General features: G+C 38.3%; 1 protein-coding gene and 1 non-coding gene across 3 annotated transcripts; one reads left to right on the forward strand and one right to left on the reverse strand.

Annotated features, from left to right (window-relative positions):
* Positions 1-16,083: 16,083 nt before the first annotated feature.
* Positions 16,084-88,415, forward strand: MINDY2 (MINDY lysine 48 deubiquitinase 2). 2 transcript variants are annotated; one of them, XM_012783032.2, is made up of 9 exons: positions 16,084-17,096; positions 31,875-31,932; positions 48,382-48,446; positions 54,411-54,569; positions 64,707-64,809; positions 74,342-74,484; positions 80,642-80,815; positions 83,989-84,237; positions 85,945-88,415. In XM_012783032.2, the coding sequence occupies exons 1-9, from the start codon at positions 16,260-16,262 to the stop codon at positions 86,068-86,070; spliced, it is 1,914 nt and encodes a 637-aa protein (XP_012638486.2). In that variant the 5' UTR covers positions 16,084-16,259; the 3' UTR covers positions 86,071-88,415. The 2 variants fall into 2 exon arrangements, with proteins under 2 accessions (XP_012638486.2, XP_012638485.2); XM_012783031.2 differs by having other exon boundaries at positions 16,111-17,096; positions 85,942-88,415.
* LOC142871615 (U6 spliceosomal RNA) lies at positions 42,815-42,921 on the reverse strand. Its single transcript, XR_012919851.1, has one exon. It is a non-coding gene; the product is annotated as a U6 spliceosomal RNA (small nuclear RNA).
* Positions 88,416-114,482: the final 26,067 nt, after the last annotated feature.

Here is a 114,482-nt window from a genome sequence, read left to right on the forward strand (position 1 = left end):
AACAAAGTCCCAACAGCAGTGATTATAGCAGCGACAGCCACCAGTGACCGGAACATTAACGTAAAGACCTTCAAGCAGCAAGAAGAAAAGACACCATGCATAAGGTGTAGTCTTCTGAGCTCCTCACAAATTTATGTCACAGGCTAGGCCTTAGCCTTTGTAAAAGCATGCAGCCTAACCAGAGGGTCCTAAATCTCCAGCGCAAAAAAATGTCCTCTTTACCTCTCTCTGTCCCATCTCTGAAGCAAACCTTCTCATATCTTCTCCCCAACTTCTTTAAAGCTCATTTTTGGTATCTCAGTAACTCATTTTGATTTTTAAACTTATATTTCATGAACTAAGACTTTTTCATGGCATTTAATTAGGTATTCTTCGTCTATTTGGCATCCTGCTTGAATAAGCTTAATTAGGGAACATAAATAGTAATACTATTGATACTAATAATAAATTAGGATTCTTATACTTTTACCTTGTATATTTTATACAATTTATTACCATTACTATTAGTCAACGGTGTGCTTCTTTAATTCTTAGTTTGAGAAATGAATGATTATAGTTTTGTTCCAATGTTAGTAAGCTCAAAAATGCAGTCAAGTTTCAAAACCATCATTAATTTGTCCATTTATTTATTTTTTTTTTTTAAACAGAGTCTCACTTCGTTGCCCAGGCTAGAGTGAGTGCAGTGGTGTCAGCCTAGCTCACAGCAACCTCAAACTCCTGGGCTCAAGCAATCCTGCTGTCTCAGCCTCCGGAGTAGCTGGGACTACAGGCATGCACCACCATGCCCAGCTAATTTTTTCTATATATATATTAGTTGGCCAATTAATTTCTTTCTATTTATGGTAGAGACGGGGTCTTGCTCTTGCTCAGGCTGGTTTCAAACTCCTGACCTGGAGCAATCCACCCGCCTTGGCCTCCCAGAGTGCTAGAATTACAGGCGTGAGCCACTGCGCCCAGCCTAATTTGTCCATTTATAATGAGGTGTATGGAATCATCAGAGGATGGCAGAATCTGATGAATTATTTTTGTGCTTTCTTAAAAGATCCAATCTTAGAATAGAGTTACCTACAGACATTGCATATCACCTGTGCTTTTTACTATTCTCTTGTGGTGGTGCTGTCAACAAATGATGTTTTCATTTTCTGTATATTAGACCATCTTGTAGATGTTTGTGTTGTACATTATTTTTTTTATGTTTTCAGAGACTGAATCTTGCTGTTGCCCAAGCTGGAATACAGTGGCTGATCATAACTCAGTGCAGCCTCTTGAGCTCCTGGACTCAAGCTATCCTCCTGCCTCAGTCTCCAGAATAGCTGGAACTACAAGCAGGCATCACCATGCCCAGCTAATTTTTTTTGAGATGGGGGTCTCACTGTGTTGCACAGGCTGGGCTTGAACTCCTGGCCTCAAGCAGTCCTCCTAAATAGGCATCCCATAGTGCTGGGATTATAGGCATGAGCCACCCCACCCAGCCTATTTTTTATAATTAATGCCAGTAATTAGAGACAATTGGCACTTTCCCTTAAAATTCAACTGGAAAAAAATCCAAAACTGTATGTTACTACAAAGGTGATCACTGAAAATTACATTTAAAATTGTCTTTCTTTTATTTGTAATGTGTGAATGGCATTACATACCAGCATTGTAATGAATGGTATTTTGTTTGAAGTCTTAACTTATTCGTTATTAATATTTTGCAAATGTTTAGAAAGCTGATGAAATGCAGAAGTATAAGGTCTGCATCTGTACCATTACAAACTGCTTGAGTTTGACTGTCAGCTGTAACATTTATAAGCTGTGTGATTTTTTTTTTATTTTTTCTCATTTTTCCTTTTTAAGAACTCTTCCTGTGTCAAGCTGTGTGATTTTGACCAAGTTATTTCACCTTTCTAACCTCAATATTTCTTTTGTAAAACGTGAATGAAAAAAATATTTGCCTCATGACATTGTTTTGATGAATAAATTTAAATGCGTTAACATTTGTAAAGCGATTATATCAGTGCCTGGCAGATAATATCTGCTATATAAGTGTTAAGTAAAAATATATAAATATCATAGTCTTTCCATGAACACTCAAAAATCCATTTGAAAGCACTAATTATTTTAATAGCATTACGTCCTCAGCAATGATACACAGTTTTGACACTACCAGCATAATAAAAGTTATCTTCAAGTATTAATAGAAAAATTCAGCTAGAAAGCAAATGGTCATATACTATATGGTATATTAGATCAGCAATACTAGAGGAAAATGTTTGTTGCACAGACTTAAGGCCAATCCTGGGAAACATTTCAACAGTTACATTTTTAATTTTCAACTTCTACTAAACTGCCTGCTAGATGTCCCACTGTCATGCCAAACTCAATATATTTAACTTATCTCTGATTATGGCACCACTACTCTCCCAGGAACTTGGAATCATCTTAGATTCTTCTTCCCTTTTCACCAAATCATACTGAATCTTCCCTAAAAATGTCTTTCTTATGCCTTTAATCCTTCCCTTCCCACTGCTGTTACTCTGATTCACACAATTATTTTCTCTTACTTAGATTGCTGCAGGACTGCTAATTCATCTCCCTTAACTTCAGTCTCTCTTACTTCTGGTCCTGCTTTCAAACCTCACCTTAATCCACTGCAATTTACTTCCACCTAGCTTCCTAAGAAGCTACATTTGCTAGGGCCATCAAAGATCTATTACTTAAACTCCATCTAAGGCTAAAAAAGAGAAGAAAAAAGATCTGTTAGTTATCAATGTCACTGGATACCTTCACTCCCTATATTACTGGACCTGTCTAACAATTAACACTGTCTCTTCAAAAACTTCCAATATTTTCTGAGACCTTGCTCACTCTCATTTTCTTCCTTTTTTTTTTTTTTTGAGACAGAGTCTCGCTTTGTTGCCTAGGCTAGAGTGAGTGCCGTGGCATCAGCCTAGCTCACAGCAACCTCAAACTCCTGGGCTCAAGCGATCCTTCTGCCTCAGCCTCCCGAGTAGCTGGAACTACAGGCATGCGCCACCATGCTCGGCTGTTTTTTTCTATATATATTAGTTGGTCAATTAATTTATTTCTATTTTTGGTAGAGACGGAGTCTCGCTCAGGCTGGTTTCGAACTCCTGACCTTGAGCAATTCGCCCGCCTCAGCCTCCCAAAGTGCTAGGATTACAGGCGTGAGCCACCACACCTGGCACATTTATTCTTTTTTTTTTTTGAGACAGAGTCTCGCTTTGTTGCCCAGGCTAGAGTGAGTGCCGTGGCGTCAGCCTAGCTCACAGCAACCTCAAACTCCTGGGCTTAAGCAATCCTACTGCCTCAGCCTCCCGAGTTGCTGGGACTACAGGCACGAGCCACCATGCCCGGCTAATTTTTTTTATATATATATATTAGATGGCCAATTAATTTCTTTCTATTTTTATAGTAGAGATGGGGTCTCGCTCAGGCTGGTTTTGAACTCCTGACCTTGAGCAATCCGCCCGCCTCGGCCTCCCAGAGTGCTAGGATTACAAGCGTGAGCCACCGCGCCCGGCCTCATTTATTCTTATATTCTACAAAATTCAGCTTAGAGAATTCCTTCAATAATTCATTTTTTTTTTTTTTTTTTTTTTTTTTGAGACAGAGTCTCGCTTTGTTGCCCAGGCTAGAGTGAGTGCCGTGGCATCAGCCTAGCTCACAGCAACCTCAAACTCCTGGGCTCAAGCGATCCTCCTGCCTCAGCCTCCCAAGTAGCTGGGACTACAGGCATGTGCCACCATGCCCGGCTAATTTTTTTTTTTTTTCTATATTAGTTGGCCAATTAATTTCTTTCTATTTATAGTAGAGACGGGGTCTCGCTCTTGCTCAGGCTGGTCTCGAACTCCTGACCTCGAGCAATCCGCCCACCTCGGCCTCCCAGAGAGCTAGGATTACAGGCTTGAGCCACCGCGCCCGGCCTAATAATTCATTTTAAGATACATTTTTTTGTGGATTTTACTTGCTGTGTAAAAGAGGAGACAGAAGAAAAACACAAAATCCACTTCTGGGGAAAGGAGAACAGTGAAAAACAATGAAATATGATATTCATAACTTAAGGTATTTATAAAGTAGGTAATAATTGTCAAATTCCTTTAAAATGTAAAGGAATAGATGCTTCTTCCCTTCTGTAAAATCTTATCTATTTATTAATATTTATTTATTTATTACAGATGAGATCTCACTCTGTCACCCAGGCTGGAGTGCAGTGGCATGAACATAGCTCACTGCAACCTCAAACTTCTGGGCTCAAGGGATCTTCCCACATTAGCCTTTTGAATAGCTGGGACTACAGGTGCCTGGCTCCATTTACATACTTCTAATGTAGCTTTATCAAACTGTATTGTATTTATTTAATATCATCCCTAATTCTTTTTTTTTTTTTTTGATAGAGTCTCACTTTGTTGCCCAGGCTAGAGTGAGTGCTGTGGCATCAGCCTAGCTCACAGCACCCTCAATCTCCTGGGCTCAAGCGATCCTACTGCCTCAGCCTCCCGAGTAGCTGGGACTTACAGGCATGCACCACCATGCCCAGCTAAAATTTTTTTTGTATATATATTTTTAGTTGGTCAATTAATTTCTTTCTGTTTTTAGTAGAGATGGGGTCTCGCTCAGGCTGGTTTCAAACTCCTGACCTCGAGCAATCCGCCCGCCTCGGCCTCCCAGAGTGCTAGGATTACAGGCATAAGCCACCACGCCCGGCCTCATCCTTAATTCTTGAGACAGGTATGAATCACATAATATAGCGGTTTTAAAACAGAGCCTCCCAAAGTTTAGCAAATATATATCTAACACATGTTCATTAAATCTCAATACTAAAATAGGCTCCACTCCACAAATTTATTCAAAAACTAGGAATGGGCAAGGCACAGTGGCTCACGCCTGTAAAATGTAGCACTTTGGGAGGCGAAAGTGGGAATGCTCGAGCCAGGAAGTTTGAGACCAATCTGGGCGAGACCATCTCTAGCAAAAAATTTTAAAATTAGCCAGGCATGGTGGTGCACACCTGTAGTCCCAGCTACTGGAAAGCTGAGGCAGGGGGATCACGTAAGCCCAGGAGTTTGAGGTCGCTGTGAGCTATGATGATGCCACTGCACTCTAGCCTGGGAAACAGACTTTGAGACTTTGTCTCAAAACAAAACCAAAAAAACAAAACAAAACTAGTAATGGCCTCTCACTGTCTAAAACCCTGCTATCTTATTCAAACAGTCAAGATGCTTTATAATATAAGTTCATTTGTCTAACCTATTCCCTCTTCTCCTTTAGGTGAACCTTCTACTGCATCCAAACTAGTCTACACTTGGTAACCTCAAAAGCATCTTAAACTTTTCTCCATCCTTTTTGTCCCATTTCTTTTCTTGCTGATACAGTGTTACATAGCCTTTAAAGCACAGGTACAACCTGGTAGCTCATAAACCAAATTAGACTCACAGATATGTTTGGTTTGGTTTGACTTGTAGTTAAGTCTTTTTTTATTAATTATTCATCAATATTCAATAATTGGGAGCTTTCATGGTAAAACCAATATTCTAGATTTGTCTGTGAAAAGTTAAAAGGGTCAGGAAGACCTAGATCCTTATATAACATCAGTTGGCATAAACTGAGTACAGGCTGCCCTCTTTGGACTGGGTTTGTCTAATCTTACCCTAGCCTAAGTTTTCCCTGTCATGATTTGAGTTTGTGACCCCTGTTTCAAGAACTAGACCAAGTTCCAAACAGACCTTAAAGTTTTTTCCTAGACCCCTCTGGCCCCAGTAATTCCATTCACATTTTCATCTAAAACACCTATTAATATTATTTATATCTTTCATCTGCAATTAATAATGTATTACTTTATGGACACTCTCTTTATCCTGATATTAATGAGCCTTGAAAGGTGTTGAGGTAAAGGAGAGGACACCTCAAAAACCTTACAGGGTTGCAGTGATAATTATTGTTCATTCATTCAACAAATATTTATTCTGCTTCTACTATGGGGATTTCCAGATTACCAAAGCAATATTCGTGACATGGTGCCAGCCACCTTGATAAGCACTTAATATACATTTATTCTTTGCAACAATGCAGTAAAAAGTAGATATGTCCCATTTTACAGATGAGGAAACTGAGGCACGCTATGCTTCTAACCCAAATTTGTTTTACTCCAAATCTTATGGTGTAGTCCTTTGAATTTCTACCCTTATTATCATTAAGATGGTCCAAAATTTGCTTCTTAACCTTGAAGGTCCAGAAGCCTAATTTTTCTCAGTGCAACCTGAGTTAATCAACTGAAAAGAACTAATTCATGGGAGCTAAACTCTCAAGGAATTTATGTTTTAAAATGTCACCTTATAATTTTACAAGTTAGATACTCATGTTAGCAAGTCAGCATACTCTTTTATCATCAGTACTTGAGAAGTTAAATTGTAATTGGAAGTGGCTTAGTCAATAAGGCATCACTGCAGAAAAAATTAATAGAATGGTTTTACTGACTGGTTCATCCCACTGTTCAACTTACTATGCCTCAATAGAACCTACAGAGGGAACAGACAGACCATCCACTTGTTCAGACAACCTCCACAGTAGATGGTGATCAAAGCACACTGTGACAAACCCTTATGTTTTGGGATCTTCTCTAGACTCCGTGCAGACCATCATCTCCCTTTCTGTTATTATATGCTTTCATAAGGAATAATATAATTGATTAGACTGTAAATTTTTTATATTTATTCAGACTTTCATTCAATTTCCAGGCTTTACTTTTACTTCTTTTAAACATTATATGAATCCTGTCTTCTAAGGGAACTATTATAAATAACTAAGCTGAAACATTTTACACTGATTTGGTTATTTCTCATCTTTCTTCATAGTACCTTTATGCACTTCCTACAGGTGTCATATTTTTATTTCACTTGTAGATGCTTATGTTTTGTCTTCCTAACCAGATCGTAACCACTTTGAGGGCAGTTACAATAATAATATATTTGAAGAACTCTTTATAATTTATAAATCCCTGTAATCCTAGCACTCGGGGAGGCTGAGGCAGGAGGATTGCTTGAGGTCAGGAGTTCCAGACCAGCCCAAGCAAGAGCAAGACCCTGTATTACTAAAAATGGAAAAAAATTAGCTAGGTAACTAAAAATAGCAAAAAGAAAAAAAAAGTTAACCAAATGTGGTGGTGCATGCCTATAGTCCCAGGTACTTGGGAGGCTGAGACAGGAGGATTGCTCGAGCCTAGGAATTTGAGGTTGCCATAAGCTAAACTTATGCCATGGCACTGTAGCCTGGACAACAGAGCCAGACTCTGTCTCAAAAAAAAAAAAAAAAAAATTTCAAATCCCTTATTATAAATTCCCATTTCATTCACAAAACCACATAGTAAAATCATTCAGGCTAATATTTTCCCCCTGACTTTTTTTTTACACAATATGAAAACTGAAATTAAGATAATAAATTGACCTACCTAAGCTTGTAAAATTAGTCAATGTCAAAACCAGGATCTTGGGGGGGAGGGTCTCTATTCATCACAATTTTGCTACATTAGGCTGCCTCCATGTGACCATGCTCAGTATTCTCTTCTGTGCCCCAGAGCACTACATCGTAAGTATTCAATAAATAATTATGGACGTTCATTATTGTAATTATAAGTCAAATTAGTCATAATTCTTACTATATGCTTATTAACAATTACCTACTATACTTCTCAACAATGCAAGTGGTTGTTATCTGATATTGTTCTAGATCAGTGTTTCTCAATGTATAGCCAGTGGAATATCTGCATTAGAGTCACTTAGGATGCTTGTCAAAAATACAGATTCCTGGACTTTTCTCCAATTCCATTAAATCAGAATTCCTGGGGATAGAGCCCAGAAATAGGCATTTTAACAGGCTTCGCACATGAAAGTTAATGTCACTGAAGTTTGACAACCACTATTTTAAACAAGCATAATGAAGAATACAGTAAAAACAAAAGACCAGATTCCCTTGGAAAGTCTGTGTCAACATATAAAAATAATAGAAAAGAGGATATATTTTCTTGATTATAAGATACCCTCAATTATAAAATACACCATTGATTTAATGGTAGCTTTTGAAGAAAAGAGTGGTTTTCTAAAATGAGTATATTTAGCTTTTGTATTAAGAAGACAAAATTACTTATTTACATTAAACATTTAAATTGTAAAAATAGACTTATTGATTATGAGAAAAATTAAACTACTTGAATGTTTTAAGGCTGAGTGATTTAGAGATTGATACTAACATGAAAAAATATGGGAAAGACAAGAACAACAAAAAATTGAGATCAGAATGCTAAATATAGCCTTTTTTTTTTTTTCTTTTTTGAGATAGAATCTCACTCTGTTGCCCTGGCTAGAGTGCCATGGCGTCAGCTCACAGAAACCTCAGACTCCTGTGCTCAAGCAATCTTTCTGCCTCAGCCTCCCAACTAGCTGGGACTACAGGCATGCGGCACCATGCCTGGATAATTTTTTCTCTATATTTTTAGCTGACGAATTAATTTCTTTCTATTTTTAGTAGAGACGGGGTCTTGCTCTTGCTCAGGCTGGTTTTGAACTCTTGACTTTCAGCGATCAGCCTGCCTCGGCCTCCCATTAAATATAGTCTTAGACATTGCTTTGAAGGTAGGATCATCTCTTGATCAATTGATCTATCTACATCCCCCACCCCAAGGGAGAGTGTATAGGGAAAAAATGGCCAAAAGACTAACTTTGGAGCATTATAGAGTTCTGGAAGAGTAATGAAAAATAACATTGGCTATAGAATGTGAATTTAGAAGCCTTCTACTCTCTGTTTCTAGGGTTATTTCTTTGCCATGCAAGTGGTTAGGGGTCACTTTCCCTAATGCTAGAATAGTAACTCTAAAACTTTACCATGGATCAGAATCACCTGGAGGTCTTGTTAAAACACATAATTCAGGCCAGGTGTGGTGGCTTGCGCCTATAATCCTAGCACTTTGGGAGGCTGAGGCGGGAGGATTGCTTGAGCTCAGGAGTTCGAGACCAGCCTGAGCAAGAGCGAGACCTGGTTTCTACTATAAATAGAAACAAATTAGCCAAAGAACTAAAAATAGAAAAATATTGCCAGGCTTGGTGGTGTGTGCCTGTAGTCCCAGCTACTCAGGAGGCTGAGGCAGGAGGATCGCTTGGGCCCAGGAGTTTGAGATTGCTGTGAGCTAGGCTGATGCTACCGTACTCTAGCCAGGGCAACAGAGTGAAACTCTTATCTCAAAGAAAAAAAAAAAAAAAAACCACATAATTCAGCCGGGTGTGATGGCTCATGCCTATAATTCCAGCACTTTGGGAGGCTGAGGTGGGAGGATTGCTTGAGGCCAGGAGTTCGAGAGCACCCAGGGCAACAGAGTGAGACCCCCCCCACCCCCCCGCCCCGGCTCCCTCCCACGCCTCATCTCTTAACAAGTAAAACTAGCCAAGCCTGGGTGGCGGGCGTGCACCTGTAGTCCCAGTTACTTGAGAGGCTGAGGCAGGAGGACCATGTGAGTCCAGGAGTTTGAGGTTACAATGAGCTAGGGGATTTCATTTTTAACAAGTTCCCAGATGATGTCAATACTGCTAATCTAAAAACTACACTTTGAGAACAACTGCACCAGAGTTGACAGATATCTGGCAAACTAGTAGGTTAGCAGGACAAAAGTATTCTTTTTTTCTTTTTTTTTTTTTGAGACAGAGTCTGGCTCTGTTGCCCAGGCTAGAGTGCCATGGTGTCAGCCTAGCTCACAGCACCCTCAAACTCCTGGGCTCAAGCAATTCTTCTGCCTCAGCCTCCCAAGTGACTGGGACTACAGGCATGCGCCACCATGCCCTGCTAATTTTTTCTATATATATTTTCAGTTGGCCAGATAATTTCTTTCTATATTTAGTAGAGATGGGGTCTTGCTCTTGCTCAGGCTGGTTGTGAACTCCTGACCTCGTGCAATCCTCCCGTCTCAGACTCCCAGAGTGGGAGGATTACAATCGTGAGCTACCAGCCCCCAGTCAGGGCAGAAGTATTCTTGAAGAGAGAAATCCTAAGGACAGAGGGAGGCAGGCGTGATGTAAGTGATCTAGCAACAAAACTTTCATATTGGCATAAGACTGGGGAATAGGGATCCTGAGTTGAAAGTGACATATATTCCTTGAAATCATTTCTAGTGCAAACGACTGGGGCCCATATTTAGATCCCACTTTTAAAAAGGACTACATAAATAAAATTGAGAGAACTATTTCACTAATACTGTAGCATATTTGGACTCGAATAAAAGGGAAGAGAAAGTTATTTCCCTCCATTCACCATCATGTATCTTTAGGATCACCAGGACAGATGAGCATCTGGTAAAGCAGCATGGAGTAGAAGCAGCACCTGGTGGAATATCATAGGATTGGATTTGTTTCTAAACAGGTGTGGGACTCCCTGTGGGGGCTCTCGGAAATAATTGAATCGAGGATGTATTTTGCAGGAGGCTGGAATTTCGGCAAGCAATTGAAGGCCAGAGCCAGGGCAATTTGAGTTACATGGAAACCTTTGATTTTAACTCAGAATTTTTTCACATATCTTGAATAGAAAGCTGAAAGAGGAGGAGTAAAGGTATATATGCCCCATGCCTGTGCAGTCTTCTGCTCAGAGCTAATTCTGATACAGCTGACAGTAAAGAACCATCAATTTATTTTTAGTGGCACCATCAATATAATAAAAGCAGGATGTTTGAATTATAGCTCATATAGGTTTATATGAGGATAAGGATAAGCTGAGGAAGAGAGCATAGGCTGGGGAATAATTAGAATGCTGCTACACTCTAGTGGTGAGGAGATAAGGTCTCAGGGGTGGCCACAGAAGGAATGAAGAAAGGAAAGGGGTACATACTATCAACAGGACTTGATGGATGAGGTAGTAATCAGTAAACTAGGGTAAAAATCAAAGATGGCACCACGTTTTCTGTCATAGTAGCTAAAAAAGTTGTGATTCAACTAAGAAAAACAGAATTTTAAAAGAATAATCATTTTGACAGTTGAAGATGTATTTTTTGCATTTATTAAGCCTGAGGTAGTAATCAACCTGTGATTTTAATTAGGAGAGTACTGTATAGTTTTTTGTTTGTTTGCTTTTTATTTTTTGGGATCAAGTCTAGCTCAGTCACACAGGCTGGAGTGCAGTGGCATCATCATAGCTCAAAGCAACCTCAAACTCCTGGGCTCACTTGATCCTCCTGTCTCAGCCTCCCAAGTAGCTGGGACTACAGGTGCACACAATCACACCAGGCTAATTTTTTATATTTTTAGTAGAGACCAGGCCTCGCTCTTGCTCAGGCTGGTCTTGAACTCCTGAGCTCAAGTGATACTCCCACCTCAGCTTCCCAGAGTGCTAGATTACAGGCATGAGCCACCGCGCCAACCTGTATAGTTTAATTCTTCCTTATTTAACACTGAAAGATTTTCCATCTGAATTTTTATAACATTTATTGTTTGTGCCACTCATTTAATGTTAATTATAAAGTGATTTATATTACCAATGTTGATTCATGTGACTATCATATTTCCCAAAACAGATTTTGCACTCCCAAAGAGTAAGACCAATGTTTTACACTTGTATTTCCCATATCTCACTCTCTAGAACTATCAATAATTATATGCTAAGTATACTTTTCTGAAGCAAATGGCTCAAATAGCTTCAGAATAGTATAAAGGACACATTACCAATTATAATTGATATGGGGGCCATGCATGGTACCATGCACAGGTAGTCCCAGCTACTTGGGAGACTAAGGTGGGAGGGTTGCTTAAGAAAAAAAAAAAGAAAAAAGACTTCATCCCTGCAAGGTCTGAGAAAAAGAAATTATAATCAATATTCTAAAAGATGTAAGGTCAGGATGTCTTTAAAGGAATAAGAACCAGGCAGAACTCTTGAAAATTAAATATATGTAATAGAACAAAAACAGTATAAAGTCAGAGAAGAGATAATTATCAAAGAAATAAAAATAAGAAATTTCATAGAACTGAAGGATATAAGTTTCCACACTAAATGTGATCACCAAGTACCCAGCCCAGTGAATAAAGCAAGACCCACACAAAGATATATCAAACACTGAAATGTCAGAACATCAAGAATAAAAAGAAGGACAAATAAACTTCAAAGAGAAGAAACAGGTTATATACAAAGGTTCGGGAGTCATGATAATATCAGACTTCTCTATAATCACCTGGAAGCTAGAATACAATTGACCAATGACTTCAAAATGGAGAAAAAGTATTTTTTTTTTTTTTTTTGAGACAGAGTCTCACTTTGTTGCCCAGGCTAGAGTGAGTACCGTGGCGTCAGCCTGGCTCACAGCAACCTCAATCTCCTGGGCTCAGCGATCCTACTGCCTCAGCCTCCCGAGTAGCTGGGACTACAGGCATGCGCCACCATGCCCGGCTAATTTTTTGTATATATATTTTTAGTTGGTCAGTTAATTTATTTCTATTTTTAGTAGAGATGGGGTCTCGCTCAGGCTGGTTTCAAACTCCTGACCTTGAGCAATCCGCCCGCCTTGGCCTCCCAAAGTGCTATAGGATTATAGGCGTGAGCCACCACACCTGGCCTAGAAAAAGTATTTTTAATTCTGAATTTTATACCCAGCAAAATGATAAAATATAAAAGTAGAACAAAGGTCTTTTTCAGACATACAAAAGTCTACAAAAATTTACTTCCATGTACTCTTTCTGAGGAAGCTAATTAAGATTATGTTCCACCAAAGCAAAGATAGAGGAAAACAGGAGCTCCGAGAAACAAAGGAATCAACATAGAAGAGAGAAGGAAGAAATTCCTAAGAAAATAGTGAAGAGAAATCCCAGGATGACCGCTGTGCAGCAGATCTATAAAACAAGAAGTGCAGATCAGAGTAAGAGGAGTGTTCCAGGAGGGATGTATATAAGATTAAAATGGGCCTGAGAGATAACTTGATATGACTGATCATACTGGTAAGTCTGTGACTAAGTTGGTGGTAAGTAAAGAATTAAACAGAATAATCAGGCAATTGTTAATACTAGAAAAGGTTAGAAGTTTAACAGGAAAAGTATTCACAGTGAAATATCAGACTTAGTAGTGAATATTTACATAACTCTAATGCTTTAAACTTTCAGTACTTTATTTAGTCAAAAATTGTGAAATAACTGGGAGGTTGGAGCAATGGGAGGAAGAATGATATGAGAGAAGATAAGTAGATTCTAATTTTCCATGGGAATACATCAATAAACAATGTCTATAATTTTTAAGTGAAGAAAGTGTAATTATATTTCTCAGAAGTATGGGGACAAGAAGCTAAAGAACAGCTATGAGTCTGGGCACATCACACCTATAGGCCCAGCTATTCAGGAGGCTGAGGCAGGAGGATTGCTTAACCCCTAGAGTTACAGGCTGTAGTATACGGTGATGGAGACTGTGAATAGCCACCACACTCCAGCTTAGGCAACATAGCGAGACGTCATTTCTTAAACAAAACAAAACAAAACAAAAAAATAGCTATGAGTTGAAAGGAACTGAACAGGACTCAAGGGTATGGAAGAATAGAGCAAGGAACTGCTTTGTTTTTCTATAAACTACTTAACTTTTAAGAATATTACATCTGTAACTTTGAAAAGTAATTTTTAAAACTTGAGTAGTAATCATTTAACTTAAAAATGGCTATCTTACTTCACAGTTTAGCTAAAGATACATATAAACAAAATAAGAATGAGACATTTATCAGTTTGTCTGCTGGTATTCTCCCTAGATGCCACTCTCCACCTCCCTTAGAAAAATATGTATATTTTCATATACTTAAATAACTACCTTTATTTTCATGGCTGTTCATCTTGGCTTATGTAATTGTTGACAACACATGAAAAGAAAATTGCTTCTGTTTCCTTTTGTTACAAATAAATTATTAAATGATACATGATTTGAAATATATACCGGTAAAAACTACCAGAGCAAGTACAGGTTTATCCAAGTAGAGTTTTTGAAAAATGGTGAAGGGCTATTATTTGAGAAGTGTGCTCCATGACTTCTGGCTCTACTGTGGTTCACTGGCCTATAAATGATTTATTCATTCAATTTATTAATGTAACACAACTCCTTTTTACATTTGAGGCACCATGCTAAATTCTGAATTTCCTGAAATCTATAGTATTCTGTTTTATGTTCAAAGCCTAAAATACTATAAAGTGCTTAATCCAGGAGCATATATTTTTTTTAATTTTATTTTTATTTATTTATTTTTGCAATAGAGTCTTGCTCTGTTGCCCAGGCTAGAGTGCTGTGGCTTCAGCTTAGCTCACAGCAACCTCAAATTCCTGGGCTCAGGCTGTCCTCCTGCCTCAACCTCCCAAGTAGCTGGGACTATAGGCCTGTGCCACAACACCCAACTGATTTTTTCTATTTTTAGTTGTCTGGCTAATTTCTTTCTATTTTTAGCAGAGACGGGTCTCACTCTTGCTAAGGTTGGCCTCAACCACCTGACCTCAAGCAATCCTCCCACCTAGGCCTCCCAAAGTGCTAGGGTTATAGGCCCAGCTTTTAGCAACGTATATCTTAATCTATTAACATCTGCAATTATTTTTTAGGGAAAAAGTTAGAATTTAACAACAGGAATTGCTTATGGATTGACATGGAGATGAAAAGCATACAAAACTCCTAAAGTCAACGTTCTGAAGAAGCTCTCCATTATCTTTTCTAATTACCCTGTTTTCCTAGAGTTGGATAAATATCATAGTATTATGTCAAAGGTAAAAAGGGTGAAGGGGACTGATATGCATTCTCAGGAGAATGAACTTCTCAAGCAAGTATATACATTCAAGAGTACATGGCAGGGCACTGTGGCTCATGCCCACAGTTCCAGCTACTCCTGAGGCCGAGGAGGATCACTTGAGCCCAGGAGTTTGAAGTTGCAGTGAGCTAGGCTGATACCACAGCACTCTAGCTCAGGCAACAGAGCAAGACTCTGTCTCAAAAATAAATAAAAAGTTCAGCAATAAGAAAACAAATCACCAGACAGTAAGCCACATGAAAATATGCGCTCTGTGATCCACCATGGCGTTTCCACTGCCAAACAGTATCATCAACGTATTTGGTACTAAAATGTATTAAATGAATAGATGAAATACTACTTTGTAATTTTGTCTGCCTTCTCTAACCAACAGAAATACAAAAACATCACATTCTATTATGTATCAAGTATTTGTCTGACTGTTAAGGAAGATCTGTCTTGTTAATTTTTGTGTCCCTAGGGTCTACAAAATTGAAAGGCAAAAATGGGGGGTGGGGGGAGCCTTTTCCTGGAACAGGTCAGAGAAGGACCCACATACATTTTATTTGTTACCAACAAAACTTCCCGAAGTCAATCTTCTTTGAAAACTGCATGGCCCTAAGAGGAGTCAATTCTAATTAGGAAAAAAATCACTCTTTCAGGAGCAAGTACTTGCCACTGCAAGCAAAGTGAAGCCAAGTTAGCAAAACCGCAAAGACCTGGCCAATTCCAACACAAGATAATTTATTATTATTGGCCCAAATTACACACTTTATTTTGCTGCGCAGGCCAATGTCCACAACCGCACTGACGCCTCCCGTAGGGAGAACGTTTCACCAGTAGCTGGTGAGAAGCACAGTAACTCGGAATAGATGCCAGCCTTTAAAATCTGCATCTCGTGAGAGATGCCTTCCATTTTCCATATCACAAGCTGGTGAAACAAGTCTCCTGAGCCCTTCAGGGACAAGCTCTTTTCCAAATGCCACAACCACCTCCAGTTCACCATGCCCAAGGCTGGGCCACACACAACCCAGCTCTATAAGCGTCTAAGCGGCCGGCCGCCCGGCTGCCTTTAAAGAAGCCGCGCACCGCCAGGCTGCCCCGGACTTCAACTTCCGGCCACAGAGTGAGAGGATGTTTTCCTACTGGAGCTGAGCCGCGGGGGCGCGCCCGGCGGTGGGCCACGCCCTCCTGGCCACGCCCGGCCTTCCGGGCGCCCACTCCGGTAAGCGCGCGGGAGGGGCGGGGCCACGTGGGCGGCTGCTGCCTGGTTCGCCTTCGCGGCACAGCGCGCAGTCACGCGGAGACACGCCCCTAGCGGGAGAAGGGGTGCGCGGCGGCGCGCGCGCGCGCTCTCAGAACCCTCCCTGGTGACGTGCCTGGCCGAGACCGCGCTAGGGCGCTGTTGCTGCCAGCGCCGCTGTCATGGCGTCGGAGGCGCTGGCTGAGGAGCACCCGCCGCGGTCTCTATAGAGCGAAGGGCGGGAGGCCCGGTATGGAGAGCGGCCCCGAGAGCCTGCAGCCGCTAGAAAACAGGGTGGCGGCCGGGCCAGCGCCAGGGACAGCTTCTCTGCAGGAAGGGCAACCAGAGACCAGGCTTGCAGCTGGGGATGGTTCTGGGGTATGGGCGGCGGAGAGCGGCGGCGGGAATGGGCAGGGGGCGGCGGCTGCCAGGAGGAGCCTCCCGGACTCGGCTTCTGCCGCGGGCTCTCCTCAGGTTCCTGGACCCTGCAGCTCCTTCCCGGGCTTGGACTTGAAGGAGAGCGCTTTGGAGAATCTTGCTGCCGCCAAGCCGCCTCTGAGAGGGCAGCACAAGGTGACCGCCTCCCCGGAGACAGCCGAGGCCGGAGTCGGTCATGGGTTGGGTCCGGCGGGAGACGCGGGAGCTCGCCCGGATCCTGCCGGCACCTGCCAGGCGGAGTTGGCGGCCGCCGGCTCCGAAGAGCCCAGCAGCGCTGGCGGCTTCAGCAGCAGTTGCAGCGACCCGAGCCCTCCTGGGGAATCGCCGAGCCTGGACTCCCTGGAGTCGTTCTCTAACCTGCACTCTTTCCCCAGTAGCTCCGAGTTTAATAGTGAGGAGGGAGCGGAGAACAGGGTCCCAGAGGAGGAGGACAGCGCGGCGGCGGTGCCCGGGGCTGTCCCTCTGTGCCGGGAGGAGGAGGCGGAGACCGCTCAGGTGCTGGCGGCCTCCAAGGAACGCTTTCCGGGACAGTCTGTGTATCACATCAAGTGGATCCAGTGGAAGGAAGAGAACACACCCATCATCACCCAGAATGAGAACGGACCCTGCCCTTTGCTGGCCATCCTCAATGTTTTGCTCCTGGCCTGGAAGGTACAATCTGCAGCTTTTTACTTCCTAACAGCTTTTGGGGAGGGGGAGAAAAACGGGGTGAGGGAGCTGCTGCGTGTCAGGTGGTAACTCTTTCTTTCCTCATTCATCAGTTACCTTCTTAAATGAAATTCATTCCAGAACTTCCATGTTGAAGGAATATGTATCTATATGTATCAGAAAGAATTGCCCCGACCTCAAGTCTCCCTTGTAGTGTTTAAGTACGAGTTAAACATTCAGTTGTGGTTGATACACTTACAAACAAAAAGGACTCAGAGCATCTTAAACCTTATGATTATTTTAAACTATATTTTCTTATGTTATTCCTTCTTACTGACTTTACCACATATGCAAAAGAGTGAGGGATTGGAGAAAGTGATATTCAGAAGTTACCATCAATCCATGATATCATGGATTTAAGTTTTGATGATTATGTTTAGTCTATTTTCCAACTAATATGCTTGCCCCATTTGGGCGAAGATACTTAAGGGAATGGTGATAGGGAAGATGTGGCTCTTTAGACAAATTCCATTTAAGGAAAAGCATTGGTCTGAGACCCAGTTACCATAACTTATTGGTTTTCAAAGATTGTTTTCATTTTATGCATGATTTTTACTTGCTTTATTTCTTTGGCTCTACTTAAATGGTTTGGCATTATTACCAGTAACCATGTATCAGAATGTGTTAAGAAAGCTAAAACTGTAACAACTAAAATAAGAAAAGATATATCTAAGGTGAAGGAGGAAAAAAAGGATGGGCTTTAAAAAATAAGTGTATTGAGCACTCAGAGTGAGTTATCTGTAAATGAAGTATCTTATTTAAGCTTGCAGTTTTAGGGTGCTGAGAAGGTGCATCTCATAGCACCCGTTTTATTTTCAAATTGATAATTATATCTATAGATAAAATGTTCCCTAGAAAAAATAACCTCAATTATTCTGACCAGTTAGGAAAAAAAATCAGTATCATGAATAGTATTTATTACTTGCCATCATCTTCTTTTACTAGCAAAGGCTGATACAAAAGAAACAAGATTAGAAACCTTGCCATTATCTGGTGCATAATGACACTCAGCTGTTTTGAGTGAAGACAGCGCCTGCTTTTGAAGGGCTGTCAAGCTATCTGGGGTTGCAGCATTGACTTACTTGAAACTGTTAAAGAATGATAAATGCTAGGTTATAGGAAACAAATGGAAATGCATAAAATATCCAAAAAGGGAAATTTTCCTTTGGTCTGGCATAGGAATTTGTGGGTTTTGAACCAAACTTTTAAGGAATAGAATTTAGAATTATAGGGAAATGGAATTCCTGGGGGAAGGAAGAGTATAAACAAAAGGAATGAAAACAGAATGGATAGTGTGTGTGTGTATTTATTAGATGACAGAAGACATAAGTTAATGTTGGAGAATAATGGAAAATAAGGTTGAAAAGGGTGAAGAACAGCCACTTGACAGAGGCCCTTGACTAGGGAGTTAGACTTGGTCCTATGAACCAGTCTGTTTTATAGGAAGGAATAACTATTAGTTTCCTTTAGGATTTTTCTCTTTTCCTAGTTTTATATGGTACTGCAGAAGTTCAGAGGAAAGAGCAAGTACTGTGGTCTGGAGTATTTGGGGTTAGAAGAACATTGAACTGACTCATTCAAAAGTCAAGTTCAGTTCAAGTTCAGACATTCAAGTGAATGATCACATATTTGGGTTCCCACTGTTTGTGGGGTACTGAAATACAAAGTTGTATGTATACAAGTCTGATTCAAGTCTGCCCTCAGGTAGCTACTGTCTAGTGGGGTGGCAGACATATAAACAATAAAAGGGTAATTAGGGATGAGCTGACTTCATAGAAGAGATAACCTGTGAACCGAGTCTGAAGGAAGAGTGAGAGAAGGCCGCCTTCTGGGCAAAGGGAAAAGTATATTCAAAGGTGCTGTAGCCGTTAAAGGTTTGCTCCATTTGGAACCACCAAACTTGGTTGAAGTGCGGTGCAGGAGGGGAAGGAAATGGTAATAGCAGGAAATAAAATTGATAGGTTGGGTCAGAGTAAATGAGCAGGCATGCTGATGAATTTGGAGATTATTTTGTAAACCTGTGGTTCCCAGCCTTTTTTCTCCCTCTAGCCTATTGCTGCACACAGATATCAGTCATAAGTAATCATTAATGATTATTAGGGAGATAGATAAGAGAACCAAAGTAGAGTAGTAGTGAGTTGCAACATTGTGAGCAAAGTGAGCTAGGGTTTCTAGAGGTCAAAACTATTTTAATAATAATGCTAAGATGTTATTTGCCTTTTTCACTCTCATTCTCTTTCAAGTGTCAGTGGAGTTTTCCAGGCTGCCTGATATGTGATGATATTGTTCTGACAGTTAATAGAATGTGTGCCTGTGTATTCTTGTGTTTTAAATTTTCTCAATTTTAATTTCCAATATGGTAGATATTGATAGATATAACCCACATGGACAAAAGCTCTTTGGGGTCCTCAGTAATTTTTAAGATCGTAAATGACTCTGAAAACAAAAAGTTTGAGAAATGCTGTGGTAGAGAAAAATAGTAAATAGAGTGTGAAGGTAGTTGTCAGATTTCAGAGGACACATTGCTAGAGGTGTTTAGACTTTATATATAGCTGATAATAGAGCTGTTATAAATTGCTGGATAAAGGAATGACATGAAGAGAGTAGTTTTTTAGTTTGACATTAGGCTGGAGGTAAGACTGTAGTGAGATTATCAGGAAAAATTGATGAGGATAGCTCTTTTGAATAGGGAGTTTTTTTCCTCCTTTCTTTGATGAGGATAATGTAGCAATCCTGATAATTAATTCATCATCACCTGGCTATAAGAAATGAAGGAAATGACGCAGTTTTTTCAAAGCTAGGTAATAGAGATTGGTTGTATCTTTCAAAAGATAGGGAAGATATGAAGGGAATCATTTTAGGTGGGATAGTTATTGCCAAACTTTGGTTGTATCAAGTTGGAAATGTCTGCTAGTGGGCCATAAAAATATAAATGTTCACTGCTAGAAGCATGGACGAGTCTCAGGAAAGAGGCCAAAATTATACAGAAAAATTGAATTGGAGAATTATTGTATAGATGTAAGTATAGTAATTATGGGAATAAATGAGATCTCCATAGAAAGTAATAAGCACTCATTCTCAACTTTTTCCATCCCAACATATGTGAGCAGTGACAAATTGCCAGCAAAAACATCCTCCCTATCCTGCCTCTATTTCTCCACTCCCTTTCTTCCCCTACCCCATTATCCAGTAAACATAGAGAAAAGAGAGGTAGAAAGATTAAAGAGTAGAGGGAGAATGTTAAGGGTAAGAGAATGAAAAGCCAACGTAGGCAGAATTTGAGATGTGGAAGGAGAACTAGAAATAGGACAATGTCATGATAGTAGTCAGTGAAAGAGAATGTAATAAAAATGTGGCTCATTACTGTTGTCAAATGCAGCAGCATTGAGGATCTGATAGAATAGGAAAGATTTTGCCAAAAAGGAGAGGTATAGGGGGCAAGGTCATTGAAAAGTCAGGATAATATGGACTCCTCAGAATAGATGATAAAATTCTCTTCAAAGAAGGAACAACAATCTCATTTTCTGAAGTAATGGAAGAAATGGGGCACGGAAAATACAATCATGTTAAGATAGAGAGGTAGATGGAAATTGAGGCCTCATATTTTCCATTTTGGCAGTATAACTTGAATTCATGAGTAATAACTATTGAACTTATCAGCAATTAAAGTTGTTAAGCATTGAAGGGGTGGATTTTGTAAGAAAACTATGTTGCATTTTAAAGAAGTTCTAATCTCAGTGGAGATTATTCTTAGGAATGTGAGGCAAAATAAAGACTGCCAGTTAGTAGCAATGGATAAGTTGAGGTATTTAAAAACTGTTAGTATATCAGTTTTATAAATTTTGCTTTGTTTTTTGGTTATTCCCCAGTAGTTCTCTTATTCTTGGAAATAGGTGCAGGAAGAATGGCTAGGGTTATCAGCACTTGGGCTTTTCAAGGGTTGACTTATGGTAGGTTAATGGAATTAAAGAGTTGACAGTGAAACATTTGATCATCTCTTTTGGAGAGGGGATGAAAACATGAGAAAATCAGTAGACTGAACAAATTGGGAAGATTTGAGCAATTCAAAGAAAGTGAGTGCAGTGGTTTTGAATGAGAAGTGATAGTTAAAATTATCAAATGGGGTAAGTAGTGAGTTGAAAATGTTTAGGACTGAGAGAGTAGATGATCATTCATAATCTATTAAATAATTGAGCTGTAATCCAAAAAATCAAGAAAGAAGGAAATCTATTCATTGAGTCATGCTCAAATTTGTAATTCTGTTTAATTGACACCAGGTAAATCTACCTAAATTTATGTCATAAAGAATATATTTTCATTTTGCTTCTTTATTTCAGAGTATATTTGATTTTTAATAGTTTTAAAAAATACAGTTTAGCTGTAAAAAATAATGTTATCTTTATAGGTATATTTGAGGGCTATGATCCATTTAATTAGATATGTTTATAAAGATCAAATCAGAAGGTATATAAAATATTAATTTTAGTTTCTGATGATAGTGGCCTTATAAATGTTAAAGCTGAGTGATGAGTACTTGCCACTTTATGTATGATTTAAATTTTGCATTATAAAACTTTTTTTTTTGTAAGAGATAGGATCTCACTCTATCACCCAAGCTGGAGTGCACTAGCCCCATTGTAGCTCACTGTAACCTCGAACTCCTAAGCTCAAGCATTCCTCCCACCTCTGCCTCCTGATTAGCAGCTGGGAGTATAGGTGCACGCCACCATGTCCAGCTTCAAACATTTTAAAAATAATTTTTGCCTGAATATTTTTTGAGACAGAGTCTCTGTCGCCCAGGCTAGAGTGCAGTTGCTTCATCATAGTTTGCTGCAACCTCAAACTCTTGGGCTTGAGCAAGCCTCCTGCTTCAGCCTTCCAAGTAGCTAGGACAACAGGCTCGCACCACCTTGCCAGGCTAATTTTTCTGTTTTTTTGTAAATAAGGGGTCTCAGTCTTGCTCAGGCTGGTCTTGAACTTCTGACCTCAAGCAATCCTCCCTCCTCAGCCTCCCAAAGTGCTAGGATTATGGGCGTGAGCCACTGTGCCTGGCCTTGCCTTAATATTTTTATGTTTATAAATGTATTACTTTAATAATAGAGGGAGTTCCTACTTTGCCATACTTTTCTTTTGGAAAAAATATTGTAGGTTCTGAGTCCAACACATGCAAAAAACTTATGTATAACCTATATACATTGTGATAGAGGATGTGTAGTATTATAATATTTAATCATTATGTTGGTATTAGCATTTTAGTAGAAGAATGAATGCACTGTTCTAATTTAACATGCTGGGTTGCATCTCTTCTGCTCCCTAACCCTTCCTGATAGGGAATTCTTTCCCCCATTTTCTCTCTTTGCTTAGTAGGAACTGAGACCATCTCGTGTTCCAAGTCAAGGGAGGAATGGTAGGGTATTGAAGCAAGATTTTTTTTTATTAAGCTGGTTTTTCCAAATATCAAACCTAGAAACTGTAAAATAAGGGTTGATACATTTGAGTCTGTAAAATATAAAAAAGCTTAAGATTAAAGCAACAAAGACAAAAAGATACCCCCTCACACACACACCAAAAAAACTGCCACCATAAACTAAATCAAAATCTACACTATAAACTGAAGGAAATATTTGCCAGATTATATGCCTAAGGGCTAATTTATTTTTTTTTTAAATAATGTCTTTTATTTTCAGTTTGCTGTCCCATAAGAGTCTAAGCTTTTTTTTTTTTTTTTTTTTTTTTACGAGACAGAGTCTTGCTCTGTCACCTGGGCTACCGTGCAGTGGTGTCAGCCTAGCTCACAGCAACCTCAAACTCCTGGGCTCACGCAATCCTCCTGCCTCAGCCTCCCAAGTAGCTGGAACTACAACAGGCCTGCATAACCACACCCAGCTAATTTTTCTATTTTTTGTAGAGATGTGGTCTCCCTCTGGCTCAAGTTGATCTCAATCTCCTGGCCTTAAGCAATCCTGTCTCGTACTGCCAGAGTGCTAGAATTACAGGCATGAGCCACCATGGCTGGCCCTAAGGGCTAATTTCTTAATTTACACAGAGTCCTCATAAATTAGAAAGAAAAAGATGAGCAACACAATGGCAAAATGAGTAAAAGGCCATTCAGAGAAAATTCAAAGTTCAAGCGGACATATCTTCTGTCTCATTATCACCTGTAAAGTGAGGTAACATGAAAGTGAACTACTTCCCCAGGGATGAGGTTTTGCTCTGCTTCTCCCTCTGTCCTTGATGACGTTTCTTTTCTCATATCCTTTTCACAGACACTTCTTGCTTCTGACTAGGGTTTGCTTTTTCCCCTGACTTGTAGGAACATTGTAATCATGCAAATTTTCTTTTTTCCTAAATTAAGCATAAAGCTCTTTTGAGGTTTTCCATGTGTGTTTACTTATAAAAGAAAAACAGATGGTGAGCCAAAGGTTCCATCTTAGCCTCTGCCCACCCTGTTTTTAAATATAGATCCTGTAAGAAGATATGAAAACTTCACACAATGGTGGATTTTTGTTTACACAAAAGATTTAAGTAACATTTCTGAGGCTTTCATTCCCAATCTCTCCCAAGAATTAGAATTGATGTAGTATCTTTGGATTTGTGAGATGAAGTAGATAGGGCTGATGATAGTATGAATATTGCCAGTGAATAGTTACCCTCTTATCAGTGATAGATGTGTTTATTTTCTCTTCTCCCCTGGCTATGAGTAGTCCTTACATGAAAAACCTTCCCACTCCCCATTCAACTTTATTGAGTTCCAGGTGAAGGACCTTTGGACATAGGTAGTACCAGTAATCTTAGGTTTTTGAATAATAATACTAAATATTCAATTATTTTGTGTCCAGATACTGTGCTAACTATTTTATGTGCATTATATGTATTTTCTCTCTCAATTTTCTCAACCACATCATGAAATCCTTGTTTAGATATTGTTCCCATTTTACATATGTACCAAATCAAGATGCATAAGGTTGAAGTAACTTGCCCAAGGTGAAATTATCACCCACTCCAGAATCTGAGCGCTCTCTCAGGGTATTTGATTGGGAAGATAAAGTTCCAGATACAAATAAAGCACAGTGGACAATAGGTCTGGCACAAAACAGGGTGGGAGAGCCAGTGATTAAGTCAGAGAAGCAGAAATAGACTTCACGATTCCTTAGATTGAATCTTGGGGATCTATCTGGTGCCATTTGTTCTTTGCAAGGACTCCTTCCACTTTTAGTCCCCTGTACTTTGTCCCATGTCTTCTGACGTATCTGACACTTCTAATTTCAGAGTCTTTCTTGGGTTCTGTGATGAATAAGCTTGCCTTTCCCATCATAGTTTATTAACTATATTCTTGGCTTTTTTCAATAATTAGTAACTTTTCTCTCTACTGCCACTACCCTAGTTCAGGCCTTCTTCATCTCTCACCTGGACTACCTCAGTAGCCTTCTAACTGGTCTGTTGTCTTACCCTATTCCTCTTTATCTTTCAAGCAATTAATGTAAAAGTTTCACTGTCAGCTTTTCTTTAGGGAGAATTTTCAGCATGGTAAGTTTGCTGAGTTTCTTAAATATAAGTAATGAATTTTGAACTGAAGATGCTGCCTTTTACTGGTAAATCTTGTGTTAGTAAATCTCACTCTAACAACATTCTTCATGCTCCAAAACACTTTGATGTGCATATAAAATAGGACATTCTTGAAAATTTAATGTGTGTGACTATATCTGCAGTTTCTGACAGTTTTAAATAGGCCTTGGTGTTACTCTGGGGTCTAAATTATAAAAATTAGTGGTAGCTGGGCATGGTGCCTCATGCATATTATCCCAGCACTTTGAGAGGCCAAGACAGGAGGATTGCTTGAAGCCAGGAGTTTAATACCAGTGTGAGCCACATAGCAAGACCTAGCTCTACAAAAAATTTTAAAAAATGAGCCAAGTGTGGTGGCACATGCCTATAGTCCCAGCTACTTTGGAGGCTGAAGTGGGAGGATCACTTGAGCCCCAAAATTCCAGACTGCAGTGAGCAAGACCCTGTGTTAAAAAAAAAAAAAAATTTGATGGTGATAGTGAAAGTGTTTCAAATTGGTCTTTCTAAGTTGGAAGTTGTCTCATACCAGTATTTTCCTGGTTTGAAATACTAATGGCAAGTAGAAAGCCAGTTAGATTTACTAAAAATGTCTGCATTTTAGTATTTTTAAGTATAATACTTATTCTTAGTAGTAAATGAATAATAAATACAAATGAGAAATTAAAATAGTAGACTGGGCACAGTGGCTCACACCTGTAATCCTAGCACTCTGGAATGCCAAGGCAGGAGGATTGCTTGGGGTCAGGAGTTCGAGACCAGCCTGAGCAAAAGTGAGACCCTGTCTTTACAAAAAATAGAAAAAAATTAGCCTGTGGTGGCGCATACCTATAGCCCCAGCTACTCCATGAGCTGAGGCAGGAGGATCACTTGAGCCCAGGAGTCTGAGGTTGCTGTGAGCTGTGATCACAACACTGTAGTACTTACCTAGGCAACAGAGCAAGACAGTCTCAAAAACAACAAAAAAATTAATAAAATATGATGTATAATAGCTTGTGAAACATAAATTTTTATTTATTTATTTTTTCATGGCTATAGTTTATTATTAGTAAGGGTAAAAGAATCCAATTTTTATTTACTGTAGCCAGAATTATAGGCATGTTGGAAGGATTCTTAAGTTTTTGAGTTATTATTTTGAAAAAGAAGAGGAAGGCTACATTTCTTCTCTTTGATTCTCATTAATAATACTTATGGCATTTTCCAAAGAATAATTTCTTTACAATTTTAACTCAAAAAAATCACGAATGCCATATAATCATGCTGCATATATTGAATGCTCTCTCGTGTGCGAGCCCGTGCGTCCTCGCGCGCTCTCTCTCTATATATATACACACACACACACACAACACTGCATATTCAAAATTAGTGAAATTTGAACTATTGTTTAGTTAGCCCGTTTTAGCATAAGTATAGTAATGCAAAAATAGACTACAGTCATGTATGTATTAAAATGTTATCTTTTGAGTTCCAACTCAGCTTCCTGTTTGAGTGTGAAACTAAACGTCACAGTTCCAAAGCAGACATCATTTTCTTCTAGAAATTTATGTTCACTTGACAAATTTACTATTTTAATTGATTGTGTAGATCCTAATATTTAGAGTCTTCTGAGCCTTAGAGTCAACTTTGATCATTCTTTCCCTATTGTCCTCCACTTCTTGCTGATCACAAAGTTCTATCAATTTTTATCGATTCATTGACAGTTTCTCCCTCTGTCGTGCAGGATGTAATACAGTGGCCTGATTATAGCTCACTGAATCCTCAAACTCCTAGGCTCAAGAAGTCCTCCACTTCAGCCTCCTGCATAGCTAGGACTACAGCTACCACCACACCTGGCTAATTTTTTTTTCTTTTTACTTTTTGTAGAGACTGGGTCTTACTATGTTGTCCAGGCTAGTCTTGAACTCCTGGACTCAAGCAGTCCTCCCACCTTGATTTCCCAAAGCGCTGGGATTACAGGCATGAGCCACCTCCCCCAGCCTGTCAATTCTTGCTTCGAAGTATGTTTCAGATGATATTTTACATAAAATTTAATTGAATGAATGTGTTTTGTGTTTTTTAAAAAGTCTATAAACATTGGTATCCTGAAAAGGGTAATCGACTTTGGTGTGAGTTCTCAATTTACATCAGACCTCTGCTACTTACTTTGGATAAATTAACTTTTAAAAATTTTTGCTTGGCTAGGCATGGCTCACACCTATAATCCTAGCACTCTGGGAGACTGAGACAGGTGGATTGCTTGTGGCCTGGAGTTTGAGGCCAGCCTGGGCAATATTGCAAGACCTCATCTCTCTAAAAAACAAAGCAAAACAAAATTTAAAAAACCTTATAATTTTTTTTCCTGACTTCCCTTTCCTAAAGAGCAGAGAGACTAGCAAATACTCATCTTGATATTTCTTCAAGTATCTCACCAACTTTAAAGAGGTGTTGGAATTCAAGCTGTGTGTCTATTATGTACTTATTAATTGATATTCTAATAAAGCATTTAACATTATTCAGTCATTTTACCATTTGCCATCACCTATATAAGCTGTTGCTTTTTTCTTCTTTCCTTTCTTATTCTTAAGACTTGTCAAGTACAGTAGTTAGAAGAGAGAAAAGGGTAGAACAAAGAGTTCAATCTGTAACTGACTGGGAACAATCGAGATAACTCACTACCTTCAGACCAGTCTTATTTCTTAGTTATTGCTAAGTCCTCTGCATTTACCTTCCCCCTTGGAATATCAAAATCTTAGCATTATCACTTTTAGGATGTTTTACATTTCTGTTACAAGATTTTATTAATACTTTAAACAGAAAGTATTATTGCTTTTATTTTGGGCCTTACTTAAGTTTCTCCTCAAATATACTCTTTTTTTTGGTTTTATTTAGAAGTGAGGTCTCACTATATTGCCCAGGCTGGCCTTGAACTCCTGGGCTCTAGCAATTCTGCTTCAGCCTCCTTGAGTAGCTGAGACTACAGGTGCATGCCACGATACCTGGCTCAACTTCATCATTTAATGATTAAGAATTATAGAATAATTAGGTGAAATTAATGAGGTTTTTACCTTATAGTGGAATATTTAGAGTTGGAGTAGCTATTTTCTTTTATTAATTTAAATATTCTTATTATGCTTATATTAATAATTTCCTCAGGAAATCTAGTTAATACAATAAAATCTTATTTGTAGAATAGGACATTATTTATTTTCCTAGATAATAAAAACTTATTTTATTTGACTTCCGTTAATTTGGAGCTATATGTTAATGTATGCTGAGAAGCTTTGCCCAAATTTTAGGAAGACTGTTTACTAAAGAGAGTACCTTCCAAGTATCCTTATGTATATTGCAGTACTTATTTATTTATGAACAATATGTTATAGACTATTACTAAAAAAGGTCATACTTGATTTACTTTTTTCATTGTAAAAGTTAAAATTTAGAGATTCAGACAGACTGCCACAATTGTTAATTCTGTATTTTTAGCTAGCTATCCCATAACCTGTTTCTTCTTTAATAAAATCTAAAAAGACAAAGGAGTACAAATCTTAAGTCATTAACAAAACCCTTAGCACTTGATTTGGAGGCTATGGTGGTAGCCAAAAGCAAAAAGGAAAGCAGACTTTCAGGAAGATCTTCATTTTGTGGTTATAAAAATAATTGAGATCTATCGAAGGCTCCAAAGAATTAGTGTGAGGTAGGCATTTCTTCACTTTTTTTTTTTTTTTGAGACAGAGTCTCGCTTTGTTGCCCAGGCTAGAGTGAGTGCCGTGGCGTCAGCCTAGCTCACAGCAACCTCAAACTCCTGGGCTCAAGCAATCCTGCTGCCTCAGCCTCTCGAGTAGCTGGGACTACAGGCATGCGCCACCATGCCCAGCTAATTTTTTATATATATATTAGTTGGCCAATTAATTTCTTTCTATTTATAGTAGAGACGGGGTCTCGCTCTTGATCAGTGCTGGTTTCAAACTCCTGACCTGGAGCAATCCACCCGCCTAGGCCTCCCAGAGTGCTAGGATTATAGGCGTGAGCCACCGCACCCAGCCATCACTTTTTTTTTTCCCAAGAGACAGGGTCTTGCTTTGTTGACCAGGCTGCTGGAATGCAGTAGCACAGTCATAGTTCACTGGAGAACTCAATACAGCCTCAAACTCCTGGGTTTAGGCAATCCTCCTGTCTCAGCCTCCAGAGTAGTTAGGACTACAGGCATGTACTACCATACCAGGTTAATTTTTTTATTTTTTGTTGCCCAGGCTGGTCTGGAACTCCTGGCCTTAAGCAGTCCTCCAGCCTCAGCTTCCCAAAGTACTGTGATTACCAGGTGTGAGCCACCATATCCACCCTGCTGCGATTCCTCATTATTACACTCTTTTGTCCCTGGTTTTAATAAATATCCAAAGTATTTTACTGTGTAGGAGTCAGGAAATAAATATACCACTGAGTATGCTTGTGAATAAGTGAGTTAAAATGTTTGTGTACTTGTTGTCCCACTTCTAAAATCAGTATAGAGGTTGCCATTTCCCATTTCAAATGTTTGAAGTAAGACATGGCAGGCAGTTGCTATTTGAAAATTTCAAGATTAAACCCTGAAATCATCTGTTTGTAGCTATCTGGGATTGTACAATGTATACCCCAAATTCATATACTTGTTAGAGCCTTGGTTTCTTATTTTGACAGCTTTATAGTAGGATGACCACAGTAACTAAAGGAGAGGGTAAGCTATTTAGTGAAATTTTGTAGTGAATACATTTCTTTGTGAATCTGTTGAATTATAGAATGTATAGGTCTTAATTTAAAAATCATTTGGGGGTGTAAATGAAACTTTCAGGTTGGTCTGAAACTGAAAGGTCAGTTTTTAGACTATAAACTTGCCTGATTTAAATATCAGACCTTCAAAAGTGGTATTGAAGCACCTTGATAGAATATTATATAATAATAGTTAAAATCATCTAACGCAGAGATCAGCAAACTTTTTCCATAAAGGACCAGATAGTAAATATTTTAGGCTTTTGCATGCCATGCCATCTCTATTGCAGAGATTCAACTCTGTCATTGTAGTACAAAAGCAGCCAAAGATAAACAAATCAAAGTGACTGTGTTCCAAAAAACTTTATTTCGAAAAACAGGCAGTAGATCATAATTTACTAATGAATTTTGATTTAAAAATACTGTATATAGGATCTCTCTGTCCTTTCTGTTCAATTTTTCTGTAAACATACAGAAAAAAAAGTCTATTAAATTTTAAAAATGTCACAGAGAATAAAAATAATTTAGAATGAAGTAATGATCAAAATCTCTAAGACATCTCTTGGATTTTACTGAGTGATAAGTCTACTGGACGACTAAATCATAAGCATCAACTATAATGTATGCTTACAGAAGGTCTCAAACTATTCTGTTTTACAGGGATCTTTTTAGAAGTTACTCATTGAGGCTGGGCATGGTGGCTGACGTCGGTAATCCTAGCACTCTGGGAGGTCGAGGTCAGGAGTTCAAAACCAGCCTGAGCAAGAGCAAGACCCCATCTCTACTATAAATAGAAAGAAATTAATTGGCCAACTAATATATATAGAAAAAATTAGCTTGGCATGGTGGTGCATGCCTGTAGTCCCAGCTACTTGGGAGGCTGAGGCAGCAGGATTGCTTGAGCCCAGGAATTTGAGGTTGCTGTGAGCTAGGCTGACGCCATGGCACTCACTCTAGCCTGGACAACAAAGTGAGACTCTGTCTTCAAAAAAAAAATTACTCATTGATTAAAACAAAAAAATTTTGACATGCCATTATCACATTTGATAACACAAACACCTAGAGCATCTTCTTCAAAAGGGGATATTGTTGAAGAAATTGATGATTTAAGTGATTTCCTTGGTTAAACAGAAAATAATTCCTGAAGAATTTTCAATTCTTCTTCTATTATTGATATACTAATTATTTTCTTTGAATTTCCTACAATATTTATTTTTCTTCAATTCTATAAATATACCACAGAGTATGCTTGTGAATGTCAATTAAAATATATACAGTTATTGGCAGTAATATCTGTGTGACTCATCTGACAATTCATTTGAAAAATCAATTTAGACTAATGTGTTGTTGCAGTTGAATAAGTTTTAATGAATTTTCTGGGGTTTTCAGCTTAAATATGACTATAATGCATTTATTTACTTTTAACCTTTTTATTGTGAAATATAACATATACAGAAAAGTACATGAAACAGATGTTCAGGCAGGGTATGGTGGCAAGCACCTGCAGTCCCAGCTACTCAGGAAGCTGAGGCAGTAAGATTGTCCGAGCCAAGGAGTTTGAGGTTTCAGTGAGGTCTCATGACATCACTGCACTCTAGTCCAGGCAACAAAGCGAGACTCTGTTGCAAAATAAAAAATATAAAAAACACAGATGTTCAGTTTAACAAGTTGTTGTAAAGCAAACATCAGTGGAACTACCATAGCAGGTCAAGATACAGAGTATTGCTAGCACCCCAGAAACCCTTTATATATGACCCTCTCCAATTATAACTCCTTCCCTTTACCCTTAGAAGTAGTCATAATCCTGATTTTTACAGTATTCATTTCTTTTTAGTTTTATCACCTAAGTTTATAGCTCTAAACAATATAGTTTAATTTTGTCTGTTTTTAAACTGTGCATTATAAATAGAATCATGCAGTATAAATTCTTCAGTGTGTGCTAATACTTTCATACTGCATTCATTTTAGCCATTCAACAATAAAAGTGGCCAAAGTGGACTGAAGTAATGGGATATTGAGCTGTGTTCAAACTTGTCTTCAATAAAATTGCTCCATGGGTGACCTGTCACATGATTGGTGCCTTTTCTTGCCCTTTAAACACATTTCTACCATGCAACACACTGTTGCAGGTACATGATGACAATTATGGCAGGTGATGAAAGGTACAACATTTGGCATGGAAAACAGATTTCTCAATGTCTCTTTAAGACCTTACATCACCCAGTAAAATCACATAAATTTTATGGTGATAGGATTGGTTTTCTGTATTTATAAAGATTAATTATAAAGATTCCAATAAATGTAAATGTTAACGTGTGTATATAAATATATACATATATTAGATATATACACATAAATACTTGTGTTCCCACCTGTAAGAAACACTTTAATCACCTAAAACATTTGATTTTATAGAAATAATACTTTGTTTTTCAGGTGAAACTTCCACCGATGATGGAGATCATAACTGCTGAGCAGCTGATGGAATATTTAGGTTAGTGTTGAAAAGTGGATAATTGTATATCTCTTTCAAAATAAAACAAAGTTTTCAAAGCTAATGTATTACCCAGTCTCACCTTTCTGAAGTGCTATTAAGTAATCTATTTTTAAATTATAGAATCTGTTAATTAATAATTTTTTATCAGTATGTTCTTGAATGTTATAGTCTTACCAATAATAAAATTCTGTAATATAAATAAGGGAACTGGGTGACATCTAGAAAACAAGATACATATTCCAATAAATTGTAGAATGGGAGATGGCTCAGAATCTCTGATATTGCATGTAGAAGGATTTCAAAAATACTGGGTAGACTCAAAGACAAAAGAGGTGATTTAGAGCATTGCTACCCAAAGTATGATTCATGGACCTATGCTAATCTGTGAAATGTTGCCAGTCTGTAGTGAGATAGGAGCATGTACTAGGATGTAAAGCATTTACGTTAGTAAGCACAGTTTAGTTCATCTGAAACTTTTTTCATAGCAAGGTTTTCTTGATGAAGGAAGCATTGTATTGAATTGCATTTTTGCACAAGCTTCTTATTTCAAAACAGACCAGTAATACGATTTTTAGACTGGCTACATTGAGTTGAATTTAGAGAGCAGACAGTTGTACATCACGCTGTGGTCTTTTACAATTTTACAATTTATATATTTATACTATTACCAAATCAGAAATCTTAACCTATAGTCTTTTTTTTTTTTTTTTTTTTTTTTTTTTTTTGAGACAGGGTCTCACGCTATCACCCAGGCTAAAGTGCAGTGACATCATCATAGATCACTGCAAACTCAAACTCCTGGGCTCAAATGACTGGCTCAGCCTCCCAAGTAGCTAGGACTACAGGCATGCACCACCATGCCCACCCAGATAGTTTTTCTATTTTTTGGCAGAGACAGGGTCTCACTCTTACTCAGCCTGATCTCAAACTCCTGGCCTCAAGCAATCTTCCTGCCTTGGCCTCCCAAAGTGTTAGATTATGGACGTGAGCCACCATGCCCATCCTTTAATCTATATTCTTATCATTTTTTTAGTAATTAACTTTTTATTACCCCCCAAAAATCTTGTCAACTGATTAGTTTGTCTCTGTCCTTGCAGAAAACTAGCTAGCTGTTTGTAAGGAAATATAGACTTAATTGAAATAATTGGGATTACAGCTTTTGGAAGATCCCTTTATTTATGTAATTCATATTATTTTAATCCCCATTCACTGGATAGGGACCTCATAGTTAAGGATAGGTTACTCTGAATACCTAGGTATCTGTAAATAAACTTTCTTTTTTATCCCTCTTTTAGTCTAGCTTAGTCTAGCTTAAACTCGTGATTCCTAAATTATATTTTATGGGGAAAGCTGAAATACGCTTGGTGCTTTTGAGGAATAGCCAGTATAACTACCAAGGAGTGTACTAAAGGGAGGTAATAGGAGATGAGATTAGAGAGTTAAGTCATATGGTACTCTGTAGGTTGTTACATAGACTGCGACTTGCTGTGAGTGAGCTGGGAAGCCATTAGAGGGTTTTGAACAGAGGACTGGCATGATTTGACTTTCACAAGAATTCTCTAGTTGTTATGTTAAAAATAGACCTTAGGCCAGTAAGGACAGAAACAGGGAGACCAGTTAGGAAGTGATTACAACTAGCAAAAGATAATGGTGGCTTCAAACAAGGTAAGAGACATGGAGGTTATAAGAAGTGGTCAGATTCTGGATATAAAGTTGACAGGATTTGCTGATCAATTGGATGTGAAATGAAAGTAGAGTCAAGGGTTACCCCATGGTTTGGGGCATATACAACTGGAAGGATGGAGGTACCATCAACTGAAATAGGAAAAAATGGAAGGAGCAGGCTTATGGAAGAGTATCATAATTTTGATTTTGAGATGTTTATTGACATTGAAGTAGAAATATCAGGAAAGCAATTGGATATATAAATCTAGAGTTCAGAGGAGAGGTCTAGATATGCTCTGTACAGTAGAAATTTCTGCGATGATAAAAATGTTCTATATCTGTGCTGCCCAGTTTAGTAGCCACATATGGCCCTCGGGCTCTTAAAATGTAGCTAATGTGACCAAGGGACTGAATTTTTAATTTTATGTAATTTAAATTAATTTAAATTTCTTTAGCCACATGTTGCTACTAGCAACTATATTTGACAGTGCAGATCTAGTTTGTAAATACATATTTTCAGACAATATATAAATGGTAGTTAGACGGGATAAGATCATGAAGGGAATGAATATTAGATAGAAAAGGGACAAGGTCAGTGAACTTAGTCCTGGACATGCCAGTGATTAGAAGTTGGTGAAGGAGGAAGAATGGGTGTGCTCAGCCAGATAGAGGAAAAATAGGAGACCATGATTTCCTAGAATCCAAATGAAGGAGTGATTCAAGGAAGAGGGGGAGAGATTAGCCGAATCAAATGCTGCTAATAGGTCAAGGAAGATGAAAACTGAAAATTGGCCATTGATTTAGCCATAAGGAAGTCATTGGTAACCTTGACAAGTGCATGGGATAAAAATCTGACTGGAGACAAACAAAAATTGGAAACTCTCATACATAGCCAGTCGGAATGTAAAATAATGCAGCCATTTTGGGAAACAGTTTGGTATTTCCTTAAAAAGTTAAACAAAATTACCATATGACCCTGAAATTTCACTCCTAGGTATTTACCCAAGAGAAGTAAAAACATATGTCCACACAAAAACTTGTATAAGAATATTTATAGCAGTATTATTCATAATACTCAAAAAATGGAAAGAACCCAAATAGCTGTCAACTGGTGAGTGGATAAACAATTGTAGTATATCTGTACAGTAGAATATTATTCAGCCATAAAAGGAATGAAGTACTGATGATATATGCTATTACAAGGGTGAACCTTAAAAATGGTATGCTGAGGAAAAGAAGCCAACTCACAAAAGACCACATATATGATTACGTTTATACGAAATGCCCAGAAAAGGCAAATTTATAGGGACACAAAGTAGATTAGTGGTTTCTTAGGGCTGGGGAGAAGATGGAGGGAAATGGGGATTGACTGCTAAGGGGTACAGGTTTTCCTTTAGGGAGGACAAAAATGTTCTATAATTAGATCGTGATGATAGCTTCATAGTCCTATGAATATACTAAAAAAAAAATTGTAAGGTAGAAAGGGTGTTACTGAAAAAAATTGAATTGTAAAAATAAAATGGGTGAATTATATTGTATGTGAATTATATCTCAATAAAGCTATTTAAAAGAAGAGAAGAAAATTAGAGGAAAGGAATTGAAAAAAGTGCTTTAGACAAATAGAAAAACTAGTCTTAGGTACTACAGATGGTTCATCTGTAGCAATAGGACAAAAGACAGAAGGTATTAATAAATGCAAGTAGGTAGGTAGATGTAGTTGTATCTTGTAGAAAGTCTCTTGAGTATTTCTATTTTCTTAGTGAAATAGGAAAACAAGGTCATCAACTGAGAGTGAGGATGAGGGAGGAGTTGTTGAAGATAAAAGGGAAGGTATAAAATTGTAACCTAGAAGAATGAGAGAGTGAATGGATTGAGGAAATGCAGTATGATTTTTGAGCATTACCTTTGAGCTTAGACCAGCCAGTATGGTGGTATGATTTCTTTGATCACATTCAGCTGCATAAGTCCAGGCCTGAATTATGGGAAAGCAGGATTTAACCAGAGCTGAGGTTTTGCCTAGTGAGTTATGTTGAAGAAAGAATCTAGGTAGGGTATTGAAGGTGTATATGAATTGTAAATATAATGGTGGGCCATAGATTTTAAGCTGCATAAAGGGGGAAATATGGATATAAATGTGTTGAAGAAACATGTGACGGGGTTAATGGATTATAGGTCCTGATCCCTGATAGAGCTGAAGAATTTTTAGAGCCTAGTAATAACAAGGCCATATTATCATGGGGAATGAGTTTCTTTTTTTGTTTGTTTGTTTGTTTTTTTTTTTGAGACAGAGCCTCGCTTTGTTGTCCAGGCTAGAGTGAGTGCCATGGCGTCAGCCTAGCTCACAGCAACCTCAAACTCCTGGGCTCCAGTGATCCTTCTGCCTCAGCCTCCCGAGTAGCTGGGACTACAGGCATGCGCCACTATGCCCGGCTAATTTTTTTATATACATATCAGTTGGCCAATTAATTTCTTTCTATTTATAGTAGAGACGGGGTCTCGCTCTTGCTCAGGCTGGTTTTGAACTCCTGACCTTGAGCAATCCGCCCGCCTCGGCCTCCCAAGAGCTAGGATTACAGGCTTGAGCCACAGCGCCCGGCCTGTTTGTTTGTTTTGAGATAGGGTCTCACTCTGTCACCCAGACTGGAATGCAGTGGTGCCATCATAATTCACTATAACTTTCAACTCCTGGGCTCAAGCAATCCTTCCTTCCAGTCTCCAGAGTAGCTGGGACTACAGGCACGTGCCACCAAGCCTGGCTAATTTTTTCTATCTTTTTGTAGAGACAGGGTCTTGCTACAGGCTGGTCTTAAACTCTTGGCTTCAAGCAGTCCTGCCTTGGCCTCACAAAGTGTTGGGTAATAAACATGAGCCACTGCGCCCCACTGGGAATTAGTTTCTGAAATAAGTTTCTGAAATGATTTTTCTGAATGAGAATATGTGATTTTTGTTGGATAAGAGGTCAAGAAGCAGAGAGGGCAGGGTATTGGAAGGGTCATCTCTCTGAATATTAAAATTACCAAAATTTGTGGTGGGATTTTTGTTGGAGAGAGAGAGTGAATTAAGAATAAGGGGAATTGGCCTGGAAGTCAGTAGATTACTACAACAAGGTAGATGGATAATGGGTAGTAGTATCTGATGGCATGAGTCTTTTTTTTTTTTTTTTTTTTTGAGACAGAGTCTCACTTTGTTGCCCAGGCTAGAGTGAGTGCCGTGGCGTCAGCCTGGCTCACAGCAACCTCAAACTCCTGGGCTTGGCAATCCTACTGCCTCAGCCTCCCGAGTAGCTGGGACTACAGGCATGCGCCACCATGCCCGGCTAATTTTTTTTTATATACATATTTTTAGTTGGTCAATTAATTTCTTTCTATTTTTTTTGTAGAGACGGGGTCTCGCTCAGGCTGGTTTCGAACTCCTGACCTTGAGCAATCCACCCGCCTCGGCCTCCCAAAGTGCTAGGATTATAGGCGTGAGCCACCGCGCCCGGCTGATGGCATGAGTCTTAAAACTGAATTTTAGTGTAGTGGGGGAGAGAGAATGACAGTAAGGAACAAGTAGGTACCTGTTCTACTTGTAGGCTCCCTGGCGAAAGAAGTATGTGAGAGAAAAGAGCTCTCACTTGAGAGGGCTGCAGTGTCATCAAGGCAGAGCCAAATTTCATTTAGGTAAGAAGTAAAGAGAACATTCAGAGAAGATATTGAATGCCTAAGGAATTTTGCTAATGACAGGCCATGAGTTCCAGAGGACACTGATAGTCAAGATACGAATTTAGGAGTCATCAGTATAAAAATGGCACTTAAATCTGTGGAAGTTGATGAAATCATTGAGAGAGAATAGGCCAGGTGCAGTGGCTCACACCTGTAATCCTAGCACTTTTCGGAGGTCACAGTGGGAGGATTGCTTGAGGTCAGGAGTTTGAGACCAGCCTGAGCAAGAGCGAGACCCCATCTGTACTAAGATTAGAAAAATTAGCCCAGCATGGTGGCATGCTGATGCAGGAGGATTGCTCAAGCCCAGGAGTTTGAAGTTGCAATGAACTATAATGATGCCACTGCACTCTAGCCTGGGCAACAGAGCAAGACTTTGTCTCAAAAAAAGACTATAAAGATTGAAGAGAAGAGGGTCCCCAGGATGTTCTCTAAAGTTTCCCAACATGCAGAGATTGGGTAGAGCAGTGTTTCAATTTTCTTTTCATTTTTGTCTCTCTGAGGAGCCTTTGGAGACATTTTTGTTCAAATTGCCCATTCTAGGACATTTGTTTCTTTTTCTTCTTCTTCTTCTTTTTTTTTTTTTTTTTTTTTTTAAGATGGGTCTCTGTTGCCCAGGCTAAAGTACAGTGGCACCATAATAGCTCACCATATAACCTCAAATTTCTGGGCTCAAACAATTCTTTCACTTCAGCCTCCTGAGTAGCTAGGACTATAGGCATGCGTCACCACACCCAGCTAATTTTCCAATTTTTTATGGAGACGGAGTTTCGCTATGTTGCCAAGGCTGGTCTTGAACTCCTGGGCCCAAGTCATCCTCCCACCCTGGCCTCCTAAGGTGCTGGAATTGCAGGCATGAGCCACCATGCCTCGCCATTTCAGGACGTATTAATACTGCAGATATACTGTGTTTCTCTTTATGTTTTATGGCCCTTTGAAGGCCACAAACCATTATAGTATCAGATTTTTTTTTCTCCCTCACCCAAGAATCAGTTTTTCCCCCCCTTGGGGTCAGCATCACCCCTGCTAAAATGCTTAAAGTAGAAGACAGAGAAATAAGGGAAGAAGTGGCCAGTAAGATAGAAGAGCCAGGAGAGAGTGGGAGAGCAAAGCCAAGAGAAAGGTGGTTGCAGACTAGACGGAAACTATTTTAAGCTCAAGCTAGAGGAGGAAATACATAAGGCCTGTTGAAGAAGGACCAGTAAATGAGTTTGTTTTAACTATAGTTAGTAAGTCTATATGTTGTAGAGTTATAGGGATAGAGATTGAATTAGATGGGTTGTCACTAAAGACTCTTAGGAGCCAGGCAGTTTGAATTGACTATAGTAGGATGCTTAATCTAGTTTAATTTCTTAAGTGAGATAATAAGATGTTAAATGTATATATATTTTTGAAGGCATATTAATAAGAGAAAGATTTATTTACCATGGGCATGGGGAGAATCCCAGAGTGATTACCCTGAATGTATTTTTTTAAGATGATCTGGTTGAAACTAATTAGGAAATAGTAAAAGTACTCTAGATATGGTGTTGATTCAACAGATATTTGAGTGCCTAATATAAATAATTTAAGTAATGAGGACATGTATTTCTGAGCCCAGTTTCCTATCCAGCTCTTCCATATCCATCCACTCTCTGACCTACTTCTTTGTTCTCAGATCATGACCATAAATTACCTAAACCTGCATTGAGCAATGTAGTAGCCATTAGACAGACACACATGGCTATTGAGTACTTGAAATTGTGGCCAGTGTGAATTGAGATGTTCTATACATGTAAAATGCACACTGGATTTCAAAGATTGAGTTAAAAATATCAGTAATTTTAAAATCTTATATGTTGAAATAATTTTAATATACTAGGTTAAATAAAATATATTAATAAAACTTCACCTATTTTTGCTTTTTTTTTGAGACAGAGTCTCACTTTGTTGCCCAGGCTACAGTGAGTGCCATGATATCAGCCTAGCTCACAGCAACCTCAATCTCCTGGGTTCAAGTGATCCTACTGCCTCAGCCTCCCGAGTAGCTGGGACTACAGGCATACGCCACCATGCCCAGCTAATTTTTTGTATATATATTTTTAGTTGGTCAATTAGTTTCTTTCTATTTTTATTATTATTTTTTTTTTAGTAGAGACAGGGTCTTGCTCAGGCTGGTTTTGAACTCCTGACCTTGAGCAATCAGCCCGCCTCGGCCTCCCAGAGTGCTAGGATTACAGGCATGAACCACCTCGCCCAGCCTATTTTTGCTTTTTTAATGTGACTACTAGAATATTTAAAATTACATATGGACTCACATTTGTGCCTTACATTGTATTTTTATTGGACAGTATTTCTAAACTGCAGCCACTCATGCTTCTGTTTTCATTCTGGCTTTGCTCTTTGTCCTCTCACAAGTTGATGCCATTTATCTAACCTGCCTGCCTGCTCATTATTACCACCACACTACTTGCCTTTGTCTGTATACCTTCTGGGACAAAATGAGCTCTTTTGCCATGAGTCCTATAAATGAAGAATACAGCTGTGGTGGCAGAAAACTGACGAGCAGACACATAAGTGCAGGGGTACTAATAGTACAAAATGGTGAGATTGGTGCAAAATAAAAGCATCACAAAATCATAATGCCTCTCTGTTTTATAGATGAGGAAACCAAAGCTCAGAGAGGTTAAATAATGCACAGTCTCCATTTGAGTACCTTCTTATGTGATTTAAAGAATGCTGAAAAGCTCATATACTCAAAAGTATATCCCTCCTCCCCCTCTAATACCCCAGAGTGTTTTTGATATAGCATTTGAAATTTCCTTGACCTTTCTTTTTCTTTTTTCTTCTTCCTTTTTTTAAAATCTAGTAAATGTTTACTGACCATGTGCTGTGGGCAAGTTATTTGGAGGTGTCAACAATGTAGTCATGAAATGTGGCTACCAGAAAAACATCAGCCTGGTATTTTTCTTGGGAAGAGTAATATAAGAAATAATTATTAGCACATTTTGGCATATTAAATTTATCTAACTCTTAGCTAGCAAAGCCTGAGGAAGCAGAACATAGGATAAAGAATTTTAATAGTGGCCGGGCTCACGCCTGTAATCCTAGCACTCTGGGAGGCCTAGGCGGGCAGATTGCTCAAGGTCAGGAGTTCAAAACCAGCCTGAGCAAGAGCAGGACCCCGTCTCTACTATAAATAGAAATAAATTAATTGGCCAACTAATATATATACAGAAAAAATTAGCCAGGCATGGTGGCACATGCCTGTAGTCCCAGCTACTCGGGAAGGCTGAGGCAGCAGGATTGCTTGAGCCCAGGAGTTTGAGGTTGCTGTGAGCTAGGCTGACGCCATGGCACTCACTCTAGACTGGGCAACAGAAACGAGACTCTGTCACAAAAAAAAAAAAAAAAAAAAGAAAGAAAGAAAAAGAATTTTAATAGGAAAAGAAATTGATGGAGAAAGATCTAGACTGGGATAGCTAAAGAGGTTTGGTAAGGGACAGCATGAAATACATACCGAATAGGAGGTGGGGGAGAAGTGAGCAAGAGTGATGTGTCAAAGAGATTCTGAAGACATTGCCTCACCAAAAGTGAACTTTATTCAGAGCCAATCCTGTCAGAACAAATTGTTTAATTTTCTAAGCTATTTGGGTTTTCTCCTCTTGAGACTACTCTAGTTCTCTGGAGAAACCAGAGATGCTTTTGAGTTAATAAGCAAACACTAGTAGAAGGATTTTAAGAGAAACTATTAATTGCTTTCCTAATACCTAGCTGGGGTACCTCAAGGGAGTGGGAATTTTGATTGGCAAAGTTTAGAGGAAAAGGAGGGGAGGGAGTTCAATCTGAAAATGTTTATAACTAGAGAATGAGAGCAAGGCCAAACACAGATGTGAATTGTTGGAGAGCTTTGGCATAGAGAAAAGAACATGACAAGTTGAGATACCTAGGAAATTTTAGGAGGTCTGATAAAATAAAGTGGGAACGAGGTGTAGGCAGAAGCCAGGAAATAGATAGGAATATAAAGTAAAAAAGCTCAAGACAAACTGGAATGTATACTACAACTTCAGCTATCCAAAATCAATTTTATGATGATGAAACTAGTAGAGTGTTTTGTTTTATCCATTTTTACTTTTTATTTTTATTTTTTTTAATTTCAGAATATTACAAGGGTACAAACATTTAGGTTACGAATTTTGCCTTTGCACCAACCAAGTCAGAGCTACAAGCGTGCCCTTCCTCCAGACAGTGCGCATCAGACCCATTAGGTGTAAATATACCCCCCATGTCCCCTCCCACTTGCCCAACACCCACTAGCAGAGTATTAAAGTAAGGAAAATAGTTGTGGAGATGGTGGCATTGTCTGATTTTTAAAAAAATATTTTTCTTTTGAATGTAAGTATGCTATACATAAAGAGAAGTATTTCAGTTTAGCCCAGAGTTGATTATATTTCCTTTTTTCACCTGGGATAAGCTAAATATTGCCTACCCCCCTCTTCCATTTTTTTGGCCTAATGAAGCTATCAGGTTCAAGAAGCTATTGTTTCATGATTTCTGTTTATCTGAAATATGTCAAAAGTAGCAGGGTCTTATGGATTCTTTTTTGAAATTCTTTTCTCTCTCTTTTTACTGATACTTTCCAACCTGATTTACTGCAAAACTGATTCCTTTACCCTCCAAATTAGCCTACATACCAGTGTGCTCTTCTTAAAGTATAATTTCACTTCTCTACTTAAAAACATAGGCCATGGGCCGGGCGCTGTGGCTCACGCCTGTAATCCTAGCTCTTGGGAGGCCGAGGCGGGCGGATTGCTCAAGGTCAGGAGTTCAAAACCAGCCTGAGCAAGAGCAAGACCCCGTCTCTACTATAAATAGAAAGAAATTAATTGGCCAACTGATATATATATTAAAAAATTAGCCGGGCATGGTGGCGCATGCCTGTAGTCCCAGCTACCCGGGAGGCTGAGGCAGAAGGATCACTCGAGCCCAGGAGTTTGAGGTTGCTGTGAGCTAGGCTGACGCCACGGCACTCACTCTAGCCTGGGCAACAAAGCGAGACTCTGTCTCAAAAAAAAAAAAAAAAAAAAAAAAAAAACATAGGCCATGGAGCTGACTTTTAAATAGAAAAAAAAAAAAGAAAATAAGAATTTAAAAAATTCTTTTATTATAAATATTATTATTTTTTTTTTTGAGACAGAGTCTCGCTTTGTTGTCCAGGCTAGAGTGAGTGCCATGGCGTCAGCCTAGCTCACAGCAACCTCAAACTCCTGGGCTCCAGCGATCCTTCTGCCTCAGCCTCCCGAGTAGCTGGGACTACAGGCATGCGCCACCATGCCCGGCTAATTTTTTATATATATATCAGTTGGCCAATTAATTTCTTTCTATTTATAGTAGAGACGGGGTCTCGCTCTTGCTCAGGCTGGTTTTGAACTCCTGACCTTGAGCAATCCGCCCGCCTCGGCCTCCCAAGAGCTAGGATTACAGGCGTGAGCTACCTCGCCCGGCCTATAAATATTATTATTATTTTTTTTTTAAATATGGAACGCTTCACGAATTTGCGTGTCATCCTTGCGCAGGGGCCATGCTAATCTTCTCTGTATCGTTCCAATTTTAGTATATGTGCTGCCGAAGCGAGCACATATAAGTATTATTTTTAAAAAATAAATAAGCCAGCCTTGGTGGCTCAAGCCTGTAATTCCAGCACTTTTGGGAGGCTAAAGTGGGAGGATTGTTGAGGCCAGGAGTTTGAGACCAGCCTAGGCAACATAACGAAACCCCATCTCTAGAAAAATTTAAAAATCAGCTAGGGCTGGCGTGCGGAGGCTCACGCCTGTAATCCTAGCATTCTGGGAGGCTAAAGTGGAGGATTGCTTGAGGTTAGGAGTTCAAGACCAGCCTGAGCAAGAGCGGGACCCCATCTCTACTAAAAATAGAAACAACTGGGTGTGGTGCTGCAAGTCTGTAGTTTCAGCTACTCAGGAAGCTGAGGCAGGAGGATTACTTGAGCCCAGAAGTTTGAGGCTGATGCCAGGACACTCTAGCCCAGGAAACAGAGCGAGACTCTGTCTCAGGGGGGAAAAAAGTCAGCTGGGCATGGTGACATGAGCCTGTAGTCCCAGCTACTCTGGAGGCTGAGGTTAAAGGATCACTCAGGCCCAGGAGTTGGAGGTGGTAGTGAACTATGATAGTGCCACTGAATTCCAGGCCAGGTTATAGAGCAAGACTCTGTTTCTAAGATAAAAAAAAAAAAGTAAAGATCTCTATGATCTTTATAAGATCTTATCAAACTTATCAGCATATCATCTAGAATTTTCTTTAATCTGATTAAGTTTACTCATTCAGCTATATTTCCTACCACTTTGTAATATAAATTTTATATGTAAATCTTTTTAGAGGCTATCCATATGACATGGTCTTTCTTATATATGCTTTCTCTATCATTCTTCCCCTCAAAAAATGCTTTTTCTCCATTGCCTTTCCAAGTTCTCATTTTTCTGAATCCAGTTTAGATACTACCTCCTCTGAAGGATATTTGTAAGCCAAATAGGCTTTATCAATATCTCTTTTCAAAATCATTTGGTACATAAGGCACTTAGTACATTTATACTATTATATATTATACTTTATCATTATCGTATTCTCTGTTTCCCATATGTTCTTTGGCCAGCCCAATTACTGGTTTTTTAAGAGTAATATTCATGTCCTAATACTTTTTTTTGACATGGGGTCATACTGCATTGCTCAGGTAGGATTCAAACTCCTAGGCTCAAGCAGTCCTCTTGCCTCAGCCTCCCCAGTAGCTAGGACTACTGGAGTGTGCCACTCTCCTGGCTCTAATATTTATTTTAACCCATTGTTAAGCACATAGTAGATTCTCAATAAGTACTTTTTGATTAAAGTAGTGTTATTGACCAAGTATAGATAAGAAGATTAGAATAGCTAGACAACATATCACTTTTAGAAGATGATTTATTTTATGCCTATAACTGAAAGATGCTTCCTTAAAAACTCAAACTCAGCCACTTAAAAATATCTGATTCTTCTATTATCAACTCTCATAAAAATGTATCTGGTTCTATATTTATATGTTAGTTATCTAGTGCATATAACAAATCACCCTAAAATGTCATGACTTAAAAACAATAAACATTTGTTATCTCACAGTATATGTAGATCAGGAATCTGGGTGTGGCTTAGTTGAGTGGCCCTGGTTCAAAATCTCTCATGAGGTAGTAGTCAGGGTATCAACTGGGTCTGCAGTCTCATCTGAAGGCTCAACTTGGGCAGATCTACTTCCAAGGTCATTCACATGGTTGTTGTCAGAATTCAGTTCCTTATGGGTTGTTGGACTTGAAGTCCTCAGTTCCTTGCAATGGCTGATATCTGAAAGATTCTTTCAGTTCCTTGCCATGTGGGCCTCTCCATAAGACATCTCAGAACGTGGCAGCTAGCTGAGACTGAGCAGCTGAGAGAAGACCATGGCAAAAGCTGGCTTTTTTTGTATTCTAATTTGGGAATTGACATCTCATTACTTCTGTCATATTTTATTCATTAGATGTGAGTCAATAAATCCAATCTATACTCAAGAGAAGAGGATTATATAAAGGCATGAGAATATCAGGAGGGTAAAGATCGTTGAAGTCTATCTTTAAAGGGTGCTTGCCTTAGCTAGGCTATCTTCTTTTACCCAGAGACATTTCTAGCCTCAGGAAAAGACGGTTTGCTTATCTGAGTCTTTTCCAGTAATCATTCTACTCTTAATATCTAAACTGTAAATCTATGGTAGCATGTCCAGGACCATTTACTATTGTATTATATAATGTTCTACATCCCACCCCAACTAAAGTGGTAGTCAGGAAAGCATGTTAGTTTTTTTTATCAGAATAAATATGGAACTTAAGTGAAATATAGGATTCAAGTTTAGCACTTATTTCTCAGTTATTTGACTAAACAAAATATAACATATACTCAAAATAAGCATAGTTTTCAGTTAAATGCTGTATCAAATCTTAGCATATAGGCCAGGTGTGATGGCTTATGCCTGTAATCCCAGCACTTTGGGAGGCCAAGGTGGGAGGATTGCTTGAGGCCAGGAGTTCCAGACCAGTCTGAGCAAGAGGAAGACCCTGTCTCTACTAAAAATAGAAAAAATTAGCCAGGTGTGGTGGCTCACACCTGTAGTCCAAGCTATTTGGGAGGTTGAGGCAGGAGGATCTGTAGAGCCCAGGAGTTTGAGGTTGCAGTAAGCTTTGATGATGCCACTGTACTATAGCCAGGGTGTCTCCAAAAGAAAAAAAAATACTAATAATGTATTCATGTTCATAAGAATTCTTTTGTTACCAGAGTTGGAAAGCTTAAGAGAATGCTTGATAGAGTCTTTAGAATTTAATTTTGAATTAGAAAATAAAGTTTATATTAAAGCAATTTCATCAACATGTTAGCAATTTGAGAAGTTAGGTGAGAAGCTGGTTCCATATCTCACTGTTTATATCAAGATAAATTCCAGATAAATGACAGATTTAAAAATTTAAAAAGACAAACATAAAATTATATGAAGAAAGCATTATGTGAATATTTGTATACTCTTAAGTGGTGAAGATCCTTCTAGATATAACATCTAATCCAGAAGGTGTATTAGGCCGGGCGCTGTGGCTCACGCCTGTAATCCTAGCTCTTGGGAGGCCGAGGCGGGCGGATTGCTCAAGGTCAGGAGTTCAAAAACCAGCCTGAGCAAGAGCAAGACCCCGTCTCTACTATAAATAGAAAGAAATTAATTGGCCAACTGATATATATATATAAAAATTAGCCGGGCATGGTGGCGCATGCCTGTAGTCCCAGCTACTCGGGAGGCTGAGGCAGAAGGATCGCTCAAGCCCAGGAGATTGAGGTTGCTGTGAGCTAGGCTGACGCCACGGCACTCACTCTAGCCTGGACAACAAAGTGAGACTCTGTCTCAAAAAAAAAAAAAAAACAGAAGGTGTATTAGAAGCTGTACATTAAAATTAGATATTTCTGTATGGCAAAAAATAGACAACCTCCCCCACCATAAAGTCAGAAGCCAATATGGGAAAAAATATTTAGCACATATATAACAGGAAATGTGCTAATTCACTTCATTGAAAAAGGGCTTTTATAGTTCAATAAGAAAAGATGATAGGCCGGGTGTGGTGGCTCACGCCTGTAATCCTAGCACTCTGGGAGGTCAATGTGGGAGGATCGCTCAAGGTCAGGAGTTCAAAAGCAGCCTGAGCAAGAGCGAGACCCCATCTCTACTAAAAATAGAAAGAAATTAACTGGCCAACTAAAAATATATAGAAAAAATGAGCTGGGTATGGTGGTGCATGGCTGTAGTCTCAGCTACTTGGGAAGCTGAGGCAGGAGGATCACTTGAGCCCAGGAGTTTGAGGTTATTGGGAGCTAGGCTGATGCCATGGCACTCTAGCCCAGGCAACAGAGTGAGACTCTATCTCAAAAAAAAAAAAGGATGATAAATATATTGGCAGGTAATAAAAAGATAAAAGTATTTAGAGTTAATACATAATTTAAAAGTCAATACATAGATAAAAAGGTACTCCATATATTAAAATAGTGCTCCATATTTTTAAAAGGTGCCACATGTATTTAAAAGTTACTACATACATGAAAAGGTTATACGTATATTAAAAAGGTGATACCAAGGTTGGGTGCTGTGTGACTCACGCCTATAATCCCAGTGCTTTGGGAAGCTAAGATTGGAGGATCAGTTGAGGCCTGGAGTTCGAGACCGGCCTGGTCTACACAGTGAGACACTGTCTCTATAAGAAAAAGTTTTAAAATTAGCGAGGTATGGTGGCATGTGCCTGTAATCCCAGCTACTCAGGAGGCTGAGGCAGGAGGATCACTCGAGCCCAGGAGTTTGAGGTTGCTGTGAGCTATAATTGGGCCATTGCACTCCAGCCTGGACAACAGAATGAGACCCTGTCTCTAAGAAAATAAAAATTAAGAAAGAAAAAAGAGGTGATACCAAATAAAAATTCATATGTTAAAATGTTGGTTTCTTTAAATGTAAAAAACTTTTTGTTTACTTCTCAGAGTTGTAAACATTTAGAAAACTGATCATACCCATTGTTGGTGAGGTAGTAGGGAAATAGTTACAATGTTGACAGCAATGAAGTTTGGTACAACCTTTGGGAGCTTTATATGTAGTGACATGCAGAGATGCTCAAGTGTTCAGGCACTATGGCTCACACCTGTAATCCTAGCACTTTGGGAGGCCAAGGTGGGAGGATCCCTTGAGATCAAGAGTTCGAGACCGTCCTGAGTAAGAGTGAGACCCTGTCTACCAAAAATTAAAAAAATTTGCCGGGCATGCTAGTGCACACCTCTAATCCCGACTACTCAGGAGGTTGAGGCAGGAGGAGTGCCTGAGCCCAGGAGTTTGAGGTTGCTGTGAGCTACGATGATACCACTGCACTCTACCCATGGTGACAGAGACTTTGTCTCAAAAAAAAAAAAAAAAAAAATGCTGAAATAGACAGAAAAAAAAAGTTAAAAAAGCATTATAGTAGGCTGGGCGCGGTGGCTCATGCCTGTAATCCTAGCACTCTGGGAGGCCAAGGCAGGTGGATTGCTCGAGGTCAGGAGTTCTAAACCAGCCTGAGCAAGAGTGAGACCCCATCTCTACCATAAATAGAAAGAAACTAATTGGCCAACTAATATATATAGAAAAAATTAGCCAGGCATGGTGGCGCATGCCTGTAGTCCTAGCTACTCAGGAGGCTGAGGCAGCAGGATTGCTTGAGCCCAGGAGTTTGAGGTTGCTGTGAGCTAGGCTAATGCCACAGTACTCACTCTAGCCTGGGCAACAAAGCGAGACTCTGTCTCAAAAACAAAACAAAACAAAAACAACAACAAAAAGCATTATAGTATATACATTGAAAAAATATGTGAGTTGATAGCAATTAATGTTGATTTTTCTCTGGGTAGAATTGAGGCAGTCAACTTAATATGTTACCTACCTACTGCTACAATGTTTAAAAATTTATAATTAAAATCTATTATTTTGTAATCAGAAAAGAGTTATATTTTTAAAAGACAGTTTCACTATTTCTTTTTACAGGAGATTACATGCTTGATGCAAAGCCAAAAGAAATTTCAGAAATTCAACGTTTAAATTATGAACAGGTAATAAATTTTGTTATATTAAAATATATAATTTTTAAGTTATGAATACATATATATATGTAGGTCTCTATCAGTATTTGGCAAGTTTTTTTAAATAAAGGATTAGATAATAAATATTTTAGGCTTTGCAGGCCACATATGGTCAGTCTCTGTTCCATATTCTTTGTTTTCTTTTTTTACACCCTTTGAAAATATAAAAACAATTTTCAGTTCATAGCCAGATTATCATTCTATAGATCAATTTAGAATGCTAACCTGGTATTTTTCTTGAAAAATTCACATTCAAGTGAATTTGTCATTTATTCATCTTTCCTCGTTTTATTTATATTTTTCAATTAAGTTATGTTTAGAAGAAAGTTGAGCAGATGATGTCTAGGGTATGTCTATAGTACAAATGCTGCTATTTTATAGTTTTAATATGTTCACATTTCTTGGCATGTTCTTTAGAGACTCTGTTCTGCAATATAGAGGGGTCACTAGGCTCAAAATTATTGGAGCTGGAAGTAAGCAAGCAGAGCTTCATTGTCTTCAGTATTCTTCCTTTGCTTGACAATAGAAGGTATGAAGGAATTAGCTTCTTAGAGCAGAAAGAAGTATCAGCCCAGGAAGATTTAGAGATCATTGGAACCTTCGTATTTACTTTCAAAGCAACTTTTTTTTTTTTTTTTTTTTTTTGAGACAGAGTCTTGCTTTGTTGCCCAGGCTAGAGTGAGTGCCATGGCGTCAGCCTCGCTCACAGCAACCTCAAACTCCTGGGCTCAAGCGATCCTTCTGCCTCAAACTCCCGAGTAGCTGGGATTACAGGCATGCGCCACCATGCCCGGCTAATTTTTTTTTCTATATATATTTGTTGGCCAATTAATTTCTTTCTATTTATAGTAGAGACGGGTCTTGCTCTTGATCAGGCTGGTTTCGAACTCCTGACCTCAAGCAATCCGCCCACCTCGGCCTCCCAGAGTGCTAGGATTACAGGCGTGAGCCACCGCGCCCGGCCGCAAAGCAACTTTTTAAACATACTTTCACTAGTATCAAATTTGCAGGAAGGAAGCATAACTCATTTCAGTATTACAAATTTTTTTGAATTTAAATGTTTAGATAATCTAGTCCTAATGGAATTAAAACACCAGCATCTTGCATTGCACCATATTATAAGATAGGAAATCTATAGCTAAAGCCAAATTTGTATACTAAGTCATTTAAATTTCATTTGGGGAATTTGTTGTTTGAAGTAGAGATTTCCAGAGACTTAGCAATGGAAACCTCTTTTCAAATGAAATCTTATCCAACTTCCAATATATAAAACCAGTAAATGATGTTATATAAGTATAAAGTGATATGGATCAATTTATATCATTTATCACATATTATTTTTTATTGAAATCAGTGAGGCTATTTTGATTAATACTAAAAATTAGGGATTATGGATGATATTTGCAATTTCTTATCCTCCAAATTCATTTTACTTCTGTAGCATAGTTTTGAGAAAATCTTGATTGACAAATTATTGTAAATGATATTAGCATTTTTTTGTTTCGAGTCCATCTTGTAGTCTCAGCATACACTTCCATTAGGCTGACTCTTGAAGAGTGATTGGAAGTAAAGTATTATTTCAGAGTTGAGACAAATGATCTGACAACTGATCTAACAACTTCTATTACTTATAAACCTGTCAGGATGTCAGGCAAAAAGTAGCCTGCATTTAAAATAATCACTAAAACTGGCTCATGCCTGTAATCCTAGCACTCTGGGAGGCCGAGGCGGGCAGATTGCTCAAGGTCAGGAGTTTGAAACCAGCCTGAGCAAGAGAGAGACCTTGTCTCTACTATAAATAGAAAGAAATTAATTGGCCAACTAATATATATATAAAAAATTAGCCGGGCATGGTGGTGCATGCCTGTAGTCCCAGCTACTTGGGAGGCTGAGGCAGGAGGATTGCTTGAGCCCAGGAGTTTGAGGTTGCTGTGAGCTAGGCTGACGCCACAGCACTCACTCTAGCCTGGGCAACAAAGCAAGACTCTGTCTCAAAAAAATAAATAAATAAATAAATTAAATTAAATAATCACTAAAACTATAAGTTGTTATTATTTACATTACCATTAGTTTTGAGAATAGTATGTACCAAGCTGAGTCTAAGCTAGTATTTAATTTAATGTTCTACAAATGTAATGTTACAGTGTTCTTTTTTATATAATTCTATGTGAGTAGACATTAAAAGAAAAATCTAAATTTTACAAAGACCAATGCAGAGCTGCAGTGTTCCCAATTAAAGCCTCTTTACTAGAATTTGTAATGTAAACAAGGTATATTTTTTCCAGTTTTGCCTAATGTTGACAGATACCATGACAGTATAAGAAATCATGATACATGTGTATATGTTCATGTCAGGCTTTTTTTCCTAATTGTTAGACAGTGTGAGACATGTTAGGTTTTTAAATGACTGCAAATACTTTTTAAAATATATTTTATATTTAAATTTAAAATAAGTTTACCATGTTAAAAGTGTAACTTTGGAAAGAGTTCTAAGAAAGTTTGACCACTGCCTTAAAGGATTCAATAGTAATCCTTTCCTGTAATGTAAGCAACCATCCCTCACATTTATATTTTATAATAGTAAGTATCATAATTTGGAATAAAGTGGCAAAATACTTACCCTTTTAAACTCTTTGTTTGTAAATTTATTTAGTTAGTTTATAATTTTATTTATAAAATTATATAAATTTATATTTTGTTTATAAATTTATAATTTTGTTTATAAATTTATTTATTTATTTAGTTAGTTAGTTAGAGACAGAGTCTCACTCTGTTGCCCGGGCTAGAGTGCCATGGTGTCAGCCTAGCTCATAGCAACCTCAAACTCCTGGGCTTAAGCGATCCTTCTGCCTCAACCTTCCAAATAGCTGGGATTACAGGCATGCGCCACGATACCTGGCTAATTTTTTCTATATATTTTTAGTTGTCCAGCTAATTTCTTTCTATTTTTAGTAGAGACAGGGGTCTTACTCTTGTGCGCTTGCTCAGGCTGGTCTTGAACTCCTGACCTTGAGCTATCCTGCCTCAGCCTCCCAGAATGATAGGATTACAGGTGTGAGCCACTGTGCCCAGCCAAACTGATTGTTTTTAAGGGCTCAACTTTGCCTAGGAGGGGGGGTTTGAGAAAAATATATTGTTTTCAGAGAACATATATATTAGGAAGGGGGGAACTGACAAAAAGTCAAAGACTGTAGTTTAAGAATGTTATCCTATTATAAATGCATCATTCATGACTTTAAAACATTTAAATAATTCCTGTTTACAATCTGTACAATTTCTTAAATGGAATTTTATAAGTTATTTGGTAAAACAGAACTCTGTTTTCATGACCTAAATTTGTCTTTTTCAAATTTCAAAGAAGGCCCTTAGTTTTAATAAGAGAATTTATGTTATATTCACCCTTTTTATTATAAGCTCTTCTAGTAGACTATAGTCTGCTATTCCTATTTTATATCTTTAGTATCTAGCAGTGTTTGACTAGCAGTAGGGATTCAGTAAAAGTTTATTAGATTTTATGTATTGGTTTTTATTCTACCAAATATATCCTCTATAAGCGTGTCCATATTTAATATGTTAAAATGTTTTTAAAAAAACATTTTTTAAAATAGTCTTCATTATAGACCTATATAACCACATTTATTTAGAAAACTGATAAAGGCCGGGCGTGGGGGCTCACACCTGTAAATCCTAGCCCTCTGGGAGGCCGAGGCGGGAGGATTGCTCAAGGTCAGGAGTTCTAAACCAGCCTGAGCAAGAGCAAGACCCCATCTCTACTATAAATAGAAAGAAATTAATTGGACAACTAATATATATAGAAAAAATTAGCTGGGCATGGTGGCGCATGCCTGTAGTCCCAGCTACTTGGGAGGCTGAGGCAGCAGGATTGCTTGACCCAGGAGTTTGAGGTTGCTGTGAGCTAGGCTGATGCCACGGCACTCACTCTAGCCTGGGCAACAAAGTGAAACTCTCTCTCAAAAAAAAATAGAAAACTGATATGGACAGAATGACTCCTTAATTTGGCTAACAAGTCTTTGTGATCCAGCCTCTGCCTGTCCCTTACATTTCATCTTCTGCAACTTTCCACTTCATTTTGTCCTAGTCACGCTGTGCTCTTTGTTGTTCCATGGCACAGTAATAGATTCATTTCTACATCAGGGTTTTTGCACTAGTGTCTACGTCTGGAATGTCGTCCCCCCCCACAGAGCTTTCCAAGAGTCAGTGCTCCTTTGGTCTTTCTTCAAGTGTCATTTTCAAGGAAGCCTACCTGCCTTTCCTCCCTCCCTCCCTCATTTTTAGGTTCAGTGCATTCACTGCAAAACTGAGTTTGAAAAGTACAGAAAATTTCTGTATGCCTGCTGTCTCTTCTCACCCTACATACATAGCCTCCCTAACTATCAATATCCCGCACTGTAGTGGTACATTTGTTATATTGATAAACCTACAGTGACACTTCATCATCACCTAAAGTCTATAATTTACTCACTCTTGGTGTTGTATATTCTAGGGGTTTTGACAAATGTATAGTGACACACATCCACCATTGTAGTATCCTACAGAGTAGTGTCACTATCCTGAAAATCCTCTGTGCTCTGCCTATTCGTTCCTTCCCCCCTCCCCCCTAACCACTGACCTTTTACTATCTCTCTAGGTTTGCCTTTTCCAGAATATTATTTGGAATCATGTAGTATGTAGCCATTTCAGATTAGCTTCTTTCTTTTAGTAATATGCATTTAAGTTTCCTCTATGTATTTTCATGGCTTGATAACTCATTTCTATCTTTTTTTTCTTTTAAAAATAAAAATCTATTTTTATTAAACAATTATACCATCATTATATCTAAAACATTAATTTATTAATTTCATATTAAGTCAGTGTTCAGGTTTCCCTGATTTTTTTTCAGTGTATTTGTTAGAATCAGAATCCAAGTAACTTTATGTAGTTGTAATTAGTTGGTATTTCTTAAGTTTCTCTTTCTTTTTAAAATTGAAAACCAGTTTTTGTTAAGGCATGCTACCTTTTTCTTAACTGTAGTAAAAATATATAAAATTTATGCTCTTACATATTTTTAAGTGTACAGTTCAGCAATGCGAACTATACTCACAGTGTTGTATACCAGATCTCTAGAACTTTTTCATCTTGTAAAACTGACACACTATACCTATCGAACAACAACTCCTCATTTTCCACTACCACCAACTCCCTGTAAACCACTATTCTAGTTTCTGTTTTCATAATTTTGATTACCCTAAATATCTCATATAAGGAGAATCACACAGTATTTGTACTCTTGTACCTGGCTTATTGCACTCAGCATAATGTCCTCAAGTTTCATCCGTATTATATTGTAGCATGTGACAGGATTTCCTTCTTTTTTAATATTCCATTGAATAATATTCCATTGTATGTATATACCACATTTTCATTATCTATACATCTGTCAGTGAACATTCGGGTTGCTTCCACTTCTTGGCCATTGTGAATAATGTTGCAATGAACATGGATGTGCAAATACCTTTTCAAGAGCCTGCTTTTAATTCTTTTGGATTCAGAAATGGGAGAGGCCTTTAGAAACTTTGACTTTAGACTTCCTGGTCTAAAATAAAACAGGTCCTTCTGCCCTACCACTCTACACAACCTCATCCTGCTCAATTTTTCTTACTAATATTTGATGTAGTATTATATGTATACATGTCCATCTACCTCAATAGAATGTTAGTTGCATGAAAGCAAGAACTTTGTCTGTTTTATTGACTATTACATCTTTAGAACTCAGATTAGTGCCTAGCACATAGTAGAAATTTAATGGTAAAATTTTGTTGAAGACATGAATTGGATAAAATGGAAAATTAAAAGTAAATATGCTTGTACTTAAATATCTTTTTTGTTCTTGTTCAGATTTTTTTTGAAATATATCTTTCCCCTTTCTATTTTCAGAATATGAGTGATGCTATGGCAATTTTGCATAAACTACAGACAGGCCTGGATGTAAATGTAAGATTCACTGGTGTTCGAGTATTTGAATATACACCAGAATGCATAGTATTTGATCTTCTTGATATTCCTTTGTACCATGGGTGGTTAGTAGACCCTCAGGTAAGTAGACGAATTTAAATTATATAAACACAAATGCTAGAAAAATTTGTTAATTTGTCAAATTAATCTAAATTTATATTTTCTGATACTTACATGTTTGTGGTTTCTCCTGAAATTAGCTAAACTATGAGGTTAAGAGCACAGTCCTCCAGACTACTAAGTCTGCCCAACATTTCTGACCCCAACTGCATAGTTAGGACCCAACTACAGAGTCAGAGGGAAGAGTTCACACAAGATCACTCTCACTTTTTACAACAACTGCAGGTTCAGGGGTTTCCCAAAACTACTTTCAGGTTTAATAATTCAATAGAATGACTCACAGAACTCTCTGAAGCCTATGATACTCACCATTATAGTTTATAGCTGCGCAAAGGTAGAGATTGAAGTCAGCCAATGAAAGAGACACATGGAAGAGTCTAGGAGGGTTTCGTATGCAAATATTATACTATGTGCTCTTTTGTGATTGCCTTTTTTTACTCATGTGTCTGGAGCATCATCCAAGTTATTCCATATATCAATAGTTTATTCCTTTTTATTACTGAGTAATATTCCATGGTATGGATATACTACAGTTTTACATATTAAATAATATCTGGACTTTTTCAAGTTCCTAGCCATTATGAATAAAGCTGCTATAAACATTTATATACAGTTTTTTGCTTGCATTTCTCTGGATTAAGTGCCAGAAGTGCAATTGCTAGGTCATATGGTAATTGCTTGTGTAATTTTGTTTGTTTGTTTTTTAGAAACAGGATCTCATTCTGTTGCCCAGGCTAGATTGCAATGGCACAATCATAGCTCACTGACACCTCCAAATCCTGGGCTCAAGCACTTCTCCCACTTCAGCCTCCCGCGTAGCTAGGACTATAGGCACATGCCACCATACTTGGCTAATTTTTTAAAAAATGTTTGTAGAGATGGGGTCTTTCAATGTTGCCCAGTCTGGTCTCAAACTTCTGGCCTCAAATGATCCTCTCACCTTGGTCTCCCAAAGTGCTGGGATTACAAGCATGAGCTATTGCACCTGGCCACTTGTGTCTTTTTTTTAAGAAACTGCCAAGCTATTTACTAGAGTGTGTGTACCAGTAGTTTGCATTCCTAACAGTAATGGATGAATGAGCCAGTTTCTCTACATCACCATCAGTGTTTTATATTGTCACTTTTTTTTTTTTTTGTGACAGAGTCTCGTTTTGTTGTCCAGGCTAGAGTGAGTGCCGTGATGTCAGCCTAGCTCACAGCAACCTCAATCTCCTGGGCGCAAGTGATCCTCCTGCCTCAGCCTCCCAAGTAGCTGGGACTACAGGCATGCGCCACCATGCCTGGCTAATTTTTTCTATATATATTAGGTGGCCAATTAATTTCTTTCTATTTATAATAGAGACGGGGTCTCGCTCTTGTTCAGGCTGGTTTCGAACTCCTGACCTTGAGCAATCTGCCCGCCTCGGCCTCCCAGAGTGCTAGGATTATAGGCGTGAGCCACCGTGCCCGGCCTATATTGTCACTTTTTAATTTTAGCCATTCTGATAGTTATATAGTAATATTTCTTCATAATTTTAATTTGCATTTCTTTAATGGATAATATACTGTTGAACATCTTTTCATGTACTTGTTTGCCATTTGTATATACTCTTCAGTAAATGTCTCTTCATGTCTTTTGCCCATTTTCTAATTAGATTAATTGTAGTTGAGTTTTGAGAGTTCTTTATATGATCTATATACTAATTCTTTGTCAGATATATATTTTACCAATATTTCTTCATAGTCTGTAGCTTTTTTTTCCATAAATTTAACAGAATCTTCACAGAGCAAAAAGTTTTTAAAATTTTACTGAAGTATAGTTTATCAGTTTTTTCCTTTATGCTTCATTCTTTTGGTGTTAAGTCTAAGAACTTTGCCTGGCTCTAGATGCTGAGTATCGTCTCCTGGCTTTTTTTCTAAATGTTTTATAGTTTTATGTTATACATTTAAGTCCATGTTGCATTTTAAGTCAATTTTATATAAAGATTTAGGTTTATTTATTTTTTTTCCTGTGGATGTCTACTTGCTCAAGCACTGTTTGGTATATACCTGTTACCTGAATCAATTTTAGAACAATATCTCCCCAAAAACAAACCCCATGCCCATTAGCAATTACTCTCTATTTTCCCTCACCTTTCCAGCCTCCTTTCTGTCTCTAAAGATTTGGCTATCCTAGACTTTTCATGAAATCTTGATGAAGTCAGATTTATGTAATTTTTCTTTTGTCACTTATGCTTCTGTTGTCCTATCTAAGAAGGCTTTACCTAACCAAATATTAAAAGATTTACTCCTGTATTTTCTTCTGAGAGTTCTATAATTTAAGCACTTACATTTAGGAGTATGATCCATTTGGGGTCAATTTTTGTACAGGGTTTGAGGAAATGGCCCAACTTTATCCTTTTTCATGTCTATATACAATTGTCCTAGTACCATTTATTGAAAAGATTATTCTTTCTCCATTGAATTATCCTGGAACTCAGAGTGATCTTTGTAAAAATAAACCCACCCATTTATCCTCATGTCCTCTTTATTTCCTTAAAAGCCTCCAGTGTAATTAAAATAAGATAAAATCCTTATTAGGGCTTTTATGGTATGTTGCATGATCTTTACTCTGCCTAGCTGTCCAACTTCACCTCATGTACTTCTCTTACCTTTTTACTACCCTCCAGCAACACTAGCTGCCTTTCTGCTCCTCAGATGTGTCAAGCTCGTTCCTGCCTCAGGGTTTTTGTGCTGTGGATCACTCATTGTGTGATACTGTTTTCCTACCCTAAGACATTGTTCTCACAGATCTCTATATTTCTTGTTCCTCATTATTCAGGTCTTAGGTCAAATATCACCTTGTTAGAGAAGCCCTCCCTAACTGACTTGTTGAAATTAGTTACCTTGTCTTTCTCTAGTAATTTACTCTCCCATGACCTTATTTGATTTTCTTTACCACTTACCATTATCTGGAATTATTATTTATTTCCTTACCTTATTAACTGTCCCTGATTAACTGTCATCTCCCACTAGAATGTAGATTTTATGAGGGGTGAGTTCTTATATCTTAGTGTCTAGAACAGGTACCTAGTACATAATAGGCTCTTAATAAATATTAACTGATGGAATGCAGCATGCATACATTAACAGGGAAGGAGAGATTATAATAGCAAGTACTTGGCCGTGCATTTTCATCTCTGTTGGTAAAAGATCTCTTTTGGTAAAAAGCAGCTGGTATTCTGGGCAATGGAAGGGTGGCTTAGTATTATATAAACCAGGCAACTGTATCTCTATTGGTGTTTTTTGAGAATATCACTGAAAAGTCTATACATGCCCAGCAGTCAAACATCCAAAGTGGACCATGTTGGGTCCTGGCAGGTGACAGTACCAGGTAGTTTACAGTTTTTCAGATTAATTAAAATAAGATAAATTGCTGCCAGTAGACTATCATAATGGAAATTCTAAACAAGTATTTTGCTCAGAAGGAAAGTCGTCGCAAATGGAAGTAAGAGTGAATGGAGAGAATTGTTAAAAAGAGAATAATTAAATTCTGACTTTGATATGGTAGGGGTAGGTGTTATACTTTCTATAGCTTCTCTGTCCAATATGATAACCAAGAATGCCTATTTAAATTTATTAATTAAAAATTTAGTTCCTGAGTTGCACTAGCCACATGGTGGCTAGTGAATATCCTATTGGGTAACATAGATTTGGAATATTTGGATCATTGCAGAAAGTGCTATTGTGCTCTTCCAGAGTACTCACGAAAAGTATAGAAAGTATAGAAAAGTATAGAAAGTATAGAAAAAATTAGCCGGGCATGGTGGCGCATGCATGTAGTCCCAGCTACTTGGGCGGCTGAGGCAGCAGGATTGCTTGAGCCCAGGAGTTTGAGGTTGCTGTGAGCTAGGCTGATGCGTTGGCACTCACTCTAGCCTGGGCAACAAAGCAAGACTCTGTCTCAAAAAAAATAAAAAAATAAAATAAAAACAAATGGCTGGTGTGCCTATGGTGATATTAGGAAGAATATACTTTAAATCAAGAAGCATTACTAATGATAGAATGCTTAATTTGCCAAGAAGATATAATAATTTTAAATTTGTATGTTCCTGGATACGCTTGGAAAGAAGATACCTGATTGACTCTTCCTTAGACCCATGAGAATTGCCACAAGAAGTAAAGATCAGTTTTTGATAATGAAAACCAAGATTTTTATGCATCTAATAACATAATCTCAAAATACATGAGCAAAATTTAACAGAATTAGCAGGAGTAAATTGTCACAGTAGAAATACATCTTTATCTGAAATTGTAATAAGCATACTTTTTTTTTTTGAGACAAGACCTTGCTCTGTCACCTAGGCTAGAGTGCAGTGGTGTCATCGTAGCTCACTGCAACCTCAACCTCCAACTCCTGGGCTCAAGCAATCCTCCTGCCTCCCAAGTAGCTGGGACTACAGGCATGTGCCACCATACACAGTTAATCTTTCTGGTGTTTTTTGAGACAGAGTCTCACTTTGTTGCCCAGGCTAGAGTGAGTGCCGTGGCGTCAGCCTGGCTCACAGCAACCTCAATCACCGGGGCTCAGCGATCCTCCTGCCTCAGCCTCCCGAGTAGCTGGGACTACAGGCATGCACCACCATGCCTGGCTAATTTTTTGTATATATATTTTTAGTTGGTCAATTAATTTATTTCTATTTTTGGTAGAGACGGGGTCTCGCTCAGGCTGGTTTCAAACTCCTGACCTTGAGCAATCCACCCGCCTCGGCCTCCCAAAGTGCTAGGATTACAGGCGTGAGCCACCACGCCCAGCCTCCGGTTTTTTTTTTTAATAGAGATGGCGTCTCGCTCTTGCTCAGGCTGATCTCATACTCCTGGCCTCAAGAGATCCTCCTGCCTCAGCCTCCCAGAGTGCTAGGATTACAGGCATGAGCCACTGTGGCCAGTCATATTCTTTAAAATTAATAAATTAATTTTAGGTATAATTTCAGATTTACAGGAAAGATACAAAGATCTTAGAGAATTCCCATGAACTTTTTTTGTTCAGTTTTCCCTAATGTTACCATCTTACATGACCGTGGTATATGTATCCAAAACTAAGAAATTTAGTACTGGTACATTACTATTAACTAAATTACAGTCTGCATTCAGATTTCACAAATTTTTCTGCTAATGTTTTTTGTTGATGTTGTTCCAGAATCAAGAGTATCACATTGTATTTAATCATCGTGTCTTCCTAGTCTCCTCTAGTCCATGACATTTCCTTAGTCTTTCCTTGTTTTCATGACCCTGACTATACATTCTTTTTATGCACCCATGAAATTTGTACAAATTGATTTAATGCTGTACCATAAAACAAGTTTCAACAAATTAATTTCCAAGGATTTAAGACATAAAGAGTATAAAATATTCTCTGACCACAGTGCAATTAATCTGAAAATCAGTGGAAAAGCAATAATTAGATACTTCTTGTGTTAAGAAAATCATAATGAAACTTAGAATGTATTGAAAACCGGCACAATAACTAAATCCATATCAAAACTTGTGAGATATAGATAAAACAAAAAGGATTTTTAAGCTTCAAATTCATATATTAAAAAGAAAAAACAAAAATTAATGAGCCATCCATCTTAAGAAAGAACAAAGTATTAAAATCAAAAGCAAATATACAATAAAGAAGATCAACAAAGATAAAATTCTTTGAAAAGGATTTTAAAATGATAAACAGAAAACGAAATTTTTAAAATGGGTCATTTATGCAGCATAAATTCCTAGGAGTAAATCTGACACAAAGATGTGCACGATCACTATGAGAACAAATTTCAAGTTGAGAGAAATTAGAGACCTGTGTAAATATAGATATATACTATATCCTTAGATTTTAAGACTGAAATTATAAAGATTTCCATTCTCCCCAAAACTAAAAGTTTTAGTCTTACTACAATCCCAAACAAAATCCCAGTAGATTTGTCAGGGGGAGTTGTGAAATGTGACAAGTCAATTCTATGATTTATATAGAAATGGAAAGAGAGCCAGGAATAAAAGCCAAGATATTCTTTTTTTTTTTTTTTTTTTTTTTTTTTTTTTTTGAGACAGAGTCTCGCTTGTTGCCCAGGCTATAGTGAGTGCCGTGGCGTCAGCCTAGCTCACAGCAACCTCAGACTCCTGGGCTCAAGTAATCCTTCTGCCTCAGCCTCCCGAGTAGCTGGGACTACAGGCATGTGCCACCATGCCCGGCTAATTTTTAGATATATATATTAGTTGGCCAATTAATTTCTTTCTATTTATAGTAGAGACGGGGTCTCGCTCTTGCTCAGGCTGGTTTCGAACTCCTGACCTCGAGTAATCCGCCCGCCTCGGCCTCCCAGAGTGCTAGGATTATAGGCGTGAGCCACCGCGCCCGGCCAAAGCCAAGATATTCTTGAAGGAAAACAAATAGGAGAACTTGCTCTTCCAGCTGGGACTACAGGCATGTGCCACCTGTATCACGCCTGTAATCATAGCACTCTGGGAGGCTAAGGAAAGAGGATTGCTTGAGCTGACAATATTTTAAATATTGTCATTAAGAATTAGACCAATGACAGAATTAGGGCAATAGAAATAAGGCAATAGTATTGCCTTAAAAGACAATACTTATAGACAGAACTAGGGCACTGTAGAGCAATGGAAAAAGGCAGTCCTTACAATAAAAGGTACTGAGACAATTGGATAGCTATAGAGGAAAAAAATTGTTTACTACAACTCATACCATAAAATTGTATTCCTTGTATATTAAAGTTTAACTGTAAAAGCCAAGTGTGGTGGCACTTGCCCACAGTCCCAGCTACTCAGGACGCTAAGGGAGGAGGTCACTTGAGGCCAGGAGTTTGAGATTGCAGTGAGCTATGAGCTATGATTGTGCCTGTAAATAGCCACTGTACTCCAGCCTGGGCAACGTAGTGAGACCCTGTCTTAAAAAAAAGAAAAAGTGGCCAGGCGAGGTCACTTAAGCTTATAATCCTAGCACTCTGGGAATCCGAGGCAGGAGGATTGTTGGAGCTCTGGAGTTTGAGGCCAGCCTGAAAAAGAGTGAGACCCTATCTCTACCAAAAATAGAAAAAATTGGCTGGGCGTGGTGGCCCACACCTATAGACCCAGCTACTCAGGAGGCGGAGGCAGGAGGATCGCTTGAGCCCAGGAGTTTGAGGTGGCAGTGAGCTATGATCACGCCACAGCACTCTAACTGGGCGACAGCAAGACTCTGTCTCCAAAAAAAGCTAAGTTTAACTAAGGCTGGGTGCCGTGGTCACGCCTGTAATGGTAGCACTCTGGGAGGCTAAGGAAAGAGGATTGCTTGAGCTCAGGAGTTTGAAACCAGCTGGAGCAAGAGTGAGACCCCATCTCTACTAAAAATAGAAAAAATTAGCCAGGCATTGTAGCCCATCCCTGTAGTCTCAGCTACTTAGGAGGCTGAGGCAGTAGGATTGCTTGAGCCCAGGAGTTTGAGGTGGTTGTGAGCTAGGCTGATGCCACCGCACTCTACAGCAAGAGTCTGTCTCAAAAAAAAAAAAAAAAAAAAGCATTCCAAAGAGAAGACAAAAGCAAGACACAGAGTAGAAGATAATTGCAACTTATGTAATGAATAAAGGATTAATACCCAGAAGGTATAAAGAGCTCCTGCAAATAATTTTAAAAGATAGACAACCCAACAAAAGAAAAAGGAGCAAATTACTTGAACAAGCACTTCACAAAAATAGATATACAAATGGCCCATCAACATATGAATTAGTCATTAGGGAAATACAAATTAAAATCAAAATTAGATGCCATTATGCCCACATAATACTAACATGCAACATTCTGACAGTGTTAAATGTTGGAGAGGATATGCAGCATAGGGAATTCTCATTCCCTGCTAAGGAGAATGGAAATTGACCATCTACTTTGGAAAACAGTTTGATTTATTTAGTAAAGTTGAAGATAAGCATATCTTAAACTCAGCAATTTGACAAGGCATTTACCCTAGGAAAACTATTGATGTGGGGAATAGGATAAATGTACAAACATGTTCATAGCAGTGTTACTTGCCATAGTCCCAAACTGAAAACAAGCCAAATAGTCGTCAAAAAAATGAATGAATAACTACATTATGGTATATTCATACAATGAAATACTATACTAATGAAAATGAACATCCAATAGCTGCATACCACTACATACAACTACCTAGCATATTATATATTTGTTTATTTTGTTTACTATTTGTTTTTACTCTAGAATATAAGCTTTATGAAAGTTTAGACTATTTTGTTCACTGCTGTGTCTGCAGCTTCTCTAACTGCATCTGGTACGTAGTAGTTTGTAATAGGCAATAAATAAATTAGTTGAATGCAATATTAATATAGAGATTCTGCCTATGAAAATTTAAAATCTTTATTTTTTTCTTGCTAGTTTATAGAAGCATAATTGATTTTAATATATTGATTTTGTGTTTATTATTATAGTTGTGTTTTTAGGGATTCTTTAGAATTAAAAATTTAAATTCTTTGGAAAGCCTTCATGAAGTTGAGTTACTAAGGAAAAGTACTGTAAACAGTAAAGGTGTTGAGGAAAACAATGAACATCTGAAGAGATTGTGCCTTCAAATTGTTCCTTACAGGTCTAAGTTTTCATTTTAAGAAATCAAAACTGGAAGTCATAGATATGTTTTTTGTGTGGTTTATGTAGCCTCAAAGCCCAAGGGTCATCTCCTCAAGGAAAGGCCTCATTTGGCTCTGCATCAAAAAATTGACCAGTGGCCGGGCGTGATGTCCACGCCTGTAATACTAGCACTCTGGGAGGCCAAGGCAGGCAGATCATTTGAGCTCAGGAGTTCGAGACCAGCCTGAGCAAGAGCAAGACCAACATTTCTACTAAAAAAATAGAAAGAGATTAGCTGGACAACTAAAAATATATACAAAAAATTAGCCAAGCATGGTGACTGATGCCTGTAGTCCTAGCTACTTGGGAGGCTGAGGAAAAAGGATTGCTTAAGCCCAGGAGTTTGAGGTTACTGTGAGCTAGGCTGACGCCATGACACTCTAGCCCAGGCAACAGAGTGAGACTCTATCTAAAAAAAAAAAGAAAAATTGACCAGTGAATACATTCTTGTGTTTTAAGTTAAATGAAATGTTTAACATATGTATATACCTGTACAGCATTTTCAGCAGTTTCCCACTTTGACTTTTTATATTAACTGATCTTCTCAACCAACCATCAGTCCCAATAGCATGAGTTAAGAGGCTTTTCTATCATAGAATTTTGTAGGAACAGGGAGAATAAATTATAGTCTAGAGCAGTGGTTCTCAAACTTTGCTATGCATCACAATCACCTGGGCAGTGGAATGAAAACTTAGACAATTAGGAAGCATTTTGAGATTGGAATTCTTTTAGCTGTTTTTATAACAAGCTCCCCAGGTTTGAGAACCACTGTCCAGAGTACTACTTGTGCAGATATTTGTTGAGACATGTGGTATTCAAAGAGTAAGTATTCAAGATGATCATTTGGATGTAGGAAGAAAACATTGGCCCTCTTATTTATTTTATTGTTTAATTTGTATTTTTGTTTTATTATGTATATGATTTAATAATAGAGTAATACATGTAGTTTACAAATATAAATATATTTTTAGGGATTAGAAGGCAATCAAATAAATTATTTAGGCAGCAGAAACCTCATTTTCTTCAATAATCAAAGCAAAGTATAATGGAGGTTAAATAGAGTCCCAATTTTATTTTCCTATAGCTTAAAAGTTTAAATTTGCTTTTCTGCTATATCTCTAAAGCTAATGATTAAATAAGAATCACGAGACAAATACTGTCCCTGATTAACATATATTAACCTTTCTTCAGGAAAACAACCTTAAGAAGTATAGTTGCATGTAATAATCCCATTTCATTATTTTTTACACAATTGAAATATAACTGCAGTATTTTCCATAATGTGCTATACTAAATTGTAAACAAAATTGGGAATTGTTGATGTTGATTTTCATGCTGATTTTCATAAGTAATATTTTTATATTTAGTATTACTTAGAATAAAATTATAAATAGTGATACAAGTTTCTTATTGTTTCTAATCGTATCATGATTAGTGAGACAGTCATTTGTTTTCTAGATTGATGACATTGTAAAAGCTGTCGGTAACTGCAGCTACAACCAACTAGTGGAGAAGATCATCTCTTGTAAGCAGTCAGACAATAGTGAGCTGGTTAGTGAAGGTGGGTGAGTGCTGCTGTTATCTTACTTTTTTATTCTTGGCAACATAACTTGTCCTATAGTTTAATATCTTTCAATCGTCTTAAGACTTCTAAAAAATACAAGTGATGCTAGTAGGAATTTTAGAAAAGTAATAATTCAAAACGGTGCCAGTGAAAGGTTTTTTTCTAGAACCCTTTTCACTTGACTTGTAAAATCAGACCTGGATTCTACTAAAAATCTTTGGGATCACTCACTAGCTTTGGGTATGGCCAATTACTAAGAGGTTATTGATAATTACTTTTTAAAAAAAGGATTGTTATTTGGGAGTGCTGAATGGACTTTATAATATATCCTGAATTCTTCATTTGACTGGGATGAGTATTATGGTGCTCAAGTGTTCGATTTTAGTAGACTTGTGCCTTATGTTTCAGTACAATGCAATATTTTAAATCCCCATTCTGAATCAGAATATACCCTGAACATCGGTTTTGCTAATCCTTAGCTGACTGAAATTCCTAAATTTGTCACAAAAGTAGTTTAATATTTTTTCAGTTGTATTGCAGTCAATGATGGGAAAAGGAGATTTCAAACCAGAGTGTTATCAGGTGGCAAAGCATTTGGATATACCTTTTTTACTACCCACTTCACTTTTCATAAATACACACAAATACTGAGGCTGCTATTCTCCTTTCTTTGAAGGATAAACAAAAGAAAGAGAAATCATAAGATGCAGAGTATGAATTTTATCACTCTCAGACACAATTTTTTTTTTTTTAAAGACAGAGTCTCACGTTGTTGCCCAGGCTAGAGTTCGGTGGCATCACTCTAGCTGACTGCAACCTCAAACTCCTGGACTCAAGCCATCCTACTGCCTCAGCCTCCCGAGTAGCTAGGACTACAGGCATGCACCACCATGCCCGGCTAATTTTTTCTATATATATTAGTTGGCCAATTAATTTCTTTCTATTTATGGTAGAGATGGGGTCTCGCTCTTGCTCAGGCTGGTTTCGAACTCCTGACCTTGCACGATCCTCCTGCCTTGGCCTCCCAGAGTGCTAGGATTACAGGCGTGAGCCACTGCACCCAGCCTCAGACACAGCTCTTTTACATGAGGTATAATAAAAGCTGATTCCAATTACCACATTTAAAAAAATTAAAACTGGTGACTATAAGAATATATGAGTATATAAAAGATGTGTACATTAATCCCATATATACTTATTAATCAGAACCCAACTAATCATATTACTTAATTATTCTGAAGCTTAATACATATGCAAAAGAGACAAGTAATAAGAAAATACGTAAGTAATTTAGTTGAGGTTTATCCTAGTATTCTACTTGCAGTAAACATGTAAACATACAAAGCCATTGATCATTAGTTTGTATGACAACTCTTTTATTACAACTTAAGGCAGCAAAGTTTAAATTTTAGGAGGAAAAAAGGAGCAACAAGAGGTGTTATAAAAATATTCTCTCTCAGCCGGGCGCGGTGGCTCACGCCTGTAATCCTAGCTCTCTGGGAGGCCGAGGCAGGCGGATTGCTCGAGGTCAGGAGTTCGAAACCAGCCTGAGCAAGAGCGAGACCCTGTCTCTACTATAAATAGAAAGAAATTAATTGGCCAACTAATATATATATATAAAAAATTAGCCGGGCATGGTGGCGCATGTCTGTAGTCCCAGCTACTTGGGAGGCTGAGGCAGAAGGATTGCTTGAGCCAGGAGATTGAGGTTGCTGTGAGCTAGGCTGACGCCATGGCACTCACTCTAGCCTAGGCAACAAAGCGAGACTCTGTCTCAAAAAAAAAAAAAAAAATATTCTCTCTCAAGGCCGGGCGCGGTGGCTCATGCCTGTAATCCTAGCACTCTGGGAGGCCGAGGAGGGTGGATAGCTCAAGGTCAGGAGTTCGAAACCAGCCTGAGCAAGAGCGAGACCCCATCTCTACCATAAATAGAAAGAAATTAATTGGCCAACTAATATATATAGAAAAAATTAGCCGGGCATGGTGGCACATGACTGTAGTCCCAGCTACTCGGGAGGCTGAGTCAGGAGAATTGCTTGAGCCCAGGAGTTTGAGGTTGCTGTGAGCTAGGCTGACGCCATGGCACTCACTCTAGCCTGGGCAACACAGTGAGACTCTGTCTCAAAAAAAAAAAAATATTCTCTCTCAATTAACGAAATTCCACTCACTGGAACTTTGCATTCCTTATCCAAGCTCTCATTACTATAAATATATTCCTAAAAAGGAGCTTATAAGAATTTATTTTTTTGTGTGGAATCTTACTATCTCAGTAATGTTTAATATACTGAGAGTTATACTATTCTGTAGTAATTGAAGGAACAATAGGATTCAAAAAGTGGCAACAGATGAAATGATAGCCAAGAAATAATATTTGAGTAAGAAGCTATGGGAAACACTGTTAGCACATCTTTCCCAAGCCAAACTACAATGCAACAAGGGTAGGACTTAGTATGCTGATTAACAAAGTGAACAAAACAGTTAGTCCATCACTTTTTTTTTTTCCTTAACCTACAACTATTATTATTTTCTCTGATATTTGTTCCCCAAGATAATGAAAAACTTAGCTAATTTATGTAGTATTGATAATTTGGAAAGAGCATCATGGTAAAAGCGAGGAAAGAATCTCCTCCTAAAGTGGTATAGGATTTTAAGGTAATAGATAGGTAATGTATACCAGGCATTCATTTATTCATTCGTTCATTCATTTGTTTTGTTTGTTTTTTGAGACTGGGTCTTGCTCTCTCTCCTGGGCTAGAAGTGCAGTGGCATCATCATAGCTCCTTGCAACCTCAAACACCTGGGCTGAAGTGATCATCCTGCCTCAGCCTCCTGAGTAGCTGTGACTACAGGGGCACACTACCATGCCTGGCTAATTTTTCTGTTTTTTTGTAGAGGCAGGGTCCTGCCCTTGCTCAAGCTGGCCTCAAGTGATCCTCCTACCTTGGCCTCCCAAAGTGCTAGGATTATAGGTGTGAGCCACCGCACTCTTTTTGAGGAAAAGAAATATTGTTTAGCAGATAGTCAAATAGAATTAGGTATGCTTTCAACTTCTAGATGACATTCATTTTTCGTTTGATGCTAATACCTTATAAGTAAAAGTACAGAACTTTTACTTGTACATAGAGTACTTATTATTTTTTACCTCTTTTGAGTGTCAATAGCTTTTTGAATCTGATTATAATGATGGGTTGTGGCATGGCAGCAAAGATCAACAAGGAAAAAAATAGCACAGTGCCAGCTGCCAGACTTCACCAGGGATGGTCATTTTATTTCAGATGCTCTCTCAGGAATGTTTCTTTAACAGTTGTTCCAAGGACAAAAATCTGCTTATAAAAATAAGTATGGGGGCCGGGCGCTGTGGCTCACGCCTGTAATCCTAGCTCTTGGGAGGCCGAGGCGGGTGGATTGCTCAAGGTCAGGAGTTCAAAACCAGCCTGAGCAAGAGTGAGACCCCGTCTCTACTATAAATAGAAAGAAATTAATTGGCCAACTGATATATATATAAAAAATTAGCCGGGCATGGTGGCGCATGCCTGTAGTCCCAGCTACTCGGGAGGCTGAGGCAGAAGGATCACTCAAGCCCAGGAGTTTGAGGTTGCTGTGAGCTAGGCTGACGCCACGGCACTCACTCTAGCCTGGACAACAAAGCGAGACTCTGTCTCAAAAAAAAAAAAAAAAATAAGTATGGGGTATTTATTCATTTATTCAAATATTTAATGACCCTTTATTATGTGCCATAAACACTGAACATTATTTGAATTCACATTATTTTTTATTAAATAATATGGTTTCCTTTTCTTTCTGCAACTTCAATTTGGAAAAATCTCAAACCCATCTTAAAAAGTTGGAATAGCCCAATGAACATTTTATCTGCTCTTTACTTAAATTTACCAGTTATTAACGTATTGAATGTTTGCTTTTTTTCAGTATTCCTACACATGCTTTTTTTCCTAAGTCACATGAGAATTATTCACATGTATAATAGCACTTTACTCATAACTGCTTTATCATTTGTCTCCTAAAAATGGAGAATTCTCCTATATAATCACAATACAATTATCTGAGGCAATTTAGCATTGATACAATATTATTCTCTAATATAATGTTAATATTCAGAATTATCCAGTTTCCCAATAATGCCCCTTAATAGCTGTTAAATTTTTTCAAGGTAAGCTCCAATCAAGGATTATTTAATTGCCTTATCTCTTTAATCTCCTGTAATCTAGAATAGATTCCTAACCTTTTTTTCTCTCCTTTCCTTCCTTTTCTTCCTCCCTCCTTCTTTCTCTCCTTCCATTCCTTCCTTTTTGACATTGACTTTTTAAAATAGTCCAGACCAGTTGTTTTATAGAATAATCCTCAATTAGGATTCATCCAATTGTTTCCTTATAAGTAGATTCGGATATATATATATTTTTATTTATTTATTTATTTTTTTTGAGACAGAGTCTCACTTTGTTGCCCAGGCTACAGTGAGTGCCGTGGCATCAGCCTAGCTCACAGCAACCTCAAACTCCTAGGCTCAAGCAATCCTCCTGACTCAGCCTCCCGAGTAGCTAGGACTACAGGCATGCACCACCATGCCCAGCTAATTTTTTCTATATATATTAGTTGGCCAATTAATTTCTTTCTATTTATAGTAGAGACCAGGTCTCGCTCTTGCTCAGGCTGGTTTCGAACTCCTGACCTCGAGCAATCCGCCTGCCTCAGCCTCCCAGAGTGCTAGGATTACAGGCGTGAGCCACTGTGCTCAGCCAGGTTATATATTTTTGACAGGAATATGCCATAGGCAACATTGTATCCCCTCAGTGCATCAAATCAGGGGGCACATGAGTCTGATTGTCCTATTATTGGTGATGTTCACATTTGATAAAGGTGGTATCTGCTAGATATTTTTATTGTAAAGATGCCCTTTTCCCTTTGTAGTTAATAAATCACCTGTGATGTTGTGCTTTGAAATTGTATGACTATTCTCTTTCTTAGTTCCTTAATAATCTTTCACCCAGTAGATTTGGCATCAATTGATTCTTGCCTGAATCAATTATTACTATGGTGGCTAGTATATTTCGGTTATTTTTCTGTAAAAAAAAAAAAAAAGTTTCTCCTTCTCCCCTATTTTAAAAAATTGTATCAATATAAATTCATGAATTCTTTTTTATTCAGTGCGATAATTCATTGTCATCATTATTCTTTTTAATGCTTAAATTTTTCCAAATATGGCCAATGGGATGTCCTCAAGCTGAGTCCCATGTTCTTTTGATAGATCCTTATCGTTCTTTGAGCATTTATTTTTTGGCACAATAAGATGGTCTGGACTCTCTACTACACCCTTAGAATCACATCATATGAGCCTCTATCTTTTTTTTTTTTTTTGACCCCCCCCCAAGCCTCTATCTTTTTAAAGAAAATCTTGGCATTTGGCATATTGAGATTGTTTTACCTACCCTCTTGAGGAAAAAATACATTAATATAATATATTTGATTTTTGAGACTTGAAAGTAGATTAAGTTAAAAAAGAGGCCAGACATGGTGGCTCACACCTGTTATCCTAGCACTTTCAGAGGCCAGCGTGGCAGGATTGCTTGAGCCCACAAGTTCAAGACCAACCTAGTCAACATAGCACAACCCCATCTCTACAAAAAATAAGAAATTATTGGGTGTGGACTACTCCTGTAGTCCCAGCTGCTTGGGAGACTGAGGCAGGAGGACTGCTTAAACCTGAAGTTCAAGGCTGCAGTGAGCTATGATCAGGCCACTGTACACTAGCCTAGGTGACAGTACAAAACTCTATCTAAAATAAATAAGAAAAAAGGTTCATTTGTTGAAAGCTATCTCAGTGACAGAGTTAAGTTCTAAGCTTAAGTTTGAACATAAAGTTTGAACATGTGGTCCCAGGCAGGACCACATTTAGGCAACGATTTAGTTTATTTATTCTTTCTTTTTTCTTTTCTTTTTCTTTTGTTTTTTTTGGTTAACTCCTTGGTCAATTTGCATGGGCAACATTTTTAAGTAAATCAAGTCTCCTTCTCTCCTATTTCTATTGTCTATTCCTTTTTGCCTAATTTTAGTGTACCTCTTCCTAACTTCACCTTCTTTAAGGCAATCAGTACTTTTCACGTTCTCTAATAACTCTCCAGTAACAGAGGAAAACAATTTAATAAACTAATTTTTTATTGAATTTCCTTTTTTGTTGTTTTTTGAGACAGGGTCTCACTCAGTTGCCCAGGCTGGAGTGCAGTAGCTGATCATAGCTCACTGCAGCCTCAAACTCCCAGGCTCAATTAATTCTTCTGCCTCAGTCTCCCTACTAGCTGGGACTACAGGCACGTGCCACCACACCAAGATAATTTATTTTTTGTAAAGATGAGGTCTTGCTATGTTGCCCAGGATGGTCTCAAACTCCTGGTCTCAAGCAATCCTGCCTCCTCTCAAAGTGCTGGGATTACTAGCCTGAGCAAGAGTGAGACCTGAGACCCCCATCTCTACCAAAAGGAAAGGAAATAAAAAACCCAGCCAGGTGTTGCAGTGTACACCTATAGTCCGAGCTACCTGGGAAGCTGAGGCAGAAGGATCCCTTGAGCCCAGGAGTTTGAGGTTACAGTGTGCTTACAATGATGCCACTGCACTCTACCCAGATGACAAAGTGAGATTCTATCTTAACAACAACAAAAAGGCAACTGAACACCCCTCCTCACAATCCCCAACCCCTTAAAAAAAAATTGAAACTAAATTAGCCTTTTTTGATATTCTACTACAATCACTGTTTAAGATAATTAGGAAACGTTTATAAATCTTAAGAGGCTATGACTTATGGTTTGGGGAACAATATAATTCAGTTGGTGTTTATAATAATCATCTGCACTAAATTTTTTAACTTAATACCAATAATAATTCTCCTGGGTTCCAGTCTTTACTTTGCCATACTAGTTTTATGTCCTTGGGCAAGTCACTTATTCTCTTTGAGCCTATGTCCTGTTCTGTAAAAAGGTAGATGAGAAAAACCTTTCTAGTGTTAAATTTCTGAATTTCACACTAACATAAAAGCAATATTGTGCTGTATCTCTAATGAATTTTTGTATCTTCTTGAAAGGGATTTGTAGAGAGGATATTGTGTGTGTGAGGTGTGCAAGAGGCATTTAAAAACATCTTTCTGAGCCAGGCATGGTGGTGCATGTTCATAGTCCTAGCTACTCAGGAGGCCAAGGTGGGGGATCGCTTGAGCTCAGTTGGAGGCTGCAGTGAGCTACAGTTGAGCCACTGCACTCCAGCCTGAGTGACAGAGTGAAACTATGTCTCTTTAAAATGAAATGCTGGACACAGTGGCTCATGCCTGTGATCTCAGGACTTTGGGAAGCAGAAGTGTAAGAATTGCTTGAGGCCAGAAGTTCAAGACCAGCCTGGGCAACAGACTGAGACTCTGTCTCTACAAAAAATTAAAAGAAAAAAAAATTAGCCGGATGTGGTAGTATGCAGACTAGTCCCAGCTACTCAGGAGGCCGAGGCAGGAGGATTGCTTGAGCCCAGGAGTTTGAGATTGCAGTGAGGTATGATCATGCCACTATACTCTAGCTGGGTAACAGAGTGAGACCCTGTCTCAAAAAAAAAAAAAAAAAAAAAAACTTTCTGAAGGAAGCCTTTAATAACATGAATATTATATATAGCTGTGGTACTTCTCAGCACAAGCATAACAGCACATGCTTTTTAAATGATATATTAATATAGTAAATGCTATTATATATAAGTGCTGTTTATTAGTATATAACTAACACATTCTACTCAGTAACTTACGTACTTAGCAAAGTAACAATAATAATCAGATGGGGAAAGCCTTTATTTCTAAATTTATGAAGTTGCAAGTATGCTATAAATTTCCTTTGTAGCTCTTTTTATAATTTTTGTGCTTTTCCTTCTACCATAACCAAGTGCTTGGGATTGATGTATTGGTAACTTTTTACAGCCACTTTTCAGCTTGAAGTGCTATGGCTTGACACTAAGGGAAGGAGAGGAAATGGAATAACCCTATTATCCAGCTATTGCTGGCCCTACCAAATTTATTTTCAATTTCTTGTTGAGATATTAGCATCATCTTTCCTCCCTACATCTACATCTCTCAGATCACTTATAAAACTTTTTAGAGTATTCCCTCCCTACTCATGCCATTGCGTCCCTACTAAATGAAGCAAGCAAAAGGAGGGAGAGAAAGGAGAAATACAAGTTTAAAAAAATATTGATACAGTTGATTTTCATTATTCACAGTAGCTATATTCTATAAAGTTGCCATGAACAGTGAATTTGTGAATACTGAACCACTGCTCCTAGGGAAAATACAGGACTAGGTTCCAGGGAGCTTCTGGTTACATTTTCATCAACTGATCAATACATAACCTTATTTTATGCATTTCTGTTTAAAGACAGCTTATTTAATGTATATTATTGATTCATTGGCATTAAACTTATAGTCAACAGCACTAGAGTTCCAAAAATCCAAACTCCAAGTTGCTCCAGAATCTAAAATTTTTTTAGCACCACGCAATGCTCAAAGGAAATAGTCATTAGACCATTTCAGATTTTTCAGATCAGGGATACTCAACCAGTAAGTATAATGCATATATTCCTAAATCTGAAAAAAGTCAAAATCCAAATCACTTCTGGTCCTAAGCATTTCAGATAAGGATACTGAACCTGTGTAACTCTTTCCTGAATGAAGCTTATCTAGCACATGTATTTTCTCCATAAGACCTTTATTCACAGCCAACACTAGGCTAGAGTTGCCGTGGCGTCAGCCTGGCTCACAGCAACCTCAAACTCCTGGGCTCAAGCGATCCTCCTGCCTCAGCCTCCCGAGTAGCTGGGACTACAGGCATGCGCTACCATGACCAGCTAATATTTTTAATTGGCCAATTAATTTCTTTCTATTTTTAGTAGCGAGGGTCTCACTCTTGCTCAGGCTGGTTTTGAACTCCCAACCTTGAGCGATCCTCCCAGAGTGCTAGGATTACGGGCGTGAGCCACCACGCCTGGCCTACATTTAGTTTTAAAGCAAGAATTGGGCAGTTTGTGACTTGAGAATTATCTGGGATCTTTATAAAACCTTAAGCAACTGAAATTTGTTCAGGCTACTTTTAATTTCTAAACACCTAGCTATTGGTGAGATAGCTGTTGACTGAAATCTTTTTCTCCTACCCACTTTTTAAACTGCCTAACACCTGCCTTTTTATTTGCTTTAATGGGTTTTAGTTTTATTGTGTCTATGTCTTTTATTATAAGCTACCTGAAATCCCTTTTGGAATTAGGTGAAATATAAGTAAATGCATTTATTGATAAAAAAATTTTACATATATTTTTAGGATGGGAATGTCTATAGACAGATCTTCCACAGCAAAATTTAAAATGTGGAACTGTCATATAATAGTAGGAAAAGTCTTATGATGATTGGCTTTTTGCCATACTTGGAACACAATGTAAATAAAAAATAAATTTTTAATTTTGAACTTATTCTTCTATCTAATATTATGCATTGGTTCCATAGGCTTTGTAGCTGAGCAGTTTCTAAATAACACAGCCACTCAACTGACATACCATGGATTATGTGAACTAACTTCAACGGTTCAGGAAGGAGAACTTTGTGTATTCTTTCGGAATAATCATTTTAGCACCATGACCAAATACCAGGTATGACATAGAAATACCTATTTAATTGTTATTCTAAATCAAAGGAGCTTGATTTAGAGATGTCTTTTGATCTGCTTCAAAATAAAAGATTTAAGCATAATAGTCCTTAACCACCAACTTATGAAGATAATTGTTAAATACAGTACTTCTTTAGGATGGATTAGATTAACAACTGAAGTGTTACCTCAAATCAGTTTTTGTTTTTTAATTCTAATCTTTTTCACAGATTACTGCATTAAGAAGTATTTATTGTCTTTTTGAGGAAAATAAAAAAGATAAACCTTAGAGATAGAACTAGTATAACTTCTAATGATGGAAGTTTATATTTCAGTACTAAAGGAATTTAGAAGAAAGGATTGAGATTTGCCTTTCTGATAGTGTTTGCTATTATTAAAGTTATCAGTAATGACTTTATATTCTTCTTATAGTGCCATTTATGGCTGTGTCAAAAAAAATCGTACTGATTCACCCTTTTTGTTGTCTTTTGTATTCATCCTTTCTGTGTTCACACCTTAGTTTCAGGAGTTCATCAACTTATACCTAGACCTTTGCAGTAGAATACTATTCTGATCATGTCAATATTATAGAAAAAATTACAGTAGCACCTAGTGCCTAGAGGATAAAAATGCAAGATATATTCTATTCCCATATGCCAACCCTTTGCTTTAGCCAAACTGATATCTATTTATTGATAATCCTCCATCCCATACATAGTTTCTCATTTCTGCATTGTTACTGCCATTTCTTACTCCTCAATCCCTATTTGGAAAGCTTTTCTCACTACTTTTTGCCTATCCAAATTTCAGCCATTTTTAAGAAGCGTTTCAAATCTAAACTCTTAAATAAAGCTATTCCTTCTTTCCTTAGACCAGTGGTTTCAACCTAGATTATATGCTAAAACTACCTGGGGAGCTTTTTTAAAAATGGCAGTCCTGGAACCTACCACCAACTCAATTAAATTAGAGTCTCTGGAAGTGAGACCTGAACATCAGTAGTTTTAAATGCTCCCCAGGTGATTTTAATGTGTGGCTAAGGTAGAAGATCACTGCTCTAACAATTCTCTAGCTGTTATTGGCCACCTTATCCTTATTTAGCCCTTATTGATTGGTTCCTAGTTACCAGTTTTCTTTCCATACAAATGTGTTGCCTTTTTCTAAATGAAAGTAGCTTATTGGAGTCATGAATTACATCTTCATATTTCTTTCAACAGTAGCACAATCATAGCTTACTATAAGCTCTACTACCTCAGCCTCCACAGTATTTGGGACTACAGGCACATGCTCTCACGCCCAGTTAATTTAAAAAAATTTTTTTTTTTTTTTGTAGAGACGAAGTCTTGCTCTGTTGCCCAAGCTGGTCTCAAACTCATGGCTTCACACTGATCTCCCTCCTTGGCCTCCCAAAGTACTAAAATTACAGGTGTGAGCCACTGGGCCCAGACATCATGTTCAAATATTGAAGGATTCAATAGAGAGAAAAAGGTTAAAGATTCAGTAGAGGGGATAATTAATGTTAGAAGGGTCCTAAGAAAATGAGAAAAAAGGTAGAAATTTTCATAGGTAAAGGGGATTGACCTTTGATTTAAAAAAGGGACCTCTCTATTGTAAAGCAGTGAAGGAATAACTGAATATAGCTATAGGTCAATCTGTAGATCTGCTAGCAGAAAGTAGAGAAAGGTGCTGCTTGAAGGCAAGATCATTTACTGAGATGGAATAGGGGTGATAAGGTATGATTCCAGATTTCAAGAAGTATAAATAGTCCTTGCAGCACATGGGAGAGAGCTTGGACTAGAGAAATCAAGAAAAATCACCAGGCAGTATTGACCATGGCAGTGGCGGTATTGACCATGAATATGCCACTTGTGTGATTTTTCTGCAGGAGTATTTATCACAATATAGGTACTGCAGAAGGTGACTAGTTTGTCATTCTAGATTTGGGGTTAACTGGGTGCAATAAAGAGTATAAGAACAACGGAGTTTAGGGATATGATAGTATTATGGACATAATGATATTATCCAAATTTATAGAGATAAATACTGCATAGAGCAAATAAAACACCATTCTTCTCTAAAGTAATCGTATTCTTACAGAAGAGATAAACGGGAACAACTATCCTGGTGGCCAGTCACTAGGAGAAATGCCCTTGTTTACCATAGTAATTACCAAACCAAAACAGTAACACTGTTTTTCTTTTTTTTAATGAAAAATTACAAACTTACAGAACAGCAATAAGACATTTAACAGTTTTGATATTATGCTATTTTCATCTATTTTTATATTTTTGCTTATACTTCAATATACATCTCTAAACAAAATTTTATTTCAAACTACAGTATCATTAATGCATCTAACAAAATTAACTATAATTCTTTTTTAAAGACAGGTTCTTGCTATGTTTCCCAGTTTGTATTACAGTGGCATGATCATACCTCACTGTAACCTCAAACTCCTGGGCTCAAGTGATCCTCCTGCCTCAGCCTCCAAAGTGGCTGAGACTACAAGCATGCCTGGCTAATTTTTTAAATTTTTTTTGTCGAATTAGGGTCTTACTGTGTTACCCTGGCTCATCTTAAACTACTGGCCTCAAGCAATCTTCCAGCCTCAGCCTTCCAAAGTGCTGGGATTATAGGCATGAGCCACTGCTCCCGGCCAACTATAATTCTTAATGTCATCTAATACCCAGCCCGTATTTGAATTTCCCATTTGCCCCCAAAATAGTTTTATGAATGGTTTGTTCAAATCAGGACCTAATCAAAGATCATGTATTGCATTTGATAGAGGAACTCCATTTTAATATGATTCAAATCTTGCGTTTTCCAGGGATCTTAAGGGCTTTAGGGCTATTTATTTATGCTCCACTATAATCCTTGGTTCTATTTCCTGTGTTCCCATTGTACCATCTTTCCAATCCTGAGAGTCTTTACATAAGACACTGATTTACTTCTGGCAGAGTATTCAGTGAGCGTATTCTTTATAAAGATCCAGAGACACTTCTTCCTTGACCCAATACTGATTTACAATAGAATTATAACATTTTGGCTGTTGGCATAGAACTAGAAGCCCTAAAGGAATACTTTTAAAAATACTAAGGGAATGCTAAATAAAATCTAGGGAAGGAGTTCTTCCAACATGGTATCTATTTGCTTGATTAAGGAAATAGGGCAGAGGATTATGCCTTTGTTCTATTAAACATGTTTGGCATTAAAAGTGTTATTCTCTCCTACTAATTCCTGGATTGTTAGAGTGTTCATAGTTCTTTATAAACTTGAGCCCCAGGGAATCTGTGATCTAATAAGAATACAAGTAATGAAAAAAATAGAAAACTACTTTATTCAAACAAGGTATGGTTACTTTTTGTACTGCATTAGATCTTCCCAATGCTTTGTAACATTTCACTATTGAGAAATTCTGAGTTTTTAGGGCCATTTTATGTATTCATATTTAATGATCCCTTTATTTCCCATCTTCCTGTCCCTATAAACTCTTTGGAACATCTATACTGTAAACACATTTCATCTCACAGAATTCAAGATATACTTTCAACAAACAATAAATTTAACATCTGGATAGAATGCTTTTCTACTATATACAAGTGGTATTTATAACTAGGGGCTTATAATAATAAATTGCCAATCTATAATAAACTAGCAATCAGCCATAAATATCTATAACTATATTATATGATTACTTGGGCTAATTTTTATTATTTTCAGAAAGATCTTTGCTTTCTGGTGCCCATGATCATATCATATGTCATTATCATCTCAAGAACTAGACCAATAAAGAAGTCCATGATGACAGGACAAAAGTGATTATCAAAGGTCATCTCCAATTTCTTTATTGGTTGTACTAATTTCCTTAGGAATTTACTAAACCCTATTTGTGAAAATCTTTTGTAATCCAAGTCCTTTGGAACTCTAGAGATGCATGAGCTGTGGGCTTTTGTTTGACCAGAGGGGAGATATATGTGCTTTCTGGTCTATTATGACATTCTCCGCACTACATCTGTTCTGACTCCTATCTCTAGATACTGGATAGAGGCAGGGGCAAGATCTCCATTAGGTTAGACTTTTTAGTGACCCTCTACACTCACAGACGTTTTGCTATTCTATACTGTAATTATATAAAGGAATTTTTGAGGAATAATCTGCATTGTTGACAGTGAACTGGTTATGGGGTATTTTTGGATAAATGTCAAGATCTAAAAGAGGAAGAAATTGACATTGATGTTCCATGAGAAAATAGGTCAGGTATACCAAGAAAGGAACATTCTTTTAGTTAAAATTTATAAATATTAATATGTTGTGGATGATAATAGCTTTCAGTAGAAACCCTCCAGAATTTACCCATCCTGACATGTCATTTGGAGGAAAATTATTAAGATTATGGTTAACAAGCATCCAATCTAATATGTGACCTACATAAAAAAAATTGTGAAACTTAGATATTATATCATAATATAAAATGATGCATTGAAATTTGTTGGAATAAGTATAAACAGAAGGGTCAGATCTATTCAGTGGAAAATTAGCTGGAAAGAATTTTCATTTTTCTCTTAAATTATCATAGGACAAAGTAGACCCTAACTGGGTATTAAAAATTAGAATGAAGATACGTGGGTGAATAAAACATGGCTCTGGTATTCAACTTGAAATGTGTTAGAGGAGATAAATAAGTAAACAGACTACAGTTCAATATATAAAGTGCTATGATAGTGGTAAATACAGGATTGTATTTAATCACATAAAAGAGGCACCTATTATCAGAGTGAGATGGTTACATTACTGTCCATCATATGAATCCCCAAACATAATGCTGAGCATATGGTAGACATTTAAATATTTGGTGAGTTGTAACATACCTGATTTATTTTTAAAAACATAGACCTGGATTTTATTTTTTCTAAAGTTTCAGAATTTACTCAATAATTTCTCTGTCACATCACTTTTTAGGAATTTCTAAATTCCTAAACTCTTTTTAGGAATTTCTTATTCTTAATTATTAAGATTCATTGTGAATAATAAGAACATGAACAGTATGATTCCTGTAATAAACATTAACAGTGAAAACTCTGAACAAGTAACAAAGTCATATTCTTGGCAAATCTAAAGGAAAAAAATGGCTTATAAACCTTATATGATATACTAGGGACATAAATTTTATATATGATTGGAGTCAGAACTAGCACATATGAAAAATTAAAGGGCAGTGCTAAATTCTGTGGGAGTGACTATAAATGTATTATGTGTTCATTGATTGATTTAATAAATATCAGATTCCAGCTTTACAATGTATCATATATTAGGCCCAAAGATACAGAGTTGTGTTTTTTTTTGGTTTTTTGTTTGTTTTTGAGACAGTATCGCTCTGTCACCCAGGCTACACTGCCATGGCATCAGCCTTCCTCACACTAACTAGCTCAGACTAACTCCTGGGCTAAAGCTATCCTCCTGCCTCAGCTTCCAGAATAGTTGGGACTACAGGTATGTATCACCACGACCAGCTAATTTTTATTATTTTTAGTAGAGACAAGATCTTGCTTTTGCTCAGGCTGGTCTCAAACTCCTGACTTCAAAAGATCTTCCCACCTTGGCCTCCCAGAGTGCTAGGATTACAGGCATGAGCCACCATGACTGGCCTCAGAGATTTAAAAGATCAGGCAGGAAAACACAATCATAGTGCCCTGTGATTTGGTGCTACAATAGAGGTAGATACAAAGTACTATTGGTGTACAAAGCAAAAGTAACTAATGGTGCAGAGAAAAAAAATTAATATGGATTGAATTAGTCATAAACTTAATTTTTCAAAAAGGCAATGTGGTATCATTTTTTGTGACTGTGTCCTAATTGTTATATAGTTTTCTATTTTATGAAATGAGATCATACACCCCCCAAGCTGTTTATAAGTCATATATTAGTTGAACATGCCACGAACTCCTATTTCTCATTATACTATATTGTGCAAATTATAAACTATATGCAAACCCAGGTGGATTTGAGCAAAATATCTACTTGGTCTATTTATTGTGTTATGCAGATCTAAATAGTAGGAATAATTAATATATTCTAAACATAGATTATAAACTTTTCCTTAAATAGTATATTAACTAGTTTTAATCTATTTAACACTCCTTTTTCTTCTGTTATTTCATATTAAGGGTCAACTGTATTTGTTGGTAACGGATCAGGGATTTCTTACTGAAGAAAAAGTTGTTTGGGAAAGCCTACACAATGTGGATGGTGATGGAAATTTCTGTGACTCAGAATTTCATCTGCGGCCTCCTTCAGATCCTGAAACTGTATACAAAGGACAACAAGATCAGATAGATCAGGTAAGTTTGTTTTGTCTTCCTCATGTATTATTTAAAGTGCCTGTTTTTTTTTTCAAATGTGAATTCAGTTATCCAAAACTTTTGAACTAAAGATTAATTCATTAATATACTTGTGAAATTTTCCTGATACTTCTTTAATAGATAGCTGATCATTCCACATATACATTAATTATTCAGTTTGGTTCAGAAAGCCAGATCATACTGAACTGTGAAGGTTAGGGTAGGAGTTTGAATTTTATACTAATTGCAGTAGGGAAGCTATGCCAAGTATTAAACATGGAAGTGACATAATTTACTTTACCTTTGTAAAAGACTGCTCTGTGGAGAATGCATAGCACGCATGCAGGTCCAAACGGAAACCAGTAGTCCAAGCAAGAGGTGAGGATGGCTTAGCTTTCAGTGGTAGAGATGAAGAGATGAGCATGTATTGAGATACGTATTGACTAGTCAAAAAACATAGAAAAGAGGGAATGTAGAAGGTAGCATGTACTGGGTAAAGAATAGAAGGATATTCTAAGCCTTAGAGTGCAAGGTAAGGAGGGGTAGATACAGCAGGAGCTGCACTATTGAGTAGAACTTTCATCTGTAACCGAGACAGATGAGATTTTTGCCTGCTATAGGTGGACAGGCTTGGAGCCATAAGCATGTTTACTAGAAGTATGATGGTGATGTGAATTCTTCCCTGATTGAGGCAGAAATGCGGTTATGTTAAACAGTTGGCACATATTTCACTGATAACAATTTAAGTGCACAAAGACTGTTAATTTAGCCAATATTCAATGAGCAATTTTATTCCTGGCACAATAACTAGGTCCTAGGAATATAAAAATAAACCACTCAGTCCTATCCTCAAAGATGCTGCCGTCTAGGCCAGGCATGGTGGCTCACGCCTGTAATCCTAGCACTCTGGGAGGCTTAGGCGGGTGGATTGCTTGAGGTCAGGAATTCGAAACCAGCCTGAGCAAGAGAGAGACCCCATCTCCACTATAAATAGAAAGAAATTAATTGGCCAACTAATATATATAGAAAAAATTAGCCGGGCATGGTGGCGCATGCCTGTAGTTCCAGCTACTCGGGAGGCTGAGGCAGGAGATTGCTTGAGCCTAGGAGTTTGAGGTTGCTGTGAGCTAGGCTGACGCCACAGCACTCACTCTAGCCTAGGCAACAAAGCGAGACTCTCTAAAAAAAAACAAAAGATGCTGCCGTCTAGTAGGGGAGGCAGATAGTTGACCAACGAATATCATTTATATATGTTAAGTTTTTGGTTTGTTTGGAGTTTTTTTGTTTTTGTTTTGTTTTGTTTTTGGCAAGGGAGGGGGAGTTTGTTTTGTGAGACCTCACTCTGTTGCCCAGGCTAGAGTACAGTGGTGTCGTCATAGCTCACTGCAGCTTTGAACTCCTGGGCTCAAGAAATCTTCCTGCCTCAGCCTTGCAAGTAGCTGGTACCACAGGCATGTACCACAACACCTGGCTGATGCTTTTTTCTTAATGTGTTGTAGAGACGGGGGTCTTGCTATGTTGCCCAGGCTGGTCTCGAACTCCTGGCCTCAAGCAATCCTCCTGCCTCGGCCTCCCAAAGTGCTGGGATTATAGGTGTGATGCCACCATGCCCAGCTATATGTTAAGTTCATAGCAAGCTGTAAGTTTGGAAAAGAATATTAGTTCAAGCAGATGCTAATCTTCCTAGGACTTTGAAAAACAGTGGTGATAATCAATGTGCTCATTTTCCTTCAGAAGCTATACAGGAGTGTTGTTTTTTAAATGTTACTTAAGAGAAGTGTTTAAAATTTTTCTAACCATTGTATGTAAAAAATATTGGAACAAAATAAAATTAAAAAATAAAAAATATTGGAGCAGAGGCAAAGCAATAGATTCTCACAGTAGTCCAATTGTAAGGTGTTGAGATTAGGGTCTATGGAAGTGGCAGGAGAGGTGGATTCAAGACCATAGGGCTTGGTAAAGACCAGAGTTTGAAGAAGTGAGAAAATTTTGAAAGACAAATTCTTGATATCAAAGTATGACAGTCATGCCAGTCATAGTACAAGGACCTTTTTACATGTGCTCTGAGCTGTTTAAAATTCACGTATTTTGAAGGTAGAGGGAGGAGGCGTGCACACAGAGTAGTCAAGTTTCATTCATTCAGCACCAGCTCGTAATGAGGTGGATTGCAAGTTAAATAATACAATGTTTGACCACAATGCACCACTTTTTCTCATAGGAAATAATCTGAGTGTGTACATAATCTTTTAGAAGAATATTTAATAAATAATCTTGGGAAAGTTATGTTTTTAAAATAGAAGACTTTTATGACATTAAATGGAAAAGAAAACATTACAGTAGTTTCAGAGGGTTGGGGATATTTGAATTTGTATTTGAATTTGTATGTGAATGTAGGAAAATATTAGGTGGATAGATATTGGGGGGGTTGTTTGTTTTGGGGGGATTTTTTTTTTTGAGATGAGACAAAGTCTCGCTTTCTCGCCCTAGCTAGAGTGCAGTGGCGTGATCATAGTTCACAGCAACCTCAAACTCCTGGGCTCCAGCGATCCTCCTGCCTCAGCCTCTTGAGTAGCTGGGACTACAGGTGCCCACCACTGTGCCTGGCTAATTTTTTTATTTTTAGTAAGAAATGCAGTCTCACTCCTGCTCAGACTGGTCTTGAACTCTTGAGCTCAAGCAGTCCTCCCACCTCAGCCTCCCAGAGTGGTAGGATTATAAGAGTGATAGTAATTCCTTGACCAGCCTGATATTAATTGTTAACAGTAGTTATCTCTGTGTAATGATATGGTGATTTTTTTCTTTTTTTCTTTCTTTTTTTTAGTGTCCCTAGGTGAGCTTGAAGATATATTTAAACTTTCTTATTTGTGGTTTTCTGTTTTGTCTGAATTTTCTACAGGCATGTGTTTCTTTTGTAAATGGGGGGGGCTTTTTTTGTTGTTGTTGTTAGCTTTCTTGAATGCATTATATGCTGCCTCTAGAAAGAATTTCAAATGAGTTCCAAAAATATTTAGAACAATGACAACATCACTGAAATAAGTTCATAGCTCCCCAAGGAAAATACTTAGAAAGATTACTTTTCATTTTAATATTTAAGCTCTGGTATATTTTTTTTAAAAAACCATTCTCATAGCTTTATAGATATAACATCTATATTTGTACACATCATTTCTTAGGACTATCTTATGGCATTATCTCTACAACAAGAACAACAGAGCCAAGAGATCAATTGGGAACAAATTCCGGACGGAATCAGTGATCTGGAGCTAGCAAAGAAACTCCAAGAGGAAGAGGATAGGCGGGCTTCTCAGTACTATCAGGAACAGGAACAAGCAGCAGCAGCTGCTGCTGCTGCTGCTGCTGCTGCTGCTTCTGCTTCTGCTTCTACGTCTACTTCTACTTCTACTACTTCTACACAGCCCCAGGTAAAAACTAGTGTCCTGATTCTTAAACATGATGATCACTTTAGCAATAAAGAAACTTCTGCCTGAGATAACAAATTTTTAATTAGGAATTGACTCTTCAATTATGTTAGGATGTTAGCACCCTGAATTTTATGACATTGTCTCAAATTTGTGACTGTTCTGTTTCTCACTTTATTCAAATAAAATTCTTTTTCTTGAGGTTCTGATTTTGAAAATTATTCTTTAAGTTCCTAATATCTGCAAAGACAATAAACCAATTTGAATAAAGTCCTTTCTAGCAACTAGAGGACAATGTGAGGTTCTACTGGAAAGAATATAGACTTTGGAGCTAGATAGATGTGGATTTGCCTTTCCTTCTTCTTTCTCTCCTTCCTAGTTGCAGCACCTTGGACAAAGTCTTATACCTCATTTTTCCCTATCTGTAAAATAGAGATAATAGTTAATTCTTAGGTTTGTGGTGAAGAACAAATAACGTTAGCACTTAACCCAATGTCTGACATGTACTAGGTATTCAACAAAGGTTAGCACCTTTCCACTTTTCACTTTCCCCAGTTAACTGTTTTAAGCACTGAAAATATTATGGTGGGATCCTACATGTTAAGTCTCACTTCATTAACAAAAAGTATTCCCCTTCTTTTATGTTTAGCTGTACTATGCCAGAATTTTTCCTTTTGGTTTAGGGTATATGAGAAATGTTGATTTGGGTATATAAGAAAGCAAGATGCCCTTTAAGGTCTGAAAAAACTAAATATTAAATATATTATTGTTAGGATTCTTTACACAAAAGAAATAAAACCCAAATATAGAAATCCCCGTTAGGCCAGGCGTGGTGGCTCACGCCTGTAATCCTAGCACTCTGGGAGGCCAAGGCGTGCGCATCACTCAAGCTCAGGAGTTCAAAACCAGCCTGAGCAAGAGCGAGATCCCATCTCTACTAAAAATAGAAAAGAAATTAATTGGCCAACTAAAATTATATAGAAAAAATTAGCCGGGCATGGTGGTGCATGCCTATAATCCCAGCTACTGGAGAGGCTGAGGCAGAAGGATTGCTTGAGCCTAGGACTTTGAAGTTGCTGTGAGCTAAGCTGATATACGGCACTCTAGCCCCGACAACAGAGTGAGACTCTATCTCAAAAAAAAAAAAAAAAGAAATCCCCATTAAAATAAGTATAACAATTTCTATTTCTAAATTAAATATTGACTACCCCAAGTTTAATAGTTAAATCCTACCATATTATGATGAGCTTTTCACTCAAAAAGGTGTCTTGCTTCACAGAATACGCTTATTCCACACTATCAGTTCTCAGGTTTTTGCTTTTGTTTTTTCTTTTTAAAATCTGTTTATTATGGGTATTTAATGAGGTCTTGAAGAGCTATTACAGTTTACCAAAATGTGTCACTTTCTTTAACATTTTCTAAACTTTGACATAAATATTTCTTAAACTTAAGGTTTCAGTCAACATAATTTTACATATTATTTGTTGTTTGAAATTCCATTTATTTAGAATAATGAATATATAAGTTACATCCAAAATGGTAGAGGTGATTGCTCAAATATCATTTAATATATAACAAATCTATACACCAATAGTTTCTTTTTCCATCAATGATTTGTTTCACTCTTTGGGTCTTTCTTTATAGATAACTATGAGTAAGCACCTTGGAATAGTTAGAGTAATTTCTTCCTGTGTATTTTTCTTAAAGCAGAGCCAGCCAGCACAAGCCTCTCCATCAAGTGGAAGACAATCTGGGAATACTGAACGTAAACGGAAGGAACCTCGAGAAAAAGATAAAGAAAAAGAAAAGGAAAAAAATAGCTGTGTCATTTTGTAACAAGCATTGGATTCTGTTGGAACCACCTATATGTCTTGAGAAACAAAACCACAGGAGGAAAGAAAGAAAAACCGATAAATACCGTCTGTGCCTGATTTCCCAATGGATTTTGTTCATGTTTTTCAGGGGAAAGGTTGTTACTTAGTTACAATCAGACTTTTTCAAGTCACACAATACACTCTTTATGAGCTGGAGTTTCATGTTACATAAGTTGGAAATGCTGTGTGTTGTCATTCATGAAAAATACTGCACTTGTAGCCAAATAAGCAAATCACAGCAAATTTTGTGTCATAGTGACATTCATAACTCATATCAGTTAGTAAGCTATTTTATCTTCTGTTCTAACGATGAATGGAAGTAATTGATTTAATCTGATTCCTTCCTGAAATTTAAATATTAGCACAATAGTTTCTGAAATTTTTACAATGTTAAATTATGATCTAACCCAGGAGAAACCAGGGGTTTAATATAGGAATTTAAAAAGCAAAAATAAAAAAAGACAAAAAAAAAAATAGCAGGAATAAATAACCCTTAATTGTATATTGGACTAGTTCAGCCCTTGAACAGCTTTACCTTTCTTTAGGAATGTACATTTTAGATATTATCTTGAGAACTGATAATGGAGCTAGGATTTAATTTAGATAGAAAAAATAAAGATTTGTATTTCTTTTCCAATAGCAAAAAATTACATAACACTATTACTTATAACCTGTCAAAATCAGATATTAATGATTTTGTAGTGGTGTAAAATTTTGAGGAATTTTGAAATCTTTAATATAGGTAACCTGGACCACAGTTACTATTTATTGACAATGTGATGTGACTGTAATGAGGAAACCACAGTGGATGCTAGGCCTTGTAAATATGGGGATGTAGAAAAGCAGATAGTTCAGTGTCTACCTTTTTCTAGAATTACCTTGAACCTTAAATTTTAAATCATGTTTATTGCTAGAAAACTAAGTATACTTGTTAAAAAACCAACACAAAAGCACATTTCTGAAAGGAAGTTAGAAGAAATCTCTGAATCTAGTGAAAAGATAGTAAAAACCTGTTTGAGAGTAGCTAAGAATTTGAAGGAATTTATGTAAAAGCAATCAGATTTTATAATTTATGGGAACCAAATAAACCTATAACATCTTATAGTATTTATAGGATTCAGAAAGAATATTTATTTAACTTTATTATGAGGCAACACATATTTTCCTGTATTTTTAGATATAGTTTAGAAAACTATCCTTAATAGTCCTTTTTATATGCTTTATATTTAAAAGTTTGTTTTAGTCATTTTTGAAAGACTATTGCTGCTGCAAGTAGTTGTATGATTTACATTCTAAGCTTCCTTAAATTTATTTAAGAGCATCATTATCTGACCTGAGCATCCACTTAGAGAATGTTTTTTGTGGTCCGGGGTGACAAAAAAGTACATAAAAGTGTGGTCTAGATTTTTTTAAGCTATGTCATTAACTTTCTCCATGATCCAAGACCAGTTATTGGATGAGTCTCTATGTGAAAAATAAAATCTTATTTATGGAAGGAATTACTCTAAGGGAAAAATCCAGGGTCAAGCTGTATCTTTTATGTCCTTCTATATTGCATGTCTACTTATGTTATAACATTTATTATTTCTCCAAATTTCCTATGCTAGCATGGTAAATCATCAGAGAACCTGTTTGGGGCATAAAACTTTGATAGAAAATGTTTGGTGAGTATCTTGATTATAACCCAGAATATGTGTACATTGGTAAAATAATCAGATATACTGCAGAACTCTGTTGGCTCAAACAGGTTGACTTCAATCCAGGTTTACTCTTGATATCACTCTATTGGTTGAAGGAAGAAACTCAAACCTCGGGGTTGGTTTTTCCCCAGAACAGATAGTAGTGATAGTGCGTTATATTTTAATAATAAAAACAAAACAGTAAACCTTGAGAAATTTTTCAAAAGCATATTTGAGGCATATTTTTTCATAATTATATACTTACCTATTGCCCTTGAAAAATATATGTGTAGAAGTTATTCTTCTGTTATTTGTTACTATCTTCTTAATTTGTTCCAAAGATAATACTGCCATTCTGCATTCCGTCTGGAAGGGGGGAAAAAAACCCTCAAACCCAGCAGTGCTGCTATCAGATAAGTAGATGTCAATGTATACTTACAAGAAAAAACTAAAAAAAGTAATGTTTGTTAATTCAGCCTTTTTCTATGTAATATTTCCAAGTCAGACTTTCTTACATTCCTGGAATTCAGTTTGATATACCAAGAGTAATAATGATAAAATGTTCACTTTGATTACTGTGGGGAGAAAAATTACATGTTCAATTCTATTAAAAGAAACTTCTCAGAGATACCGGTTTCCTGTCCTTGAGGATTATAAAGAATTTAGAGCTATTGTGTCTTTATTTTTTTATATTTTGCTCGAGGTAAGTTATATATTCATTCATTTCATTGCTGGTTTGGGTACATAGGAATACGTTAGTGGTATATTAAAGTCTTTCCTTCACAGTATTTTGTAATACTTGAAAATTGTTACATGTACACTGCTAGCAGAAGTTAGAATTTAAACATTTTTGTTTTTAATATTTATAGGCTAGATTAGGGGCACATTTGCATCAACAAAATCACCATTAGACCTAGCAAAAGAGGCAGATAAATGAATGGATATGGTCACTGCACCTTCCTTTTACTTTCAAAGCCTATTCCTTAAGGTTAGTGGCCAGTCTTTATTAACAACATGAAAATGTTCTTCATGTCTAATCCTATCATATCAATAATGCTGTGATTTATAGTAGATTATCAACACTTAAAAGTATTCAGTGTGTGTATGTTTCTGATGCAAGTTTTCATCACTTTTATCAGATTCTCAAGGGAATCAGGAACTTTCCCTCAAATTTTAAGAACCACCATTTTAAGAATACGCACACATTTACCTACATATGCACACACTAAGCAGTGTGGGGTCGCTAACACTGGCATTGGCTGTACACTAGTCCGTGTGCTTAGGTGAAGTAATTTCTTCCATGTTTCAAGGTCAAGTTAGTTAGTAGTTGAATGAGGCATAGATTTAAATTTAGGATTAGGCTTTGGAATATATCTTTTTTAATTGTCTCACATGTCCAGTGTTTCACTACTTATCCCATATTATGTTTCAAATTCTTCCTCATACTTCTTGATCTTGGCTTAACTAAGGAAGTTAATATCAGATTAGTTGACTAAACTGAAGATTAACCATTTTGTGCTTGTACAAAACCTTGTTAGCATTTTGTTTTCAGCGAATCATAAACTCAGTTCACTAAGAAACAGAAGATCATGAGAGGAAAGAGAACTGGAAGGCAAATAAATATTTAAGGAAAGAATAATTGTAGTCAGTAAATTAATGTTGGCATATGAAGCAGATATTTGTAAAAATCCTGCTGGAGAAAAATCTAGGCAAGAATTTCCAGAACTGTCCTCACATTTATTTAAACTTTTTTTAAAAAGCAAAAACCAAATTGATTACATTTTTTTTTTTTTTTGAGACAGAGTCTCGCTTTGTTGCCTAGGCTAGAGTGAGTGCCGTGGCGTCAGCCTAGCTCACAGCAACCTCAAACTCCTGGGCTCAAGGGATCCTCCTGCCTCAGCCTCCCGAGTAGCTGGGACTACAGGCATTCGCCACCATGCCCGGCTGATTTTTATATATATATATTAGTTGGCCAATTAATTTCTTTCTATTTTTATGGTAGAGACGGGGTCTCGCTCAGGCTGGTTTTGAACTCCTGACCTTGAGCAATCCGCCCGCCTCGGCCTCCCAAAGTGCTAGGATTACAGGCGTGAGCCACCGCGCCCGGCCAAATTGATTACATTTTGATTAACTTTCCTATTTCATGTACCACTTAGTTTAAAACATGAAGGTAAACTTATAGGCATTACCGATCACACAGTCTTAGACCAGTGTTTGATAAGATGGAGGCATCAAAGATAGTCTGTAATTTACATTTAAAGAAACTGGGCATGTGGAATTCTGGATCATTTTGTGTCCCAAAACCTGTTTCTGTCTTGCCTTGGGCATACTTTCTGTGCCTCAATTTACTCTTTAAATATGTGAAGGATGCTCTTTATGTAAAAAGGGCATAGTATAAGCACAAAGTATTACTTAAATTGTCACAAATATTGCACATCTTTTGCTCTTGGATATGCAGACTTTTTTCCCCAATGACATCATGTCTCAAGTCAGGTTTTTTTTAATGCTGTCAAAATTTGTAGAATTGTCTTGTCTTTGAATATGGCATCATCTCTTTCTAAAATATACTTTAGAGTTGCTTTTGTGTTCTGTAGACTATAGGGTCAAAATCAAGAGTATTTTGGAAGTTCAAAAGCATTTAAAATCTATCGGGTCATTAAATATGAAATGTCTGGTTTCAAATCAGTTTATTATATCTCAAAAACAAGAAGCAGTACAATGAATCAAAGTATGCGCCTAAGCTATCGACACAGTTTCGCCATCTTAATGGTAGCTGGCTTATGCCAGCAGTGTAGAAACAAGTGACGATGAAATCGTGAGAGACATTTTCCACAGCTTCTTGAGGATTGAATATTTTTCCTTGCAAAAAGGGATCCAAAGCCTGAACGAAGTGGTAGTCAGTTGGTGAAGGGTCTGATGGAGAGTTTCCAAGTCCAGCCTCTGTAGTTTGAGGAGTGTTGTTTTTTGTGACATGTTGTCTTACAAGAGGACTAGCCTGTCTCTTTTGACCAATCTCAGCTGCTTAATGGCAAGCACCCTCATCATTTCATCCAATCGGTTGCAGTAGACATCCACTGTAATCGATTGACGAGGTTTCATGAAGCTGTAGTGGATAATACCAGCACTGGACCACCAAATAGACACTATTAGCTTTTTTTGATGAATATTTGGTTTTGGGCTGCGCTTTGGCACTTCATCTTTATCCAGTCATTGTGCTGAATACTTAAAATTGTCAAAAAGAATCTATTTTTCATAACAATACAGTATAGAAATGTTTCACATTTATGTCATGACAGCAAAGAAAGGCAAGCTTCAGGACCATGTCTCTTCTGACCCTCATTTAATTCATGCAGTACCTATGTGTTCAGCTTCTTTACCTTGTCAGTTTGTTTCAAATGATCCAATATTGTTGCAATAGTGACATCAAACCTTGCTACTAATTCGCACATAGGTTGAGATTGACTCACTTCCAATACAGCTTTTGGCTCATTATCCACCTTGGTCTCAGGTCACCCACATGGCTCACTTTCAAAATTAAAATCTCCAGAATGGAAATTCTCAAGCTGTCGGTGTACCATGCATTCCGTAGCCACATCCTTCCCAAACACTTGATGGTACTTCGAGCTGTCTGCACTGCATTGGTTCCATGATGGAACTCATATTCAAAAATAACTTGAATTTTTTACTTTATCCATGGTTTCACAAAAATTGCTCTAAAAAAAATGTGAAAGATAATCACAAGCCAAAACATGCATTTGAAAGACTGAGGATATACCTTCACAATAGGGGGAAAAAAATGAGAAGTATCAAAGTGTCAGAGGTATCAGATGTCAAACTTAGTACTTAAGGAAATCAGACATTTCATACTTAACAACCTAATATCCCCCCCCCCCCAATATCTTTCACAGAGCTAAATATTTAGATTCTCTTTGCCTTTTCCTTCATGGAATAAAGTACAATGGCATCTGGTTACCAATACGTGCAGTATAAAATTTTTGCATAGGTGGAATTCATTTAGATCTCTCAAGTACTATCTTAGGGTTATTTCAATTATTTGTATTTTTCAGTGTAAAATATTATTTGGTAATGTGCAGTTAAATTCCTTTTAGAAGTGACTGAAGATAGTAAAAGAGCTCATCGGAATCTTAGAGTTCTTAGGTTCTCTGATAATTTAGTGTCTTTTGTTAGTGATATCCAATACTTAAAAAACTGCTGGAAAAACATGAAGAATTGATGTTACTCTTCTCAGGTAACACTTTTAAATAAACTAAAATTTAAAATCAAAGGCTTCCTGAACAAAATAAATTACAAAATTGAGATAATGGAATGTGAAAGACAAATTGTAAGACTCTGGTAAGCTTAATTTATTTTGAAGATCTATCTAAAAATTTCATTTCATGGCTCTGAATCCTAGTGTTTCTGCTGTTAGAAATTAGAGTTTAATAAATTGTGATATGCATTTTTTACATGAAAGATTCTAGTTTCTAATTTCACTTTTCTGATCTCAAGAAAATAAAACATGAAAAACAGGGTAAAATTCTTCAACTATTATTGCACTCAGGTTCAGCTTTGTCCTATCGTCCTGAGAAAGGAGATTGAGACTTGTCTACCTAACACAGATATATTTTAGGGCATGGTACTATCCCAGAGAAGGTGTTGAGATACCATGTCAGAAATATAAAACTTAAGCTTTGAACCACGTTTAGATTTAAAGAACAAAAAGATGTATTATTATTTTACAATAAGTCTGATATTCCAAGGGTTTCTTCAAACCACTTAATAACTTGTCACCGTTAACTTTAAGAACCACTTTAATCCACACTGTCACACCCTGCTTTGAGAAGCAAGGATGCCTCATAAATTAGAGGATGCACAAAGCGGAGTTCTGTGGAAGGTGATCCTGGCTCCTTTGGCTCTCATAGTTATTTTACAGCTTTTAATAGGAAGTCAGGAAACTGAAATGCTCATTTAAATTCCCAAATCAGTGACCTGTCCAAATGGGCAGGAATTGTAGCTGAAATAACTTACAAAACAGTTCTCACTAATGCAATGTGTTTTAAGACTAAGATTAGTATTTAATCATTGAAGATCTGTCTTGTATGTCTCTCAACTTTGTTAAGAGTTTTTATTGTTTTTTACATGCAACTTGTATGAAATAACCATTTTTTGTCCAGAGTATATAGGATATCTTAGCTTTACAGATGTTTAAAGGTGAGGTTTTGAAAAGCCTCCAATGGTTTTTGTTAAAAGACTGTCTTCCTTAATAACATGACAACTTGTTACAGATCCACACATTACAAGTAGGACAATATAGTAAAAGATTGTTGTATAATTGCTACACAGTAGTCAGCAAAAGGGATAATTTTAGCTTGTAGAACTTCAGAGGTACCCTGAAGTCATTTTCTAAAGCTAGTGCATGCGAATATTTTTCCTTGAACTGTGCAGAATAATTGGATGGAGGCACATATTTTGGGGAGTAACAAAGGGAATGGTATAATGACTGCAGGAAAAATAATCTTGAAATATAGCCAGAAAGTGAAACAAGTTTTCTTCTTCCACTTTACTGTCGGACTAATTGGATCAAGAATTTGTTATGACATATCATAGATCTCTTTGTGCTAGGCCAAGATTGGCCAGTTGAGTTCTCAAAGAGTTTATATATAGATTGTATATGAGTGCTTATTTTTCCTCCTTTCATTTTCTATCTTAATACCCTTTTGACTTCTGAAATTATTTGTTTTGCTTTATGACCAGCTTTAATTTCAATTAAAGAATAATAGCAACTCTAGAGATTAACAGGAAAGAATATTGAAATACATTTTCTGAATAAAGACACCTAAAACCGTCTACCCAGCTTAGCCTTGAACTGAACTGTGAAATAAATTTATGTTTCAAATGCTAATTATGCTAAAACTAATTCTTTAAAAACTGTGTCTTAAGTTTCAAAAGTTACACTTTGGGGGGATATTCCTAAAAAGACATTTTGAACATAGATGAGAAAGTATAAAATATTTCTGACAGAATTATTCAGTATTATTCAACATTTAATTTCATGTTTGTTATTGTACCACAAGGGTAGTGTCATTGTTGGATTAAAATGTTGGATGTTTTTGTTAATATACTTAAAACTGTAAACAGTGAATAACACCTGTAGTATTTTTTATTATAGATTATATTTTATTTCAATAAACTTTGATATTTAGACCAGTCTTTCTGCTATGTATATTCATGTCATTAAGCTACTTCTTACAAAGTTAAGATGACGGAGGAGAATTAGCATACTGATTCACATTTATCTAGGATTAACTCTTAGAATACTTGAACCAACTTTTGATAAAGACAGATTTTCCCCTCATCCCAGGCAGTAAAAAAAGCAATTAACTCTAAACCAAATAATAGTCCATTACCTGGTCCTAATGGTAGATTTTTTTTTTTTTGAGACAGAGTCTCGCTTTTGATGCCCAGGCTAGAGTGAGTGCCATGGAGTCAGCCTAGCTCACAGCAACCTCAAACTCCTGGGCTCAAGTGATCCTCCTGCCTCAGCCTCCCGAGTAGCTGGGACTACAGGCATGCACTACCATGCCCGGCTAATTTTTTTTTACATATATTAATTGTCCAATTAATTTATTTCTATTTATAGTAGAGATGGGATCACTCTTGCTCAGGCTGGTTTCAGACTCCTAACCTTGAGCAATCCGCCGCCTCAGCCTCACAGAGTGCTAAAATTACAGGCGTGAGCCACCGCGCCCAACCTGTTTTTTTTGTTTGTTTTTTTGTTGTTGTTTTTTTTGAGACAGTCTCACTGTGTCACCCCAGGCAGAGGTAGAATGCAGTGATGTCATCATAGCTCACTGCAACCTCAAACTCCTGGGCTCAAGCGATCTTCCTGCCTCAACCTCCTCAGTAGGTGGGACTACAGGCTTGTGCCACCACATCTAGCTAATTTCTCTATTTTATGTAGAAACAGGGTCTCTCTGTCACTCAGACTGGTCTTGAACTCCTAGCCTCAAGCATTTTCCCAGATAGCCTCCCATAGTGCTAAGATGATTAGAGGTGTGAGCCACCGTGCCTGGCCCCTTCATAAGTATTTCATTCAATAAAATTCAATAAGTATTTACATATCTAATATGTTCCAAAGACCTGTCTCCTTTTGGAACCACTTCTTATATTTCTCAAATTTTCATCTACACTTCTGATATCCAATCAAAATTTTAAACCTGAGATCACTGAAATTTTCTTTTATTCTAGATGTGTCATGGTTTCAGTTCCTACATTTAGGTTTCTGATGCATTTTAAGTTAATTTTTGTATATAGTTTGAGGTAAAGGTCAAGGTTCAGTTTTTGTCTCTCCTACCTTGGACCTATAAAAAATTTATTTTTTTGCATCTGGCTATCTAATTATGTAGAAAAGGTTATTATCCTTTCCTCAGTTATATAGGTACCTTTGTCAAAAATCAATTATCCATATATGACTTTTTTTTTATTTTCTGGATTTTCTATTCCATGCCATTGGCCCATTGTTGTTTTTTGTGATTTTTTTTGTTTTTTTTTTTTCCAGAGACTGGGTCTCACTCTTTCACCCAGGCTAGAGTGCAGTGGCACAATCACAGTTCACAGCAACCTCAAACTCCTGGGCTCAAGGGATCCTCCTGTCTCAGCCTTCCAAGTTGGTGGGACTACAGGTTTACACCACTACACCAAGCTATGGATTTTTGTTTGGTTAGTTTTATTTTTATTTTGTGTTTCTTTTTGTTTGTTGGTTGGTTTTTGGGGGGTGGGGTTTGGAGAGACAGGGTCTCATTATGTTGCCCAGGCTGGTTTCTAACTGCTGGGCTCAAGTGATCCTCCCTCCTCAGCCTCCCAAAGCACTGGGATTACAGGTATGTGCCACTGCACCTGGCCCTATTATTCTATCTTTATGTCAGTAGCATAACATCTTTATTCTTGTTGCTTCATTAATAAGTCTTGAAACCAACCATATATACTTGCATTTTTATGGGTAATTTTAAAATATAATTGCATTTCAATTTTTTTTCTTTTTTTAAATTTTTTATTTTCTTTTTAAAATTTTGTCTTTTCTATATAATTTTAAAATGAACTGTCAATTTCTGTAAGAAAAATCTTCTGGGATTTTGATTAGGATTGTATTAAATCTATAGATCAATTTGGAAAGAACTGACATCTTAATATTTATTCTCTTAATCCATGAACATGTATCAATAAATAGGGCTTTACCAAAATCTAAAATTTTTGAACTCCTAAAGACACTCAGGGAAATGAAAAGGCCAACTATGGACTGAAGGAAAAATATATTTTTTTTTTTGAGACAGAGTCTCGCTTTGTTGCCCAGGCTAGAGTGAGTGCCGTGGCGTCAGCCTAGCTCACAGCAACCTCAAACTCCTGGGCTCAAGCGATCCTTCTGTCTCAGCCTCCCAAGTAGCTGGGACTACAGGCATGAGCCACCATGCCTGGCTAATTTTTTCTATATATATTAGTTGGCCAATTAGTTTCTTTCTATTTATGGTAGAGACAGGGTCTCGCTCTTGCTCAGGCTGGTTTCGAACTCCCGACCTCGAGCAATCCGCCCACCTCGGCCTCCCAGAGAGCTAGGATTACAGGCGTGAGCCACAGCGCCCGGCCGGAAAAATATTTTTGAAACATATTTGACAAAGGACAAGTCAAATTTATATTAATATATATCAGTATATAAAGAACTCTTACTACTTAATATCAAGGAAAAAATTAAAAATTGGCAAACTTTGACAACTAAGCACATGAAAAAATGTTAAATATCTTTGTTCCTTAAATACAAATTATTAATAAAACCACAATTAGATACCCACATTACACCCACTAGAATAGCTAAAATTAAAAAGACTGACAATACCAAGAGTTGATAAAGATATGAAATAATTGGAACTTTCTTTTTTTTTTTTTTTTTTTTTTTTTTTTTTTTTTATTTTTTTTTGAGACAGAGTCTCGCTTTGTTGCCCAGGCTAGAGTGAGTGCCGTGGCGTCAGCCTAGCTCACAGCAACCTCAAACTCCTGGGCTCGAGCGATCCTTCTGCCTCAGCCTCCCAAGTAGCTGGGACTACAGGCATGCGCCACCATGCCCGGCTAATTTTTTTTTTTTATATATATATATCAGTTGGCCAATTAATTTCTTTGTATTTATAGTAGAGACAGGGTCTCGCTCTTGCTCAGGCTGGTTTTGAACTCCTGACCTTGAGCAATCCGCCCGCCTCAGCCTCCCAAGAGCTAGGATTACAGGCGTGAGCCACCGCGCCCGGCTGGAACTTTCTTACACTGCTAATATGAACATAAAATAGTACAATCACCTTTGAAAACAGTTTGGCAGTCTCTTAAAAAGCTAAAATACACTCCAACCATACAACCCACTATTCCACTTTCAGATATTTACCCAAGAGAAGTGAAAACATATGTGCACACAGAGACTTGTACACAAATACTCAGAGTAGCTTCATTTGAAAGAGCTCCAGACTGAAAGTAACCCAAATGCCTATTACTGGGTGAATGCATAACACATTGTGGTTCATCCACACAACGGAATACTACTCATCAATGAAAAAGAATGAACTATTGATACATGCAACAATCCTTCTTATGGAAGAATCTCAAAATAAGCATGGTGAGTAAAAGAAGCCAGATAAAAGTGGGTCTACAATTATGATTCAACTTATATAAAATTCTAGAAAATGCAAACTAACCTATAGGACACAATGTGGATCATTGGTTTCCTGGAGATGAGGTAAGGGGTAGATGGGAAACATGGATTACAAAGGAGCATAAGGAAGCTTTTAGAAATGACATGTTCATTTATTTTGATTATTGTGATGGTTTTACCTGTATGTATATATGTGTGTACATTCGCACACACATGTCAAAATTTATCAAAGTGTTTAGCTATGTGCAGTTTATTGTATGTCAACTATACCTCAATAAAGCGGTTTTTACAATTTTTTTTTAATTACAAGGCACACCTTTATTTCTGATCGTGATGAAGTAATAAGGGCCACACTTGCCCCCCATAAATGACTAAAAAAAAAAAATGGACCAAATACATGAAAGAACTGTTTCCTAACAATAGACAATAGATAGTACAGAACTGTTACTCCTGAAAATGGAGAAACAGCAAGATGAACTCTACAACAGCTCCATCTTTCTGTCTGGAAACATTTTCCTAATGGCGGCTGCAGGGAAAGGAACACAATCAGAGCCTAGCATGCTGAGCATGAAAAGACAGAGACTGGAATTTAGAGAGGTTAAAGAACAGAGTTCCAGAGAAGAGGAAGGGATGCAGAAAAAGAGCTCCACATAAGGCCCTGTTAGTCTTTCTTCAGTATTAGGCCAAACATGCCTAAGATAAAACTCATGAGTTTGGCCGGGTGCTGTGGCACACGTCTGTAATCCTAGCACTCTGGGAGCCTGAGACGGGAGGATCATTTGAGCTCAGGAATTACAGACCAGCCTGAGCAAGAGCAAGCTCCCAACTCTGCTAAAAATAGAAAAGAAATTAGCTGGACAACTAAAAATATATAGAAAAAATTCGCCAGGCATGGTGGCGTATGCCTATAGTCCCAGCTACTCAGGAGGCTGAAGCAGGAGGATCGCTTGAGCCCAGGAGTTTGAGGTTGCTGTGAGCTAGGCTGATACCATGGCACTCTAGCCCGGGCAACAGAGTGAGACTTTGTCTCAAAAAAAAAAAAAAGAGTTTGAGCAAATATAGGCATAGCAGTTGTAAATTGAGTTGAGTAATTCCCAGAATTACGAAGGGCAAGAAGCTCAAGTTTAACCAGCCAAAGTAGAGAGTTCTAGGTGATCAATGGAGACCCCAAAGAGGCCATCTCATAATATTAATGTTATGATTGAACTATCCCTTGACTAAAAGCTAGTCTAGATCTGTCAAAACAAAGCGCATAAGACTTTAAGTTATCAAACTAATCAATAATAGTTTAAAAGCTTTACTCCTTGAAGAAGACAACAAAATCCAGACATTCAACAATACAGCCAGGCGCGATGGCTCACGCCTGTAATCCTAGCACTCTGGGAGGCCGAGGCGGGCGGATTGCTCAAGGTCAGGAGTTCAAAACCAGCCTGAGCGAGACCCCGTCTCTACCATAAAAATAGAAAGAAATTAATTGGCCAACTAATATATATATATATATATATAAAAAATCAGCCGGGCATGGTGGCGCATGCCTGTAGTCCCAGCTACTCGGGAGGCTGAGGCAGGAGGATCGCTTGAGCCCAGGAGTTTGAGGTTGCTGTGAGCTAGGCTGACGCCACGGCACTCACTCTAGCCTGGGCAAGAAACCGAGACTCTGTCTCAAAAAAAAAAAAAAAAAATACAGCATTCATAACATCCAGCATCTAATAAAAAGTTATTATCCAGCTAAAAGCTTCGAGTTAAAAAAAAAAAAACAAAGTTATTAGACATGCCAAAAAACAAGGAAATATGATCTCTGGCAAGGATAAAATTCAAATAATAGAAATAGTAAGAGATGTCAAATCAGCAGACAAGGACCTTAAATATTATATTCATGTATTTAAAGGAAAATATGAACACAATAAAGAAAGAAATTGAAAATATAAAAAGGACCCATATAGAACTTTTAGAGGTTAAAAAAAATACATGTAAAATAAAACCCATGAGATTAACAGTGGATTAAACATTGCAGAAGAAAAAATGGTGAATTTAAAAGCACAAAGATTATATCAATGAAAAAAATAAACAAGTTCAGTTACCTGTGTGGCAACATTAAGTTAAAAAATACATGAAAATGTCTAATCTCATCCCTCAACCTAGAAAAGGAAAAAAAAAAAAACCACATGTAAATAAGGTCTCAGAATACAAGTAGAAAGTGCAGGAAAAAAATGGAAGAAAAATGGTTAAAATTTTTCCAAATTTAATTTTTTTTTTATTTTTGAGACAGAGTCTTGGTCTGTTGCCCTAGGTAGTGTGCAGTGGCATCATCATAGCTCACAGCAATCTAAAACTCCTGGGCTAAAGCAATCCTCCTGCCTCAGCCCCCCAAGTAGCTGGGACTACAGGCACGCGCCACTGCACTTGGCTCATTTTTCTTTCTTTCTCTTTTTTTCTTTGAGACAGAATCTCACTCCATTGCCCGGGTTAGAGTGCTGTGGCATCAACCTAGCTCACAGCAACCTCCAACTCCTGGGCTCAGGCAATCCTTCTGCCTCAGCCTCCCCAGTAGCTGGGACTACAGGCCTGTGCCACCATGCCCGGCTAATTTTTTCTATATATTTTTAGTTGTTTGGCTAATTTCTTTCTATTTCTAGTAGAGATGGGGTCTTGCTTTTGCTCAGGCTGGTCTCAAACTCCTCAGCTCAAATGATCTGCCCACCTCAGCCTCCCAGAGTGCTAGGATTATAGGCGTGAGCCACCGTGCCCGGCTAATTTTTCTATTTTTAGTTGAGATGGGGTCTCACTCTCTCTCAGGCTGGTCTCAAACTCCTGAGCTCAAACAGTCCTCCTGCCTCAGTCTCCCAGAGTGCTAGGATTATAGGCATGAGCCGCCACACCCAGCCCCAAATTTAATTTTAAAATATAGTTAAGGACACTCTAGCCTCGGCAACACAGTGAGACTCTGTCTCAAAAAAATAATAAAATAAAATAAATAAAATAAAATAGGCTGGGCGCGGTGGCTCATGCCTGTAATCCTAGCACTCTGGAAGGTCGAGGCAGGCAGATTGCTTGAGGTCAGAAGTTCGAAACCAGCCTGAGCAAGAGCAAGACCCCTTCTTTACTATAAATAGAAAGAAATTAATTGGCCAACTAATATATATATATAGAAAAAATTAACTGGGCATGGTGGCGCATGCCTGTAGTCCCAGCTACTCGGGAGGCTGAGGCAGCAGGATCACTTGAGCCCAGGAGTTTGAGGTTGAGGTTGAGTTTGAGGTGTGAGCTAGGCTGATGCCGCCGCACTCTAGCGTGGGCAACAAAGTGAGACTCTGTCTCAAAAATAAATAAATAAAATAAAATAAAGTATAATAGTTAAGGATCCAAGAAGCTCAATAAACCACAAGTAGAAACATACACACACAAACACACACACACACACACACACATCAAAATCAAATTGCTAAAAACCAGTGATAAATAGAAAATCTTAAAGCAACAGGGGACATCCAGGGAGAGGGGCAGGTAAAATTATGTAAAAAGGAACAAAAACATGAATGATAACAGACTTCCCATTAGAAACTATGGAAGCAAAAAGACAATGGCATTTTTTAAGTCCAGAGAGGGAAAATAATCTGTCAACTAGAATTCTATGAGCTGCAAAAATATCCTTCAAAATGAGAGAATTTGTTGATCTATACTACACGAAATATTAAAGGAGTTTCCTCAAGATGAAGGAAAATAATACCAGGCTGAAATTTGGATCTATGGAGAGGAATAAAAATCACAAGAAATGGTAATTAAGTGGGTAAATACATATTATTTTTCTTCCTCATCATTTGATCCCCTTAAAAAATGAAAGTTAAGGAAAAAATTATTACAATTATTGTGGGGTTTATAACAAATGTAGAAGTAGAATGTGTAACAAGAATAATGCAAAGGGCAGAAAAGGATAGCAAATCCAAGAGTGGCTATAACACAAAATCACCAAAAATAGTTAATTAAAAATAAGCCAAGAAAAGAAAGAAAAAGAGACAATGGACAGATGGGACAAATAGGAATATATTTCAACACAATCATATCAATAATTACATTTAGGCCGGGCGTGGTAGCTCACGCCTGTAATCCTAGCACTCTGGGAGGCCAAGGCGGGCGGATTGCTCAAGGTCAGGAGTTTGAAACCAGCCTGAGCAAGAGCGAAACCCCGTCTCTACTATAAATAGAAAGAAATTAATTGGCCAACTAATATATATAGAAAAAAATTAGCCGGGCATGGTGGCGCATGCCTGTAGTCCCAGCTACTTGGGAGGCTGAGGCAGGAGGATTGCTTGAGCCCAGGAGTGTGAGGTTGCTGTGAGCTAGGCTGACGCCATGGCACTCACTGTAGCCTGGGCAACAAAGTGAGACTCTATCTCAAAAAATAATAAAAATAATAATAATTACATTTAATGTAAATGGACTAAACACTCTAATTAAAAGACAACAACTCTCAGACTGAACTGAAAGCAATAACGAACTATGTGCTGCCAGCAAGAAACCCACTGTTGACTGGGCCCAGTGGCTCACTCCTAGAATCCTAGCACTTCAGGAGGCCAAAGTAGAACTGCTTAAAGCTAGGAATTCCAAGACCAGCCTGGGAAACATATTGATACTCTGTCTCTACAAAACATAAAATTAGCCAGGTGTGGTGCACACCTGTAGTTCTACTTACTTGGAAGGCTAAAGCAGGAGGATCACTGGAGCCTAGGAGTTGAAGGTTAAAGTGAGCTATGATGATGCCACTGCACTCCAACCTAGGTGATAGAGTAAAGTTCTACCTCTAAAAAAAAGTGAAGAAAGAAAGAAACCCATTGCCCATTGTAAATATAAACATATAGAATAAAAACAAAAGTAAACAAAAATGCATAAACATGCAAATAAGAATCATAAAAAAATTGGAAAGTTTATACTGATATCTGACAAAGTGGGTTTCAGAAACAGAAATATTTCATAATTATGAATAATAAAGGGGATAAGGAGAGGCATTTCATAATTATAGAAGGGTGAATTTATTGAGAAGACATAATATTTCTAAATATGCTTACAACCAAAGAGCTACAAAATACATGAAGCAAAAAAGGAGAAACTTATAGATCCACAGTTATACTTAGAAATGTCAATACTCTTTAGTCAATAATTAATAAAACAAGTACGCAGAAAATCATTAAGGATGTAGACAATTTGAGCAATCAATTTGACCTAGCTGACATTTATAGAACTTTCCACTCAATAACAGCAGAATATACATTCTTTTCTTTTCTTTTTTTTTTTTTTTGAGACAGAGTCTCGCTTTGTTGCCCAAGCTAGAGTGAATGCTGTGGTGTCAGCCTAGCTCACAGCAACCTCACACTCCTGGGCTCAAGCAATCCTGCTGCCTCAGCTTCCCGAGTAGCTGGGACTACAGGCATGCGCCACCATGCCCGGCTAATTATATATATTAGTTGGCCAATTAATTTCTATTTATAGTAGAGACGGGGTCTCGCTCTTGCTCAGGCTGGTTTCGAACTCCTGACCTCGAGCAATCCACCTGCCTCGGCCTCCCAGAGTGCTAGGATTACAGGCGTGAGCCACCGCGCCAGCCAATATACATTCTTTTCAAGTGCATTTGGATCAACCACCAAAATAGACTATATCATGGGCTATAAAACAAGTCTCTCATTTTTTTTTTAGAGACTGGGTCTTGCTCTGTCAGCTATGTTAAAGTGCAGTGGCACAATCACAGCTCACTGCAACCTCAAACTCCTGGGCTCAAGGGATCCTCCTGTCTCAGCCTCCAGAGTAGCTGGGAATACAGGCATGTGCCACTGCACCCAGCTTTATAGACATGGGGACTCACTATTTTGCCTGGGCTGGTCCTGAACACCTAACCTCAAGCTATCCTCCCAAAGTGCTGAGATTGCAGGTATGAGCCACTGCACCTGGCCCAAAACAAATCTCAATAAATTTAAAAGTATTGAGATCAAACAAAGTATGTTATCTGACCAAAATAGAATTAAATTAGAAACCAATAACAGAAAAATATCTGGAAAATACCCAAATATTTGGAAATTAAATAATCCACTTCTAAATAACCTAGGAGTCAAAGAAGAAACCACCAGGGACACTACAAAATAGTTTAAACTAAATGAAAATGAACATCAGGGCCGGGTGTGGTGGCTCATGCCTGTAATCCTAGCACTCTGGGAGGCCGAGGCAGGAGGATCACTCAAGGTCAGGAGTTCGAAACCGTCCTTAGGAAGAGCGAGACCCTGTCTCTACTAAAAATAGAAAGAAATTAATTGGCCAACTAAAAATATATAGAAAAAATTAGCCGGAAATGGTGGCGCATGCCTGAGGTCCCAGCTATTCAGGAGGCTGAGGCAGAAGGATCACTTGAGCCCAGGAGTTTGAGGTTGCTGTGAGCTAAGCTGATGGCACAGCACTCTAGCCCAGGCAACAGAGTGAGACTCTATTTCCAAAAAAAAAAAATGAACATCAGTATATTACAATTTATGGACTACAACTAAAGTAGTGCTTAAACGGCAATTTGAATATTAGGGTAATATAATTTGGTGGAGTTTTTTCCCTTTCTTTCTTTAATGCTTTCTTGATCCAGTTTTGAGGCCCTGGCTAGAGGCCAGTGAGGCCCCCTTCTTGTGTGATGAATTAAGGCCACACCCCAACCACCTTCCTTATGGAGCTCTCACACCCAGGCCACTATATGTCCACCGTAGTCACCCTGGAACCAGGTACAGACAGCCAGGGACAGTCCCCGGCCTCTGAGAGGGCAAAATTTTCAAATTAGCCAAATCACAAGCTGTTCCTACAGCTCCAGCTTGCTATTACCCTGTCCCTGGTTGCAGTTCTCTGTGTGGTCCTACCTGGAAGACTTCTCTCCTCTGGAGCTTTAAGTTAAGTAACAAAGAGTTCTGCCTTTCGTCTATTCAAGTGTCCTTGTGTCCAGTCCCGCCATCAGAAGAATCGTTAGACATTACAAGACAACTGGCGCAGCAAGCAGGGTGGCGTGGGCATGACTGTCCGCTGCTCCTAGCTCCGTGGAAAGACTTCTCTTGGCTTTCCTCCTTGGTTCCAAACCACAGAGTGGGGTGGGCTTCAGCCTTGCTGCTTGCTGCTAAGTCAGCCAGTGGTGGCCACTGTTCTGCTTACCCAGATTTTCTTGGCATTGGAATGTTCACGAAGAACGGTATTAACTGACTAAACTCCTGGCTAGGTGGGGGCCGACCTTAGGGCGGTGGGAGTGACAGGTCACTGGCACTGTGCTCCAGGGTCCAGCATTGCCGTGTTTCCTGTCACCACCCACATTTAGCAGAGGCTATGCCAGAGGCCCTCACTTCATTAGCGTCGTATTTCTTTCTTATCATTTAGGCCAGAACCCTGGTCTGTCCATGCATTTTGGGTGACCCTGCAGGGGACTCTGTTGTGGGCTCCCTCGTGGTGGAGAAATGGCACCCAGGTTTCATCCACATTGCTCGGGCCGGGGAACCGGCTCAACCTGCCTTCTTTGCTCATGCACACTAGGCTGCTATTGACGGTGAACTTCGCGCTTCCCAGACTCTGTGGGGTGTCCTGGTTGCACCCTTGGAGACCAATGGCTCAATCCAAAGGGAACCACTGGGGCTAGGGGCCAAATATCTCATCCCTGCACTTCACCCCACCCCCACCCCTAGAATACCTGCTTTTGTCACCCGATTGCTTAAGTAGCAGCGTGCCTAGGCCTTAGTGAGTACTGCAGTACACTGACAATCAGTGTGGACTGACGCTCAGACAAGGGCTCACTGCGTTATTCCAAGGGGAGGCTCCTACAGTCTTAAGTCCAAGCCCAGATCCCTGAGAGATGGACCGGGAAGCTTTGGAAAGCTTTGGAAGGAAAATCAGCTGCGACCGAGACAGCCCAACCCCTTTCCCATAACCGCCGAGGTTTGCACTATGGGTTATGAGACAGAGACAGAGCTGGGCGTGGTGGCTCACGCCTGTAATCCTACAGGCGTGGGAGGCTGAGGCGGGCGGATTGCTCAAGGTCAGGAGTTCGAAACCAGCCTGAGCGAGACCCCGTCTCTACCAAAAATAGAAATAAATTAATTGACCAACTAAAAATATATATACAAAAAATTAGCCGGGCATGGTGGCACATGCCTGTAGTCCCAGCTACTTGGGAGGCTGAGGCAGGAGGATCGCTTGAGCCCAGGAGATGGAGGTTGCTGTGAGCTAGGCTGACGCCACAGCACTCACTCTAGCCTGGGCAACAAAGTGAGACTCTGTCTCAAAAAAAAAAAAAAAAAAAAAAAAAGACAGAGACAGAAGCTGGAACTGGCTTCCCCCTGGAAAGAAAAGGCAGATCTCTAGCAGAGAGCGGTTTCCGCCCACCAGCCTCTGGGCTGTGGGGCCGGCCGACACGCTACTGCTGCGCCACTCTGCCTCTGTTGCAACAAAAAACCTAATTCTCAGGGCTGTAGGGGACAATACCCACGGTACCCGCATGGCACAGCAAAGGGCTTACTTCAAACCCAACTTAGGCCGAGGGTCTTTAAGCCACACGACCATTGCCATGGGGAAGGTACCTAAGCCTGAGGGTACTGATCAGAGGCTCTCTAGAGGGAAAAAAAGCATAAACATAATCAGGCAAAAGAGACCCCCTGCCCCCAATAAATCCAGAGGAAGGAAGGAAGGAAGGAAGGAAGGAAGGAAGGAAGGAAGGAAGGAAGGAAGGAAGGAAGGAAGGAAGGAAGGAAGGAAGGAAGGAAGGAAGGAAGGAAGGAAGGAAGGAAGGAAGGAAATTGGATTGGGGGATGAATGAATAAATTATTAAATTATATAAAGTTATATAAATTATATAAAAATTTATATATTATATAAATTATTTAATTATATAAATTTAATAATTTATATAATTTAATAATTTATTTATTCATTCATCCCCCCAAAGGTCCATAACTTGGCCCAATAAAAAACTCAAAATTTGCTAAAAACAATTTATATTTGTATAACAAAAAGATAAGTCAAGTGGCGCGTGCCTGTAGTCCCAGCTACTCGGAAGGCTAAGGCAGGAGGATCCCTTGAGCCCAGGAGTTGCAGGCTGTAGCGTGCTGTGCCTATCGAGTGTCCACACTAAGTTGGGCATCCACATGGTCACCTCCCAGGACCGGAGGACCACAGAGTTGCCTAAGGAGCGGGTGCCAAGGAGCGGGTCAAGGTCAGACACAGGGCAAGTCGAAACTCCTGTGCTGATGTGTAGTGGGATCATGCCTGTGAGTAGCTGCTCCACTCCAGCCTGCAGAGTGAGACTCCAACTCTAAATAACATTAAAAACATTAAAAAAAAAGGAAAAAGGGCAGTGATTGGCTTTTGTGCCTCTGGAACATAAGTTCTGAATTAACATTTACTAAAATACACCAGTTGGCATAGTTTCATGGACTTAATCAATACTGGGGCTCAAATTAATAGTGTTAACCTGGGGATCTCACTAAATTTGAATATGGTACCCCAATAATCTTAGGGGAGTAAATAAATATAAAATAAAGAAAAATAGATATGCCTCACTTTAACTACAGCTTTGCTTAAGTTTCCTATAGTTCTACCATAAAAAAAAATAGGCCAATTTTAAGGGGATAGATGTCCTAAATACACTGATTTGATCTTTAAAAATGAAATGATTGTATTAAATTATCACGTGTATCCTGAAAATATGTGCATCTATTATGTGTCAATAATAAAGATAAAATTAATTTTAAAAATTTTCCAAAGTCAAGAGTACCCATTCCCCTATAATATCCCATAGTGAGCATAGATTCTCTGATGCAATGAATAATACATTAAAATTAGATTAAGTCTTTGGTACTTACAAATTGGCTTGACAAAATGGGATACTTCATGGACCCCTTGGTAATGAAATTAATACAGTCCAATGTAAGTTAAAATGGGGCCTTCAAGGAAGAAAACTTATATAAGACCTAATTAATGAATGGGGTGATCCTCACTGCTTTTCCATTTGATATCCCAGTTTTTTTTTTTGTTTTTTTTTTGAGACAGAGCCTCACTTTGTTGCCCAGGCTAGAGTGAGTGCCGTGGTGTCAGCCTAGCTCACAGCAACCTCAAACTCCTGGGTTCAGGCAATCCTCCTGCCTCAGCCTCCCGAGTAGCTGGGACTACAGGCATGCGCCACCATGCCCCGCTAATTTTTTCTACATATATATATATTAGTTGGCCAATTAATTTCTATTTATAGTAGAGACAGGGTCTCGCTCTTGCTCAGGCTGGTTTTGAACTCCTGACCTTGAGCAATCCACCTGCCTTGGCCTCCCAGAGTGCTAGGATTACAGGCGTGAGCCACTGCGCCTGGCTGACAGCCCAGTTTTAACTGTTCTTAAACCTGGAAAGAATAAACAATGCCTCACCATAGATTACTGCATCCTTAAGGCTGTGGTCCCATCCATCAAGACCCTACCAGGGTACAAATGTCCCCTCCAAAACTCAGGTTGAAAGTTAATTGCCACATTGTGATGGTAGGTACTGGGAGGTGGAACCTTTAAGAGGTGATTAGGTCATGAGGGCCCTGCCATCATGCATGGATCAGCGCCATCACCTCAGGAGTGGGTCCTGATAAAGGGGCAGGTTTGGATGCATTTCTATCACTGCCTCTTGCGCTCACTGCTGCCTTCTGCCATGGCATGACCCTGGCCAGATGCTGGTGTCATGCTCTTGAGTTTCCCGGCCACCAGAAGCACGAGTCAAAGAAACTTCTACTTAGAGATTATCCAACCTCAGGTATTTTTTTTTTTTTTTTTTTGAGACAGAGTCTTGCTTTGTTGCCCAGGCTAGAGTGAGTGCCGTGGCATCAGCCTAGCTCACAGCAACCTCAAACTCCTGGGCTCAAGTGATCCTCCTGCCTCAGCCTCCCGAGTAGCTGGGACTACAGGCATGCGCCACCATGCCCGGCTAATTTTTTCTCTATATATTAGTTGGCCAATCAATTTCTTTTCTATTTATAGTAGAGACGGGGGTCTCGCTCTTGCTCAGGCTGGTTTCGAACTCCTGACCTCGAGTGATCCGCCCGCCTCGGCCTCCCAGAGTGCTAGGATTACAGGTGTGAGCCACCGCACCCGGCCCAACCTCAGGTATTTTAATACAGCGGTAGAAAACAGGCTGAGACAGGTCCCCATACCCAATATCCAGCATTACTGAAATTAGCAACTCCATCCAATCAGAAGCTTGTAATATTTTGCTATTATGGATTTGACCAATCTCAGCCACAGTTTTCTTTCACCTTTGGAGGGACACAATACAACTTTACTAGGCTACCCATGGGGTCCCTGGATAGCTTTGCCATCACACACAATCTCTGCAGATCACGGTCTTAACCGCATTCACCTTTCCCCAGCAGCTTGGTTAGGACACTACACCGATAACACCCTCGTCCAAGGAGACTCCTTTAACGCACTCATTAAGGACATGCAGATCCAACATTTTTTAAAGTTCTTTTGGGGTTCTGAAGGTGACGTATTCCTCATTTACAAGTTTTGCTTAATCCCACTGATGCTGCTACTTTATAAATCAGCCCACCCTAAATGGGGCCCCCTCCAAAGAAAGCCTCCGGAATCTGTCCCAAATTAAAATCAGCAGACATTCCCATTAGTGCCTGCAGAGACTCCTTCACTGGACAAGTCTGAGCAACCTTCTGTCATGCCTCCTAGAGTCTCTGGGCCACCTGTGATGGCCATAAACTGCCCAGAGGCTTCTGATGTATTAATAGAAAACTACACTTCTCAGCCTCACACTGTACACCATTAAAGTAGAAATTGCTGGCCACATCCTGGGATATCCTGGAGGTAGAAGCTCTTACAGCCCCTGAGCCTGTGGCCCTCTGCATCCAGCTATCCATTATGCCTTGGGGGACCCTGAGCATGTGACCCTCATTACTGCCCATTGTGCTTTGGGTCGTGGGAACAGCACCCTACAAACTCAGCATGGCTCCTGAGGCCTCCTTGATACGGGGTGGCGCCAAACCTGGGCCCTCTGGCATATTCCATCTGCAGGAGCGGGGGGCCTCCCTTTGTCCTCAGTCTTTTGCCAGATGTCACCCCTCCCTCAGACCCCTTGGTTACCTGGGGAGTCCCTTGGGATTAACTGAGTGAACAGCAAGGGGAGTTCATGGTCTGTGTAGACGGCATTACTACATCACAAGTGATGGGGCTCAGTGGAATGTAGCTGCTTTCCATCCCTTAACTAGGATGTCCCTGATAAAGGATGGGACCCAAAAGTTGGCACAATCGGCCAAACTTCAGGCAGTCATCTTAGCACTGGTTGCCTTGGTCAGCAAATGGCCCTATTTGCACATTTTTACAAACTCTTGGGCTATTGTCTAAAAATTGTTCCCTTCTCTTCAGCAAAGAAACTCTAAGAATCTCTTGCCTCAAAGATACCTAAATATGGCCGGGCCCGGTGGCTCATGCCTGTAATCCTAGCACTCTGGGAGGGGGAGGCGGGTGGATCCCTCAACATCAGGAGTTCGAAACTAGCCTGGTTTCCTGTAATGTTAAATATATGCTATCATGTACATACCCCAGCAATTCCACTCCCAGATGTCTACCCAAGAGAAGTTGAAACACATGTCCACACAAAGACTTTTTTTCTTTTTTGAAACAGAATCTTGCTCTGTCACCCCAGCTAGACTGCAGTGGCATCATCATAGCTCACTGCGGACTTCAAACTTCTGGGCTCAAGAGATCCTCTTCCCTCAGCCTCCCAGGTAGCTGGGACTACAGGCAGGCGCCACTACACCACGCTAATTTTTTCTATTCTTAGTAGAGACAGGATCTTGCTCTTGTTTGGGCTGGTCTCGAACTCCTGGCCTCAAGTGATCCTCCTGCTTCGGCCTCCCAGAGTGCTAAGATTACAGGCATGAGCCACCGTGCCTGGTCCACACAAAGACTTGCGCATAAATATTCATAGCAAGCAGTTTTACTCATAATAGCCAAAAGTTGTCAACAACTCAAATTTCCATCAACAGGTGAATGCACACAAAAAATGGTGGTATGTCTGTACGGTGGAAATCTACATAGCAACAAAAAGAAGGAACTACTGATACACACAGCAGCACGGCTAAATGACAAAAACATCCTGTTGAACGAAAGGAGCCAGACACAAAAGAAAACAATTGTGTATGATTCTGTTTGTATGAAACTCTAGGAAGTGTAAAATCTCTAGTGACAGAAAACAGGTCTTTGGTTGCCCTGGGCTAGTGACGTGCTTCGGGATGACCAGCAAAGAGCAGAACAAAACTTTTTAGTGGTGAAAATATTCTGCATCTTGAACATGCCGATTACTTAGCTGTACACATTTGTCAACACTCATTAAACTGTACACTTAAAATGTGTGCATATTATTTGCAAATTTTACCTTAAAATAACTTTGTTTCAATATACTAGCAATGAACAATTGAAAATTAGAATTAAAAAGTCCATTTATGGCCGGGCGTGGTGGCTCACGCCTGCAATCCTAGCACTCTGGGAGGCCGAGGCGGGCAGATTGCTCAAGGTCATGAGTTCGAAACCAGCCTGACCCGGTCTCTACTATAAATAGAAAGAAATTAATTGGCCAACTAATATATATAGAAAAAATTAGCCGGGCATGGTGGTGCATGCCTGTAGTCCCAGCTAGTAGGAAGGCTGAGGCAGCAGGATTGCTTGAGCCCAGGAGTTTGAGGTTGCTGTGAGCTAGGCTGACACCTTGAGACCTACTCTAGCCTGGACAACAAAGCAAGACTCTGTCTCAAAAAATAAAATAAAATAAAAGTCCATTTATAAACAGCATCAAAACCCATATTATTTAGAGATAAATTTGCAAAATACATACAAAACTTACTCATTGAGAACTAGAACTTGGGTTACTTCATTTCTGTCATTTTGTGTTACCATTTCAGATTTTTGTGTTTAAATTTTAGAAGTAACTAAACAGATAGGATAAAACCTACTTAAAAAAAATAGCTGAACAGAGTGTGAACTGGAAAGTGTGATATTTTTGCATGATGAGCACAAATTTCAGTTGATGCAAAATGTTTTATTGAATTTTAATATCTTTAAAATAGAAATATTTTTGTTATTTTAAAATTAAAGAACTAAAGGAAATTATTATTATGAAAGATAATTCTGTCATATAGAGGAAGAGTGTTAAGAAATTATCTGCTTTGTGCTACAAAATACATTACATATGGCACTGGTCATACCGCCTATAGACTATCCTATGTAAGAAATGACTTGTAGTGAAGTTCCTGTAAATATGTACCTATGTTTGAATCTTGGTTCTACCATTTGCTATCTTTACGATCTAGGGCAAACTATTCCTTAGTTTCCGCACACATAGAATGGGAATAATATTAGATAATAGGCCAGGCGCGGTGGTTCACGCCTGTAATCCTAGCACTCTGGGAGGCCGAGGTGGGCGGATTGCTTGAGGTCAGTTCAAAACCAGCCTGAGCAAGAGTGAGACCCCGTCTCTACTAGAAATAGAAAGAAATTAATTGGCCAACTAATATATATAGAAAAAATTAGCTGGGCGTCGTGGCGCATGCCTGTAGTCCCAGCTACTCGGGAGGCTGAGGCAGGAGGATTGCTTGAGCCCAAGAGTATGAGGTTGCTGTGAGCTAGGCTGACGCCACGGCACTCACTCTAACCTGGGCAACAAAGTGAGACTCTGTCTCAAAATAAATAAATAAATAAATATTAGATAATAGTACCTACATCTAAATTATAAGCTTGTTGTGGGAATTAAATGAGTTAATGCATGAAATTACCTAGCATAATGCCTGGCCCATGGCAAGTCTTTCATAAATATATTAACTTCCATGTGACAACCACACTCGTATATTTAATATGCCTGATACAGTAAGGCTGAAATATTGGTTACATTATTGTGTGACATGATTTCTTTCCCTTTAGTGTTCCTATGATGGTTAAAAGGATCAGAAATGTCTGTATTTTGAATTCTTATCTTGAAGTTAGACCTAGTAGGAATTATAAAGGTCATAAACCTATCAATAAAGAAACTGGAACCCCAAGAGATGAAATGATATGCCTAAGCTACTAGGATAGGAATCAAAATCCAGACCTTCTAACTCTTGATCTAGTGTGTTATTCTTGGCCCCTTGCTATAACCCTCTTAAACACCTTTCAAAGGAGACTTTCTACCTAATAGAATGACAAAGTATTGCCTATCTAAATTATACACAACATTAATATTTCACAGCACAACCAGGACAGTTCTGAAAGCTCTGGGCACAAGTTCCTAAAGCTGATGGTAGAGATTCCCCACCGTCACCCTGGGTGGTTCACCTGTATAAAGAAATTAATCATCAGTCAGCCAGGAAATTATATTAGTCAGTGGACCTCATAATACTGGCAAAAACATGCAGTCTCTAAAACTAAAATGGCAGGTATTGGAACAGTGATGAGGAAAATCTACTGCTCACAAAATTGCTAGCTGCTTGTAAAAGCATTTGGTCTCACTCTTGAGCTACATCTCTATAGTGATTCTCCACCCTGGCTGCACATGTGGATCCTCTGGGGGAACTTTTGGCGGGAAAACATGCCTGGGTCGTACCCATGAATATATGGTGTGGCCCAGGCTTGAGAACTCACCTAGTTAGATCTCAGATTTTGGCCCTTCAGCAGCTCAATTCTCTATTTAACCAGCAACCTTTATAAATGAGGTTTTCTCTTTAATCAGGGAGAATAACATGACTTTGCCAGAGCAAGAGAATGATTTGTTCAGTATTTGACATGTATTTCCCCACTGAAATCCTTACAATTGCCCTGCCACGTAAGCCAAGTCAATCATGGCATTCTGGACATACAGAAAATTGCCCATAAGGGAACATATCTAGTAAATGGCACAGCTGGCCCTTGAACCACTATTCCTCACGTGCCTATGGTGTTTAGATTGGGCAATCCTGCAAGTTGTCCCAGCTGGGAGGGCCTTCTCTGTACAATCTGACCTCAGGTTAGATTGTTCTTAGAGCAGGCAGTTCAGTGGGAGTCAGGAGATACCGGTCAGGTGAAGCAGACTTTGACAGCCTACCTTTCCAGAGGCCAGGGATCGCAGATCCATGGGGAATAAAGTAAGTCATTAAAGAAGCTAATAGGTAATATGATCACTGCAGAAAAATTAGGATGTTATAGAAAAGTGGTTCCTTATTTTGTTATCAAAATTCGTTAGAAATTTTAGTCTTATGTCATCATATCCTTGAGGAATGCACCATTTCTTTCTTTCTTTAAGACAAGTTCTCACCATGTTGCCCAGGCTGGACTCGAGTGATCATAGTGATCGTTCCACCCCTCCTCAGCTTCCAAGTAGGAGTGATTTCAGGAGCACCACATCTGGCTAACAACTTATTTTTCGTAGAGATGAGGTCTTGTTATGTTGCTCAAGCTGGTCTCGAACTCCTAGCCTCAAGTGATCCTTCTGCCTCAGACTCCAAAAGTGAATTAATGAGTTTATATATTTTGATGGCTATAACTAGAAACTTATTAAGAAAAGGAAAACTGTATCTGTCCATTGCTTGAGCTTTAAATTGATGAAAATTTAACTACTGAGCAGATATCATACTCATTTCCTAATCCTGCTGGCAAATCCAGGTGGGAAACAAACCACATGCTTGGTGAGCAGGAGCTGGAGCAAAGATGTCTTCATGGCTAATGTTTAGCCTGAGACAGGCATTTCTCCCCAGAGCACGAGCCCCAGGCTTTGACCTGATGGTGTTAGCAGCCTGTCTCCACACAATCCCATTTCTTACTGATGGCTGCACCCAGGGGTGGCTTTAAGTATTCCATCTTAAAAGTGTGTTTGCCACACCAATGCAATTTCAAGACAGCAGCGAAAATAAAAAAACAGACAAAAGCCACTGTCCTGGGAGCCTACATTCAAGTAGGAAAAGACATTATAAATTTATCAGATGCTGAGAAAGGGAGTAAGAGTGTGGCAGTTCTAAATAAAATCAGGGAA

This window comes from Microcebus murinus, chromosome 6 (genome assembly GCF_040939455.1).
Source record: "Microcebus murinus isolate Inina chromosome 6, M.murinus_Inina_mat1.0, whole genome shotgun sequence".
Classification (NCBI taxonomy): Eukaryota; Metazoa; Chordata; class Mammalia; order Primates; family Cheirogaleidae; genus Microcebus; species Microcebus murinus.

What these genes read in the sequence shown, in the direction of transcription:
- MINDY2 (XM_012783031.2), top strand. Translation starts at nt 16,260, where the DNA reads ATGGAGAGCGGCCCCGAGAGCCTGCAGCCGCTAGAAAACAGGGTGGCG. An exon ending in GCAGCTGATGGAATATTTAG is followed by an intron (nt 31,933 to 48,381) that starts GTTAGTGTTGAA and finishes TTCTTTTTACAG; the next exon opens with GAGATTACATGCTTGATGCA. An exon ending in AACAAGATCAGATAGATCAG is followed by an intron (nt 80,816 to 83,988) that starts GTAAGTTTGTTT and finishes ATCATTTCTTAG; the next exon opens with GACTATCTTATGGCATTATC.